The sequence below is a fragment of the Haemaphysalis longicornis genome, unplaced genomic scaffold, assembly GCF_048455015.1.
Source record: "Haemaphysalis longicornis isolate Haplotype H1 unplaced genomic scaffold, Haemaphysalis longicornis Haplotype H1 scaffold_5, whole genome shotgun sequence".
Taxonomy (NCBI): domain Eukaryota; kingdom Metazoa; phylum Arthropoda; class Arachnida; order Ixodida; family Ixodidae; genus Haemaphysalis; species Haemaphysalis longicornis.
This window is the reverse complement of record NW_027526385.1, coordinates 197,625,133-197,769,311: the sequence shown is the minus strand read 5'-3', so window position 1 is coordinate 197,769,311 and position 144,179 is coordinate 197,625,133.

Genomic DNA, 144,179 nt, shown 5'->3' with positions numbered 1-144,179 from the left:
GTGGCTGCTGCTCCGCCAGACCTTTGGATTGCCACCGGGAGAGCGAAGAACGGTGAACAGTGCCGCTCACGTTGATATCTTCGAGCTGGTGACGGGTGACCTGGTGATCCTCCGGAAGAACCTCGTCGCCAACGCAGCTGTTAAACCACGGTGGATGCCGGCATTCCGGGTACGATAACTTTTCTGATCCTGCCCACGTCGAAGGTGGCTCACCGACAACAGAGAACTGCAGATTGCTGGTTGTCTCCTCCGCCTTCACCACCATATGGCACGATTCGGGACCAGGCCCAGGGGTCTCCGCTAAGGAGGTATTCGTTGAGGCTTGTAGGTGAGGCTCCTGTGCCTGCCGGATTGCACTGTGTTGCAATTCTCGAGTGATGCGAATGAAGACATGCAGGCCTAAATGCGGCGGCTGCCCCGCAAAGATTGCAGAATGCAGGGAGTCAGCCAGGCAATGGACGAGGTACTGTCTCGTGACAGGAGACGGCCAGTCAAGGTTGCAGCATTTGAGCAGGTATAGCTTTTCGTAGACGTAGGTGACGACGTTTTCTCTATGGACCTGGCGTCGGGAAAATATATGCATGAAGCTGTTATCGCAAGTTCCTGGGAGCCGCTCCAGCTTGCCCAGGTCGAAGGCGAGTGACCTCCGCACAGATGCCATGCTCAAGCAGCGTCGCGCAGGAGTTCTTGTGCAACCAGCAACTTGGTGGGGTCGGGGCAGGCGTGATAGGTGGTAAGAGCGTCGGTCAGGTCTACCCAAGAAACCGCATCGTCCTGGAATTCTCGGAAAACTGGGACTATTGGGTGAGCGGGCGATAGAAATGGGCTAGGAATGGCTCCGCGAAGTAGCTGACACATCCCTTTGATGGCCTTGGCAGTCGAAAAGTGGTGGCTGACGTTCACAGCAGTGGTCGTCATTGCGATAGCTGAGGCACTGTCGTAGAAGAGTCCACAATCCGCACAAATCATGGCGCGAATGGAATACGCGGCGGCGATTCAAGAACACCTCGGCCGCAAGGGAACGTCGCGACCAAGGCTGGCTCGCCTGGGGGCTTGGTTGTCCTTTCTGTGCGGCGCTCGTGCTGGGACCACGGCCCCACCGATGAACCCGGGCAACAGGGCTGGAAGGCGTGGCACCCTTTGGCCACTGCTGAGGGCCGTCCCTGCGGCTGGATTGCCGCCAGAAGGGCAGGTCCTGAGGCTAGATCACCTCGGGGCTAAAAAACTTGCCGAATGCGCCACGTGTAACAAAACCGCGTAGGATTATCAAGACGCCATGCTTATTCTCTTCCATAACGCAATCCCCGCTTCTTCTTCCTTCGCTTCCAGTCGGCGGCCGTCCTCCTGGGTTTGGTAGTGGATTGGCCGGTGACCTTGGTGTCAGCTTCTGCTTGATGTTGCACGTCTGTACATTTATATATATACATATATATATCAAGGTTGCAGTCGTCATAGCCAGTGCTATTCGGCTGTTTCCGAAATATTTATATATTTATATAGTGCTGAATGACGTGTGTTTGTCATGTTTCTTTGATACAGTGATAAATAGGGGAAAATATAGGTCGAGAAAAAATCGGCCGTTTTTTTTCGCTAGCAAGTGACGAACCCTAATCTCCGCATAATGCGTGCAGTGCACTGACCAATTATGCTATCCCGCAGAGGCTCCTTTGTCGACTTTAACGCGGGGGTTTATATTTACAAGTGCTCTGAGGACGGTCAGCTAGCGCCGCCCCTCGACCACCGCGGGAGACGTAGAACGTCTTTTTTCCCAGCGGCCGCCACGCAAGACGTGGTCCGAGCTCGGGTTTAGCAATTGGCATATCCGAGCTGCTGGAGCCAGAGCTTTCGTAATGCATTTGGCAGAACAGAAAGATACTGGACGAGGGACTCGGTAAGGACAAATATCAAGGTTGCAGTCGTCATTACGGTCGTCGTTGCAGTCGTCGTTGCGGTAATCTTACAAACTACCTTTCTTGGTAAATTTTTAAACCATGAAGGTTTGTATCCGTCATATATTCCAAACTATCTCATCAAGCGCTTCGCCCAGCTCATTTCATCCCAGGAAATGTACATGCCTTGAAATTTATTTCCTTTGGTTTTAGATTGCTACTTTTAGTGTTCTCGTCACTTCATGACTATGCCTGTAAATTTTTCTAATCTGTAGTTGCGTTATGTCACAAAAGGTTTGTATTACTCGATGTTATGTAACATTTGTCAATTTATTTCCATTCATTGTTCCTGATTGATCATCATGCTGCGCTTTGCTGACTTGTAATGTGGTCGGGACCTCGTCTAGCTGCTCGAGCTTTTAGTCCAGTACTCCTTCTTTTCAAAGTAAATAGGTCTGTTTGATTGATTGATTGATTGCCAGTGCTATTCGGCTGTTTGCGAAACATTTATTAGTGCCGAATTACGTTTGTTTGTCATGTTTCTTTCATACACTGTTAAAAAAGCGAAAATAAAAGTCGCGAAAAAATCCGCAGTTATATATATATATATATATATATATATATATATATATATATATATATATATATATATATATATATATATATATATATATATATATATATACATATATATATATATATATATACATATATATATATATATATATATATATATATATATATAATAAATATATATATATTTATATATATATATATAGATATATATATTGTGGTACCACACCTTTACTGGAGTCCTGTTCCGCCAAGGTCCGCTCCTCAGCCGAACCGGCTGCGCACACCTAACCCAGCAGAGTCCGCCATGTTCTAACCTCGCTCATGTCGCGCCACATCTTCATCCTCACCCGGCGTATGCCCAACCCGTGGCATTGTCTCCAACCACTATTGCCGGGTTACCACAATATATTTATATAAACACAGGAACTCTGACGCAAACCTATAGGGTGCTTTATTAAACTCGTCTCAGCCGTCAACGAGGCACACTAAATAAACCCAAAGTCACTTTACTAAAACCCCACAAACCTGCATTGCTGCACCGTCTTCCGTGACAGACGGTCGGCTCCAGCCGAAGGCGACGTAGGCGCCAGGCACGCTTTGTGAAACCCCCTGTCTTTCGTTATCGGACATCTGTGGTCAATCGCTTCCCCTTGATGTGCTTTCGACATTCAGCATCGCCGCGCGTTTGATTTCGACTACAACCCACTACATAGCTCGCGGCCACCTTTTAGGAGGGGCTTGTACAGCTAGAAAGTTGGCTTTTAACAGCCAATGGTCGTAGCTCACAAGCTAATATAGCAAAGTAATATAGGTGACTAGTTACTGCGTCATTACCTGAGCGATGCGGGAAATGTGGTTTTGTGCTCTCCTGGCTGAGAGGTGTGAACATGCATAGGAGGCGACAAAGCGCACATCTTGGCTTTATTTTATTAGGTTGAGGCGTAATAGAAACGAACCGCTGTATAAAAAACAGGTAATTTAGGTAATCTGATTCACTATTGTCACAGCGTTCTTGCCCTTTGTCGGCCTTGCGCCATTAAACATGAGGTTATCGCCACCATAAGGTAACTTGGTAAATTTTTCAATAATATTTTTTTCAGTCGCCCGGTATTATGTGAGATAGAATTCAGGAAAGCAACTTCTGCATATTTTTTGCCCCGTGCGTGGTGAATGACAGTACAGTGAGGCCCAAACACACAGATTAGAAATTTAGTACTCTACATGTTACGGGCTGCGTGTGTTTTATGTGTTCGGCCGATAGTGCGCAGCGAACAAGTGCGTGCGTGATGCGTGTGGAGCAGTGAACATGCACCCTCCTACCCATTCTCGCATAGCGGCCGGTGATGGCCAGCTGCAACAACGGCCCTCATCCAGAGAGGACTACCTGACACCTGCGGTGAGTGAGTACAGCCAGTACGGCCTTGCCAGACGCAATCGGAGATTGTCGCGAGATGCGCCAATTGGTATTCTTCACAAACGATGCAGTTATGTTGCTTCCGTTCCAATATATATATTTGCCTATTTCCGTTGGGGCGCCTTATTTCATTTGTCCTAGGATAAACGTGATGTATGTTTGTTGCCAGTTGGCGTGGTTTGTCGAGCAAGGTCAGGCTCATGAACCCGAGGTTCGTCCTGTGGTGCCCTAGTTGGATTATGTTTTTTTTTTTTTTCAGCGTCCAGTCGCCCCGCGATGGGTACGTCCACCAACTTTCTGGGATATGGACATCGCAGGTTTGTTTGCATTTTCTCGTGACTTCTAACCAGGTTAATGCAGGAGAAGTGTTCACCACAGATGATGTCCTGGGAAGAGGCCTGCCAGAAAGCGACCTTGCCAGCTGCAGAACATCTGTTCATGCCACGAGAGAGTCAGCCACAATCAACACGACCACAACAGCAGACAATGGCGCAAGCGGACAACCAATGGGAAGTGGCGCCAGTAACCGAGTGAATAAATAGCCGTATACGCTGCGCTTAGCGCCGATGGAATGACAGCCCTTTTTTGTCAAAGGCAAGGACGACGATGACGACAAGCGGCTGGCCGTATTTCAGCAGCAATAGTTCAAGTGCGACACCGCAATGACGACCCTTGTACTATTGCTGCGATAACACGGGCCAGCGCCTTCGTGACGCCTTCCGGCCGCAGTGGCGGCGTGATTTGGTGTACTCCGCATATACTTCTTTGTATACGCAACTCCGACCAGCCTCTCATTGCGACTTCAAACTTAAGACTTCGAGTTCTCTGGCAGGCTGCAACGCGTAGCCTACATGCAAACGGTGCGAAAGTGCTACATAAGTGCGCCGCTCAGCTGTGGCACAGTACCTTCAAAGTCTTCCATTACAGACTTAGTAGGAGTGGTACTCCCCACCAGCCGATCAAGTCTTGACCGGTCAGGTCAAGTTGCTGCGGCGTCGCCCTTGTGCTGCGGGGCTATCGCGCCTTTTAAAACGTCAGATAGATGTCTTGCAATTTCTGTATGGTAGACGTGTTCAATATCAACATGTGACACATCCATTAGGGATATATTTCAGCTGTCTACAAAAAACGTACTGTAAACATCTCATAATAGACGCTTTGTAGGTGTCTTAAGAACCTTTAAACATCAGCCAGCTAGGACAAAGGTAAGGTAAATGCTGACGTTCGTATTTTTTTATTTATTATACCTTTGAGGCCCATTGAAGAGCATTCAGTAAGAAGGTTGCATTTTTGAAAGAACGGTAAATAGTGGGGAAAAAGAATAAAAGACAAGTACACAGTACCAAGTTTGTGTTGTCAGCTTACAGCCGTAAATGAAACACGTCATACACACTTCTAACAGACAATTATTACAAACGCACAGTGTTTTTGTGGAATCTAAAACATCAGAAGACACTCAAATACAAGAGGAAATACCCATAAACAGTAACAATCTTTGTCTGGTAATTCATTACTACACAATTACTAAGAAAACTGTCGGTGCGGATTTTCGGTAAAGCTATCTCGACTAAGTATGAATCCAATTTGGTCTGGAAGATCATTCCAGTGCATGATTGCTACAGGCAATGCCGATGAATTGAAAGCAAGCGTCTTGCCTAAAATGCGCATGAAACTGTGCCTATTATGAAGGCGTCGTTACGTACGTACTGGAGCGTTAAGAGGAAGCGCGTTATGTCTAACGTGATCTATGTAATTATGAAAAAGGCATAATAGCGCGACAGTGCGACGGGTATCTAGCGGCTGAAGTGATAACTCTTGTCTGATTTGGCTAAAGCTAAGACGACGGTCATACTTGCGTGTAATAAATCTTGCGGCTCTGTTATGAATAGATTCCTGCTGGACGATTAGGTAGTTTTGGTGAGGGGACCAGATTGCCGACGTGAATTCTAGCTGTGGACGAATAAAGGTTAGATACGTATGTTTGGTAACAAGTGCTGGTGCGCATCGTAACTTTCGTCGCAGACAACCCATTGATTAAAAAGCCTTTGTGCAGATGGCGGAAATTTGGGTACTACACGAGAGATTAGGTGTTATATGAACACCCAGATATTTATAGGAAGCGGCACCCGAAACTGCACTCTGGTTGATGGAATACAAAATTCTGAATTATCGTGTTTCCGACTAAAAGATGTTACTTTGCATTTACTCAAATCAAGTGACATTTACCATGTAATACACCAAATGTTGATTATGTGTAATTCATTTTGTAAGGAAAGGTGGTCGTTAAGGCTGGCAATCGTACGATATATGATGCAATTTTTGCCAAAGAGTCGTATACGTGAGGAAATGTTGAGGGGCAGGTCATTTATGTAAAACAGGAACTTTACGGGCCCAGGACGCTGCCCTGCTCAACTCCAGAAGTAAAATCAACGAGGTGTGAAGAAAAGTTGTTGACCACGGTAAATTGTCAGCGCATAGACAGAAAGTTCCGAATTCATAATAAAATAAAGAATCTAGGCAAAGGACTGATAAATTTGAAATCAGGCGGGAATGAGCTACACGGTCGAACGCTTTTGAAAAATCTAGAAAAATGCAGTCTGTTTGATGGTTACCATTCATGTTAGAGTGGATGTCAGTTGTAAATTCCAGCAGTTGTGTATTACATGACAGGCATTTTCTGAAACCATGCTAATGGACGAAAAAAAGTTCTTGGACTCGAGTTGGTTATAGGCGTTAGATGCAATAATGTGCTCAAAATTTTACAGCATATGCACGTAAAAGAAACCTGGCGATAATTTTCGGGTGCGCGTTTGTTATAGAATTTGAAAATGGGAAAAACCTTCGCGATTTTCTAGTCAGCCGGTAACTGACCTGATGACAATGATTTACTGAAAATATGGAACAGAATTTGACTTGAGATGTGCACGGTAGTCTTTAAAATTTTCGAGTTGATGCTATCGACACCAGATGTAGTGGAGACTTTAAGACCTCCAATTAGTGAAGCGAGCCTTCAGGAGTAATATTTTTTGGCTGCAAATATCTGTAATTGGATTCGGGAACCATGGATATGGGGGAATGGTCTTCCTGAGTGAATACCGACGAGAAGGAATGGTAGAATGCACACGTACACGCATGTTTCTGAAGGGGAATACCGGTGTCAACATCTTATACAATGTCATTATCAGAAGGATTGTTTGAAACTGTCTTCCATAACTTTCTGGTGTTATTTTCTAACCGAGAAGGTAAATCGTCAGAAAAGTATTTTTGTTTGGCACTGTGTACTGCAGAGTAAAGGTTCTCAAAAATTCCTTATTTTTCGCCCTTGACGGCGCACTGGTAGTCGATTTAGCACTCTCATACAATCGTTTCTTTTTCTTTTGCATGTTTCTGAGTTGTCTGTTCAACCACGGAATAAATTGGTCATTTTAATTGTTAATAAACGCACGTGCTTGTCGACCAGTTCGGCTATCCGGTTCTTGAAGAGCACCTAGCTGTCATTTTCACACTGGGAACTGAATGAGGGTAGGAAGAATTTATTGAAGAATCCCTCCAATTCTGCGTTCGCTTCCCTGTAATTGCCTTTATCACATTCGCGTATTTTTTTTAATAATGTTACCGGGAATATTTAAAGGAGTCCGAAATGTAAACTCAAGGAGCCTATGATCGCTGAACCCATCGATGTATAATATAGATCCTATGCTTTCCGGTGCAGTGGTTAATACGATATTTATGATGTTAGACCCACGAGTGTGGTCGTCTATAACTTGAAAAAGATTGAAGTCTAGGGTTAAGGTAATGGATTGGGTTGAAGTGCTATAGTGGGCTGAGAGGAGCGCCTAATGAATAAGAGGAAAATTAAAGTCCCCGAAAAGGTAGACTATATCAGCAGGGCATTGTTTCAAGGCACAAGATGTACTTTCACGCAGTTCCTGCAAGAAAGATGGATCGGAGTCTAGTAGACGGTAGCAGGCGCCTATTCAAACCTTAGCGGTAGCCGTCACGCATGCAGCTGAAGCTATTTAAACCGAGGCATTTCTTTCAACGGAAAACGACATCCCATTTCTAACTGCGAGCAAAACACTACCACCCCTCCTCTGTGTTCTATCGTATCTATAAACCCTGTAGGTCCTGTTTTGGTTAAAAAGTTCGCTATCACTGATGTCAGAATGTAACAAAGTTTCAGTTAGCACCAAGATGTCGCTATTACGGTAGTCCAAGTAAGAGCATAACTGGTCCCGTTTAGGAAGTAAGCTTTGAATGTAAGTGTACGTAACCAATTACGTCGGCAATTCTTTAAATGAGTGGTTCTTAGGCCACAGAGGGTGGATGCCTGGTCTTAGCTTTATGTTAGAAGCGATAACAGTATCACTTACCGGGTCCTATGGGTATGTTTTATGGTCCATACGCATTCTATCAACCGATAGCTTAAATGTCTTATTTTCTTCTCTGGCGAAAGCTATTAGTTTTTTTTCTGACTAGTCGGGTTGAGAAGGCGAAATCTTCACCCATTAAAAAAGTCGACCCCTTAAGCTTGTGCGCCGAACCTAGAATAGTTTGTTTGTCCTTGAAGAAGCTGAACTTCGCAATTATGACTCGGCATTTATCGGGAGCAAACCTTCCCAACCTATGCACGAGATCAAACTTCAAGGTTTCGCTGGTAACATTAAGCTTATATGAGCAGAAATTTACGAGTTTCTGCTCAGAGCCAAGCTAGTCCTTCTTAGGGTCATCCTGAATACCATAAATCAATACGTTACACCACCGAGCCCTGTTCTGCGCATCATCACACCTTGCTGTGATAGTGGTTAAACTGTCATTTAAACTGCCTAAAGTTTCACTAGGTGTAGAAGATGTCGTGGTGCATTGCGACGCAACTTTAGTTTCCAGTGTTCCTAGCCGTTCGGCCAGGCGCTTGAGCTCTCTATCAACCGCACCTTGCCTCTCCTTCAGACATTTTAGTTCAGTTAAATAGCACTCTGCCCTGCTTCAAGCTAGCCCTTACTTTCAAAGATAGAAGCAAGTGTTTCGGACATCTTAGTATGGAGCTATACTTAGTTTGGAGCTATACCGGCACCAAACTGTGATGGCAGGCACAACACTTCTTTTACATCATCGTGTAGCACTCAAGGCACGACACCAATATTAAACAATTATTGTTGCTCCTAATACATTCAGCAGGGTAGCGGTATCTAACCTGAAAATAGAACAGGTAAGTGCCCTTCTAGCCATCTTAGCAAAGGTGACTTATCAACATCTGATAAAACGTAAGACGTCGGAGATCTTGCACAGCTGTTCTGTAGCTATCTCTCTTAAGACATACGAAAATATACGCCTTATAGTTAACTTTCATAGCGCAAGTTGTCTAAGACCTTGCAAGGCCATGGTAGACATCTCTGAGACGTATTGTGTTCAGTGTGGATGTTGCCCACTCGTCCTGCTATGGACGCCACTTATGGTCATAAACCCCTGCCCTCGATATATTTATATCCGCTGGCACAAACCAATAAAGAAGGACGCGAGACAACAGTTATTTAAATTTTACCAGGGTGGCCGGCACGTGAGTGTTCTCGTGTGCCGATATTGCTGGCGGGAAATGAAATCACAGCGGAGATGCACGACTACGTTTTAATTATATATTGTAACGATGTACTCACACGTTGAGGGTTGTACAATGTGAAACAGTAAGTTTATTCTGAAAGACGAACTTGGGCTCAACGGCAAGCACCTCCAAGTCAGCTTCGACTTCTTTCCCGTCTTCTTTCATCGGCCCCCGAGCGGCCCGAAACCTTCTTCTTCTTTGATGCATTCCCAAAATCTCTAATAGTATAATCAACCCTACAGTCGTGCATTGCTTCCCTCCTCAAAGCTGCCATCCTCCCGATGCCATTGCGATTGGACAACAGCAAAAGAAAGGAGGAGCTATCAGTCATGCCGGTGACGTATAGTTGTGAGATGTAGTCGGGAATGTTATGCTGCCTCATTCCTGGGGGTCGCACGTTCGAGTTTAGTACGGCATATGCGAACCACCAGCACAGCTTCCGGGGCAGTCCCCCGGTGGAAAGAACGTGCTGTGGCGCCTTGGGTAAAACCTCGTAAAACCTCGCGAATGACACGATACGGGCAGAAGTATCTGCGAAGCCACTTTTCTGAAAGTTCTGGGCGGCAGATCAGTGTCCAGACCCACAGAAGGTCACCGGATTGATACTCGATGTGACGGCGCCCTTAGTGTATCTTTTATAGTTGACTACTTGTTGCCTTCGAATGCGTAAGCGTGCGAGCTGGCGTGCTTCTTCGGCCCGTTGCGTAAATGCTTCCACATCCGTGCTGGTTGTGACATCATGTGCAACCGGCAACTTTGCATCTAGGGTTCTCGCCACTGAGCCATTCAAATGTTGTGTCGCAACAAACAAGTCCAGATGGTGTACTGCAAGTCGTTTTTTGCACGGCGGTATTGTAGGCGAATGTGGCATACGGTATAATTTCGTCCCAGTTATTGTGCTCCAGATCCACGTACATGAAGAGCATGCCTGCTAATGTTCTGTTATGCCATTCCGTAAGGTCATTCGTTTGACGGTGGTAGCTTTTGCATTTCCGATGAGTCCTGTGTGTTAAACTTAAGATATTCTGCAGGAAGGTTGCTGTAAAGGCAGTGCCTCTGTTAGTTATACCAATCGTAGTTGCTCCATGGCGCAGAACGGTATACCGACAGAACAGCACGCGACGAAAGGACACGCGACAAAACAGCATGGCCACAACAGCACGGGGTCAAAAGGGCACGCGACAAAACAGCACGCGACAGAACAGCGCAGCGTCAGAAGGGCGCAGCGTCAAAAGCGCACACGTCAAAAAAGCACAGCGACAAATAAGCACAGCGACAAAAGCGCACGCGACAAAATAGCACGGCGTCAAAACAGCACACGACAAAACAGCACACCGCAAGGGCACAGCCCTGAAACCCTGATACAGTTGGGTGCGATGGCGCAGCTAGGTAGTCTGACTCTGACGTAGTGCACTGGGAGGGCGGGCTCGGGGCGCCCAGCACGCATTTTCTCGGGCCCGGGCCGGGCTCTGGCTTGGACCAAAATATTTTCGGGCCATGCCAGCCCGAGCCGCCCGGGTCATCCCTGAGGCCGGGCAATCCTGTCCCGCAAATTATAAATTGTCATCAACAAAAACATTTTTGTTCATCTTTCAGGTTAAGTGAGAATAAAAAGAAGTGACGCGTAAATTCATTACGGTGCTGTTAAAAGATACGATAAAAGACGATGGCACTTAGAAAACCTTCACATCAATAAAAAAATATCTGGGACCCATCAGTATAGTGGGAGAGAATAGGCCAGAGAACGACGGCACTCTAGCCGCACAGTACAACGTGATTGTCTTTTCCCTTTTCTTTTCAAACAAACACAAACAGAACAAACACGACATACATTTTGCACTATGTGCAGAGTTTGAAGGACCAATTTGTCAAGCAGAGCCCATGATTTCTTACGGGAAGATTTTTTTTAAAGCCATGAAGAAAGAGAAACAGGAACAGAAGCGCCGATAAAATATTGCTACCAACGTAACTAGGGGAAAATACTAAAAGGAAGAGGTGAAACCGGACGCATCGTGATCACAAATTTCAGCAAGTAATGAAACTTCGAAAGCTGCAGTATCTGCTGAAGGATTACAATATTACAAAAAGTTATCCACTTTCTCTGAATCATTTAAAGTTTTTAAAGATTTTGTTTTAAAGATTTTATTTAAAGATTTCGAAGACTGGTAAATGAAGTGGCAAATAGAGTTCACGACTACTGAAAAAACAGTTTCTAATGAGGATATTGAAGTTGTACAAAGTTCGGTACAAGTTTAATCGAAATTTCAATCCAAATTATTCGTATTCGCTTTGTGCTTACGCTTTTTAAGCAAACAGCAAACTTCTTAGAGTTTATGTTTATAGCCTGCCAGACTAGGGAGGGCATTTAACAACAGTGTGGTGGGCTCGGGCTTATTTTATAAAATTCTGCCGGGCTTGGGCCTGGTTCGGACCCACATTTTAGAAGTTTGCCAGGCCCGGGCTGGGCCTAGGCCTGGGCCATGTCTTTATTGGGCAGGTTCGGGCCGGGCCTAAAAATTGCGGCCCGGGTAGTGCTCTAGTAAGGGCGCAGCTCGGCCCGGGACGGTCCAAAAGGACGCGCCCGGCACGGCCCAGCCAGGTGGCCGTGCTCGGGACGGGTAGCACGCATTTTCTCGTGCCCGGGCCGGGCTTGGGCTTGAACAAATTTGGGCTTGAACAAATTCAGGGTTTTGGGCCGAGCCTGCCCGGGCAAACCCTGAATCCCGGCAGTCATGTGCCGCAAATTTAGAATATTGACAATAAAAATTCGGCTCATTGATCGTTTGGATGAAACGAAAACAAAAAGAGCGGAGTGCTGTCAGTCTGTCACCGTGGCGATGCTAAAAAAATAACAAAATGACGTATTGTATTTAGGAAGCCTTGAAGCTAACAAAAGGAAACGTATGGTCTTCATCAGCATAGTGGGAAACAATGGGCCAGAAAACGAGAGCACTCTGGTAGTAGAGTACATGATTGTCTCCTTCCTCTGTTTTTAAAACTAAAAAGAAACAAATGTGACTTCGACATCGCACTTTGTGCAGATCGTACCACCAAAGAGTAGCAACGCACCCTTGGGTCTTCCTTAAAGCTTTTTATACCCATACCTTTTTGCCCATAAAGCGACTTTTAAGTAGAAAACTTTGTGCGCATGGGATGAACTTAGGTCTACTTGGATGGACCCCTGGTGCAAACCGACAACGAACCTTGGCAAATTAAATGTAAAGAAGTACAAGTTAAACTAGCTCTTGGCAGAATGTGTTAGCGTCAAAAACAAGTAGGAAAGAGAGCTCTTTAGTAAACGAATTGAATTAAATAACGAAACGTGGAATATCTGTCTAAGAAATGCATAAATAAAAATATCCACTTTTCTCAGCATCATCCTCATTGTGCTTTAAGTTCGAAGACTGTCGCAAATGCACCACCTGTTTTACCAAAATGTTCCGTAAAGATACAATTTTTACGTCAGGATATTTATGTTGTACACATATAGGTCTAAGTATTGAACAAGTGTAAATTCAATATACTCCCTCTATGCTTATTTTAGGGTAAAATGACCAAACATTGAGGGCTCATGTTTGGAGTCTGGCGGGCTCGGGCTTAGCTTAAAAAACAGTGCGCGGGCTCAGGTTTCTTTTATGAAATGCCTTCGGGCTCGGGCCGGGCTCGGGCTTTTATCTTAATGTTTTGTCGGGCTCGGGCCTGCAGCATTGGTCGTGTCTCTACCAGGTGGTGTCGTGGCTCTACCAGGCGGCCGGAATTGCCTAGAAATTCCGGCCCCCGCACTGCTATAGTCTCTATCATTCAACGGTTGCTGCCCTCTCCCACTCGACCCGCGAATTACGCGGTCGTGTGAGGCACGTGTTCACTCAATTTTTTTTTTCAACACTTGAATTCACGGGTATGATAGGGGCACGCGCGCCGGCTCAAACAGCGCCCGTGTTAATTTTCTCGCACCATACGTTCACCGGTAATTCACCACGCCCAGTCGCGGAAAAAATGGTGTTGGAAGAAATGGCCCCGAAACTAATGGTCCCGGAACAAATAGTCCAGGAACAAATGGTCCCAACTTCAAAGTAGGAAAAAAAGGTCCCACCACTACTGCACCTATGCGTCAGCGCCTCTATTCGAGAAGGAGGGAGGGGTCAGTGTATTTATATTTATATGTCGGTAATTGTGCACAATGTATTTTGCATCTGTCTATATACAGGCTGATCAAAGTTAAGTCGACATTTATTTTGAAAGACGCTTAGATGCACGTGAAGACCACAGCTACAGTGAGGTTATGCGCCAAGGGGGGCACACAGTAATGTGGTAACTATAGATGTCCGTTGCTTAATTAACTTATATTGATTAATTAACTTTTTAGCGGCTGCAGTAAGCAGGCATGTTTGTATTGAAAATTTAGAGGCAAGCGTGTTTCCACGCAGTTCCATTTGGCAGAATTCTTTTAGTGGATTCGTACTCTGAGATGTAGAACCGCGAAGTTTAATGGCCGTTCGCAATATTACGCATGCAAGACAGTAAAGACCAGCGCAAAGCTCCTCCCTTTTGTGACGCGCCTGCTGTGTGCGATGTTTAGTTGGACAACGAGGTAGAGGCATAAGAAAAAAGTGATAACTGGTACCCTCTCAGTCTTGGCTGGCGTTATCGCAATTTGCAGTACTCAGCTAGAACCGCAATCGAAACAGAAGAAAGGGGACGAGCTTTGTGCCGGTCGTCTCTGTCTAGCATGCGTAATCATGCGAACGGTAATTATACTTCGCAGTAACGATTTCTCGGATTAGGGATGTGCTAGAAGAATTGGGCAAAATGAAACTACATGGAACTTCTCAATACAAACATGTCTACTTACTGCAGCCACAAAAAAGTTAATTATTCAATTTTAGTAATTAAGCCACCGACATCAACATTTAGCACCTCATTCTGTGTCCCCCTGAACGCATAACCTCACTGTAGAGGTGGTCTCGACGTAAAATTAAACTACTACTTAAAAAAAAAAACTGTCGACTTAACTTTTATAACCCTATATAATGAATTTGCTAAGGCTGAATTTACTTGAGTTAAATGCTGCATACAAATTTGTTGTCGTACTTGTATGTTCTCCCGCGCTTCCTTTGCTTTGTTCTTCTGTTTATTAAAGCTTCTGAAGCGAGTCCCACTTGAGCCTTTGCGGGGAGCCTATTTACTGTGGCAGTATTATTTAGGTTATGTGAAGTATCGAAAATGTGAGTGGGCCGGTACTGCTGATTATCAGACAATATAGAGCTGTACTAGTGCATCACGCTCGCCGATTTATCGCCATTTCAATGAAGAATTTTACACGATGAATGGTATATTTCGTTAGCTAAGCTGCGTTACTGCGCTCTCCATCTGAAAGGCTTGGATATCTGCTATTCGGATAAAGCGAAGCGGCGCTAATAAAGATTTCGGACCTTGATCATTTGCAGCTTGCAGCTTAGATACTTTTGTTTTTCTCTAAAAATATGCAATGTAGCTATTAATACGCCTCGTATCTTGCTGCAAGGTTTAGAAGACTGCTGCTAACTTGATTTGTTAATTTTGCCGGCGTGCTGCGGGAGCGTAACAATCGCTAAAGGCAGAAGGTGAGCTTCATCGAAACTGGTCACCCTCCATCAACAACAAACTTTATTGTTCGGAATTGCATTTGAGTACAAATATATGCAGTTTATTTGCGCAAATACGAAAACATGTTTTCGCTTGGTCTTCCTGATGGCTTTACTTTCCCAGAAATTACGAGAACCAAAGACAGTCACTTGCAGGGTGTCGAACCGGAATTTTTTCGGGTTCGGTTCGGGTTCGGGTTCAAAACTTTCGGGTTCGGTTCGGGTTCAGTTCCGGCGCACCATTCCGTTCCGGTTCAAACCGGTTCGAACCGGTTCGAACGGGTTCTGGGAAAAAAAAGCAAGCGTGTTTTTTTTTCTGTTAATTTTTTTTGTGCTGGGTTTTCGTTTCCTTGACAGGTTTTCTTCTCTAAAACGAAGCCATAATCTAGGTTTTTTTGTGCAAATGTTTTGTTTTGGCCAAAAATAAGCAACCCTGCAACACTTTTTTCAACTTTGTTCGAAATCGTGAATGCTTACAGAAAGTAGTCAACCAACACATCCAGTACTTAGATCTGGGAGTCGGAAAGTCCCTCAGACAAAAGTACTGCTCTGTCCCCATCAGATAACTTACAAACTTGGTTGAAATATTTTTCTCTCTTCCCCAGGCTTGGCGTTCTTCTACCGCTGGAATGACGTCAGTACAGCCATGTAGCGGCTATATACCGGCTTTCCTTAAGCTGCGACATTAAAATGAAACCACAACAGCGAAGCAGAAACGGAAGGCGTATCTGCTAGGACGAGCACTGCTCCTCTGTGCTGGCAATAGCTATATATTTTGCAGTGCTTCCAGATGCGAATATAAGAGTGAGAGCGTTGATCTAAAGTGTTGAAGAGTTTCTTTAACTGTAAAATGTACTTCAAAATGTTTTCTATAGTAGGTCCAGGATTACAACATTAACTGAAGCGAAATAAAAATTCGCTCGGACACATAAGACTGCATATCTGTATGAATTTGAAATCCCTGCTTTTTATGGCCGCAAGTTTATTTTTATTGCTTTAGTTTCTTTCAATTTTATAATTTAAATTAATTTATTCTTGGATCATAACACTGCAGCTTTATACCCCGCAGTTGTTTTCTTGAGGAAGAAAATGACGGACTATTACGACACTCACTAATGCGAAATTTGAGTTCAGCGCAAACTGTAGTCTTCTCGGCGACGGCGCATAGATGCTGTGCCTCAGGAAGTGATCGCGTCATCAGCTAATGCACGACGGCGCGCGGCATACTCTGTCTTTATCTCGTAAGGGGTCGCCACTGTGAAGCACGTCTCGCGCGGTCACGGAATTACGCCCTCCCCCTTACACTTTCGTCATACTTGCAACCTCCGTTTTCCTGCCAGCTCTATCTTCGGTGGCGTCTTCGTTCTCTCGTTTACAACGAGTCCAACACTGAGGGACTAGGCGAAACCACAGGAGCGGGTGCTTGAGGGCTGCGCTCTAACGCATGGCTCTACGTAGCCACTGTGCAGCCATGTGTTTCACTCCCTTCGCCGACAAGTGACGGGCCGCACATCCAAAAATTGCGTTCTCACCACAGTCTTCTGGAAGGCAAACAGTTAGCCTCTAGACCTGTGGGCAGCACACGGGTTCCTCCGACGCCTCCTACTCGGGGCATCTTCGCTAGAATCTTCTGGTAATGGGCAGCCTCCCTGCAGACTGCCTATTGCCCCGTCCTACTAAGCAGACGACCCGACCGTCCACAATCGTTTTAATGCGCACCATTCTTTGCCCACAGCAAGGACCGCGTAACCCCCTTCATTTCTACAAAAATACAGATTTCGCGGGAGTTCCACCTGTAATCGCTATAATAGCGTACCGTATTTACCCGATTCTAACGCGCACCCAATTTTCCTGGCAAAAAAACGAAAGAACTTGCACCTCCGATTTTAACGCGCACGGGTCTTTGTGACCCAAACAAATGAATGCGAGAGAAACGGGCGATTTATTTCCCGAATCAATCTCACTCATCTCACTCCTCGTCGCTCTCCGCTGACCGCAACATCTAGGCCTCGGTGCCTTCAAGCGCGTTCGCGATGCCACACTTCTGAACGAACGTTCAACCATGGTCGATGGGATCATGGCCCACGACTCGCACGCCCATCCCGAGAGCTTCTCCAGAGGTACACGCTTCAGGCGACCGCTCGTTTTGAACGCGTGGGAGCCGCTGCTGCCATTGCTGCTATCAAGCGCGCAAGTGAAAAGATTTGACGATTTGTGTAAACGACGATAGAAAAACCTAGGCGCCTAGGGTGACTGCTATAGAATACTTGCTGCGTCGGAAAAATTGTTGTTAAAAGCTTTGGCGCCATCTTGAGATGGCGATGGCGATGGCTCGGACAAAATTTCCGTTGTTTCAGCAGTTTCGGTTTTGTATCCGATTTTAACGCGCATGCAATTTTTCGGCCTATTTTTTCGGGAAAAAAGTGCGCGTTAAAATCGGGTAAATATGTAAATGGAGATAACTGGTCGCACAAAATTTATGAAAAAATAAAAAATAAAAAAAGTAATCACCGAAACTGGCAAACCGTGTGACACCCTCCATTTCCACAACAATGAGGATTTCGGGAAATTTCGACCTGTAATCGTTATATAGGGTAAATGGACATAATTATTCGAACAAAATTTATAAATGTAAAAAATAAAAAAATGTAAAATAATTGCGGAAACTGGCGAACCGTATAACACCCTGCATTTCCAAAATAAGGCAGATTTCGCGAGTTACAAATGTAATCGTTATAATAGTGCAAATGGAAATAATTGTTCGAATGAAATTTTGAAAAACTATAAAATAAGAAAAATAATAAGCAATAAAGGAAAATGGGAAACCGTAAAACTGCCTTCATTTCCACAATATTGGAGATTTCGCGAATATTTCATTTGTAATTGTAACAGCGTCAATTGAGATAATTGGGCGGACAGGATTTATAAAGACCAAAAAATTGGCTGTAGAAACTCACACTGAGGACAAGCGGTATAGGTATGCTACGCATTAGTAGATAATTGTTGGAATTTCTGCAGAAATGTTTTAGTAGTTTGCGTCTCCGCCGCCTCCTCTCTCCGCCCGGGCTTCTAGTGGCGGGCCGCCCCTCGTCCCGAAATCACGCATTCTCGCAGGAACCGCCTGCCTGGCAGGCAGCCAGGCAGGCAGGTAGTTTACTTGCGAGCGGGAAGTCTTTTTGGCGCGCAGGAGAGCCTGAGCGCCCAACATCTTTTTTGGTTCCACCAAAGGTCTAGGCACGCACGAGCGCATGCACCCCCGTTTTCGCACAATGAGCCAAATAATTTTACATTTAAATAAATTGATTGGTCAGCTACGCTTTTCATGTACCCCTTGTTTCAACGGCGCTTTAGCTTTAACACGAAATCATTAGCACTGCTAGAAGTCGAAAACAGTCCCGCGTCGGCGTCAACCTCCGACTGTCAAGCGTGGCTGGTGGCGTTTAAAGCGATTTCCTTCTGCTCATCTTTCATATGCTAACGCACCAGTTAGAAACAAAGAACGGCTTTTATGACTCATTGGACGCCGTGTACAGGACGGCATTGCATAGGGAACCACCGGAGATAGGAACTTGTTAAATGGCACTTCAGCGACAGGTGAGAGCGGTTGGGCTCTACGAAAGATAATAGCTGAGTGAAGTCACAAGCAGCAGTAATTATCCCTCATAGAGAGAGGGAAAATGAACTTTAAATAAATCGAGGAAAAGTTTCAGAGAGGCGTCCGCATTCAAGGGGTAGAGTCGACAGTCGTTTCCATCAAGGGAAATTGATCTTACAGGGCGGAGCTGGCCAAGGCTTTTCCCCAAATCTCTATGGAAACGTGTATGTTGGGTGGATCTAGGGTGGACTTGTCGCAGCCGCCTACTGTGTGTATGAGGTTCCCAGGCTCCCCACAGAAGCGACGAAATGGAGAGAATTGTGTCCGGTCAAAGAGGGGAAGACTGGTGATGTGTGGGAAGGTGTTAATCCGCAGTGCAGGGAATAATCTTTCCTGGTTATTCGCTAGCGATTTGTGCGGGAAGGAATTCATTCTACGGGAGAGCCTATAGTGCTAATTAATTTCCTGGTATGTATACAGGATGCATGCGCTAGGGCTCGGCTTCATCAGCGCTGGCTAAGCGGGTCAAATGTCCAGCCACGAGGTTGGTGATCTTGTCTGCCGGCGATGCAATTACGAGCTGGTGCCCATACAATCCTGGCTGGTCTTCGGCAGTTACCATCTTCCAACTTACACAGTAATCAAGGAAATTGGTGGTTGTCCGAAAAAACTCACAGCGTGCAGCATGAAGTGGGAGAAGTTTAGAGGTATCCTGGAGGATGGCAGTGCGACTTTTACTACACATGAAAAGTTTGCTGACGATATCTCTAACGCGAGGGCTGCGTCCGAGAGACGTTGTTTGCTTCCCAAAGAAGTATCAGCGATAGACAGTGAGTACGAGCGCCTTCGCGCCCTTCGCAGGAGAGCAGAGCGGCGAGCACGCAAGACGTCGTCTCCGGACGACATTCGAGCTGGTAGACGTGAGCAGAAACATGTCCAAAAGCACATCCGCAAGCTCGCTAAACTGCGCTGGAGCCAGTTCTGCTCTCGGCTGGATCCACGAAAGCCACTAACACGTATATGGCAAATTTTTCGCACCTTAAGAACCCCGTCAAGTCCACTTCACCCGTTCTCGACGGTTGCCCTTCAGAAGGGCGTTAATGAAGTGAGTGTTGCAGAAGAATTTTGCATGAAGATCACCACTTCTCCCTGCAACGTTGTGATCTCGGAGGTGTCCATGTTTTGTCACTCCACCACAAATGCGACGCTGATGAACGAACCTTTCACCATTGAAGAGCTCACCAGGACGTTGAATAATCTCAATTTGTCTTCTTCCCTTGGCGCTGATGGCACCACGTATTTGGCTCTACGCCACTTGGGCCCAAAAGCTCTTTACCAGCTCCTCTCCGTGTACAACGAATCATGGCAGAGAGGGCGCCTTGAGGCCTGCTGGAAAGTCGCCTGGATCGTTGCGGTCCTTAAGCCAGGCAAGCCGGCAACCGATATAGATTCATACCGGCCAATTGCACTTTTAAGTTGTATTGGCAAGGTGTGATGGAGAAGATGGTGTTAGAACGGCTTGCTTGGGACCTTGAAAATCGAGGTGTTTATCCATCGCAGATGTCTGAATTCAGGAGAGGACGAAGCAGCATGGATAACATACTTTCCCTGGCGGTGGATATCTCGCGACAAAAAGCAGCTGGAAACATCACCATAGCTGTCTTTTTGGACTCAAGGCAGCGTTTGACAGCGTGGCACACGAAGCTATCCGAAGAGAGATGACGTTCGTAGGGCTGCGAGGACGTATGTTCCAGTGGCTCTGCGATTACCTAAAACATCGGTACGTCTATATGGTCACCAGTGATGGCGCAACAACCGAGCATCCTGTCACACATGGAGTTCCTCAAGGCGGCGTCTTGAGTCCGACTCTTTTCAGCATATGCCTTATACGCGGGCCAACAGTTCTTCCCCAAGGCGTCAATCTGCATCTGGGCCTCATGCAAAAACCGCCGAAACATTCGTGCCGTACTTCAGAGAGTGATCCTGGCGATGCGAAAGTACCTGAGATGCTGCGGGTTGATCTTTTCCCCTCAGAAGTGCGCAGCGAGTGCGTTCACTCGGCGTGAATGTTAACGATACACGCTCAGTGTAGAAGGTACGCAGATACCCTATGCCAAATGTCACAAATTTCTCGGCGTCGTCTTTGACCGCTCAATGTCTTCGACTCCTCATATCCGGCACCTCAAAGAAGGGCTTTTGTCTTTTGTGCGTATTTTACGTATGCTGAGTGGACAATCTTGGGGATGCTCCGTGTCCCCTCTTCTTGACTCTATCAAGCACTCTTTCTCGGCATTCTCCGCTACAGCCTGCCGGCCCTGAATCAACTGTCTTCTACAAATTTGAAGGTCATAGATTCAGCGCTGGCGAGAGCTCTACGTGTGTGCCTGGGTCTTCCCAAATGCACGTCGACAATTGGAACACTTCGGGAAGCTCATTGCCTCTCTGCGTCAGTGCTTCAACATCAAGAGTGCCTTCGAACGTCATTACGCCACGGCACTCGGTGCCATGCGCATCATCTGGCAGCCAGCACTGCATCCCATGTAAAAGACTCGCTTCCAGCAAATTTCCACCAACCTGTGAATCCAGCATTGCCCCTGTGGTTACTTGCACCATGGTATATATTAACGACAATTCCCGGAATAAGCAAAAAGTCGTCCATGCCCGCACCTGCACTGAAGTTTTTCACACTTGAGTATTTATTTACCGCGTACGCAAGCCACACCCACGTTTATGCGGATGGCTCAGTGACCGAAGAATCATCTGCCATTGGTGTGTGGATTCCGTCGGTCCAGTGCACAATCAGGAAAAAACTGAGCCATAAAACATCATCCACCGCTACTGAGCTAGCGGCTGTAAGGGCTGCCCTTCATTTCATTGGTGCACATCAAGCTCGACTATGGGTGATCTTCTTAGACTCACGGGGTGCTCTGCAAGCTCTAAGAAGGCTGTCCAACCACTGCAGTCAGCTTGTGTGTGAAATCAGTGAAATCCACACAGCGGTAGTGCACGCGGGCCATTACATCGTGCTTCAATGACTTCCTGGTCATTCGGGAATAGAAGGAAATATAATATCTGATGCAGCCACCTGTGCTGGCCACTCTCTGCGTAACACGACACAGCTTCCTTTCTCTTGAGAGGATGGTTGTGCCCTTATCTATCGAACTGGTCGGAGAGAGCAAATGTTGAAGTGGCAGCACCCTCGCAGCGGATATCCACCTCTACATGGAATTGACCCTTTCTGTAAATTCCGTGTTCCACCCGACCTAAGCAAAGTGTCTGAAGGTGTACTGCATCGTTTGCGTCTCAACGTGGCTTACACCCGAAGCTTCAAGTTCAAAATAGGGTGGGAGGATTCACCACTGTGCCCCACGTGCGCTGTGCGTGAGACTACCGAGCACTTGTTGTGTATATGCCCGCGATTTTCCCCTGCGCGAGTTACAGCGGCGAGCTGCCTGTCTCGTGTTCGACGCGGAGCAAGCCTTCAGTTGTGTCACATTCTTGGACCCTGGGACAACAACAATGACTCATATTTACAGACAAAAATTCTTCGGTGTTTTTTGCGAGATTCAGGACTAGACAAAACTTTGTAATTCTTCCATTGTGCGCATGGCTACGTCTGTACGCGTTTGCGTCGTCGTGTGCGCTTTGACTGCTTTTTCTTAGGCGCTCTGCGCTTCCTGGGCTCCATTCGCTCAATTTTTATCTCCTTTCCTTAACTTTATTTCGAGTTTTTTTTTTGCACTACATTGCGTGCCATTTTTATTGAACTTTTTTTCTCTCTCTTTTGCTGCTTTCCCGATCTCTCACATTCACTTCACTGCATTGTAATTATCCCCATCTGGTGTAGCAAGCACTGCCGCTAGCAGAGCTGACCTCTCCAGCCCACATTAAAGAGTTCTGTCTCTCTCTCTCTCTCTCTCTCTCTCTCTCGTTGGTGGTCTCTGCTTGTTCATTCGAATTGTTGTAACATGCAATAGACTATTGGCAAAGTTGCGCCACGCCTGATAAGAATTTGTTATTAGACTTTTGGCGGCCCTTTGGCTAAGTGCACGTGTTATCGCCTCTTCCTCAGCTTGGAAGGGGCTGTGTTCGGGGGTTGAGATGCTACATCTGTGGAAGGCTGCAGAACGGTAGCACGAAGAAAGAGAAGGTATCGGAGAAAGCTATCGGGTGTCTTTCGCATCAAACCAGTTGATCGTTCCTTTTTTTTCTTTCAGTTTAGTTGCTTCCTAGTCTTACCTCATATATATACACATTTTGAGAACTTTTTGGTGAATATAAGACATGCATTAGGCAATTAGTTTTTAACTTCATTGCGAGATGTAAATCGTACGCAGGAAATAACATAAGAGCGTAATACGTACAAAAAAAGGCCTTTTATAGCATTCAGGTGATCGACACATAACTTTCCGGCTATTTTGTGCGTAACTAAATTTCCTGATTGGTCGAGAAAGAGAACGCTGCAAAATTTAGAAATGCAAAGGACCCCAAATATATCATGTTTGGTTCAACCCTCTAATCCGCCTTAACTGACCCGTTAATTCCTCTAATCTATATTAATCAACACCGCAGTCCCACTAATTCACATTAGTTCATTCACTCATCTCACTAAACCACCCTAGTCTACCCACTAATCCGCGTTAATCGACTTAAATCCATGCATCGAAATGCTATCGCATTTACTTTAAAAGTGAAAATGAGAAGACCCCTTTTTCTCAATTCTTATGTTCTCCTAGGGCAGTAACCAAAGGACACAACGGCACTGTACAAGAAAAAGTGATGGTGACGTAGAGAACTTTGAGTGTTTGTGTCTCAGTGCTGTTTTTATATAAGTGTCCACTCAAACTAAAATAAGTATAAGATACGGATTTATTGTTGATGGGGTCCCTGAAGGCCTTCACAAGCGGACACGGATGCATTCGAATAACCAACGTGAAAACTTCACACGATTTTAAACACACTGCAGATAGAAACCATAAAGAATACCCCATGATATGTTGCCACGGAATATGCGCTCTAACTTAAGTTATTGTAAATGAAAAAAGATAATTTGGGGAGATGGGCAATACCTAAAGCAAACTAATAGTGTATACGGACTATACATTAAATTTAGGGTAATAATAAGATGAAAACATTATGGGCCTTGGGAATTGCAGACTATGCAAAATATGGCGTGGTGGCGTCTGGCGAATGGTAAAAAATTCCCCGCATTTCCCCGTGGGGAAGAGAGAGAGAAAGAGAGGAAAACATCTTTATTTGCCCTTCTATAAAGGCTTCTGCGTTGCTGGGGGAAGGAGCTGCTGTTACCAGTCGCCCCCAAGAACTGCCTCAATGTGTTGGAGGAAGGCCTCCCAGTGCTCCTCTTCTGTCAGTCGTAATGAGGAGGTAGTCAATTGTCGGACTGAGGGCGCGTACCGGCCGGCGCTTTTCGTCCGCTTGCGGAGAGCGAGTTTGAGTTGTTTTTGGGGATCCTCTGGGGGGTCAAGCCACTCCGCCCAAGTGCCAGGAGTAGGGGAAAGGGAGTCTGTGTATATGTTTCTTGTCTGTATAATCTCTAAGCAGTCCCACATGTAGTGCTGGTTGTTAGGGTACCCGTGACCGCAGCGTGGGCAGCTAGGGTGGCCAGGTTTATTTTCTATGTAGTGCATGATATGTGGGGTGCGTAGTACACCTGCTTGAGCTCGGCGGATGCAACTTGTCTTCGATCGCGGCCAAGAGATGGGAGGAACGCAGTGTGTGTCTTGATCGGTGCGAAGGTCTACCAACTTTTGGTGCCTGGCTTGTCTTTCTTCGACGCGGCTGGTGTGGCGGTCGTATTCCTCCGGCAGCGCAATTGGAGGCTAAGACTCGCGGAAGAGAGTTTCGCGCGCGAGTTGGTGAGCCGCCACATTTCCTGGTATCCCTTGATGACCTGGGATCCAGCGGAGTTCAACCGAAAGCTCTGGTTGGGAGGTTAGATGCACTTCGAGAATGTTGCGAATGTGCGTGGCTATTTTATTGCGGCAGAAGAGGCGGATCGCATCCTGGCTGTCAGTCAGTATAAGCAGTTTCCGTCGGCCGGTGAAGTTCGTGATGGCATCTGCTATGGCTAACGCTTCGGCATGACCGGGATCACTAATTCCTAGGAAGCGACGAGTACTTTGTCCGTTCCCGTAGTACGCGGCGGTAGCAACTATACCGTCGTCTGATACGGCGGCGTCGGTGTAGACCGGAGTGTAACCCTGGTCTATCTTCTGCGCCACTAAATGGCGGGTGGCACGCGCTCTGTGGGCTCTGCGCTCGTGGTCGTTTTCCACACTCATGTGGCGGGGGATAGGATGTACAGTCAGCCTTGGCAGGTGTTCCCAAGGAGGGCGTTCTGTAATGTAGCCTTCTGGTTCCTCGATTTGTGCCCCTAGGGAACGGAGTATAGCTCGTCCCTGTCTAGAGGCGCGCAGCCGAGACTCTTGCGCTTCTTTGTGGATGTCTATGCGGAGTGATATTGGAGTGTGAACTCCCATTCGTCGAATCTCATGTAGTGGGGTGTAATTCGGGAGTCCCAAGGCAACACGAATAGGTTTGCGCAGTTGCGTTTCTAATTTTTCTATCTGAGTGCGTGTTAGCCGCATGTAAGGGGCTGCGTACATGATGCGCGGAATGATGAACGCCTCGAAAATTCGTAGTAGTTCATGTTCTTTTACCCCATGTCGCTTCCTTGAAATTCGTTTCATCATGTGCGTGATCTGATTGATCTGTGTCGTGATTTTTTTAACCCAAGTGTCCGCTTTGCCTTGTTGGTGAAGCCAAAAGCCGAGCACTCGAATTTCTTCTTTCCTTGCTATGTTTGTGCCGTCTAGCGTTAATTTGATTAAATTGCGGTTATGGTCAGAGCGGCCGGCTGGACCATCCTCCACGACGATGTATTCGGTCTTAGAGGGGGAGCAGCTGAGACCAACGTCTTTCATGTATGCGGTGACGACATCAATCGCTTGCTGTAGTTGGTGCTCCTGGTGCCCGGGGGAACCCTGACAGCACCACAAAGTCAGATCATCAGCATATATGTTGAAGTGAACGTCGGTGATGGGGTCTAGTTTGGCGGGCAGGTCTTTGAGGACTATGTTAAAAAGAGTTGGGGAAAGAATAGAGCCTTGCGGCACTCCTTTACTTGGTTTGAAAGGGCCTACCAAGCGGCCGTCTACAAGGACCTCCGTTGTTCTGTCGCTTAAAAAGTTCCGTATGTAATTATATAATCGCTCACCGCATTGTATACTTTGGAGCTTTTCTAAGATGGCTTTATGACTTGCGTTGTCGAATGCCTTGTAGATATCGAGCGCTACAATTGTCCTTAGTTGTGCACTGCTGGGGGAGTCGTAAATATCGTGCCTGAGGCGGAGCATGCAGTCTTGAGTCGACACGTGCCGCCTAAATCCTGTCATGTCTTGGTGCAGCACTGCCTTGATGTTTATCATCCACGTAAGGCGCTCTAGAATCATCATCTCCGCGAGTTTGCCACAGCATGACGTTAGTGATATTGGCCGGAGATGCTCAAGGCGATTGGGTGGTTTCCCCGGTTTTGGTATGGGTGTCATTATTGTCTCTTTCCATTCTTTGGAAAGAACGCCGGATATCCACGCTTCGTTTATGTACCGAAGTAGTTCATTCATAGCGTTTTCTGGCAAATTTTTGATAAGTTTGTATGTGATTCGGTCCTTTCCCGGTGCCGTGTTTTTCTTTATATTACTTAAACAGTTGTCCAATTCTTGCCTGGAGAACGGTGCGTTGATACCTTCCTCCAATGATTCCCCAGGACCAGGAATGTAATCGGCTAGAGTTTCTGGCTTGTAGCTGTCGGGGTGTATCGTTCGGTGGAACTCCTTAGCGAAGTCTTCGTCTGAAAGCCCCATGGCCATCTGGATATTCTTCGATGTGTGCCTAGGCCTGGCTTGTCCCAGCAAGCTGCGCAGGATTTGCCACGCTTGCTTCGTGTCTAGTGATCTGTTGATTTTAGTGTGGCAGAAATCCATCCACTGTTTCGAGGCCAGTTCATTTGCGTAGCGCACCATATCCTCTGTAATGTTTTGCACAATCTTTTTTAGTTGTTTGTCTCTTTTATTCCTGCTCCACTTCTTCTTTAGTTTCTTTTGCTTTGCGAGAAGGTTTAACAAGTGCCGGTCTGGAACGGCCTCCTTGAATTCAGCAGGGCAAGTCGTAGTGTGCTTTTCTTGAGCCTCTAGGACCAGTTGGGTCCAGTCGCACAAGGGAATGTTCACTGTCTGTGCGTTTCCTATGGCCTCTCGGAATTTATCCCAGTCAGTGTGTTTTATTTTGGCCGTATTCCTCTTTGCTGTCGTTCCCAGGTCTAAATCCGCAAGAAGTACGCAGTGATCGCTGCCTAAAGTTTCTAAAGTGTTGCTCCATGAGATTTCTCCTTGTCCCTTGTGCCAGGTAAGATCGGGATTAGAGTCTCTCTGCACACTGTTCCCGTACCTGGTGGGCAGCATTAGGTCATTTGTAAGAGTCATTTGGTGCTGTTCCATGGCATGTTCCAAGAGTCGCCCGGATTTTGATGTTGAGGTGTAGCCCCATGCTACGTGCCGGCTGTTAAAATCTCCTGCAATGACTACGTCTTTGTCTCTATGCTTCTGTAGCAATCCATGAAGCCAATTCTTGGGGCTGTGATGCGATCCTCCTGGGAGCCAATATGCGTTAACTAGGGGAAGAATGTGAAAGTGCGAATGCACGAGTTGAATTTGCGCGGTTCGGTAATGTTCGCGAAAGAGAGATCACACACACACACACAACTACAAAGAAAGAAAGATGCATTTATTCACAGACACCTATTTGTGTTGTCGTTGTACTTGATTGCTAGAGCGGATCTCAGCTTTGAAATTTCGTGTCAGTACTCCTTTAAGCGGGTGCATTAGCCCTTCTCACGCCCGATTCCTGGCCAATCCCCCACGTGGGTATGTACGTACCTGTGTGTATGTACCTGGGAGGTACATACCTGTACATACATACATACTCCTTTAAGCGGGTGCATTAGCCCTTCTCACGCCCGATTCCTGGCCAATCCCCCACGTGGGTATGTAGCACGGACATCGCCGGTGGACGCAGGGTCAGGGTCGCTTAAGAAGTGCATTCGCACGCCCGATTCCTGGCCAATCCCCCACGTGGGTATGTAGCGCGGACATAGCCGGTGGACGCAGGTTCAGGGTCGCTTAAGAAGTGCATTCGAACTTAAAATATCTTCAGATGCAAGGTAGGGTTCCGGGATGGAAAACTAGAAATCACAGTTTTGAGGCCCCGGAACCGGTTCGGAACGGTTCCTTCAATTCGTTCCGGTTCCGGTTCAGTTCCAAAATGGCGGAAAAAATATAGTTCCGGTTCAGTTCCAATTCCGGGCAAAAATTCGGGTTCGGTTCCGGTTTTCCTTTCGGTTCCGGTTCCGGTTCGACACCCTGGTCACTTGTCATGGTTCAATGAAAAGCCAACGATTGATGGAAGTTGACGCACCACGCCGCCAGACTTGCCTTTTTGGGACGACCCTTAAAGAGCGAGATCAAACACGAAGGAGCGGGCGGGGGGGAGTGTAGGTGGTTCGCTTCGGTAGAATATTTCTTTTGCTTGAGCTGGCCCTCATTGCACTCTTTAGAAGAAATTAGTCATGGTGCTGAATGTCGTGATAGCCACGTTAGACCAGCGGCCCAGCCGATGGTGCGCGAGGTAGTAGTAATCAGGCATGCACATATCTCGGAACTCAGCCTGTCACCAACCTCTCTTACTCGCGGCGGCTCTTCGCGACAGGTGTGCCTTCCTGGAACACGGCCGGACTCAAAAACTATCTTCGTGAGTGAGAAAGGAGCGTGGAGTCTGGCCGTGCCTGGACTTAGTTGCTGTTAGTGTAGTTGCTGTGACAAGGAAAACCTCGGAGAGGGGTGGGAAGAACTAGCAAAAATATAGATAATTAGCGGATGTAACGCTTTAATAGTTTTAGAAGCGTAAATAGAGATAAATTGTAGTGCGTAATATTCATAAACACAAAATAAATAAATAATAAATAAATAGTATGAAAGAAATAAAAAAGTAAGAAATATTGCAAACTACTAAAGAAATAAAAATGTATTTTCAAACATCTACAACAAAGAATGAAATGAAAAGCCGGAAAATAACGGCGGAAACACAAATAAAAATAACAAGAAACAGGCCAACTGTGTTACGCCATGCATTTGCATTTGCGCAAAAATGCATAGTAATGAAGCGATGGTTTACTGACAGTTCTTGTTACAGAAGGGAAGATGCAACATATTTAAACCAAGAGCCAACGTAAGGTTTTGTGGAATCATTTTGCCCGAAGGGGTGCCCGGGACTATTTGTTCTGAGGTCATAAGTTCCGGGACCATTTGTTCCTGCACCCCACCACGGTCAGACGGGGCTGGAAGTGTCCGTGCACCGGAATGTCTGTGCATCGAAATGTCCGCACCGTAACGTGCTGCACCGCAATGTCCTGCACCGAAATTTCCGGATCCCTGTGTAGGACATTTCGGTGCAGGGCATCTCAGTGCATAGACATATCGGTGTACGGACATATCGGTCCACGGTGTACGGACATATGGGTCCATGGACATACCGGTCCACGGACATTTCAATGCACGGACATTTCGGTGTGAGAAGGTTTCGGCGACCGAATTATCGGGTGCTTGCTATAGTTTGAAAAAGCCGTTTTTCTTTTTTTATTTCCGCATAACGGGGCTTATGAACAGCTACCTAGTGAAGTGATTGTAGTTTTATGTTGATGCCATGTTTGAGTTTTGCCGGTTATTCTTAGAAGACGAGCATTTGTATATTTTACTTTTACAATTCGTTCAAGAAACACATGTCATGCACACAACTGATCGAATTCTTTTGTACATGTTTTTTTTTATTCAGAAGAAGTCGTTAATTTATATTCATTTTTTTATGGCAAGCAAATCAGCTAAGGCATTTGGGCGGTGTTCACTACGATATACTGCATTTTTAATGATATTTGCGGAAAATAAAGCGCACTCTTGCTTTACAAAGAAGGCAGCTTTGCAAACATTCAGTTGCCCGCAAAAATGCAGAAAATCTTATAAAAAGTTTTAAGTAAACTGCGTTGTCACGATCAACTGAAGTTTCAAACACTGTTGTCCCTCGTTTTTTCTCCAGACAAGCCTGCGATATTGTCGCGGAGTAAGAACCAACCCTTCTGAAAGCACGTGCACGCATTGTACGTCCTAGCGCACTCCCTGGAATACCCGTTTGTTGCTGTTGTGTCAGGGAAAGCGGGGGGTGGGGGGAGGGGGAGGCCATTGTATAGTCCAGGGCAGGGATGGTACTGCCCCTTTCTTCCTCTTGGGTGCTACAAAAGCCGACCCCCCACTCGCTTTCAGTGAGGAGTGGGCGCAGTCAAGGTTACACGGACGGGGAAAATGCTCACGTGTGCATTTGAAAATAGGGATTGTGAACAACCGTGCATATAACGCGGTTGTTTTGAGAGGGAGATTCGGGTTGTTTCGTGGTCCACAGACCACAATGTCCGTGCACCGACATATACACCGAAATGTCCGGACACCGGCTAGAGGACCCCCTTCTTGCTTGTTTTTCCAGTCATTTTCATCCCTTTAATTAGCGGGCGCGACATACCCTTGTTCGCCAGCTCAAGCAGCGGCTGTGTTTATTTACTCGCGTCATATCATTCACGTTCTTTTTGTGTGGATTCCGTGACCCCCGAGGGGGACACTGGGACTCATTGCGGCTGCACCGACGATGCCGACGAGATTGAACTCTCGGGCTCATTATATCATGATTGCTTGTGCCATCACTCGTTTATTACAACTTTGTTTGCGTATATTGCAAGGCGATGACTACTCTCTATCGGCTATCGGCTCAAGCCGGCAGGCCCCTCTGGTCAATGTCTACACTCCCATTTTCCCACCGCTTCAGGTTTTTCCCTCCAAAAGATGACGACCCACGCCAATACAATGACGACCGTCACTGGCCCGCGGGGCGCCCGGAACTCCTTCCTTGGAATTTGGGTTTGTCGACCTTCCCCCTGCGAGCCGAGGCACGCACGTGAAGTTGGCGAGTCTAAAGTTTCGTGTACAATAGCGTCTCAATTATTTCCCTCGGGCTCTTCGACCGCCACTTACACTCCCTTACCTCCCTCTCATCTGCGCCATTCCTGGCAGGAAAAACCTACAGAGGCCTTCGTAGGTACTACGAAAGCATACGCACATACAAAGGCAAAAGAAGCTGACCCATTTCATCTGGAGGCATTGGTCCAATGAAGTTTTGAACGACCAACGAATAGAAAGATCAAACATACAAAAATTACTTAACCAAATAAAAAGTGTGCATCTTATAGATATTCTAAAATCAACAAAGACAGAAAAAGGGAATCCCGAAAAATAATACTGGAAACATGATCGATATAGCGAAATTATAATTGCGCGTGTTTTTGAAACAATGTCTTCTGCGATTATTTAATGAGGATCGCTCGTCGATCCTTTTTCATTGGTTGAACTTTCTTTTAAACGATTTTCCAACACGCGCTCACTTCATATACGCAGGCCGTGGCGCTATATTACTCAGCTGTTGTCGCAGGTTGCTCAATGCTTTGCTAAAAAAATATGGCAATAAGTCGTTACAAGAAACCAGTAAAAAAAAAACACGATGATACAGTCACTGATTTGTTCTATGAATTACGTCTTTAGAAAAAAGAAATACAGAACAAAATTGACTGATAGCTTCGAATATGTCGTCTCATATTCCACAAATAAATTTACACTTTTGGAAAGGCCGCATAACCATCCACTGGCCTAAAATAACGCAGAATTGCGAGCAAGAACATCTCTAATAAATAGTTCAGAATGGCGTGCTTTCTCAATCGAATTATACTCTAAGCCGCTCTAACATCTGAAGAAATCCAAAGAAACGAATCATAAGCGCCCACTTTCTTCATTTAAACCAGAAAAAGCTTGGTGTTTCAGCCGTCTTCCTCATTAAATTACTTTGATTATTGTTTTGTGTCCTGGAGCCGTGTTTGCATATAGCATTTGAAAGGCAGCAACTGAAACAAGGCATACATTTTTGCCATGTTAAAAAAAATGCATGCAACTATCCCGCAAAACCAAAAGAGCTAAGCCCTTCATCGTTATAAATTTGTTTTCAAAGACATAAATGAGCGGCATGGATACCTGCAGTGTACATCAAAATAAGAACAAAAGATTGCTGTCGAAATACCAACTTTAAATGCAGTAAGCCTGAATATAATACAACAACCTCGCTTATCTTTTGTCCATCCGCGCAAAAGATGCTCTCTATGTGTACTATTTAATCCAACGAAACGTCTTGACAGAATCCTCCTTCTAAGAAACGCCGTTCGCAAAGAAAGGGATTATTTGGTGGCGGTTTATTTCAGGGCGTTAACTGGTTGTAGGCTTACTTGTTTAAAGCCACCGCTATGGTTTTATGCCCGCGCTGTGCCTTGAATATCAGCTGTGCAAGAATTTTTTGTGTTGAATTGAATAACTACATTGCTTTCCGCAGTGTCTGCGTATATAGTGTTTAGTTTGCAACCTGCCATACTCAATGTCATTTATGTTAGGTTGGAGCCAATGATCTGATTCTGTTTTATTCGGAATCGCTGTCCTGTATGTTAAGCCAATCATCGGTCAATACTTTAGGGGCAAAGCCTCTTAGGAGCTCGGGCTTTCTGGGACTCCTGTCATTGTCGTCTTTGCAGTCATGGTGATAAAACACCGGAACACTCGTTTTCCAACGACTCGCGCTAGAAAGTGACATCACCATGGGAAAAAACGCTTACTAAAAGAACCCACCGGGACGGCGTTTTCAAACGTCTCGCACTAGAACGCTTCCTGCTTCAAAGAAACGAGACTTTTTCAGCAAAGCTGTATACCTCTAGGCTCTACCCCCCAACGGATTCATCTCCATGGGCAAAAACGCCAAGGCGCCAAGAATACTGTTATACACTGCATGCTTTGCCTCTTTCCAGGTTTCACGTGAGTGGAAATGGTACGGGATTTTTTTTTTTTCTTTCGCAAAAACTGTTCGCTATTATTTTCAAACTTTGTGTGTTAGTTGCTATAAATTCTTATCCTCGTATCTAGCGAATTTGAATATTCCAATTTTTTACAAGGTACGCATTCGAAGGAACATCGTATTGTTTATATTGTAAATATTTTGACACTGTAGGTTTGTGCAGTGTAAGCCATGCTATGTATTGAATCCTTGGTCCCAGTCAACCTATGTTAAAGCTTTTACTCCTAAAAACCCATCTGGGTCTTTTAGAAAATAGGTAGGTAGCTGGGTTTACTGGTTTATTCACAGGAAGGTTTGGAAGCCAGTAAACCCCGGCTACTCCATTTAGCTGAACTAAGGGCCATAGATCAAATTAAAGATATCACAAGTACACGATATCGTCCGCAAGGTTCCCGAGGTTTAGTTGGCCCTTCTGTGTTCGTATTCAGGAATTCGTGGTGAAAGGCTTAAACTATCCGTAGTTTGAAGGGATACCTGTTGAGTTAAAGAATGCATTGAAGGCACGGCAACCTTATTTTGACGTCCAGCGTCAGGCCATATACCTAATAGTTTCTGGACCCACCATAATATGGTTAGCTACTGCTATTGTTTGTGGTACAGTTCACGTTTTAGCCTGGAGTATATTGGGCAGTCTAAAATAACACGATGGAAACATCTTCCTTGTGCTCTCCGCATGCGCGGGATGGTGAATTTTCACAGTTCTTTTAACAGCAGAACTGTTGAGGCCGAGCTTTGTCCGTCAGTCTCACCAAAAAGCCTCGAAGCCTGAGAAATAACCGTGGTTCGGGAGGGCATGAAACCAGATACCAGAAACGCCATGAAACTGGAAACCTAACACTGTGCCACCCCAAAGGCCCGAGGGTGGCACGGTTGTAGCGGCGGCAGTGAACAACACAATAACAATAATTGGAAGAAAAAAAATTCTGGGCCATCTCCACTAACGTGAAACCTGAGGTGGGGCGATGCATGCAGTGTATATGTGTATTCTTCGCGCCATGGCGTTTTTGCCAACGGAGATTAAACCACTGGTGGTAGAGGTATACAGCTTACCTGTAAAAGTCTCTTGTCTTTGAAGCACAAAGCTCTCTTGCGCGAGGCGGAAACGAGTGTCTCGGTGTTTTTTAGTAATCGTTACGAAGCGCTCCAGCGCGAGGGGTAAACGAGTGTCCCGGTTTTTTAAATGCAGAGCATTTCAGTAACTCACGATGTCACTAGCGTTAGCGTCCGTAGTCCGCACGCTCGTAGTCCGCACGCTAGTCCGCACGCTGCGCATGCGCGCCGAATCGAGGCGATAGCGAACACTCTCTCGCGAGGGGCATTGGATTGGATTCGAACACTCTCTCGCGAAAGGCATTGGATTGGATTCGATTGGATTGGCTTGGATTGGATTGGCTTGGCTTGGCTTGGCTTGGCTTGGATTGGATGTGGATTGGATTGGATTAAAGTGGATTGGGTTGGATTGTGTTTTGTCATAGCCGCGGCACGTTGCGTCATAGCCGCGGCAGACGCGCTGGGGCCGGCGCATGTGCAGTACTCTCTCTTCCGCAGTTTCCTCTCCTTCGGGCGCGCTGCGCATATAACCGGTGTGCCGTTCTCCGGAGAAGCAACATCCGCGTTTGGCTCAAACACCTAGAGTCCACGCCGCTTTACAAGTACGCCAACGTCGTCGACAGGGACCGGCTTACGCAGTCCCCTCAACGTATATAAGCGGCGGAGCGTGCGTTCGGAATTCAGTCAAGGGCGTCTTTGCTTGACTTTCGCTTGACGTGACGCTTTGCTTGACTCCAGTAGATGCAACGCATTTACTCGAGTTCCCCCCGGGGGAAGATGCGGGCGGCTTTTTTATTACGCGTTACCTTCTAGCGTGAGGAGTAAATGACTTTTCCTGTGTTTTAGCACCATGAGTACGTGAGACGATGATTACGACGACGATTACGACGACGAAGACGATAAAAGGAGACGCCAACATCCCCAGCTTCTAACTGCCCGCAGTCGGTATCGAACTTGGGATCCTCGCATTGTGGATACTGATTGAGCATCGCATTCCGGGCGCACCGCATTTCCTTTGGGTTCGTAGCGCGGGCGTTGACTTTAGACCCGGCCGCCAGTTTTAGCACGGGCGGCCCACTTTGGAAAAGATGTAGAAGCCTGCGGACGAAGCGATCCGGGCCTGCCAGTCTTAAAGGCCTTTCAGCGGCAAGTTCGGAAATAAATGTGAGATGCAACAGACTGGTCTCGACGAAGAGAGGGGGCCGCCAGCTCTGCTTTTTCTCTTAAACTGCAAGCTGCACCACTTTTAAACAAGAAAAAATGTGTAGGCAACGCCGAGTCGCATAAGGTGGAAGAGAGCTTCCACATATTGTGGCACCTCTACATTCAATCGGAACTGCAAGGGTGGAAAATATTTGAATAGAATCGAAAGAACTGTAATACGCAGAGACTTCCAAAAAGTTTTGTAAGGGGGTCTCAAGGCACTAGCTTGTTATTATTATTATTATTATTATTATTAATATTATTATTATTATGATTAATACTATTATTTCAATGATAGCCTTCAACGGATGAAACCATCATTTTCCTGTGGTGCAGATGGAATTCCAGCAGCCCTCATTAAGGCTTACGGCAACATTTTTGTGCCTGTCTTAACTTCCATTTATAATAACTGCTTACTTTTAGGTAAATTTCCTTGTGCATGGAAGATCACTCAAATTTTTCCAATATTTAAGTCTGGTGACAATTCAGCCGTTTCTAACTATCGCCCGATCTCACTCCTTTGTGTCGCCTCAAAACTCTTTGAGTCAGCTCTGCCCAAAGTTCTTGCTGCCTGCGTCAAGAACGTTGTGATACCAAATCAGCACGGCTTTTTCTCGGGTCGATCGACGGTCACAAATCCTGCAACCTTTACGACACAGGCTTCGGCTGCAGTTTGTGAAAACGGCCAGTTGGACGTTATTTATTTTGACCTCAGTAAGGCGTTTGATATGGTGAACCATCAGTTATTCATTAACAAGCTTGCTATGTCGGCTGTAGACGCAATCCTTGTTACCTTGTTGTCCAAGTATCTTATTTACCGGTCCTTTAATGTAGATGTTAACTACAAAAAGTCTATTGTTTACCCTGCAACAAGTGGTGTACCCCAGGGTTCCGTGTTGGGTCCAATATTGTTTTCTCTCTTTATCAATGATGTTTCAACAGTGTTAACAAACTCTTCTTTTCTTCCCTATGCTGCTGATGTCAAACTATTTAGGCACATTAGCGGTGTTCAGGACTGCTGTGCCTTGCAGAGGGATGTGTCGGAATTATCGGTCTGGTGCAGGAAAAACTGCCTAATTTTAAACCCCACTAAAACAAAGGATGTCACCTACAGCCGGAAAACCCACCGTCTGCTGTTTTCCTACAGTATTGAGGGAGCTCCTGTGCAAAGGGTTGATGAGATTAGGGACCTAGGGGTGCTTTTCGACAGTACCCTCTCTTTTTCTCCTCATATTAGGCTCATCACCCGGCGAGCACTCCGAAGCCTTGGAAATGTGTGTCGGATTACAAAGGAATTCTCTTTTCCAGATCCATTTATAATGCTATACAATGCAATATGTATACCACAGTTAGAATATGCTTCTGTTGCCTGGAACGGCATTTCCAAATCTAGTAGTGAAATAACAGAACGTGTGCAGAAGAAGTTTTTATCCATATTTAGGCACCGTCATCACAATCACAGTTTTTATCCTGATTCTGACTTACACATAGTCCCTTCCATCCCTTCCTTGAACTGCAGACGTATGCGTGCAGACCTTACATTTCTTCACAAAATTGTTCATGGCGACCTTTCTTGCGCAGACCTGCTTAACTGTTTAGAGTTTAGTGTACCACAAAAGCCCACCAGGTCGCATCGCCCGTTCTTGACCGCTGCGCGCAACTCCAATCATTCTCCTGTGCGCAGAATACAGAATTGTTACAAACGCTTATTTGAACGCCTTGACATCTTTCAGAAATCCTTTACAATTTACCGTACAGCGCTGTTCAATACAGTATGTTAAACACCTAGGATATGTCTGTCGCTCTTTTTTTTCTGGAATTTGGTTTCTCTGCGGTTCTGTCTATCCAACTGATAGTTGCCTATTTTTGAAACTGTTTACTGTCATTTGTTCGTATTATCATATGTCTCTACACTCCGTTGTTTTTGTTGTATTACTGTCAAACTTTGTTGCTCTGCCTGTCGTGTGGCCTTTACGACAGGCAGAGCAACATAGGCATCTTTTTTTTAGTTTCTACCTGTACCCAGGCTCCGCCTGTGCTGTATTTGTCATTTTCACTACTTCAATTTGTGTGTCTTGTCGCTTGTTTGTTTCTTGCTATATGTTTCTTGTATTTTGTTTTCGTGTAACTACCCGTGCGCCAGCACTCAGGCCTCTGGCTGTTCCTGGGCACGTAAATAAACATGATTGATTGATTGATTATTATTATTATTATTATTAAGGCCAAGATGGCGCCTTTAATTAAGGCCAAGATGGCGCCCAGTAAGGACGCGTGTATTCTGTGCTCGTACGTTTTCTACGGGAAACAGAAATTTCTTTGTTGCGGTGAATGCAACAGGCGTGCTCACGCAAAGTGCATAACGTGGCCGGACGAGGACCTACAGTCTGTTAAGTCAGGCGCGCGTCGTTTTGTGTGTAATGCCTGCAAGTCTGCCTCGTCGCTGTGTGTGCTGGCTAGCCCTAACGACGACTACGGCGGCGCTGCTTCGGCAGCGACCCTTTCGTCGAGCCCTCCCCGCACAGCCCCCGCCACCCAACCTATTGACCTTGCGGCCGAGCTGCTGTCCCTGCGCGCCCTTCTCGTGGACGCCCTGGAAAGAATTTCCTTGCTCTCCCATCAGGTTACCAAGTTGGGAGAGGACAATGAGTGGCTGCGCCGGGACAAAGCGACAAAGGCTGAAGCTCACGCCGATGTCGTGAAGACCCTGCGGCAGGACGTGCGTGCACTGCGCACAGATCTGACTGGGTTGAGGGGCGACCCTCCTTCCCCCTCTCGGCTAGCCGAGTTCTCGCCGCTTCCAACCGCGTCGTCCGCGGAAACAATACCCCCCACTCCACTGTCGCAGAGCACTTCGCCTGCCGCATCGCCTCTCTCGGCCGATCCCAGCTCGAAGGTGGTTTCTTCGAAATCCCATCGCCTGGACCATTCGCCCCTGCACCTACCCCTGCAGCAACACACTCCCAAGAACTCCGTACCGCGTCCCCTGGCTGTTGGTGTATCTGAGGGATCTGGTCTTGTGGCTGTCAGCCGTCGCAAGCCCCCAAAAGCTGTGTTTGTAACAAAACTGGTTCCGTCTACAACTTCAGCTCAAGTTTTCGAGCACCTGTCCGGTGTCGGGGCCGCCCCGATTGTGTGCAAACGTTTAAAGACGAGGCATGACTCTTACGTCTCTTTCTACGTTGCTGTCGCCGACGCGTGTTTTGAGCGGCTCAAAGACCCTGCGCTGTGGCCTCGGCACTGTCTTTTCAAGACCTTTCGTGGTGAATTGCATGAAAAAATGATTCATGCAGAGCAGCAACGACTTGATGATGATGGCAGGTAATACTAGCTTTGATTGCTTTTATCAGAACGTCCGTGGACTTCGCACAAAGTCAGCTGAATTTTTCTCAAGTGTCGTTTCTTCTTGCTGGCCTATAATTATTCTGACAGAAACTTGGTTGTGCCCGGACATAAGTTCCAATACCTTGTTCCCTCCGCATTACCAAGTTGTCCTGCATGACCGTGACCCGTTGCATGAAAAACAACGGGGCGGTGGTGTGCTTATTACCCTACATGACTCCATCAAGTGTAAACGCCGCCTTGACCTTAAATTAGAGAGTGAGTTTATTTGGTTAGAGGTGTTTTGTGATTTGGGTGAACGGCTCTTAGTGTGTACATACTACATTTCCCCCGAGACACATGCCAGTGAGTTCAGAAATATCCTTAACACAATCGAAACTACAGTAATATCTCACAGTGATCACCATTTCCTTGTCACTGGGGACTTTAACGCCCCGGGGATTTCTTGGGAGACTCAGCTGGTCAGTCAGGCGTCTCATCCAATATCTCCGAAGTGTGACTTTCTACTTGATTTTATTTCCTTTACTTCCTTGCAGCAGTGCAACCTCATTAGGAATTCTTGTGGGAACGCCTTAGATTTGTGTCTGATGAGCTTGGAAGCTGTCGACGTCTCGCGCAGTAATACTAACCTTGTAAAACCGGACAAGTTTCATCCGTCATAACATATTTCATTGCATAACGTATCTCTCCTTTATTACAGTCCCCCTGTTTGCACACCAGGAAGCAGTAGTTACGACTTTACTCGTGGTGACTACATTGGTTTATTTCACTTTCTTAGTAACAGTGATTGGTCACCAATAGCTAACCTCAACGACCTTGGTGAACACACCGATTTTTTTACTGAAGTTGTTCACGATAGCTTGAGGAGCTTTGTTCCCCGAAAATTTGAAAAGAAATGCAATTTTCCGCGTTGGTTTTCTGCTGAACTTAAACGAGCTTTGGGGAGGAAAAATCGAGCGCACAAGCAATCTAAGAAAACGGGGCAGGAAAGGTGGCAGAATGAGTTTCGTCAACTCAGATCTCTTTGTAAATGTCTGGTTAGGCGCGATAGGTCGAATTACATTGCCGCGGTTGAGGCTGATGCAACACGCAGTGCAAAAGCTTTCTGGGGCCACGTCCGTTCTCAAACTTGTAAAAATTCACCTGGGAACATTAACCTCATCGATGAACGAGGAGAGAGCATATCGGACGTTGCCAATGCCTTTGCGCGACAATTCCGTTCCACTTATGGCAACAAGAGTGCAGCTTGCCCCCCTCCACAATCTCTAGGTTACTGCAAAAACTCAGAAGTGTTGGTTTCAGAAAGTCTCGTTTTGAAAGCTCTGAAACAATTGAAATCGTCATTTTCATGCGGCCCTGACGGCATTCCTTCTGCCGTACTGAAAGCGTTTGGTGATATCCTAGTTCCAGTATTGACGTGTATATTTCAAACTTCTCTCAAGTCTGGCAAGTTCCCCGCTCGTTGGAAGAATGCAAGGGTTGTTGCTGTATTTAAGACAGGTTCAAAATTGGACCCCACGAACTACCGACCGATATCTATTCTATGTGGTGCTTCTAAATTGTTTGAGTCAATACTGCATAAAATACTCACATTCAGTATATATACCACATTAATACCTGAACAGCATGGTTTTTTCGCGGGCCGATCGACCACTACCAATCTCGTCAACTTCATGCTGCATGCTTCGAAAGCTGTGCAAGGGAGAGGACAACTTGATGTAGTCTACTTTGATTTAAGCAAGGCTTTTGATGTCGTCTGCCACGAGCTCTTAGCCAAAAAGCTATCTTAGCTTGATATACAACCATCCCTGATATCTCTTATATGCAATTATCTATGTGATAGGTCATGTTTCGTGCATGTAAATGGACAGTCTTCTCTTTCCTATGAGGTCACCAGTGGAGTCCCTCAGGGCTCAGTTCTCAGGCCACTTCTCTTCTCAATCTTTATAAATGATGTCGCGACAATATTTAATGATTGTATTTTCTTTTATATGCCGATGATGTGTAAATATTAAAATGTGTTTCCAACTCTGCCAGCTGTTCCACTCTCCAGAGAGCAATCTCGTCCTTCTCGCATTGGTGCTCATGCAACAAACTCCTCATTAATACATCTAAAATTAAGGTATTGACATAAACAAGAAAGACTGACAACATCTTGTTTTCCTATAACATCAACGGTGAATTTCTCCCACGTGTGGTAGAGGTTAATGACCTAGGCGTCACTTTCGACAGTAAACTGAGCTTCTCTCCACATATTCAGGTAATTACTCGTAGAGCTCTTCGATCGCTTGGCGTTGTCTGTCGTGTGTCCAAGGAGTTCAAGGAGCCGATTTCTCTTCTCAAGCTCTGCACAACTATATGTCGTCCTCAGCTTGAATATGCATCTGTTGTCTGGAACAGCACGGGCAAAACAAACCGTAAGCTCGTAGAAAGGTTCCGAAATAAGTTAATATCTATCTTCAACTATCGCTTTGGCGATAGTAGTAATTATAACCCTGGATCGCCCTCTTCATTGACGCTATCATGCTTAACTTCCAGGCGGAACAAGGTTGATATTCTCTTCCTCTTTAAAATTATGCACGGCATACTGTCTTGTGGTTAGCTGCTACAACATGTTCGTCTTTATGTGGCGCAAAAGTGGACCAGGAAACATGATACCTTTTGCAACCCCAATTGTCTGCGTGTCTTGTGCCCTGTGTTCTGACTGCAATACACGTACAATCGGTACTCGGATTACCTTGATATATTTAATGATTGCCCTACTCTGTTTCGCAAACATGTCTGTGAGTTTGTATTGGCGTAACAGCCAACTTTTCTTATTCTGTATTTGACTTTTATCCTTGAGTTCATGCACTTAAATGACTTTCATTCCGTTACTTCAACATAAGCTATCCTTTCGTTTTTTTGTTTTTTTTTGTATTTTGTATTTTATTTTGTATTTGAGAGATGTGTACATTATGTTTCGTTGTACCGTTGTACACGAGCATCCTGTTAATAATCTTCCCCAGGAGCTTGCACAGGCAGTTTGTCAGGGCGATGGGACGATAACATGACAGGGACGAGAAGCTCTTCCCTTCTTTGAAAAAATCCACTACAATGGCTTTTCCCCAAGACCTTGGTATGTGCCCCGAAAACATTATTTTAATTTATAGGTGTAGGAGTGTTTTCACAGTGTCGGTGTGTAATTGCTGTATCATACCCTATGCAATGTGGCCTGCACCCGGTGCTGAAGGCTTACACGTCCTGAGAGCAGCTATCAGCTCACAAAAAGTAAACGATGAGTTGTAGAGGCGTGGATGACATGTTCTTATCGCGCAGCGGCTTCTTGTCGGTAGATATTTTATGTTGCGTGAAAGGTTTCGCGTAATGGGCAGAGCTGGACACGTGCTGAAAGTGTTGTGAAGAGTATCAGTCTGGTCTTCTAGTTAGTTTCCTGTTGTCAGGTACGCTGTGTGTTTGTTGAGCTTTGGATATTGTATTCTTGTCCATACCTGCGTGTGTCTGCGTACGAATTAGTGGATGTTGGGAAAGAACGCCAACTAGCTCGTTTAGCCTGAGGGCGCACACGCTTACTTAGTCCTTTCGCCATTTTAAACGATGAAATGTTACTGGAAGTGGGGTACCGACAAAGAATACCCCACGCCTTGCTCTCGGCGTCAAGCGCCTGCTTACAGTCCTAATTTCACAACGGCCCCTTGGGTTGCACCGGCACCGGAGGCCTGGGGAATGGATTTTTCAGTGTCGGCGAGGATGTGCGCCATGAGGAGTAGGCGTGTAGGCGTGCTATGGATGTGTTGTGTAGTTTGGATGTTTCTATAAATGTACTCCAGTATGCTCTATCTTATTCGAACCTTTTATGGGAAGGTGAACGGTTCGAGTTTTTGCCTACGTACGTTAATATGGTTGAGAAGTCGTCACTACAATATGGGTTAGTGCCAACATCCCATTCAAGAGACGGAAAGAGTACTGCAGATCCAATTGCCAAGCCGAGATGTGAATAGGTATTTTAACTATATAATGGTATGTAGGCTTGTTTTTATGGACTAATCACGCTGCGAAGATTTTAGAATCTTTTCGATAAAGCGACCTCAGGGATCAGTGTGAGCCAAGTCCTAGACTGCATTATCTGCGTTGAAGTCGCCTAACAGAATAAAAGGTGTGGGTAGCGCATCTACAAGGCCAACAAACTTTTAGCTCGAGGGCTGGAAATTAAGAGCAACGCAAACAGAGCGTAGTGGTATTAGGCTATAGCAAATCATGGTACGAAAGGCCGCAGCCTCAAGGACAGTGTCTAATTCGATACTTAGACACGCAAGGACATCCCGGCAATGATTACCACACCCCTGAACGACGTGCCTGTACCATCCTTGTTCTTCCTAAATACCCGGTACTTGATCACAAAATTTAAATGTTCGGAATTTAAATGTATCTCTTCTAGACACATAGCACTTGACTGATTGCAGTGCAGTATCTCGTACACATCACTAAGATTTTTGGGAACGCATTTACAGTTCCATTCAATTATGTTTTCTCTTCCCCTATTTAGTGCGACAGCTACTGGAGAGTGTATGCTTATGTGTCATCTTTCTGGATTGTGACTCTCGTCTTTTGGGGTTTACCGCGATGTTTTGGCTTCGGGACATGTTCCTTGCGGTGCGACACCGACAAGAATTGCCGGAAGTCCATTTCACCTCGGATGTCCTCGGAGTGCCTGAGTGTTCAGTATCCTCGTACCGCGCACAGTTTCCGGCGCGATTTGACTGACGCGCAACCGCGGAGGGCTTCACGAATGCCCCGGATGGCACAGGCGGTGCAGCGGGGTTGGGAGCGGCCACTTGTTCATTCGTCACAATCTCCTTCGAACCCTCACGTTTTGTTTCGTACAGTGGAGCGTTAGTGGTGGACGGAGCACCCCTTCCAGCATACATGGCTGTCTCCACAACCACTGCTGGCTCAGCAAGCGGTGCGTGGACGGAATGGGTCGCCAAAGGCAGCCCGGGAGGGGGGGGGGGCAAAGTCTGACTGGCAGTACTGTGTCCCTTCAGTAGGCAGACGCCGCTCCACCCCCCGGTGACCTGCGTCGCGTGACCTCCCCGGATTGAAAGAGGCGAACCTTTTTTGCGTCTCTGGGAAGCTGATGTTCTCCGTGACCTTAAAGCTGATTACATTTTTCTCAAGGTGAAATCTCTCGCACTTTTGGGAGTATGCAGCGTATGGTCGTTGGCAGTTTGCACGGATAAGATTTTGTGAAGGACAGGTGTCTGAGGGATGAGGGACGGTGCGCTCCCAGCCAAGTTATCCCGAGCATAATCTCTAACCAGTCTTTAAACCACCCTCAAATGTGAGTTCTTCGGAAGTAGAGAGGGAATTTGCTTAGCAGTTTCGTGATGTCACTTCAAAGGTAGCGTTCAAATGGTTCTAACTGATTTTCAATTCAAGTGTCTGTTAATCTTACAATTTTATTAAGTTAGCTAGCTTTTATTACTCCTTTATTTTGTTGACGTCCTTAGAAGTTTGCACAGATGCTACAGACGCTCTTCAAATCAAAGCTTGGCACCATACAAAAAAAGGAGCAACTGAAAAACGTGCACATGTGCGTATTACTAACCTGCAGAAACGGACAGAGGAACGTGAGGTGCTAGTCGTAATTTGTTGTCGCCGCTGAAATACGCTGACGACAGCCAGCAGTGGTTCCAACGTAAATGTATCTGGCCGCGAAGCTTCCATAGAAGCCCATACGTTCAGAAAATGGCGGGTCTTGAGCTGCCCATGCCGTTAGGGCCATCTGTGTCACGAGAAAACACTTCCGCCAAAACCAAAAATAAACCGTATGTCATACAAGATCTCGTAAAACGTGACGTTATTTTGGTGCACAAGCGCGAAAATTTGACTTCAAAATAGCTTCAGCAGGCCTCTCATCGCTTTTGGCTCTGTCATTGCTATCAGACGAAGTTGCCGGCTCCTTGGCGAGTGTGTTTCATATCAGCACTGGCTTAACTAGTACAAACACGTTACTAGAGACACGTATTTCACCATACTGTTGTATGATTTGCATCTATGTTGCTAAACGACACCTGCAATTTTCTCTGAAACTTTATTCAGTAATCATGTGTTCCACTGGTGTATAAAAGTAAGCTGTTGTTTGTCTTGATTGCAGTTCTGGTGACAAACCGGGAACCAGCATCTCCCCGTAGGAAAAAAGTGTTCACCCGGGCTACAGCGCGCCTCGAAACTCCACGCAATGCGAAAGTGAGGTTCAAGCCAGATTATAGGGAAAAATGAATGCAAATGCGCAACACCAAAATATCTGAATACTGTTTAGTAGCAGACGAAATTTAAGCGCACCTTTCAGACCACTACAAGGGCTGCATCACAGAGCAATGATATGTGCCATTATTTAGAGGACGATACAAAAAACATTTATGGGAATGAATAACATATTTATATTTTTTAATAATGTGCTCAAATAAATCTGACTCAGAAATAAACATTGTTCTTAAAATACAAATATGGTTTGAGTGTTGAATACTACTTTGTTTTTGTTATTAGTGTTTCTTCCCTCCACGCCTAGCCGCGCTCAATCGTGACTTCTAAAAGCCCCGTGTTGATGTCGCTGGCGGTTGGCTCTGAACAGCTTTTCTCTGGAAGCTTCACTTCCAGTTCTTTTACCTTGGCGCTTCTCTATAGCTCAGCGGTAGCCGGAATATATTAAGAGGTCTGTACAGCTGCGTAGAGTTCATCTCCGGTTACTAGCCCAGAAGCGTGATGTGCTGCTTTCACTTTGTCGTCGCCACTGCCAAAACTCATTTGCAGACTATCCTTGCATTTATATTGTTTTTTATTCAATCCTGTTTTTTTTTTTGCCTTCGAGAAAAAAATCGCGTTCCAATTTTGCTGCTTATGACTTCACCTAATAATTCTCTTCGTCCGAGAGCCATATCGATAAATATTTATGGCTGTCTTTTTGCACATATTCATAAAATCTGGCCTGCAGTGACAATGTGCATACAATTTCAGTATTTTGAGAAAGAATGCGACAACCGTGCCCAACAAGAACTTTTGTACACAGTTTTTGAGAGAATGAACCCTTATCTGGAAGAGCGACCGAACAACATATATAGCTATTGCTGCTGAAGATATATTTTTGTCCAAAATTCTTTACGCAAGCTACTGTAGCTTCACAGTGGTGTTATGCTCGTTACCTGGCGAACGAAGAGAGATTTTAAGATAGAAAGGTAAAACGGAACACGACTGTAGAGAAACTGTGTCGAGGGCGGTATGCCGAACCCGCACGAGACGCTCTTCGGCGGTGAAAGGGGGAAGGGGACGCATTGAGACATGCTGAGTGGTGCCGAAAAACAGGGAAATGACGTCATAGTACGGAGTGCCGTCCTGCGCTTCCTCAGACGCAGCAAGCTGTTCGATGTCGACCAATAACCAACGCGAAAAGGCTTGTACAAACCTAGGTTGTGTCATGTTTTGTAGTACGTAAGCTTAATAACAAACAACATGGTGTTTTTCAGAGTTGTGTAAGTACGGCTCCCTCGTCTCTTCCTCATCTGCCTTTTTCGTCGGGCAAACGCAATCTACTAATGGTGCCATATAGGGATGCGCACTTTCTATGCACATACTCACTCTCGTTCTGAGCATTGAAGTGGTTGTCATTATTTATGTATTTATGTATATATTACAACTCCAAAAATGGCGTGACGTTTGCATTTCCGCTCACGGTATAAAAAAAAGAAAAAAAAAACAATGACGAAAGTAGGGGCGCATAAATATCTGCGCTAATATTGACTTTACTTGGCCGATAGATTTGGTCTATTGACAGCATACGAGTACAGCAGTTCAACGTTCACCAGTTTTAGAGATCAATGTTCCTACAAACAAGCCTATTTTGCACAAATCTGTTTAACGAATAAATGTTTTATATTTAGGAGTTTTTCTGATATGGTGCCTATAGAGCACGGTGTTGCAAGGAGTTGAGAAGTTAGTAGTGACCGCCAAGCTGGGTTAAATATTGAGGCTTCGGAGAATTTTCGGGCATTCTCTCTAGCCCTGAGCATATGACGAAGTAAACCTAAAACTATAGGTCGGCACAACGGCGAACGCAGGTTTATCCAGGCCAGGATTTTTTCTGTGAAGCGGATAGCGTAAACCTGAGCGTCATATCATGGGGGTTTTTACTATATTTTTCTATTAGGCGCTTCCCCGGGGCCGCGGTGATTCGTCCTAAGAAGTGGGTCGTCCTAATTCCGAGGGACACATCAGCGTAGATCAACTCTAAATATATTAATGTAGGACTGCGTTGGACACAGCAATAATAAATGTAAATATTTCAGCAAAACTTGTCTTCTATGGTAAGCAAGATCCCCTAAAGTCTGGCGCGTAATTTCAGCTCACAATGCTACAAACCACATGCCTCTATTGGTTGTCAATAGAGCTTCAGTTTTCAATTTATATTCTTGTTCTGTGTTCGCGTTCCCGGACAGTTTTTTTTTTATTCCATAAAGTACCAAAAAAGATTGCACAATTACAGATTTATAGAACAATTTACTATCAACTGCTTGGGCATTGATTACGTAATTTTAATTTGCTCAGAAAGAAGTAATCCTGCCCAAGTGATATCATCTACCGCATCTTCCCGCAATATAGACAAACGAGTTGCGATGCCAAACAACGTTACACTGACAAAATATTCGGAAAATAATTTCCAATGTAAAGAGCCGTACTACATTCCGCGAATCAATATTCACACATGCGTATCGCTATCGTTTTAAAATGGTCTTAAATTTTGCCTTTTTCTTTACTTTTCCTGTTTCTTGCTGTTCAAAGTTTGTTGTATATAATAAGTGTTAAGCATTTTTGGTATAATTGACGATTGTTCCAATGTATGCTTCTTTATGTTGCACTGGTTTTACCATATATGATTCTTTATTTCTTGTGTATTTGGTCGTACTGAATGCTCTGTAATATAGCCTTTACTGAATAATAGATTGTAAGTATTTTTCGCATACTTTTTGAAGGCCGCTTTGTAGACTGGAGCATTCAGTGTATCAGCAGGCATTTATGTAGGACAGGCCAAATTGTAGATGAACGCAAAAAAAACCTGCAACACATTTAGCACAAATACTCCTGTTAAAATTATCATCATTTGCGGTTGAAATAAGAGGCCACCGTACAAACTTATAGTTTTTTTTAATTCTTCTGCATCGCGGATGGCTAGAAAAAAAAACTCACTTCATCTAGCATATCTAATATAAGGGCAAGCCGTCATGGTTGCGCGAAATGAATAGAGCAATAAGCAATTAATGCTGAATCATGTAGGTCCCTTTTCCTACGAGCGGGTGTAAGTGCAGCCATTTGGCTGCCGTCTATTGACCGCCCTCCTTATAAATAGTATGCAATCCTCCGAAGGATATTGCCGCGAACCATACATTGGGTTTGTTTATTTGTGTTTTGCTTTTACCGCCGGCTGCGCCGGTCTGTGTTATCTCTGCGCCAAGGGAAGCGCGTGTTCCATTCTTTTTTTCTGTGCCGCATGTGTTATCTGTTGTGATAGGGAGAGCATTCCGATCTAACGTGAACAGCCCAGAATAATCTTCTTGGATCTACTATGTTCTCGATGCGAATCGACGTTTCGAGAACCACGCGCGCCAAAAGATAAAAAGCCTGCAGTGCGGACGCCGGGGCATTCGATTCTGCGACGCTCTCCGACGCACGTAACGTCACTTTGTTGACCACTGCTTCGCCGCCTCTGTATTCTTTTCAGTTGTTAGGGGAGCACAAGTTCGCTCCAATAAACTTGTTTCTTTTCCAAACAACTGCTTCGTCCTTGGCTACGTGACATCTGGTGGAGGTGCGGGGTACGCACCCTTCATGCCCACTACAACCTCTGGAAGCCGCCAAGCCAGTCCAACAAGAGCCAGCCTCCGCGTGCAAGATTTACCACCCGAGTTCGGTCTACTGCCGGAGAAGACGAAGAAGAAAAACGTCGCAACCAGCACCATGCTCAACCAAGCCAATCCTCCTGTCGTTCTGCAGCAGCCACGGGAACCGCCATCATTCCGAGGAGCCCCCGCAGAAGACCCAGAAGAATGGTTGGAGAAACTGGAGCGCGTCCGGAAGTTCAACAGGTGGGACGACGCAGAAACGTTCCGGCACGTTTTCTTTTACTTGGAAGATTCGGCTCGCACTTGGTTCGAGAACCACGAGAGCTCCTTGACAAACTGGGCTCAGTTCAAAAGCGAGTTCACTAAGACCTTCACTACCGTCGTGCGGAAAGAAAGAGCCGCCCTTTTGTTGGAAACGCGCACGCAACACCCCAATGAAGGCGTCTTGATCTTCGTTGAGGAGATGAAGCAGCTATTTCGCCGCGCGGATCCCGAAATGACGGAAGAAAAGAAGTTGCGCTTCTTAATGCGCGGAGTGAAGGAGGAACTGTTTGCCGGACTTGTCCGAAATCCGCCCAAAACCGTCGCCGAATTCGTGACCGAAGCCAGCACCATTGAGAAAGCCCTCGAAATGCGTGCTAAGCAGTATGACCGCAACTTTGTTGGCGCGGCCAATGCGAACGACTTTGGCAGCACGCGGATCCCGGCCGACAGCCTACGCGAGACTATCCGCGCAATAGTGAGAGAGGAGCTGCGTAAACTTCTCCCAACGCCGCCGCAGGCCCAAGTCGCTTCTCTCACCGACGTCATTAGAGAAGAAGTGCAACAAGCGTTGGGAACCTCTACGCCATCCGAGGTACCCCAAGAGCTACAAGCTATGACATACTCCGCGGCTGTTCGTCGACCCCGCCCTGCTCCAACACGCCGTCAAGAGGCCCCGCCGTACCGCCGCCCACTGTCACCCGCCCGACCCCCGGTAGCCCGAAACCAGACGCCGAGGAAGACGGACGAATGGCGAACTCCCGATAACCGTCCTCTGTGCTACCACTGCGGAGAGGCCGACCACATTTACCGTCGCTGCCCATACAAGAGGCTCGGTTTGCGAGGGTTCTCCGTCGACGCCCCACGCCCCCGATACGGCCAGCGCCCTGCTGAGATCGAAGAATACCTCTCCAACACCAACCGAGGACCAGCCCGCTTCAACCGTTCACCGTCGCCCTACCCGTATCAGTCACCGAACCGCCGCAGCACTGCTGACTTCTCACGTGGAAGGTCCCCCAGCCCACGCGGGGGAAACTAAAAGCAGCAACTTCGGGAGGTAAAGTTGCACAACGGCGGAAAAATGAAAACCCTCCAACGACGCAAGGACTCGCCGAAGACAGTGATTCACGACATGCCTTCATCCCAACGACCCGACCTAACCCTGACGAGACTCCCGAACACGACGACAGCTATACGCCGCGACGCTTACCCGACCTGACCGAGACGTCCGCTGAGAAGACGTGGACAACGACGACGCACAGTGCCCGACCGTCAACACGCACAAGCCGAGATGCGACGCCCCGACGCACCCGGAACTCGAGGAAGGCGGCATCCGACGTCAAGGTGTCCATCGACGGTTTTGATGTAGTCGCCCTCGTAGACACGGGAGCCGACTACTCCGTAATGAGCGGACCATTTGCGTCTAAGCTGAAGAAAGTTATGACCAGATGGGACGGTCCGCACATACGCACAGCAGGAGGCCACCTCGTGACGCCAAGTGGAACGTGCACATCGCGCGTCACCATAGACGGCACAACGTACCCTGCGGCGTTCGTCGTTCTGCCTAACTGCTCCCGCGACGTGATTCTCGGAATGGACTTTTTGACGGACAACGGCGCAATAATTGACCTGCAGACCAAGTCGATAACATTTTCCTCCGATCACTCCACGACGCCGCAGCCGAACCCCGATCACCGTGCTGCTGTCAGGATCGCCGACGATCACATCACCCTGCCACCCCGCGCAAGCTTGATGATCGCCGTCTACTGTGAGGATGCTGCTTCTGACATCGACGCTATCGTAGAGAGTGATCGAAAGTTGCTTCTCGACCGCGGTGTCTCCCTCGCAAGAGGCATTGCGCACTTTAAGCAACGCCAATCTCACGTTTTGGTAACTAATTTCACCGAAGAGTACCAGCATTTAAACAAGGGAGCTGCAGTTGCGTTCCTCGAAGAAACGCAAGAAGCAAGTGATGTGATCGCGGTCGCCGACTTTGAACGCACACCCGTAGAAACCTTCAAGCTCCCGCAGCCATTCGACGTGAATCCGGCGCTACCGCAAGAACAACGGAAAAAATTATTGGCTTTGCTGCGTCGCTATAGCGAATGTTTTTCGTCGAGCGCAAAACTACGTCAGACCCCTCTAGCGAAGCACCGAATAATAATCGAAGACGGAGCTCGACCTACCCGACAGTCACCGTACCGCGTCTCTTCACACGAACGGGAAGCCATCCGGACTCAAGTCGATGACATGCTCAGCGACGACATTATACAGCCATCGAAAAGCCCCTGGGCTGCGCCCGTCGTACTCGTAAAGAAAAAAGACGGCACATTAAGGTTTTGTGTTGACTACCGGCGACTCAACAAAATCACGAAAAAGGACGTGTACCCCCTCCCCCGAATCGACGACGCCCTCGACCACCTCTGCCACGCGAAGTACTTCTCATCGATGGACCTGAAGACCGGCTACTGGCAAATTGAAGTGGACGAGAGAGACCGAGAGAAGACTGCATTTATAACCCCAGACGGCCTATACGAGTTCAAGGTGATGCCGTTTGGGCTGTGCACAGCACCAGCGACGTTTCAAAGAGTCATGGACACTGTGCTAGCTGGCCTTAAGTGGCACACCTGCCTCGTATACCTCGACGACGTAGTGGTATTCGCCCGGACTTTCGACGAACACCTTGCAAGGTTGGAGTCTGTACTCGAGGCCATTCGTACGTCGGGGTTGACGCTGAAGCCTGAAAAGTGCCGTTTCGCATACGGGGAACTCAAGTTCTTGGGCCACGTCGTCAACGCCGCGGGAGTCCTACCTGACCCGGCAAAAACATCAGCCATTGCGAACTTCCCAAGGCCGAAAGACAAGAAGGGCGTGCGAAGATTTCTCGGGCTGTGCGCATACTACCGGCGCTTCGTCGCAAACTTCGCACGAATTGCAGAGCCACTCACGCGCTTGACGAAAGATAGCACCCCTTTCAGCTGGGAAAACGACCAAGAAAAAGCATTCGGCGAGCTGCAAAAACGCCTGCAAAGCCCGCCCGTGCTCGCTCATTTCGACGAAAATGCCGAAACGGAAATGCACACCGACGCCAGTGATATAGGCTTGGGTGCCGTCCTTGTCCAAAAGCAAAGCGGCTGCGAAAGGGTAATCGCCTATGCCAGCCGTGGTCTGTCGAAGGAGGAGAAAAACTATTCTGCCTCTGAGAAAGAGTGCCTGGCTATTATATGGGCGATTTCAAAATTTCGCCCATACGTGTATGGAAGGCCATTCAAGGTTGTAACAGACCACCATGCGCTGTGTTGGCTCGCCAATTTGAAGGACCCCTCTGGCCGTCTTGGGCGGTGGAGCTTGCGCCTGCAGGAGTTCGACGTTACAGTCGTTTATAAATCCGGCAGGAAACACTCCGACGCCGACTGCCTGTCCCGCGCCCCCGTCGACCCACCACCACAAGACTCTGATGAAGACAGCGCGTTCTTCGGGATTGTGACGGAGAGCGACCTAGCCGCCCAGCAGCGTGCTGACCCCGACTTACGCGTCATAATCGAGTACCTCGAGGGATGCAACGTTGCCGTTCCTAGGACCTTCAAACGCAGCTTACCAGCATTCAGCCTGAGAAACTCCGTCCTTGTGAAGAAGAATTTCAGCCCCGGAACAAGAGCGAATTACCTTCTCGTCATCCCCGCGGACCTTCGTGACGAAATTTTGGAAGCGTGCCACGACGACCCGTCTTCCGGACATCTGGGCACAGCCCGCACTATTGGAAAAATCAAGGCAAGGTACTACTGGCCCGGCCTTACCTCTGACGTCACCCACTACGTCCGGAGCTGCCGTGACTGCCAGCGACGAAAAACGCCGCCGACAAGACCCGCCGGACTTCTGCAACCGATCGCCGTCCCATCGAGACCATTTCAACAGATTGGAATGGACCTTTTAGGCCCGTTCCCTACGTCACGATCACAGAACAAGTGGATTGTCGTAGCGACAGACTACATGACGCGCTACGCAGAGACCGCCGCTCTTCCGAGGGGGACTGCACAAGAAGTGGCGAAGTTCTTTGTAAGCCAAGTTGTGCTGCGGCATGGAGCCCCGGAAGTCCTAATCACAGACCGTGGAACGGCATTTACTGCGGAGCTGATGCAAGGAGTATTACGCTACAGCAACACGGATCACCGAAGAACGACGGCGTACCACCCCCAAACGAACGGACTAACAGAACGTCTGAACAAGACAATCGCAGATATGCTGTCAGTGTACGTTGACGTTGAACATAAGACTTGGGACGAAGTGCTCCCGTATGTCACGTTTGCGTACAACACGGCTATCCAGGAGACGACGCAGCTGACGCCGTTCGAGCTTGTCTACGGTAGAAGGCCGACTACGATGCTCGACGCCATGCTTCCGCACGTAGAAGACGACGACCTCAACGCCGACGTCCACGGATATCTTCAACGTGCGGAGGAGGCCCGCCAGCTCGCTCGAGTTCGTATAACGAACCAGCAGCTGGTGGATGCGGGCCGCTACAACCTCCGACGCCGAGACGCCGAGTACCAACCAGGGGATCGTGTGTGGGTTTGGACTCCCATCCGACGACGCGGACTCAGTGAGAAGCTCCTGCGACGGTATTTCGGACCCTACCAGATTCTACGACGTGTTGGCCAACTTTCCTACGAAGTGATCCCCGATGGTGACTCCGGCACATCACGACAACGCACGCGGCCTGAAGTCGTCCACGTGGTTCGCTTAAAACCTTTCTACGGACGATGACGAACTTTTATTTTCATTTGTTCGGACTGTCGCTTATGTTAGCATCGGGTCGATGCACTCTTAGAGGGGGGGTAATGCCGCGAACCATACATTGGGTTTGTTTATTTGTGTTTTGCTTTTACCGCCGGCTGCGCCGGTCTGTGTTATCTCTGCGCCAAGGGAAGCGCGTGTTCCATTCTTTTTTTCTGTGCCGCATGTGTTATCTGTTGTGATAGGGAGAGCATTCCGATCTAACGTGAACAGCCCAGAATAATCTTCTTGGATCTACTATGTTCTCGATGCGAATCGACGTTTCGAGAACCACGCGCGCCAAAAGATAAAAAGCCTGCAGTGCGGACGCCGGGGCATTCGATTCTGCGACGCTCTCCGACGCACGTAACGTCACTTTGTTGACCACTGCTTCGCCGCCTCTGTATTCTTTTCAGTTGTTAGGGGAGCACAAGTTCGCTCCAATAAACTTGTTTCTTTTCCAAACAACTGCTTCGTCCTTGGCTACGTGACAATATTAAGGTAGGTTGGTAACACTTTCTTCCTTTGTCTCAAGGAGAAAATGAACAATCAGTGCGGGGATTGACGGGAGAGAGCGCCTGTTTCAATCAACAACCCTGCATGAGGGAAAAGCATCCATCAGACAGAGCAATAGGTCTCTGCGAGAGCGTAAAAAGTGCATCCACATGCAGTTTCTTGTTTCAAAAGAGGTAGCACACAAACGCCAAATACCCATAGGAGGAGCGACGGGGGTTACAAATCTTTCAGCGTGACTATTCATAGCACCAACCAACAATCTTCTTTAAGATAAAAATATCTAACACACAGGACACAGGAAATTTAGAAAGTGAAATAATAACAATCTAATGCAATATCCTCGCCAGGCAGTACCTTTTCAGAACGATTAGCACCACATGGTGTACATCATAAAGATAACAAGAAGGGCGTCCTTCTTCGCCACGCATGTTCATAGGAAAACCTTACCGTACACACACTATTATTACTACAGTAAAAACTACCAGGCCGCCTTCGGAATCTGAACCTGGCACCTTTATTACGAGAAGTTTATCTAGAATGCGAGTCTAAAGGTGTTGCTCAAAACATTACAGCACATGAAATGGGATGTAATAGGGCTAAGCGAGGTTAAAAGGACCGGTGAAGCCTTTACACTCAAAAACGGACACGTCGTATGCTACCGCAGTCTAGCGGACAAAAGGAAAGTGGGAATGGGATTTCTAGTAAATAAAAGCAATGCTGGCAACATACACGAATACGATAGCATTAACCAAAAAGTAGTCGGTCTTTTAATTAGGCCTGACTAGATGTACAAAATTTAGGAGGTACAGGGAAGCGCGCTTACCTCCAGCCACAACGACCAAGTAGTTGAACGATTGAACAAAGATAAGTAATCAGCAACGGCTGTAGTAAACATCACAGTATACCTTAGATATGGGAGACAAATTCTAAAATACGCAATACGCAGGGTTAAGACAAATCTGTTGGGTAATTAATTTTGGGTTGTAGAAATCACGGAGGAGACTGATAAGAATAATTCGTAGAACGAAAAAACCTACGCAACTTGAATACCTTCTTCTGCAAACGGGAGGACCGGAAGTGGACCTGGAGGAGCCCGAATGGGCGGTATAAAAACAAAATACACATCCTATTATGCGGTAACCCTGGCGTCGTGAAGGATGTGGAAATGCTTGGAATTGTAAGGTGTAGTGACCACCGTATGGTAAGATCTCGAATTACGCGAGATTTTAGGAGCGACCGCAACAAGCTAGAACGAAAGAACCGAATAAGAAACTAACAGCAAGACGTAAAGTAGACGAATGAAGGATCGCGCTCCAGAGCCAATATTGAATTGCTAGCAAGGAAGCAGTTTATGTAACAGGAAGGCAGCGAGAATCTTAAGGGAATATCACGGAGTGTGCCGCAGAAGTAGAGGGTACGACGGCTACACAAGATAATGGGAAACTTACCCTGGAGCCGAAAGATCAAATTAGGAAACGTCAAGCATGAGAATATTCACCTAAGCTGATAGAATAGATCAAGCGTAACTTTCGAAGTTATTCAATATGCGCAAGACAGCTGACATACGGAAGCTGACATATGGAGGGAACCGAGTATGCTGTACAGAATGGAGGCAGACTGAAAGGCAGACAACCTTGAAACAGCACAGCGACTTGAGATAGGTGTCAAGGAATTGGAACTGGTAAGCGAATATATTTACTTAGGCGAAGTTGTGACCCCTTTCCCAACCATAAGGCAAAGATAATTACGAGAATACGGTGGAGTGAATTCGGCAGGCTTTCTTAGATAATGAATGACAGCCTACCATTGTCCCTGAAGAAGAAAGTGTACAACAGCGACATCTTACACTTCTTGAATGCCCCCTGAGAGGGTTCAATAAATATGAGGCCGACTCAGCGAGAAAATGAACAGAAGATCATAGGTGTAACAGTAAGGGAGAAAAAGAGAGAGGTGTATGTGTCAGGGAAGAAACGCATGGTGAGGACATATTAGTAGAAATTAAGAAGGAACGGGTTTGTGAAGGGTAGGTAATGCGAATATAACCGTGGGTAATAAGGGGAACAGAGTAAATCCCTAGAGAAGGCAAGCATGGCAGTTGGCGGCAAAAAGTTATATCGGCAGATGGCATCTACAAATTTGCGTGGATAGATTGGGCGCAGTTCGTACAGGAGTGGTATAAATGGAGGCTATGGTAGAGGCCTTTGCCCTGTATTGGGTGTAGATAGGCATGCTGATGATGATGAAGGAAAAATACGAAAATCTGAGGAAAGCATACTTTTTATCAGTGGGAGTGTCTGTATGGCCAGGTATCACAGTGTTTGTATCTATTGAATTTTTTAAAGTAAACACCCCACAAATTCCTTATATTCCAGACATGACATGTTCTACGCGTAATGAAAAAAAAAAACAGCACGCAAGAAATATGCAAATTTTAGTCCACCTCCACAAGCAAATATCCACCTAAAATGTCAGCGGTTAGAATCCTATGTGGCATACTATACAGCTCATCAAAAATAAATATTAGTCTTGCCACCTCCAAGAAGATTTTTAAAGAAAAGTGCTGTTTTAATTTATAAAATGTTACGAGAGAAGTTCGCTTCACCACTACCAGCAAAAAGTCGGGTTTAGGAGACACATTTCTTCTGAAAGGTTACGGGCCGGCAGTTATGATTATTTGAAGTGAATTTTGCAATTTTTAAAACACCAAATACGGGAACTTTAGCGTCCACAACTAGAAATCGATATAAGGTTGTGAACTCAAATTGTTGTGTTTGTTTTTATAGCTATTTTAGGGGCGAAGCACCTTAGGACCTCGCTTTGTTCGCGTCCTGTCCCATGGCGTTCGTATGCATAGTGTTGCGCATGCGCGAGGAGAATTTAATTGACTTGAATGAGATTAAATCGAAATAATTTGAATTTAGATTGAAATAATTAGACTGGACGAAACTGGATTGTATTGTATTGGATTGAATTGCAATTGTATATAGTGTGTGGCCGCGTTTTCACTCATTTACATGCGGGAGTGTGCAACGCGCCGGGATTTTACGGTAAGAACGATCTAGTGCCTTACCCACACGTCATAATTCACTTCGCGGAGACGCCTGAATTTTTTCCCATGGACCTCACCGATGCCTCTTTAAGGGGCACCGCAATGGGCTGATTACGTCGGCGGTAGCACCCTTATCAGGCGTTACCAGAGCAAATTCCCCCTTTGAACACCTACGTGATCACATAATTCTTTTTCAGCAGGAGAGGCTCTCCGCACTATATTTTTGGCAGTGTATTTCACGCGTTAGCGTGCTCCTTTCACCAGTTGCCCGTTTATGCGTGCGGTGGTTGGAAATGGAAGGAGGGCCGCATGAGCTCACAGCTATTCTTGGTGCGGCTATGGATGACATTCGCGTTGTGCTGGCGGAAAATTAAACGTGAGTGTCTCGCTGCCTAAAGGGACCTGTGAGCAGTCCTCAAACTGCGATCGTTTTGGGTTTGGTCAGTGTTTTGTACAGACAGTGAGATGCCTACGGCACGGATGGGAAACGTACAGCTGCATATTTGTAGACAAGAATAAAACTGAAGTTGTTCCAGTTTAAATGTTCCTATGGATACACGTTTGTCGTGTGGTCGGAATGACACTCTCAACCGAAGCAGCGTTTAATCAATGATAAGCACGAATCGGCGAAAAACTACAGAACGTGGATGCTCCGCCATTTCCACCGAAAGTACCAGCTTGCCGAAAAACTAAGAATCTCTATCCAATGAGCAGCAACGTCGACGTAGGATAAAATTTTTTTTAATGTTGAAGAGCTTTTTGAGCGACAATATCAGCGGAGCCGTTCACTTCTAAATGCGTGCATATAACTGGTCGCCGGTTCATCACGCTCGTGTTGAGATTGAAGGGAGGAAGTGGGGGATAAGCTTGCACGCTTTTATGTTCTTTTCCCACCCTCACTGATGCCATGTCAGTTGTGTTCGCGGAAGGTTATAGCCTTTTCTCCCAAAAATGACATCATTCACTGATTCATTCTTTAGACTTATTATATAATTCGGTAACAGTTTCCCCAATTTCTTCAGGCTAAGTATATAGGGCCATGAGGTGGGCGATTTAGCCCGAAAAGCCACCCCGTTTCTTGGCCAATCCCCCACGCGGGTATGTGCCAATCGAAAAGGAACAACAACAACAACAACGTCTTTGTCCACCGCCCCACTGCGAACTTTCCGGTTTCCTCAGTAATAGATGGGATTGGGTTTGTGTTTAACGTATACAGTAAGATACCTACGACGCGGGAGATACGTGACTGCTGTATGTTCGTCCGCTAGAATAAATTTAGAGCCCTTCACAGTTTCATTGGGCGCAGTGTTAGTTTCTCAATGGAAAATTACAAACGTACGTAGGTTTATTCGTGCACTTCGTGCACGTTGTCCGACTTCGCAGGTCATCCTTCTTCACATAGTGAAAGGGCCGTAATTTTTCTTATCTATTTTCTATTTTCACTTGGCCGTAATCTTTTCTTTTAATCTTTAAAATTATTTACCCGCAAATTTTAACATCTTAGTAAGTGCGTAAGTACTTTATACTATGAATATACTGCCGCAAAACATGCTTCGTATTTTCTTTATTGTTGTGGTTATTTTCCATTGTCGGACGCCCACGCATGTCCTCACTGGGTTCCAGTGGCGTTTTTCCATTGTTGGGAGTGTTAAACAGGGTACGCCATTTTATAGGGACAGTATTTCAACCTGTTATTCCTGGTCCATATACTTCTTTTAAGACGGCCAGGGATGCCGGGATTTTAGATGACTACCCAAAGCGTAACTCGGAGACATAAACAGTCATAAGGCGAAGCCACACAATCCTTTGTCAACCACCGCCGGTTCACGTCATTCTTTTATCTTTTTTCTTTGACACATTATTACTATTTTGGGTCACTGCTGACAAGGTTCACTGAAGTCAACCTGCTTTACCAAAATATTGCGCATTGTGTTTGGTAACTTGACAATAGCAAACACTGAAAAGTCCCTAGATTTTTTTCAGCTGAAGCAATAAATATTGTTATGCTGGCTCCATAAACCCAAGCACGTTCTGAAGTGGACTCGGCAACATTTATGTGCGAGGAGGTTGACTGGTTTTATGAATTTCTGCAAATTAAAAAAATGGGGTAAACATTTTCCGGGTGTTATAACAAACAAATATTCTGAAAAATAAATATACCACCATATTTAGAAAACAAATGAGCGTTAGGTAAAAGCTATTTGCACTGAGCAGAATCACTAAAATACTAGTGCCACGTTTTTAAAATAAAAGATGTGTCAGGTAGCTCCGGAAATTATATATCGCCCACTTACTTTGTTGCGACAAAACTGTGACTTTGTAACGTAATTTTTTTGACAAAGTTCTAACTACAATTGCTTTGATGTCATTTTAAGTGAAATGACTAGCAATGACGAATATTGCAGTTGCAAAAACAAGCACGTTGATGTAAATGACATCAGTAGACACCAAAACGACTGAAACTGAAGATTAAAATGTTTCATGGTATACATTTGATCTAATATCTTTTAAGTTATTTCACTCGCCTTCTTTTGTACTCACACGAATCTTGTCACTTAATAAAGCAGGTAAGCGCACAGATAAACATGGCACTGTGTGCCATGTGCCAATGGATTGGCACAGACACAGGTGGAGACACAGACACGGAAATTGCTTACTGTAATACGTTTCACCCGCATATGCGTTTCGCGTCTAAACACCAAAAATGCCGCCGTAACCTGTACCCTCTTCCTTACAACATTGTGCTTAGTTTTTCTAGCCGCACTTGGGCTCACGAGTGTATGCTTCTTGCAGGAAGATGTAAGTGGTTTTTTCTCACTACAAAAGCTGCCCTACCTATATTAAAAAGTAAACTTTTCTCTACACAGTTGCAGACAATACAGAAAAATTGCCATAAAACAAATCCCAAATTGCTTAAAGCAGTATCTGGTGTCAAATAAATGTAGAATTCCAATTTTTATTTGCATTTGTCAATGCAAACAGAGAGTAGCAATATTTAATAAACATTGATAACAATTAAGTAAGAATAACGTCGGCTATTCGGTAGCAAACAAACTTGGGGAGATAAATCTGAAACAAAGATTGGTAGTGCCGAAAATTTTCCGTTTCTCACTTTGTGCTCACAAAAAATTACGAACAACGCTCCCAAAATTTTATAAATTCACAAGCAGAAGAACATTTGGGAAAAATTGGGAAGTATTTTAACACTTTTGTAGTTGCTGGATGATGTGTTTGGATGACAGGCAAAGTAATGCCATTACCCTTTGTTTAGATGTAACTTTAATATTGCGTAGAACACTGCCCCCTCACCTAAGAACTAGAATTTTTCTTGTTAGAAATGCCTCAGTTGATTTATTAGTAAAATTCTTTAAACGTGATCAGGCAGGGCTTCCCTACTGTATTTCCCTACTCCAAGAGCGAATGTTCTTGCCAGTGGTTGTGTACACTTTGAAGGTCCTTGGTAAGAGAAAGCTACAACATCCCCTCAACATTGAAGTGTTCCAACTAGAGGTAGGCAGATTATGTCGAGGCATAACAGTTTCTATTAATTCAGAAGCAAAACTAACATTTCCTAGAAGCACATCAGTTTACCATCCCCAGAAGCCTGAGAGGCGGGCCGTTGGAAATACAAATTTTTGTTGCAGCTAAAGCTCGCATAGACCAGGTAGAGCGGAAATGCCCCTTGAATTCCTTGGTTACATGTCAAACATTCTCAGTAGGAGCAGCGTGGGTACTTGCTTGTAAATAAGGCAAAATTACTCAAGTGGTGTTTGCCACTGTAAAAAAAAAACTATGAGTTTCTGACACAGCTCAAACCAGGCATGAACAAAATATAGTTAAATGCCAACATTTTTCTTGTAGGAGACCCAAGCTCAAAAAGCTCACAGTATTTTTAATACCCTCCGCCACTAACAAGTCTACCTACATGTAAATATGACTACTCTGTATTGTTTTCTTTATATCAGTCGCTTTATGTTTTGAAAAACTGTAAAAAGAGCCATAGTGATTTGTCTTTTCTTATAGAGACCTCGACCTAACTTTGGCTTGGAAATAAAAAAATGGGTTGAATATCATCTACTTTTTTACGGTTGTAACAAAAATATGGCAAAACATTTTCAGCTTTCTAGAACCCTGTTTGATTTCTTCTAAATCGCAACAAAATTTGGCCTTTTTTAGAAATTGACAATTTTTTTTCAGACACTACGAAGCAGTATTTGAAAATTATTTTTTTAGAGCCATGAGCACGGCCTGAAGTGTTGAGTACACCTGGTAAAGTAGCCACACACAAAAAAAAAACAGACCCTTCAGCGTTTCGAGCGACGTGTAAAAAGTTTGTTTAAAAGTCCCACTTTTGAACACAATGGTACTCTTTACTACTTTGAGAAATATCTTCTAAAAATGTATGCATAACGAATTCAATTTTTTTTTTATCCAGCAGCAAAGATTGCAGATATTCGGTGAAAAAATTAGGAAAATGTCGAAATACTTTAGCTTCGTTTTACAGGTACCCGAATTTTTCACACCAACCAATTTGAAAAGTAGCATTATCCGATCGCGTTTTAAATAAGTTTTTAGTAAACCAGTAATTGTATTCGTCGCTAAAATATATCCAGCTTAATTGTAAGGATACAGTGTTTTACACAGATTTCAGTTTCATCTAACAAGAATGGTCCTGCAACCACTGTGGTGGCCTTATGAGACAACACCAAGAAAGTTTGCAGTACTAGGTGCAGTTTTCATATTTGATGTGAAAGAGACTTGCAATAAGAAGAGTTAAGTACAGGATCTAGAAAACCGCTTTTTGTTATATGATTCGCGCAAAAAATGCTTATTGTTAAGTATTCTTCGAGAATTCCTCACCCGTGTCTGGCCCCACTCCGTTGTCCTATTTATGCCTAAAGGGAATGGCCTATTATTGACTTTGTGTAATACTCATGGGGTGGGGTACTTGACAAAGAAAATGTTTTGCCCAATGATCACCACACTAGACAACGGATCCTAGACCGGCAGTGTTCTGAATTTGACTCCACAGTTCTATAAATATTCGCACACAACACAAATACTCGCGTGGCAAACTTTGCGGCAGTTGTTTGTTCCACACCAGATTCCGCAAAACAGTTTATTGAGTGTTTCTTAGTTTCTTTTAAATTTTTTGTGTTCTCAGTTGTCCAGGGACCAGTAGAAAATGCGTTAAGAAAATTCCGCTAAAAAACTCCACCTTAAAAAACTTTGATAGTCTGTTGCTTGGTGCGATATTCCTTATTGCGGAGTACGTGCAAGTCACCATGCAAGACCAAGCCACACTTCAAGTCGACTGGAGGGTTTCTCCCAAAGTTCGGTACTGTAATGTATCATATAATAAAAGTACAAAAGTGGTTGTAACCAACGTTCTCCGTATGTCACTAGTCGTCCAGCCGGAGCCACGGAAGCACCTTGTTGTAAGGTCTACCCGCAGAACTGTAAATAGGTTTCAACCAAAAACCTGAGCTGGCGCAGGTGATCACGCAATGCGACGACAAAAACAACCAAGACGACTTCAGCGTTAGTATAAAGACGGACGGGCTTCAAACTCACATGGTTGTTCAAACATGGACGTGTTTTAATACCCAGAGGAACTCTCGGGTGCGCACTTCAGAAAATGTCTCGGTTCGGTGCGAATCATTAGTTGCTGCATGGCGTTCCATGCAAAATATCTTGATTGGTTGCAGTTTTAAGTGTTAAACTTCTAGGTAACATGATTGCTAACGTCCTAAACCTCACTATGGAACACTAGCCCTAATGTCGCATGGCTAACAGCCCTACGGCACACAGCGCAACACCGTTTTTCTAGTTTCTTAACCGGTTGCCTCGCCCAGATGCCTTCTCTCTTCTTAATGCGAAGTAATTTCGAACAAAATTGAAAGACGATCATGCGACGAGTGGCCTTCAGTTCAGTGCGCAAAAGTGAACGGTGAATTTGATCATTGTAATGATATTGGTGGCTAGGACTGGGGATTAACGTCGCACAAACGACACAGGCCCTTGAGAAACTCTATGACGACGTAGACGGAGATGAACATTTATCTCGACGAGACGAGTTAACGAGACGAACGTACACTTACAAACAGAATGATACAAAGGCCGCAATCCCAATGACACAAAGATCCCCTGGGCCCTAAAAACTAGCACGTCCAAGTTCAGTTCAAAAACGAAACTGCAAATGAACGATGTGTATCACGTGCTCTGCTGCACTTGATGCAGTCGATGAGACATCATCGACGCGGACTGTTGGTGGATCGCACGTTGCCCAACAGAGGCAGGCGATTCCAATGCGCGGCCGTTGAGCAGCAAGTAGATGTGGCTGGCTCTGTAAACTGGCTTTGTATCCGGGTGTCCTCAATGACGGCCTCGGAAAACCACGGCTACCGCACCTTGCGGGTAGCCCTAGGAAGACTTCCTCTTGTGGTTCCACTTCTCCATCCAGCCCATCTCTTCTTCTTCCCCGCTGTCACATTACTGACTCGGCTATTATTCAAGTTCCCTTCAAGCGACACCTAGCCGGAACATATCCACAGAGGGCGATTGTCCACGCTAGGGCGTTAACTTCATCATCGTCAAAGCCATCTTCGATGTGCACACCCCCGCTGTCCTCCATCTCATCACAAGGCTCCAAACTTAAGAAAGTTGTTGGGGGCCCACAACACACTTTCAAAAACACACACACGATGAAGAAAAATCACGGGCACACATCAAGTAAATGTCACGAACAGTTCTGATTTATCCGGGAAAACAATATTCTTGAGAGGCAGTCCTGTGAACGAAGACCCCCTGTCGGTTGGTTCACAAAATGGTTCAGACAGCTCGTTCAGTCGAAGCCACTGTGAAAGCTTCTAGTATGGAACACAAGCTTTCTTTCTGTACTTCCAATTCCACAGCCAAATGGTGTTCGCATTGAAAGGACTATCCAGGGAAATTTTACCATTGCCTTTTGTGCGTCCTTCCTTTCTGGTATGCCTCCGAGGAGTACACTGCCGGTTTTGCGTGTGGTGACGAAAAAAGTGCAGCTTCCATGCTATTGCATTCTACAAAAATGAGCTCGAAGTCACCAGAAATAATGATTTGAGCTTCAGCCGCACGAAGTTGCGGTTTCAGAGCTTTCCGCTTGACATTATCGTCTTTTTACGAGCTTGTTGCATGCGAATGGATTTTCTTGTGTGCTCACGCTTCGGGTGTGGAAATTCTCGCGCCCTCAGTTTACACCTTTTCCTCGCCTGGACAAAAAGTCGCGGCTTTCTCTGTAAAGGGTTCAATTGCAGCTCAGAGAGCGCACGCCTGCAGGCTCCACGTTCTTTGGCAGCAGTGAAAAGCGATGTACTATTCTCGTTGGTGATGGCTGCATCCGTAGGTGCAGCTGCTTTTACCTTGAACATTGAAGGTAATGAGCCATCAACGACCAGGCACCTGGTTTCTTGCAGCTTAGCTTATTGCTTTCAGGTTTGTCTTCATCAGCTCAGGCCAAAATCTTTGTTCCTCGGAGCGAGATCTTATTGACCCTACATGCTTTTCGTTGGGCACCTCTGTGCTGTCCTGCTCAAGTGCAATCCCTCCTTCAGATGCATGTACCGGAAGATCTGCTGTAGGGAAGTGAGGTGGACCTCCTGAGGCGGAAGTTTTCGTCACCTCATTATGGGCCGTTGCATCAGTACCCAAAGCTAGTTCAACTGCTCTTCCCTTTTTCAACGCCTCGAGAGCTGCTAACTTCTGCATTAGCATCTGCTTTTCCTTTTCCTGTGCTCCCTTTTTCGCTTCATACTCTGCTTCGCGCTCTCCTTTCAATTTTGCACGCTCCCCGTCCACCCAACTCCGAAGTTCTGCTCCCTTCAATCCTGATTTTATTCCTTACACAACAAGTCTTTCCAACTCTTCAATCCCCATTCGAAACCTCAAACTTTTGAGTCTTTCTCTTAATTAAAGTTTCACCGTTTCTGAGGTGTTAGTACAGACTCGTGTTTGCCGCCCAACTGTCACTAGCTTCTCAATGTCCAGTCTCGAATCTGCACCGTCTATCCCGAAATCTAGGCATTCCCTCTCCGAGATGGTAGAGAAGAGGTCCTGTCGCGGACGCCAGTTGTGATGATATTGGTGGCTAGAACTGGGGATTAACGTCGCACAAAGGACACAGGCCCTTGAGAAACTCTATGACGACGTAGACGGAGATGAACATTTATCTTGACGAGACGAGTTAACGAGACGAACGTACACTTACAAACGAAATGATACAAAGGCCGCAATCCATATGACACAAAGTTCCACTAGACCCAAAAAACTAGCACATCCAAGTTCCGTTCAAAAACGAAACTGCAAATGAACGAAGTGTCTCACGTGTTCTGGCGCACTTGATGCAGTCGATGAGACATCATCGACGCAGGCGGTTGGTGGATCCCACGTTGCCCAGCAGAGGCCGGCGATTTCAATGTACGGCCGTTGATTAGCAAGGACATGTGGCTGGCTCTGTAAACTGGCTGTGTCTCCGGGCGTCCTCGACGACGGCCTCAGAAGACCACGGCTACCGCACCTTACGGGTAGCCGTAGGAGGACTTCCTCTTGTAGTTCCACTACTCCGTCCAGCCCATCTCTTCTTCTTCCCCGCCGTCACAGTATTGCCTCGGCTGTTATGCAAGTTCCCTTCGTGCGACACCTAGCCTGAACATATCCACAGAGGGCGATTGTCTACGCTAGGCCGTAACTTCATCATCGCAAAAGCCATCTTCGATGTGCACACCCCTGCTGTCCTCCATCTCATCACAAGCATGCTTCTAGGCATGCTCATATTCGTATTAGTAGAACATGCAACCTCCGAGACATGCTATTTCGAAAATTTGAGCCTGCGTAGAACGAAGTTCGCCTTTTCGCACTTAACTGATTGAAACACGCTTGCATAATAACCTTTCATTTTTGGCCGACTGTACATGTTCCTTGCTATATTATAGTGTACGGAAAAAGGGTTCATTTTCATAGCGATAATGTCTAGCATGGTCTTCATAATGGACAATGTTTATTTCTTATTGGCAGGGTTTGACTCCCATTCTAAGGCTCCAGATATCATCGCAAGGATATATAACGCTCGCTGTTGAAGCGCCACTGCCTTCGATTTGCTGGCCGCCTACTGTGCACAGCACTTTGTTAGCTCCGGATTCGCTGAGTGCTTATTTTTTTTAGTTTCCTGCTTACCACATGGTCGGGCTAATAATCTTTGTTTATTGAAGAACGCCCGGTCATTGGGGACTTCGTGAGAATACTGAAAAAAGAACTACAACGTTTTCTAAAATTTCTTGCACAATTATACAATATGAGAATGTAGCTTTCGCCCTTATTTGGGACATTTCTGGTCTCAATATAATAAAAATAATTATTTTGCAATAGCTGCAACTTGATAATATATTTGAGGTCACCATCTGCCATACCAAAGATCACAGTGGACAAAAATAAATATTTCACTTGTTCAGAATTTTAAGATAAAGGAAGTTTATCGTAATATCATTGGGTACATTCGAAGAATATTGTTTTCTTCATTTAAAAGTGAATAGATTTACAAACACAAAGCTTACGAGTGACTCATTGCAGTCCCCACTACCCATTTCTCAGTTAAAACGAAACATTGTTTAGCCCAAATTAGTTCCTTATTTTTATTTGTGGGCCAATTTACATTTTTGGTTGAACGGGGGAGATATGTTCTGAACATAGGCCCCTCACAAGCATCACCACCAGCCTATCTAGGCCCACTGCTGCCAATGGCTTCTCCCAATTTTCTCCAATTATCCCGGTCCTGTGATAAGTGCGACCAACTTATCACCGCTTTCTGCCACCCCCTGCCACGCTTGCTTTTTTTCTGGGATCTGCTCTGTTATCCTTATTGACCAACCGTTATCTTGTCTTAGAATTACATGCCCTGCCCACTTCCATTTCTTCGTAATTTCTACTAATATGTCCTGAACACACGTTTGTTCCTTGACCCACTACGCTCTTTTCTTATCCCTTGATGTTACACCTATATTCTTACCGATCCACTGTTCACTGAGACGTACTGAATTTATATTGAACCCTCTTAGCGAGCCTTCAAGTTTCTGCCACGGAAGTGAGTACAGTGAGACTTGGTGAGAGCATTCGACTATAGATAAGTCTCTCGGTATGGTTCGAATTTTTAACTTCAATTTACAGTATTACGTGGGCCTCCTGCTTTCTTCGGATCCTAAACTGCTATTTCAATTGGTTTATCAATGTTTAATATCAAAACTAAACGGTGCCTACTCTATAAATAATTTTCTTGTCGGAATCTCTAGAATTTGCATTCTAGTTTATCAAAAGCGTCTTTAGTGGCCCGTATGTCCAAACAGTAATGGATTCTCATACAATACACTCACGATAAAAATATATGGAGCAGGGGCGCATAGGCTGTAAGTATTTTTAAATGAATTTGGCTGACGTTTGCGGCTGTAACATTGTAGAGTGAGCTACACTGGCCGAGGTTGAGCAGTATCGCGTGGCTCCTATAGAGCCGTGCTGCGTATGCACGAGACGCGGTGACGTCACACGGAGCACACAACGCTCCTCGATGCCCGGCGTCTTTTCGCCGTCCTCCGTCCTGCACATGGCAGCACAGCCCACGTAATATTCAAATGAGTGGTGGCCGCATGCGGAATGGATGTTTCGTGCATCGCAGCAACACTGCCGTGCGCCTGTGGAACCAGCTTAGTTCTGGGGAGATTGGTGAGGCTGCCCCGGAGCCGCTTGGTAATAATACATGTGTCAAATAATGCGTTTACCGTGTGTGTGTCATTAAAGCAGCAGTGAGCATGATAATGAAGCTAATCCGAGGCAGCAAGCAAATCTAAGAATAACCAGCTGAACCTTACCTCACCAAATGTGTACCCTGGCATAGCCGAGCTAAGCCACTGCTAATTTTTTTTACCTCTTTAGAATTCCTGGAAAACATTTTTTAGTGAAAAAGTATGCAATAAATTACCTCTTGACACCATTGAAGCCAGGCTCTTGCGCAACTAAAATTGGTGTTTACATAAAAAGGTACGAATTTATGCCTACTGCTGGACGAGATATTGATTTTTTAGTGTGACATACAGTTTGCGTGGAACGCTTTCAGCTGTTTTAGGCTAGGAACCTCATGAACAGGAAACAGCTTTCCCTGAACTGCGTATTTCAAATATTCTTCAAGTTCGAAATGTTTACAAGAAAACACCGCTTTTCCCACTAAAGAAAAGGCTTGCAAAATAAGTACTTCTATTTCCTGAAAGTGCCCAACTACCTATTTGCTGCAGAAAAGAACAAGCTTGACTGCGCTTTCATCAATTTGGAGTTGTCAAACAAATTTTTGAATATGCTTATATTTGTTCGAAGCAAAGGCCGATGGTTGTTCGGTAGCTATTTAAAAAAAATAGTACGTTTCCATTCTGTTAGGAGGGATTAGAGCGGAGGCAGACGCCGTCTATGGAGTGCACAAAACCGAAAAGTACTGTTTTTAATTTGCCATTGACTTACTTCCTAGTCGATTTGAAAACACCTCAGTTTTATATTAGGCGACAAACATGAAGCTGTCGCTTTCACTCACACTTTGAAGGCATATTCTTCTTTGCCTAACGCCCCAATTCAATTCGATCGACCACTGAGGACAACTCAAACGTAGCATGGGGCCGTTTGACGTCCACATATATACCCCCGTCCGCACAAATAAACGTCATCAGTTAGCGCAAGAAACTTATATACGCGAGTACACGCCCTTCTACCCCCTGCCCACAGGGTTTCCTTTTTTTCTTGCTTTCTTTTTTTTAATTGTATGCACGATCGCGGTTCCGCCCTCACCCCCTCCACCGCCCGCAAGACACCGATATTTCTGCCTAAGGTGCAGCTTTTTGCCGCAAAAATGAGAGGCGGACAGGATCTTCATTCATGCCAAGGATTAATGCCTGGAATTTATGTATAAAGTAGGACTCCCTCTGCTCGCGTTCGTGGGAAGAGCGGAAGCCGGACTGCAAGAGAGTAAATCTGATATGCTCACTGGAATGGTCCGGCAGGCGCATATGTTTGGAAAATGGTAGATCCGGCTCTGAGGTGACGTGGGATCTGTGGTTGTTGAATCTGAGCCGGAATGCATTCTCGTTCTGGTCAATTTAGTCCATGCCACACATTTCGCAGTGCAGTCTGTCTACGACGTTACTGGAATCACAGTCGAGGCTTTCTTTTCTTCGGAAGGAAAATTTGGAAAAGACAAATTTTGCCGCGTCAGTTGGGGTGATGAGGGGACCAATTTTGCAGTGCGTTTTCTCGCAGGGGCGGCAGCCTGAGTTTTGTTCCGTGACTCCTATTTTAGCCTTGGCAAGCGTATCTCTTAAGTTCTTGTCTTTACGATACATACACGGGGTGGTTCGGGGAAGATAGCTGACAGGTGGTCACTTTGTCTGATCATGTTGAAATGTCTGCTCAGTACGTTGTTTACTTGTGGCATGTTCGCACCGCATGTTAATACAAGGTCAGTCTGGGGTGTTTCCATTTTTTGTGGATTGGCTGTTGACAATGCTGACTGGCGGTCTGTTCGACAGGCCCGGTTGATTGCGTCATCAGTTATATTTGCCGGGTAATTTTGTTTCAGCGGATGTTCTTTAAATTTTGCAAATTTTTGTCAAATTCTTGGACATCAGAACAGATTCGGCGGTATCTGTATGCCTGGGAGTATGGTATTCCAACTTTGCAATGTCGTGGGTGGTTGCTGTCAAAATGCCGGTACTGTTGTCGATCCGTGGGTTTTTTGTAGACGGTGGTCGCGAGGGAGTAGCCATGTACCTGAAGGGTTACATCCAAAAAGTTGATAGTACCTTGAGATATGTCGTGGGTGAACTTGATTGCTTGATGGAACCAGTTAAATTTTGAAATGAAGTAGAGAAGGCTTGCTTTGTCGTGGTTCCATATCATGAATATGTCATCTAGGAAATGCCTGTAAAACAACGGTTTCTTTCGTTGCTTCCTAATGAAAGGAGTTTCCAATGATGCCACAAAATATTGGCATAATTTGGAGCCACCTTTGTTCCCATCGCCGTGCCACTGATCAGAAGAATGCATTTCGTTGAACTCGAAGTGATAATAATTTAGTACAATGATTAGAAGCCTTGCGAGAGTTTCCCCCTCTATGTCTATTGATGGGTTGTTTAAGCCAGTAAATGCTGCCACAATCGCGGCGATACCTTCCGAGTGGGAATGTTTGTGTACAATGAACACACGTCCCGCGTCACCCGAAAACACATTGGGGAGATGACGATACCAGCAATTTCCTGTAGAAAATTACTGGTATCTTTGATTTAGTATGTGAACGTAGCGGGGATGTCCTTATTATGTGATTATGAAGCTTGAAATTTTTCTGTCACCGTCCTGTTACTGGGTAGAATGGGTCACCCGTGTGGTTGCTTTTAAGTATTTTGTGTAGCAAGTAAAATTTACCAGGGACCGGATGTTCCGGTGAAATAGTTTTAACCATAGAGGCAGTTATATTTCCTCCCGTGAGAAGAGATTTGAGGGTGTTGTGAATTTCATTTTCATAGAAGTTTGTGGGTCATTTGTTAGCTCATTACAGAATTGACTGTTGCTCAGTTGTAGCATTTTTTCTTCCAAGTATATAGACCTGTCAAGTAAAAGAAGGGCTCCCCCCTTGTCCGCTGGTTTGATAATTATGCTGGTGTCCGCTGGAAGGGAATTTAAAGCTGCTCGCTCTTCTACTCACAGATTCTGTACAGCCGCTATATACATATTTAGGTGCTGGTCTTGTCGGTCTTTTGGTTTCCAGGATTTGTTTGACGCACCAGTCAGTTGTGTTTCGGTGTTGGGGTGGTCATGGAAGTATTCCCAAGGACGCAGATTACGTGCGAATGTGTCCAGATTCTGACATAGTTACAACTCATTGAAATTTCGGAAGGGTGGGCAAAATGTCAAACCTTTCGAGAGAAGTTTTCTTGAACCGGGGAAAATGTTTTGCTTGAGAGATTTACCGCGTTCGTTTGTTGTGTGTTCATGGGGCGAAATATAGCATCGGGACCTGGGGTGACGCCTACGAGATAGGTTAGTTGCGCTGGGTAGACTAAAAACTGTGACAAAATGCTATCTCGTTGCAATTTTTTGAACTTTTGTTGTGATATTTCTTTTCTCTTTGTAGTTGCGAAGTTTTTAAGTTCATTGTATTCTAAGTCGGAGAGATTTGATTGCGACCTCTCTATATTTTCGGCACCTAGAAGCTCCGTGGCCCGTCTTCGGCTGTGCTGTGAAACAATGTCCGTGAGACCCACCGACGCATCGGACAGCACTTTCTACCATTTCGTAATTTCCTCCGGAAAAAATGTGCACATCGAGGGTGTGCAGGCTAGACGATGTTCTTTTAGTGCGGCGCTCTGGTTGACGAATGTTTCTGGTTGACGTAGTGAGCAGCATGCAAATCAAAGCGAACGCTTCTCGAAATTTCCTAATTGACAAAAAGAGGGGGACCATGCATGATCAGGGCGAGCCGTACCTGTCTCTACAGCAAGTATTTCTCAGCCTCCCGGCGTCGGTACGACGTCGCCTGCGTGGCCAGGCGTGTCATGTAGCATCTTTCTGGAACGGGCGGGGCTCGGGAAGGCGTGGGACAGAGTGGACGTTGTGGACACGGCGGGCACGGTGGGCACGGTGGACAGGGGGGCAGGCAGGCCGGGGGAGACGCTTGGCCATGGGTGACCGTTTCCAATGTGAGTCGAGGCGTGGAGGCCCAACCCGGGCGATGATAGCGCAGGCGTTCCATAAAATGTTGAGCCAGGACAACGACGCCCTCGAAACTCGCGAAAGGCCGTCATCGGCGAGGAAGCGTCAAGGAGGAAGTGTCAGGAACCCATAATCTAAGTAGAATATCCGGGGGGCCCAGTACACCTCCAAGGCAGGGTTGTCGAACCTCCAGGGCGTAGCGCTGGGTCTCCGTGTTAAACCAACGAACAAAAGTTCCGGCTGTTGGAGGGGGTTAGCGCGGAACCAGTATCGAACATACAACTAAAGAAAAGAAAGCAAGCAAGAAAAAAGGAAACCCCGTTTAATGGGCTAAGTCAAGCAAAACGAACGTGATAGTACGCCCCCCACCTTTCTTCCCCCGCTTGTTCGGCAACCATCGCCCGTCTCATCAGTGATCTTGAACAGCTGTGAGCGCGTCCCGCGGACCCGCCGCCGCAGAGTGGCCTGAAATATGACCGCCGCACCGCTGACAGACAAACGGCCGAAGAGTGCGCCGCAAACGAAACCAAATCTTAGCGTTACTTGCCCCGCGGCACGATGGCCGCGCGGCATAGATTCGCTAAACCACTCGGTTTCGTCGAAGTGGCGTCAAGACGAGAGTTGCAGTAGGCTTAACCAGGAGTAAAAATAAACCGAAAATGCGAAAATAAATTCCGAGTATGGCGCGCAGACCATGTGTCGAATGGGCGGACCGTGCATGCATGCGGCCATACAGTTTGACCGAATCGAAGATCTATGCCTGTGCCACCATCTTGTGTCCGTCTCCCTTCACCCCCCTTCTTTTCACTCTGTTCCCTTTCCGCTGACTATTTTACACCATTTAAACAGCCTGCAGCAGAACTCACTCCTATTTTGATTTTGTGTCAGCTTGTGTGCTTCTTGTTATGGTGTTTCCGTGTCGCCTTTTCGTCCGTGTTCTTAACCTTCCCTCACCTTCCACCTATCTAGCCAATCGGAAAGCAACCGTTTGAAACAACCCTCACCCGCGACCTCTCCTGGAGAGATGAGCGAAGTGACCCTCCCTCACAGTAGTTTTTGTATGAAGGCAGAATGTGCGATATAAAAATACGGCCCCCTGAAGAAGAAGTTTCCAACTCCGAAACTGTAGCAACCAAAATCGGGAAACGTGTCAGTCGAATTCTTTCACAATATATCTTTATTGTCACGCAGCCAGAGACGACGCAGTTGTCTTCAAGGAAAACAAGTTTATTGGAGCGAACTTGTGCTCCCCTATCAACTCAAAGAATACCGAGGCGGCGAAGCGGCAGTCAACAAAGTGACGCGTGCAGGCGAGCTCCGGCGATTCGAATGCCGCGGCGTCTGCTCTGCAGGCTTTTATCGTTCGGCGCAAGTGTTTCTGGAACCGTCGATTCACATCCAGAACATTGTAGATCACAGAAGGATATTCTTGGCTAGCGACGTTAGGGCGAAACAGTCTGCTTATCTTAATGCGATAGCCCGTGCGGTATGAAAATTAAGCATGGAAGCCGCGCTTAGATAACATAGATAACGCTTAGATAACACAGATAACACAGCTGGGCTTGGCACGGCAGTGAAAACAATGAACAATACATGTTTCGTGGCAATATATATATTCCACCTGGCGAGCATTTTTTCCACACTTTCTTTCTTTCTAAATTCTTTATCTGGTTCTATGACCTACTATACCCTCCCCTTTGCTTTTCGAGGTTTTCTTGACTGCCAACCCTTATTTCTGTCGTTTTTCAATGAGCCCCTCATTTCCTATTCTGATTCGCTACACACACATACATATATATATATGTATATATATATATTTATATAAATATATATATATAAATATATATATATATATATATATATATATATATATATATATATATATATATATATATATATATATATATATATAGAGAGAGAGAGAGAGAGAGAGAGAGAGAGAGAGAGAGAGAGAATGAGAGGCTTTTGGAGATGGTAACCAGATAGAAATAATACTTTGGAAAAGGTAGCAGCCTCAAACCCCTGCCAACATTTCCAAAAGTAGACTTGTCTTTATCAAGGCATCAGGGTTCATCTCTGGCACACTGTTTTAAACCTACAGATTGAGTTGGAGAGAGAGGGAGAGGTTGTTAGGAGCGGTGCCAGGAGGACAGCAGAGTGGGTCAACGGTCGGTTGAAAGGAGCGAAATAGTGAGAGAGAGAGAGCGAGGGTGGCTTTTGTGACAGGACCACAAAGTAGAGAAAGAGGGAAGACTACGAGAGGGTCGGAGAAAACAGGGGGGAATGCTTTATTCTGGGCTGCGGTGGGCCCGCGGGCGACCTCAAAGGAGGCTTCCGGAAAGTTGGGAGACGACAGGAGCGCCTTGAGGTGCAATTTAAAGGTTACTGAACTGTGTGTAAGAGAGAAAACTCGTAAGCAGCAACAGCTGGTATAGTTCGACAAATTCCGACTAGCGAGGTCGGTGTTCGCAGAAAAGAAGGGATATGAGCGCGTACAACTCACACGGAGCTTTGCGGTACATTCAAGGACTTCTTTCTGTTATCTTTCCTTTTTCTTTTTTTTTTTACTTTTTCTCTTTTGTCTGTGTGTAGAGCAGGTAGTAAGATGAAATGCCGAAGGTGGAGGGAGTCGAGTGCGCGTGGTATGTGGAAATCGGCTAGGAAGAACACAGGAGAAAAAAAGGGGGAGAAAAGCACAGAAATTGTGGTAAAGTGTCAGCTTTGGGAATGGGCAGTCAGGAATATTGCGAATATAGATGCCCACGTTTTGTATTAGCATTACTTTTCTGTTCGATTCAGATACCACAAGGTTTCTAAGCTGCCTTTCGAAGCATTGATTCCAGCCGGCTACAGGCAGTTCAATTTATAGATTAGGTACGATTCTCTCTATTTCCGGTCTCTTGGAGACTTAAATTTGAAAGCAGAATATAGAGCTTGAGATCATCGAAATTGTGGTTTGGCTGATTGAAGTGTTGCGCGACTGCTATGGAGGCACTGTTATGAGTGTCGGCCCGATGGGCCGGCCCCAACTTCCGAGGCGTTTGGATAATGGCAAATAACATGAAGTACAGGCTGAACAAGTCGTTTGAGGTGACACTCTCCACTACCAGCACCAGGGGACCGTCAGTGGCGAGCAACGGGTAGGAGACCAAACCTGACATTCCCAAGAGTAGCGAGCCACCCCGTCCCCCTAATAACCTCACAAGCGACGCGAGCACCCAAACGGTAGATGCAGCCACAACACCAGCTGAACGTCACGTAGTACCACATCCCGACCCAGCAAGTATATCACGCTCAATGTTCACACAGACACTAACACGCACAAAAACGCAAACAAGCACCTAAACAGGCATCGACAGGCATCGACGACAATCACCCAAACATGCACCAGCCTGCCTAAACAAGACTCCGAACAAAAAAGAACCATCCCGTAGGTCAACTTGGAACAAACGAAAATGACCTGCACCGAGTGGACCGCAAGCCTTGCCCCTCAAAACCCGCACTTTTCTTGGGGTTCGAAAACTCGGCGGCAAACAAACACACTACAGATTTCACTTCAACACCCTATCTTACCTCCAAAGCACGAAAATCCCCAAAAGGCTTTCGCCTTAAAGCTATTTGTTTCCTCGAAGTTCTCCCCCCTCAACTAGAAGCCAAATGCCAGGACACTTCGAAGTGTGCATCGCTTTCCCTTCCAGAAATTCTCAGAGAGCACTGTGACAAAAAACGTATGCTTTAAATAAGCAGATTGAAATCATTCCAGAAAATTTATCTTGATGCCTTTAGAAACCGTGAGGAACACGAGCTGTGCAAGAAACAAAGCGCTAAATTTGGACGTGACCAGCTTTTTTTGGCTGACGCACATTGCACAATTGAAACTCCTGTCCTCGCTAAGCCTGAAGATGTGGCCCTAAATCATCTGACGGCCCCCGCAGACATATCAGAATCAGCTTCGCTGGAATTTTTCTGTCCCGCCAATAACCAAAATGTAGTATCTGGTTCCCACAGCAGGAGTAACAGCAACTTGACACCTGTTCCCGAACAGAATGTTCAATTCGAATCCCCCGTCACGTGTAACAGCAACGTTATAGATATTTCATAAACATAATCGAATTCCAAAAAATCATTCTAGAATGAGGCCTCACTTTCTGCCCTACCAACAAGCACGTGAAATGAAAAGAGTTACACAAGGGTCTCAACATATTTTTCCGCAGATCGAGGCTGAAGGAATTCTTTTCCTATAAGCAAGACAAAAGTGAAATCAATGACGACGCACTCTGTGCACCAAGCACTTGGACGCCAGATGCCGAGCAATCTCCAGAACTCTATTTGTACATAAAATCAGTATAAAAAAATATTAATCTAAACCAAGAATTTAAATAAACGCAAGAACTTGACCCCTCACAAGACATCCCCCTAAATAACCTTGCAGCCAGAACAGACATAATAAATAAACCTGCAGACAAAGGAGGTAGCATTGTCATTTTACCAATAGAAAAATATAAAGATGAGGCCTATAGGCAGGTTAACAAGCATGATCACTACCAGCTTTAAGACCAGGACCCCAGCAATGAATACAGTCAAACGATTTTTCGCACTCTGAGAGATCTGCTGGCCAGAGAATTATTGACCACAACATAACTAAACTCCATGATACCGACTAACATGCAAGCAGGGCGTTTCTACCTCTTCCACAAATTCCATAATGTCCCACAGAAGCATTGTTCTCAGCTGACATTCTGGGAAGGCCCATAGTTTCTAACAACAACACCCCCACGGAAACATTGTCTGTGTTTCTGAATCACAATTTGGCAGACATTACGACTTCTTTTCCTTCATTTGTTAAGGACACCCCACACTTCCTCCGCAATATAGAAGCAATAAACGATGGTAGGTAAATAACGAATGACGCCCTTCTGGTTGCGCTCGACGTATAAGCCCTCTATACGAACATTCCCATCACTGAAGAAATAGAAGCTACGTCAGAAGCATTAGCAGGAAACCGGCACGAACATGAATTGGAAGTGTACATTACATCACTAATTATTTATAACTCTCAACTATTTAGAGTTCAACTCATCTTACTACTTGCAAGCTTTTGGAACCAGCATGGCACTCCTTTCGCACCCACGTACGCCAACAGTTTTATAGGACAACTTGAATCTTCCCTCTTAGAGTCTTTCCCCCTCAAGCCAAAGGTTTACTTTCGATACATAGATGACATGTTCATAATTTGTGAGCACGGCCACACAGCCCTAGAAAGTTTCATTTCGCATTTTAGTTCTTCACATCCGATTATTAATTTCTCATGCCAGTACTCGGATAAACAAGTGATCTGCCTATACACCACTGTTGTTCTTGACAGTGGTAAACTGAAAACCACGAATTATGGAAAACCAACTGACAGGCAACATACCTAGACTACACTAGTCATCACCCACGGCACTGCAAACAAGGTATCTTTGTAGGACAAGCTACCAGTCTAAGAAGAGTATGCAGGGATAACACAGAATATATATATAAAACACCTTCACCAACTAAATTCTACCCTGGCAAGCAGGAATCACCCAGCCAGCTCGCTGGATATGGCTTACGAAAGACCATACAAGCTAGAAAGGGACGAAGTGCTCAAGCAACAACGTCGAAACGAAAGCGCCCGACCACCAGCCTTAATAACTAAATTCTCAAATGCGCTCCCCAACATAAACAACATCGTGCGGAAACATCCTGGCCATTCTAGCCAGTAACCACCGACTTAAAACGACGTTTCCGGAAGCCCTAATAGTTACCTACAGAAGAAACAAGAACCTAAAATATAATTTGGTGCATGCCAAAATTGGCGCTTCTCAGGAACCAATCATCAGCAGCCCTTGCCTCCGCCCTAGATGCAAGACCTGCAAACATCTGCAGACAGATTGCATTGTTAATAGCATTGTCAGCCATTACGTTCACTAGAATAATTAAAGCTTCGGTTGCAATTCTTCTAACATTTTGTATATGCTAGAATGCTCATTCTGTGAAAAGCAGTACATTGGAGAAACGAGTCAACCTAGCCACTTACGCCTGAATGGTCATCGGGTGACACCCATAGGAGTGCCTCCATAGCAGTTTCGCAACAATTCAAGCAGCCGAACCACAATTTCGATGATCTCAAGCTCTATATTCTGCATTCAAACTTTAAGTCTCCAAGGGACCAGAAATACAGAGAGTACTTATTCCATAAATTTCACTGCCTGTAGCCGGCTGGAAATAATGGTTCGAAAGGCTGCTTAGAAACCTTGCGGTATCTGAATCTAACAGAAAAATAATACTCTTACAAAACCCGGGCATCTATATTCGCAATATTTGTGCATGCCCATCCCCAAAGCTGATACTTTAATAAAATTTCTGTTCTTTTATCCCCCTTTTTTCTCCTGTCTTGCTCCTAGCCGATTTCAACATACCACCCGCACTCGCCTCCCTCGACCTTCCGCATTTCGTCTAACTACCTGCTTTACACACACATGCAGAAAGGAAAAAGAAAAAAAAAAGAAAGAAAACAGAAAAGAAATCCGTGAATGTACCACAAAGCTCCGCGTGAGTTGTACCCCCGCATACCCCTTCTATTTTTGTGCGAACACTGAGCTCCCCAGTCGGAATTCTTCGAGCTACACGAGCTGTTGCTGTTTCCGAGTTATCTCTATTACACACCGATCAGTAACCTTAAAATTGCACCCCCAAAACGCCCCTCTCGTCCCCGAACTTCCCTGAAGCCACTTTTAAGGTCGCCCGGCCCCACCTAAGCTAGATTAAACTTTTCTCCCATGTTTTCTCCGACCCTCTCGTAGTCTTCCCTCTTTCTCTACTTCTTTGTCCTCTCACAATAACAACCCCTCCCTTTGTCTCTCACTAATTCGCTCTTTTCAACCGACCGTTCACCCACTCTGCTGTCCACCTTCCGGCCCCGCTCCTAACAACCTCCCCTTCTCTCTCCAACACAATCTGTATCTATAAAACAGTGCGAGAGATGAACCCTGATGCCTTGAAAAAGACAAGTGTCCTTGTCCAAACGTTGGCAGACTTCAGAGGCCGCTACCTTCTCCAAAGCATTATGTCTTTATATATGTATATTGTCAAAGTGAAACTATTGATTAAGGCCAGTAGGAGAGAGGAATAGAGGGTGTATTTCGGGAAAATATTGCCTGATGCCTGGTAGCAGTCACACATCAGAAACACGCGCTCACGGAGTGGCACGTTCTCGTCTTCTTCGCGGCTTAGGCGGTGACGATCATGCTTGTGATTCCCATGATGGGGATGATGATAATAGATACACGCCAGAACGGCGCACGCCGGCTCCAGACAATGGGCTTCTGCACTCTGTCGCTGTTTACACACGTAAACCTTCCCCCCCCCCCGGAATAGCAGCGTCCCGATGCTGAAGATCACTGTAGACAGGATCCAAAGCCAGAATGGTCGTGAAGTCGGCTTAGCGCGAAACAAACTGTTTCAAACTCACTACATAGGCCGTCTCTGCTCGAGATCGACGACGACCGGCAACACTACAATTCTCAGGTACCACCTCGTTAGTTATTTCGCTATGTTGACGAAGTACCTTGTACTGCCCGAAATAATTGCGCAGAAGCTTCGTCAATAACCCCCGACGCCGAACGGGTATCCAAACCCAAACAAGGTCACCCGGGGCAAATTTCGCATGACGGCGGCGAATGTCGTAGAGGGAGGCGTCCAGGTGCTGGTGTTCGGTGATGCGGAAACGGGGAAGCTGCCGGGCTTCCCAGCGCGTTGTATGAATTGCTGGGAGGAGATGTCATATTCGTCGGTGATGTCGGGAAGCAGCATGGCGTAGAGCATTGTTGTAGCTTATCTGACGTAAAGGAGGATGAATGGCGTCATTCGAGTCGTTTCCTGCTGGGCCGTATTGTACGCAAATGTTATGTAAGGGAGGACTGCATCCGAAGTCCGGTGTTCAACCTCAGCGTACACGCTGAGAATGTCGGCGATAGTTTTGTTGAGCCGTTCCGTGAAACCGTTCGCCTGAGCGTGGTACGCACTGGCTTTTCGTTGAGACGGGCCGCTGAATGTGAGTACTTCGCGCAGTCGTTTCGCGGTAAATGTCGTTCCACGGTCCGTAATAATATCTTTGGGAGCCCCATGTGGGAGAACTATCCTTGTGATGAAAAACTCTTCAACTACAAGCGAGGTTAACTTTGGAAGAGCTTTTGTTTCTACGTACTTAGTGAAGTGGTCAGCGGCGACTGCTATCCACCTGTTTCCCGCTTTGGATGTGGGAAAGCGGCCCTGCAGGTACATTACCACTTCCTGGAACGGCACTTGGGGAATTGGAATTTGTTGGAGAAATTCTGCTGGTCTGCTGGGCTGCGCCTTGCGTCTGTGGCATTCGCGACAAGTTCGGACGTACTGCCTCACGTTCGCCGACATCTTGGGCCAGTAATACGCCTTCTTGATTCTTGCAAGCGTGCGTGCGTAACAAAGGTGGCCAGCGGACGGCTCATCACGACAAGCCTGCAAGATGTCGTTTCGTAAGGGTGACGGAATGACAAGAAGGTGACGCCGGCCATTCGGGGCGAAGTTTCGTTTGTATAAAACGCCGCTGCAAAGGCAGAATGCAGGCAGACCACTAATAAAAGACTTAGGCGGCCTGCTGTCGTTGCCTTGTAAGTCTTCAAGTCTTCGATCAGTGCTAGCAGTTCGCGGTCTTTCTACTGCTGTTCCGAAATGGTGGCCGCACTGAGGACTCCAATCAATGGTCAATCGTCGACGTCATCGTCATCAGCGGGAGCATTACCGACCGGCGCTGTCGAGAGACAGTCGGTATCTGAATGTCACCAGATTTGTAGACAATGGTCAGATCAAACTGTTGGAGTCTGAAGCTCCCGCGTGCCGAACGGCGAGACGGAATTCTCAGGTTTGTAATCCAGCACAGCGAGTGATGGTCGCTTACAACTTTGAACGCCCGGCCATACAGGTACGGTCGACATTTTATGACGGCCCACACAACCGCTGAGGGCCGAGTAATTGCTTTCGCCACGGGACAGCGTTCGGCTTGCGTAGGCAATGGCTCGTTCGGCACCGTCTTGCCATTTGACGATCACAGCGCCTAGCCTCACATTGCTGGCATCAGTGTGCACCAGAGTGGCGGCCTCCCTGTCAAAGTGGCCTAAAAGAAGTGGGTTCTGCAGACAACGCCGTAGCTGCTCGAAAGGTTCTAGCTGTTCAGCGGACCAGACAAAAGTGACGTCTTTGCGAGTAAGGTGCGTGAGAGGGGCTGCAATGTGGGCGATATTGGCAATAAATTTCTGATAGCATGAGCAGAGGCCCAAGAAACGCCCGAAGGACTTTTTTGTCAGTAGGTGTTTCGAAACGAGAAACAGCTGAAAACATGTCAGGATCGGCGCGAATTCCAGCGCTGCAACGGCGTGGCCAAGAACAAGCAGCTCCTCATAGCCGAAGTGAAACATTTCCGGTTTTAGTGTGAGCGAAGCGGTTCGTATGGCCTGGAGGACCGATGACAGTCTTTCTAGGTGTTCTTCGAATGTATTTGAGAATACGACGACATCATCTTGGTACGCAAGGCACGTTTTCCACTTCAGGCCAGATAGAACAGTGTCCATCATGCACTGAAAAGTTTCGGGCGAGGAGCAAAAGCCATAAGGAAGAGCCTTAAACTCGTACAGTCCATCGGAAGTTACGAAAGCTGTCTTCTCACGATCCCGCTCGTCGACCTCTGTCTGCCAATAACCGCTCTTTAAATCCTTTGACGAAAAGTAATGAGCGTGCCGCGGGCAGTCAAGTGAGTCATCTATCCGAGGCAAGGAATATACGTCCTTTTTCGTCACCTGAATAACTTTGCGATAGTCGACGCGGAATCGCAAGGTGCCATCGTTTTCTTCCCCAGAATGACTGGCGACGCCCAGTGGCTATACGAAGGCTGAATGACGTCATCTGTGAGCATCTCTTGCTCCCGCCGCAGTATCCCGTCGCGCTGCTTAGGTGACAGGCGGTAGGGATGTTGGAAAATGGGGCACTCAGATTCGTTCGTGATGATGCTTTGTTTTGTGAGCGGAGTTTGTCGGACGCGTGACATTGACGAGAAGCAGTCGGTGAAGGTGTGCAACAATTCCAAAAGCTTTTCTTGTTTTGTTTGCGGCAAGCGCGGGTTAACGTCAAGTGAAAGCTTGCTCGCCGCGTTGGGAGTTTGGTCGGTCTAAAGCACAAAGCAATCCGTTGTGTCGGGGACGTCCTAAAATACTGCCACGGTAGTTCCTTCGGCGATTTCCCGACGCTCGTTCGAGAAATTCGTGAGCAGAACCTCTGTAACACTGCGCGTAATAGTGACCAATCCCCGAGCTGAAGTGACCAATCCCCGATTCCATGCTGAAGTAGAAGCGGGCCGATAGCTTCCGCGATTCCATCGCCAATGGAGAGGGCACCGCGCTTAACGCGAACAAGCACGCAAGATCGCAGGGGCACGCTGGTGTCACCGATGGAGCGCAGATGTATGCGTTGCTCATGACCTTCAGGGGTGGTCTCCTTCTTAGAAAAACTGACGAACTGTTCGCGGATGTTTCACATCATCGTGCTCCTGAAGGAAGTCCATCCCCAGGATCACGTCCTTACAGCACTGAGGAAGGATTACGAAGGCCGCGACGTAATCACTGTCCCCTACTCTATCTCAGGCGGTGCATGTACCCACGGGTGTCACCAAGGGGCCACCGGCAGTTCGAATATGTGGCCCGTCCCATGGTGTCTTTAATTTCTTAGTCAATCCACGAGCTGCTGGCCCACTCTTAAATAACTTGCGCCAGTTTCCACAAGTGCCATTTCCTCGTGTCCGTCATTGCCGACTGAAAGATGGGCACTCGTGATAGCGTCGACGTCCTTGTTTGATGCCTTAACATCGTCAGCCGTCGATTGTACTGGGACGTCTTCAGTGCTTCAGCCGCTAGCAACCTTGCCTCCCAACGTTGCTCCCTTTAGTTTCCCCACCGCGGACTTGGAGACCATCTCGTCGGGGAGCCTCTTTAATCGCGAAGATTGGTCGAAGCATAGCGGGCTGGCGACGGCGAACGTGACGGACGACTTTCCTCGGAAGACTGTGATGCGTAGAAAGGTACTCAAAAATGGCGATAGGCCGTTCGCCAAAAGGAGGTCGGCGGGCGGTCGGTGGAAATCCTGGTAGCCCGATCTCGCGGTAGGGGCAACGTCGATAAACATGCCCTGGCTCGACGCACAGATAGCAGAATGGCTGGTGGTCCTCGGTGCGCCACGCGTCCGCCGTGCGGATTTGCGGACGAGGCAGGAATTTCCTTTGTGGCCATGTTCGAGGAATTCGCGGTCGTGTGTACGGCGGGGGTGTCATAGTCACCGCGGTCGGTGCGATGGGCATGGGACAGCGGAGAGCAGTTGTGTAATCCAATTGAGGCATAAGATGTGTTCGGGGCAAAGGAGCGGAAGTTGCTTGACGAAGGGGCTCAGGAGCAGAAATTGCTTGGCGAATTTCTTGCCACACAACATCCGCAACCGAGATGACAGCTGGCTGTGACGGCGGTATTCCTATTCTCTACTTTGCCAACTGTTTACGAACAACCGAGCGGACTAGTTCGCGCAGGTTGCTGTCGCCCATAGAGGTGGACAGTGATGCCGCGGACGGGCTCGGTCTTTTGATCGACGTTCGGGCGTACTGGCGGCACACCTCCTGCAAAGCTCGCAAAATCGCAGTTGCGTCCTTAATAAATTCTTGCACAGTACGAGGTGGGTTGTGCACAAGGCCTGCGAAGAGCTGTTCTTTGACGCCGTGCATCAGATACCGAAGCTTTTTGGGTTCGGACATATTGGGACCCGCGCGCCGGAACAGACGGGCCATGTCCTTGACAAAAATCACGAAGCTTTCATTTGGCTTTTGTATCCGTATTTCCAGAAGATTTTGCGCACGGTCTCGACGGTCGCTGCTGGCGAAGCTGTCACGTTCTTCCCGGCGGAAGTCGTCTCATGTCTCTAGCCTTCGTTCCCGATTTTCAAATCATATCCGCGCCCCGTCTTCTAGTGAGCAGTAGACATTCTCAAGCTTTTGGGCCGGTGTCCACTTGTTGAAATTGGCGACGTGCTCAAATTGGTCCAGCCAGTCAGCTACCTCCTCGTAATCAGTTCCGTAAAAACTGCTGGGAGTACGGGGCTGCTGAAACATCAGCTGAGGTGGCAGCGATGCTTGCGTCATTACATCTGGTTGAGAAACATGGCGCTTTGGTGCGGTGTCAAGCAGGAGGCCGTATTCTAGAGGTAGGCCTAGCTTGCGGTGGCTGCAGCGATGTATGGGCGTGCAGACGCTAAGAGCTCGCTCAGGCGGCTTTCAGAGGACGACCTGGGCATCAGACGCTCTGGTACCCCGCAACCCCTACCAGTGTCACGGCTCAAGAATTGATGAAGGCCAGTAGGTGAGAGGAAAAGAGTGTGTATTTCGGGAAACCTGTGCCTGACTACTGGTAGCAGTCACACATCAAGAACACGTGCTCACGAAAGGGCACGTTCCCGTCTTCTTCGCGGCTTAGGCTGTGGTGATCATGCTTGTGATTTCAATGATGAGGATGTGCATGATGGAGACACCCCCGAACGGCACACACGGGCTCCGGACTATTGGCGTCTGCGCTTTGTCGCTGGTTACACACGTAACCTGAAAATTAATATGCAGAAAACTAAAGTAATGATCAATAACCTCGGGACAGCACAGTGGTTTGACATAGGTGGCGAGGCAGTGGAAGTGGTAAGCGAATATATCTACTTAGACCAAGTTGTGACCCCAGATCCAAACCATGAGGCAGAGATAATTAGAAGGATCAGAATGGGGTGGGGTGCATATGGCAGACATTCTCAGATAATGAATAGCAGCCTACCATTGTCGCTGAAGAAGAAAGTGTATGACAGCTGCATCTTACCGGTACTCACCTACGGGGCAGAAACTTGGAGGCTCACTAAGAGGGTTCAACTTAAATTGAGAACAACTCAGCGGGCAATGGAGAGGAAAATGATAGGTGTAACATTAAGGGACAGGAAGAGAGCGGAGAGGGTAAGGGAGCAAACCGGTGTTAAAGACATATTACTAGAAATTAAGAAGAAGAAATGGACGTGGGCAGGACATGTAATGCGAAGGCAAGATAACCGCTGGTCATTAAGGGTAACAGAGTGGATCCCTAGAGGAGGCAAGCGTTGCAGGGGGCGGCAGAAAGTTAGATGGGCAGATGAGATAAAGAAGTTTGCGGGGATAAATTGGTCACAGTTGGCACAGGACCGAGGCAATTGGAGAATAATGGGAGAGGCCTTTGCCCTGCAGTGGGCGTAGATAGGCTGGTGATGATGATGATGATGATGATGACACACGTAACAATATATATGCACTGTATATATATATATATATATATATATATATATATATATATATATATATATATATATATCAAAGTTGCAGTCCTTATTGCCAGTGCTGTTTGGCTTTTAACAATGTTTTATAGTGCCGAACGAGGTATGATTGCTTTTTTTTATGCAGGAATGAATATTTGAAAATTGAAGCCGAGAAAAAATGCGCCGTTTTTTCCGGAAGCGGGAATCGAACCCACAACCTCCACATAACGCGTGCATAAGGCGCGCGTGCGTTATGCGGAGGTTGTGGGTTCGATTCGCGCTTCCGGAAAAAACGGCGCATTTTTTCTCGACTTGAATTTTTAATTATTTATTCCTGCATAAAAAAAAAGGCAATCATACCTCAGTCGGGTCTTTAAAACATTGTTAAAACGCCAAACAGCACTGGCAATAAGGACTGCAACTTTGATATGTGTCCTTACGGAATCCCTCGTCCCATACGTCTCTCTCTCTCTCTCTCTCTCTCTATATATATATATATATATATATATATATATATATATATATATATATATATATATACATGTATGTATATGTGCAAGAATAAATGTTTCTTGGACACCGGCAAATATCAAGAAAAAGAAAGACACACGTCGAAAGAGGAATGGTATAACGTTTCGGCCGAGGGACCGGCCTTCGTCAGAATAACAGTGGCGGTCGTTGTCACGAATATATATATATATATATATATATATATATATATATATACATGTATGTACATGCAGTGGTCGCGGAATAGATTTCGTACGCGACAGCTGCTTCTGTTAAGGTGGCAAAAAGGAAAAATGTCATTGTGTACGAGCTTTCGGCGCACGTGAAAGATCCAAATGTGGCAAAAATTATTCCAGAGCCCTCGACAACGGCGCGGCTCATCACCTGTGTTGCGTCGGCTGTTATATTCTACCGTCAAACAATCAATCAATATGTATTTATTTTATGCATATAGTCGGGAAACAAGGAAAACTCACAAAGAGCGCAAGAGAATAATGCAAAGACAGAGACACATTAGAAATACATTTAAAATGAAATTTTACTTACGTTTTGGAAAGAGGAGTTTCTGTCTTCACAGTACCGACAACCTCCAGAACACGCCTCTGGGTTTGGATCCAACCAGGCGGGTGTCTTTGGACCACTTTTTTTTCTTTCTTTTTTAAAAAATTAACTCTTTCGAGCTGAATAAAACGACCGACCACATATTCCTCTTTGCTTCCTATGGCGTTCTTGACTATAGTTACTTCTGACTTCAAATAAAAGAGCCCCGTATTTCCGACACTAATTCGCCATATGCAAAGCGAGGATCCTGCCTTACGTAGCGCAAAAGGGTTCAACGCTAGTCGACCTGGTATCGACATGCTGTACGCGCTCAAGTTACGGCCCGGTGGTTCAAAAGAAAGTCACCGTCAGTGCGAGTAGTCGGAGTCGGGTTGGCTATTGACCTAGAGGAAATAATTACCTGGAGATGACTACCCAAGAACGTGGAGGGAAGAACAGCCCCCATCGTTGGTGTAGCGGCCATCGCGACAAACACGTGTTCTGAAAGTCGTGCATCGGATCCCAAATGGCGGGCGTTTTTCTAAAATTTCTGTCTTCCTTTCTTCCAAAAATATATTTTAAGCAGAATAAGATGACCTACTCCATGTTTCTCTTTGCTTTTCCTGGCTTTTTTGACTGCTTATCATTATTTCTGTATGCGTCTGTTGATGAGGTACTAGAATTTTCTGCCTCATCATTGGGCGTATACACGCTATTTTTTGCCGTTTCTCTATACCTTGTTCTTTCGTAAGTGTCACTACAAGAGTGTCACTGCAACAACTACATATACTCTATTAAATAATTGTCGATGAAATATTCAGACTGGTCGTTGTCACAACAATTTATTAAAAATAAATGGTGCTCTTCGTCTCAAAGCAATCTGAATAATCGGGGCTTTCACGAAAGATTGGACAGCCGTGTTTACTTCACGTGTTAATTTTAACTTAATTTGTAACTGTGTTCCAAGGGCAAACCTATCTGAAGTTGCTTTTCCGAAAACAAATTTGTCTTCCTAAAAAAATTTCCCAATAAACCTTGGGTGGCACGTGCCCCAGGCGAGTCCAGCAAAATTCAAAGCAATTGCTGTAAAATACACAAAAGTATTGCTGCTGTTTCCGCAGTGTTTCTTCTGTGGAGACTTTGCACACAGTCTAAGCAGGTTGCATTCTTGTCAATTTTCAGGTATGATTTCTTTATTACAACTATAAACTGAGCTCTTTTTCAAAAAATGACAAAATGTTCGGAATTGTTGCTCTCCAGCTAAAAAAGCTATGAATTTTTATTTTTCAAAATTATTCCCTTATCTTCTTCCATTCATCGAGAGCATTTTTGGTTATGTAGAGAAGTGGTTTATACTGAAAGATGCCCCGCAATGCAGGTTACTTCTGAATTCTGCGCTACTTTTTAAGCATATACAAACGGCCATCTTTTTTGTTTTAAAACTTCTAGGAATAGAAGTCACAGTTCTCTCTTCATTAGGATTGAACAAAACATGTTCAACATGTTCAACTATTTTTGGAATTTTGTAGCTGTAGAGCCCTATTTATGAGTTTGTAGCAGCATTCAGGCTATTGAGAAAAGCTAACGACCCTTCAGCGCGTTGTACGGAAAAGAATGCCTGTTTCTAACCGCATAGCTAAAACTGCAAATAAAAAAACAGCATGGAAAATTACTTTAGCAGCCTGCGATACCTGCACACTGTCGTGTGAAGCGGCGCCTTTGTAAGTGAATCTCCCAAACCTGAGGCACTTGTCTACTGTGCGAGAGCAGGTTCCGCCTCTTCAAAAAACCCACAGTAAATAATTATGACATGTAGGGATTCGCGAAATTGTTTGATCCAGCGCAAGTAGATGTTGAGAAGATGAAGAGGTATGTCAAGAGTTCCGAAATGTCAACTCAAAGCTGCCGAAAATGGAAACAACGTTGTTGGAATTTCTATACACGGCGTGAGGAAGAGAGCATTATAAAATTTTTGATTAAAAAAATTGCCCGCGTATCTGCTCATTTTGTTTCAAATGTCGTCAACAGACGGTAGTCTTCGTAAACACACCCAGGGTTCGAAAATGTGATCTGAATTTTCCGCGTTCTACTGCTACAGGCCGGGTGCCTCGATTCTAGCGTTGTAGTACGGCGGTGACTTGCATGAATCGAGGCGGCCGACTTCAAGGTTTATAGAACCGCGCCGTAGTGCTCCACGTGCGTTCCAAACAGAACGTGGAACCTAGCTAGTGGAGCAACCGATTTAACCCTTGCCAATCCACCTTGTGAGTGCGTGCCAAAATGTTTTGAGGACATCATCATCATCATTTTTCGTTGCTTTTGTCGCGGGAGTTTTGATATGCCACCTAGAAGTGGCGTGGGCAACTGCAGGCGGCGGTTTTCTGCAGTAGTTGTAGAATATCATTTGCTATCAAAAACCAAGCATCCAGAAAATTTATTAAAGGAGCACTGTAAATATAACCTGTTTAAAAATTTCCTGTCATATTTGCGTAATGTCTTCTTGACAAGTTGACAAGTATGAACATATAAACCGGGCTTAGACGTTTACCTTTAGCTGTGAGTATATAAGACTATAGCGCAATATCTACTTTGCTTTGGCCAGGAGGCTGAATAGAGTTTCGCTAGGACGCTGAATAGACCGAAATGTCTGGGTTTAAGTAGCCCCAAAAAGGCTATCATCTTTAAAATTTGATAGTGTCATTGCAGTTTATTAGGCAGCAACCGCGGCTCAAACAACTGCACAACGACGTCCTACGAACCTGAAGCAAGGATTCCACGCTTGAAACGCGCCTACAAAGCGATTTCACCTGTGCCCGGCATCGTCTATGCATGATACCTCTGCACCACAAATATGAGGCCACAGAAAACTTCAAATTGTCGTTGCCTCAAGGTTGCAGTGAAGGCACGGTTGTACACTTCTTGCACGAACAGTTTGAAGCGAGTTTGAGTTCCTTCTCTGGCAACACAGAATGATCATTTGCCGTCTTGGTTAAGTCATCAAATATTTTATTTCTTCTCAGTTGCGTTGTGTCTTAGCAAATACAGTTCCTTTTTACTCATTTCTTTCTCAGCGGTCTTAGAAAAGCCTGCTTTGGAATTGTGCAGTTAGGCATGACCAATAAACCAACCCACTAGTTATCACTTTGAGAGCCAGTTATTTTACGTCCCATTCAGGAACTGTGAAGTTTATTCAGTGTATTTGAAGAACGCACGCTTACATCTGCTTATTTTTCCTGATGGTTTATCTGTACCCGGCATTTCTTTCCTTACGTTGCACTCACAACACCCACTTTTGAATATCCCCGCAATACTACTAGATGGTCATATTTATGCTCTGTAGCTACAAAAACACAAAAATAGTGCAAAGTATTTTTCAAGTTTGTGACCAAGAATACGTTCGGCTTGAGTTTGTAGAAGTTTGAAAAAAATAATAGTGGCTTTCATGCTTATCGCTTTTGAAAGTACAGCATAATGTGCAACAGACTGGCATTTCAGCACAATTTTCCCAATGAACCTTTTTATGGTTTAACTAAGATTTACACAATGGATGCAAACGGCTGGTGGAATAAACATTAAAAACTGAACGCAACAGTTTTTTTTGCTGCAGAGAGACAGGGGCACTCGTTATGGCAGATGTTGAAACCGTGTCAAGTTTGCAATTTATGCCAAAGGTAATGCAAACCTATTGAAACCGTGTCCAGTTTGGAAAACCAAAAAGAGAATTATACCAGCAAAATAAAACTCAATATGATAGGACTAAGAAAAGAATCTGAAAAATAAAAAAATCCTGCTAAAACAACTGGAGTAGTGCCTTCTTTATAGTCGCAAAAGTTACTAATTTCCCGGGATTTGTACAACACACCGGCCGCCAAAGCTGGATTAAAAATTTCTTTAAGAAGGTAGGAAGTTTACCTTGGAAAATCAACTCTCAGTATCTTTATCAGTAAACATAAAGGGATATATATACAATTGTCGTAAAAATAAATATGTTGTTTTATTAAATATATAAACTGGACACTCCTATCTCACCTCTCGGGAAAAAACTATCGCGCTGGACCTAAAATAGGTTCCAAAAAAATGAGCACGAGCAAGTTGTTGCATAGACTGCGCTATAATAAACAGAGTTGGTATGCAAAGAACCACACATTTTTCGAAATGCATTCATAGCTGTTAATGGACCTGAATATGTGCTTTGCGGGGAAGCCAAGCGGCGTTTTTTTGAAAAACTTCAAATATTCTTACAGCTGTTAAGCTTTGTCTGATATAATGGAGATGCATTGCTTTTTATATGTTGACGGATCATGCGCTATAAATGATACAAGTAGGGCAGCTCGCAATCGCACTCCGTTAAGCAAACGTAATTGAAAACTTTGCAATATTACTCATGTTCAAACGCTTAACACGGCGTGTTGTTCTCCTAGCATAAATTCAGACTAGGGGACATTTCCTAGCGCGTAGAAAGGGTCTTTCGTTCTTAAACGTTTTTTGCAAGTATTTTTTTATTCTAAGCAAGGGAAAATTATTCAGCTGCTACCACGCCCTTAGTCGGAACGTCACAACTCCGCTTTACTCTACCGACGGTTTCCGCATTGCAGGCGAGAGCTGCGGAGGCACTTGGGCAGGCCTCATGTCGCTCGGGTGCAAATGTGGGTGCCGGCGAGAAAAAGTGATTCGATAGGCGGCTTGCTGCCTACTACATTGCGGCAGAAGAAGTGGATAGAAAACCAAAAGTGAGAAAGACCAAGGCCGAGACTACCTTCAAATACATGAGGATAGGGAATGGCGCAGTGTGGCACGAAGAGAATGGGTTCGCTCTCGTGATGACAGGTATGGGCTCCACACAACGAAGACCAACTTTCAGAGCGGCCGAATTTTTAGAGAAGTTTCTATACGCAATACAAGATCTCAAGCTGTACACTCCATAAGCAAACGGTAAACAGGGTATCTTATAGACATTTAAAGCATCCTGATATTTATTCAGGAAATTTTCGTCCAGTCTTCGCAAATATTTGTCAAATTCTACTTCCTGCCTGTCGTAGAACAGTGTACACACGGATGCCGCAATACACCCCATCACAAACCAACATTCACCCGCTATAAAGCATTTTGCTGAATAGAAAGTGCTGCGTTTGCGAAAAATCACATTACGTGATTTCTGATGGTGCTAATCGCATGAAAGTGCTCATGGCACTTGTCAAGATGAGGGCTTCCAGGATATAAAACACCTATTCTAGTCTGTCAGAAAATTTGAATTTTTTTATGCACTGGCATCATCAGAGTACAAGAACAAAACTTTCGTAAAATTGTGATACAAATAAAATGACATGCCTATAAAAGCCCAGTAGTTTTTTTTGCCACATCAAATGAAGAGAACGCTGGACGCCAGGTTGTCGGTGCAGAACAATGATGCAATCGGCAATCACGGGCGGTGTTCAGATAGCGTTTGAGGGAGAGATACTTACACTCACTAGCTTTTACACAGGGTACACAAACGAGAAAGGTCAATCGTTGCCATTTGAAATTTTGAAGTGCCTAAGCAATTAGGCCGGTTGCCACAGTGTAATCTGGAATCTCTATAATGCACCAAACGTGGCTTGTTGACCTCAACTCTACTGCATCTGTCTGCATAAAGGTAGCTCCTGCAGCTGATAATCAGCTGATGACCCACATCGAAGATTGAGTACCAGACAATGGCAATTTTAAACAAGATAGGCATGTTACAACCTAAACCCGCGCGGCCACTGGTGCTCTTGGTGCCTCGGAAGGATTCTCGCGCAGTGAAGCGAAAGAACTGCCGGCGACTCAAGCCATACTACTAATTCAACATTGAAAAGTTCGCACCTAAAAGAAAAGCACGGGAATTACTTTTCAGACATCCTTGTCCTTTCTACATATTGGTAACAATGGTTCACTGGTGGTGAAATAAGGAACCACAAAAATACACTGCAGACATTCAGTAGAAAAGGGTTGTGCTTTATAGTGGTCCGCCTCCAGCACAGAAACAAAGAACGTCACAACAGTGATGTAAACACACAGAAAACAAAAACAGAACAAAAGAAGCCAAAAGAAGAACGAAAAGTAACTTCAAAGAGTATACACAACGGTTTAGGCAAGGAATGATTCTGCAGTCAGTGGTAAACAGAAATAATGCATTCGCATCCCTTTTGAAGCATTGAAACACAGGGTACACATAATTGCCATACCCTCTTTGCTATAATTGATGCCTGAAAATCTGACCCCTGTGAGAGCCGAGGTAGTGCGTGAGTACTTACGTGCTTCAAAAATGTGGCTGTGTGCCTCCGTAGTGTATGCAGTGAGAAACGTAAGACTTTTGAGCCCTTCCTAATATCAACAATGAGCAAAAACGGTGTTCGCCGGACCTCTTTTGCACTGCTTCAGAAATAACTTGAGTGCATTGATGACGCTTCATAGTGATTGCAGTATTTTAGCATTGCAATTACAGTCGTGTACGTCGTTTTGTATTTTAGAACTTCTATTCTTTTGGTTTTTGATCTTTCGTTTTCCTTTTCTTTTTCCTTCGCTCAATGCTGCTCCGTCACTTCTGTCTTTGTAGACATTGGGCGCCGCAATTTAGTAAACTACTGGTTCTTCAGCAAATGTACTCTTTTTACATTTGTTTCAACCCGTTCCTCTGCGGTTGTTACCGATAATTGATGTAAGGAACTAACCTAACCCAAGCTTTATTCCTTTTATCGCATTTTCTAAAGCAGCTGTCAAACGTGTTATTTCCAGAAGCGCCAATTTGTTTCAGGGTATAGCACAATTTGAGATAAACCAGCAGCTTTGAATTTTTCTAGAGAAAAAGCGCGCTTTTGTAGGATCTAGAATTGCTTATCCCTGCTGCTAGTAATATTTTGTTTCAGAAAGGTTTTAATGCAAGATATTGGTCCTAACTGCCACCCATTAGAATACACTATTTCAATTGGGCATCTTGTTCGTGTGCCCATATTTTTTTTTGTCGAGTCTGGTAAATACCAATGTTTACAATTTGGTGGCGACCTTTTGTGGAACACACACATGGCTCACATATGTAGAAAGCCTATAACTACTGCCTGTAAGCTTTAAAACTTGAACATGTTTCTTCCTTTAGCTGTTCGAAAAATACTAGCTAAAACTTTGGGATATAGTGTTCTTCGTTATGGAATGTGCTGTTTTTTCAACTGCTCCGCTACCTGGAAAAAGAGAGTTAACAGAATTTTAAAAAACATAGCCAAGATTGTCCTTTATAAGTCACACGTCCCGGATTCCGACAGTGTATATAAGGCAAGTGGTGTACCTTCACTCGATACATTGTTTAACCAAATCGTCGTGCTAAAAGATTTAGGGTGTACGGATTACCGAACTCCCAATGTTAAACCTACACATCTGAGGCACATACCTCGATATATGACGCCAAGCATCCGTACGCATTACGGAATGGCTGCGGAGCCATTCCGTAATGCTATCTTCCAAGAATTGTCTGACAAATTGTTCTCTTCAACAACGCGCAAACACTTGCCTGTTGCTATGATGGCATTCGAAATATGCTGAAGTATCTATGTGCATGCGGTGATTGGTAGCTATTTTTTGTTCTCAAATTGTTTTCTTGTGATGAGGAAAATGCCACCCATGTAGCTGAAACCCATGTTGATTTATAGTATCTTTGCTTGTCTCTTTGTCTTTGTCTCTTCGGTTTGTTGGTTGTTGTTTGCTTTCCTTTTTTCTTTCCTGCCTTTATTTTTCGTCTTCTCTCTTTCTCTCCTTTTTCTTCTTCTGTTTTTCACTTTTTTGTGTTTGCTTATCTTTTTTTTTACCTTTCTATTCAGTTACCATTGTCAATGAGTGTTTTTTTACCAAAGTGAAAGGCGTTGCTCCCGGTCGACGCCGCACAAGCCGACCCTTAGGCTTTGGTGGCCCCATTTTGCCTATTTGTGTACTCCTTGATGACAAACAATGATTACGTATGCAAGTTTCTCAAAGAGAGAAAGAGAAAAAGTTTGTTACGAAAAATACTGGTTGCGAACATATTAATTTGGTTAACTCAATGACCACAATTTTTATAGTGTAATAAAAATCGTTCCATAGCCTGTCTTAGATGGTTGACGTTAAATGGTTTATAACCCAAAAAGCAGTTTAATAATGCCCTTGCTAGCAACATTGCCTGTGTTACAACAGGTCGTTCTTGGTGAAGAGAGACAAATCGGAGGTCATTTAGTGGGAAAATTTTTAATCTTCCTTTGTAATAATAACTCAATAATATATTGGCGTCGCAAATAAACCACCTATTTTTGCAAGAATCTATGTCACGTGCAGTCTAAACCTACACAAACTGTCATATTCACACGGCAAATATTTATTCTTTTACAGGTGATAGTAAGCTCTTTTAAAAATAAGCTTGCTTTTGAGAAACTTGTGTGAGCCCTTCAGTAAAGCCGTTGCTTTAATAAGGGTTATAAAAAGGAAATACCTGAATAAATGAACCAGACAGGCAGAAAACGTGCAAATATTTACCACAGAGTATGTTTTTGTTTTATATTTACTGCCAAATATTACCCATAAGCTTATAATACTAATAACCTAACCTAATAATAGGCGCTCGCAACGGGAACACCAGGGCTTTTATTCCGCAAACGGTCGTCTGTGCACCTCACGCTCTTGACTGCTTCTTTGCCGCTTGTGTAATCCTTTATTTTTACAGAGCAACAATCCCTTCAATAAAACTTCATTTTTTCTGACAGGCAATAAGGAAAATATTCCGAGATTGAAGGTCCAGAGGGATAGACAACAAATACACCAAAGTATGCTATAGCAGATTTATAAACGTACCACAACAAACATTGTAGAGGAATGAGATACACTTTTTTACATCATCAATACAGAAAATGTAAGTGTGGCGTTACCAAGAGTGGCAGATAAGTCATTCAAAAGAAATGGAGAACCTGTTTTACATAGCCAAAGGTTTGCCGTATATCACGCCATTTACAAGCGGATAAAGCAGAAAAAACAGACCGTGCGAAACCCGAGATTGAAATCAAATCATTTGCAAGGAAAATTCCTGAGGGAAGAAGCAAGCAGTTACAAAAAAATACAGAGACAAAGAATCATGGCTATACACAAGAATGACCAAATCTTGGGTACGAAGTATCACAGGTATTGCCACGATATTAAAATATAAGGGGGAGCGAATACATATATTACAGGAAAATATAATAGGTATTATATAGGGCGGTAAGTAATAAAATGTTTTACAAGCCATTGCTAAACATTCGCTCGAGAAGACCAAGGGTTATTGACATGCCATCACAAGACCCCTAAGGCGGGGAGACCAACAAACACAGCTAAGTAATATTTAAGATTGTGATTTTAGTTTCCGCGGAGTCCACTGCCGATCAGAAACCGAATCGGCGGGGTTCCAGTTCATTTGGCATGCGGCTCGAAGGACAACGGTGTTGTTGTTCTAGGACATGGTGACCGAATGGACGAACTCAAGTAGTTTGTAGTTGATGAAGAGAAAGTAACAGGGTACATACAACTATTTACACTTGAGTAAGTGGATACATAAGTAATACAAAAGAGAACAATTTCAACTTGCAGGTAAACGCAAGTTTTTAGAACGTGCAACTCACCCGAACTTCTCAAACTTTGTCTAACACTGCAATGTTCCGAGCGTGTGCAAACCATTCGAGCGATGGCGGCGGGAAACTTGTTGCCCGGTACACGTCGGTACCCTAAACTTCCGACGCGACCCTAAACTCTACCTCTCTTATAAGGGGCTCACAAAACCAACCCTAGCTTCAACGTTCGAGACTCTTGTCTGGCAGGGGCCTGCCTAGCTGAGAGCTCATAAAACGCGCTTTTACGATCACGTTCCGCTTTATATACATCGGCATTTCTCTCTCCCGCAACGCCCCTACAGCTTCCTAACACACTTACGGGAGGGCCCAAATTCACTAGGCCGCTGTCACTCAGCCATTTGCCGAATGATCAATGGGTCTCCACAAACAACATGTCAAAAGCATGTGCGCTGGCTCGCAAGCCCACGGAGGCGAGTACACATAGCGAGCTCAAAGGGTCGGATCGAAAAGCAGCCGTTCCCACGGTGGCGCGCGACAAAAGCATCTCTCTGAAACGCCGCTACTGACCTGGGGTTAAACGACAATAATTACATCTTCATTTGCGGTACGCACACAATCCCCTGAACTTGGCCGGGCCGTCTGCCTTCGTGAATTGGAATATTCCTGCCGTATTAAGTGCGAATGCACTTCTTAAGCGACCCTGAACCTGCGTCCACCGGCGATGTCCGCGCCATGCGTCCACCGGCGAGGTCCGCGCACGTGGAGATGGGCGCGCGCATGCTGGCCGCTGACATGGCACATACCCACGTGGGGGATTGGCCAAGAATCGGGCGTGAGAAGGGCTAATGCACCTGCTTACAGGAGTACTGACACGAAATTTCAAAGCTGAGATCCGCTCTAGCAATCAAGTACAACGACAACACAAATAGGTGTCTGTGAATAAATTCATCTTACTTTCTTTGTAGTTGTGTGTGTGTGTGTGTGTGTGATCTCTCTTTCGCGAACATTACCGAACCACGCAAATTCAACTCGTGCATTCGCATATTCACATTCTTCTCCTCGGGAAAATGCGGGGAATTTTTTGTCTCCATCAAGGCAAGCCGTCTTCTAAACGCACCGCGGGGATTTTACAACGGCAACAGCAGAGTTTTGGTGAATGCGCAGTTCAGGCAGTGCTGTGCTTCTAGACAGAGCGGCGGGGACGTATACTTTCACACAGAAGGCCGGGGTGGCTCGGCACTGACTTGGTGAAGGACATTAGAGTACTTACTGAAAACTCGAAGAGGGAAGAGCCATACTTATAGACGTGATTACCAAAAATGTGTCGCGAATATTCAAAGATATAGACTTTACCCAAAAACAAGCTAATGAGGACAACACCAGAGCTAAATACGATAAATTACGGAAACTGTGGGGGCGAAGAGTAAAAGATACCGACAAGTCATTAAAATTCCTATTTACGAGAAGACGCAATGTAGGAGTAGGAACTAAAGGCGCTGATCGCATATTTAAAGTTATAGAGGAATCAAAACCAAAAATTTTAAGCGAAAAACCTCGACTGTACACCAGCCAGAAGTGAACATTTAGTAAAACTTTGAGTGAGTAAAAAAACTTTTCTTTTGCAAAGACGTTAAAAACCAACTGGAGCAGCAGAGTGACACCTTAAGAAAAGACAATCCAAACAGGTTTGATTAAGGAATACGCAGAGGTATACAGTAGCACACCAATAAGGCAACCGGACGGAAACAGGTGACATACACAGGTCCTTGCAATATGATATACTGTAAAAGACACAGAGGCATGCACAATTAATTACTAGAATACGGATGGAGGTGACAAACAGGTTACGACAAACTGGTTACTACCCCAAAATGTATGGGTGCGAAGGCCAAGCCCTTAGCCAAGCCCTTATAACAATTGTTGGTGACACAACAGATACAAGTGGTTATATTATTGTAATCACAAATCTCCCACAGCTTTTATAGAAGAAACCATCGATAGCTTTAGGTTAAAAGACAGAATGAACGCAATGCAACTTAGTATAAAATGCAATGATTAAATTGTAAGTCAAAATTTTTTCGAAATGCCGGTTTTATACAAGACAAAAAATAATTTTTTTTGACAGGATACAGGGCTTCATAGAAGTCAAAAAAATATAAAATGAGAAGTTCGAGAGGTATAAAGAAGCCAATAAATGATTAGGATGGAGAAGGCGTTAAGTTAATCACCAATCATTACAAGAAATTAATATAGACAAAGAACGAGAATAGACGGACAAGCCAAGCGAAAAGGTTGGCGAAAATACTTTGAGTTATTTATTTATTTTTTTATTTCAATACCTTCAGGGCGCGTTGGACGTACAGAAGGGAGTGGTAATGCAATATTATAACACCACGATGTTTTGCAATCTCAGATTGTATTATAAAATACAATCATCAAGGTCGATATATATTTTTGACAGCGGTTTTAAAACCGAATGTATTGGCAAGGGTTGCAATTCAACATGGTAGGTAATTCCATTCTTGAGACACTTTTACAAGGACAGAGTGATAGGACTTATTCGTGCGCGCAGAAGGGGTTGTAACTTTGTATGCGTGATCCGTACGCGCAGATAAGTGGGCAGGGGCGAAAGGGACTTCTTGTTTAGGAATCGAGTTTTGATAATACATTTTGTGAAAAAAACTGAGGCCAGTCAATTTCAAACCTAAAAAGTTTAGACACAGTTTCCCGAGGGATACGCTGGCAGTTCGATAATAGTTGGGTAGAATGAAGCGTGCGCTGGGATTTTGAATTGATTCTAAGCTGTTTCAAATAAGATTAACGCAGGGATCCGAAACTGAGGAGGCGTACTCAAGTTTTGAACGTACAAGGGTCATGTAAAGAGGAAGCTTTAGCAATGAAAATGCCATCTAAAAATTACTGCGTATATAGCCTAGCATAGCGTTGGCATTGTTTGATAATTACTCGATGGGCTTTCAGAAGATTGGTTCGCAATAATGGAAATTGCTAGATTTTTGTATGACATCACTTCTTCTATCATACAACCATCGACGTAATTGTTGCAAATATCGGTACAATGATTGTTCGAGAAATTTTGATTACTTTGCATTTTTTAGTATTTAGGCACATGTGCCAAGAGGAACACCAAGAAAAAATACTGCCCACGTCAGTTTGAAGTATCTTAGTCTCAGAGCTATTACAATCTTCCCGGTAAATACGGAATCATCGGCAAACAGTTTATTGGAGGAGATAACAACAATAGGCAAATCATTTGTGTAAACGTGTAAAGCGAATGCCGAGAAAAGATCCTTTCGGCACACCCAAGTTAACTGAAGAAAGGGACGAGTCCTAGTCATCTGTAACGAATGGGGTTCAGTTCGAAAGGAAACTTTTATTCATGTAAGCACCTGTTGGTCGATATTTAGGTTTAAAAAGTTCCACAATAGATATTTGGAGACAGGACATTGAATGCTTTTGATAAATCTAGAAATATGCAATCTGTTATTGTTTTCTTATCAATTGTTGCAAAAAGGTGATGCGTTAAGGAAATTAGTCGGGTTGCACAGAAATAAGACTTGCTTAAGCCATGGTGAGATGAGAAAAAAAAAATGAATTGGCCTCGAGAAATGTAACTACCCGGGAATAGATAATATATTCTGAATTTTGCAAGACACTAGTTATTGAAATCAGGCTGAAGTTCAGCGGTGATTGTTTATCACTGGCAAGGCATCACCTTGCCCACCTTCCAAAGGCTTGGTATGCAACCTGTTTGAAGGGACTGGGAAAACAATTTTGAGAGAATAATAGATGAACACACCTCGTTGTCTGTTAGGAACTATGAGTAAATATAATCAACTCCAGAAAAAAAAGATAGCTTTACACGAAACCAATCAATAGGCTCGGGATTTATGGGTGGAACTTGCGAACCATCAAAGTTTAGGAGGTGCGCAAAACGTAACATTAAAACACATTTAGAAAATAAACCATTAGGCGCATTGCATCACCTTGAAACTGCGTAGGCAACATCGTAATCATCAGGTAAATTTACGGAGTTACGTTGAGAGCCGTTTACCAAGTTCCAAAACATTTCACATCCTGGGTGATGAGCGTGGGAAGCGTGTGACGATAAAAAGCAAACTTTATTTATTTACATCGTCTTTGTACGCAATAGTAGCGTGGTTTTAAGAAGGCAACCATTCATGCGGTTTTGTGCGTTTCGTTTTAAAAAATACATTTGGTCGTATTTAGTAGACGCTTTAATTAAACGTCAAACCAAGGTTATTGATGCTTACATGATATTGGGCGTTAGGAGATGTATTTGTTTATTATTTCACTAGTTTTGTTCTTAAAAAGGTTCCAATAGCATTTAACCGAGCGCTCATCAATCGTGGGCATGTATTCATCAAGAAAAATTTCTAGTTCTTGGTTAATTTTAGTAAACTTCCCGTCGCTATATTCTCAAATCTCTTTCTGCTTTGTTACTGAGCGGTTAACGTATGCATTAGGCACAAAGTAAATGAAGCGATGGTCACTAGTACCTGGAAGAAAAGTAAGTTCATGGACAAGATCGTGAACAGTGGTTAAAACAAGATCTAGAGTATTTGCGGTTCCAGTAGTCTCGCTAGTTAGCCGTGGAAAGTTAAACTCTGCGCACAATTTTACAAAGGCTTTTGTCTCACATAATGAATCAACAACTATCGCACTGGTAGTAGACTAATTTCTTTTCTAAAAATAAGTTATCCCCATAAAAACAGGTGTTCGTTGGAACCTCGTCACGATGTTATTTAAAATGTCGGGATGGTCATGGCAGAAATTTGGGCAGGAATTAGGATGCCAATAGCAGCAGCAAAGGACCATATCCTGATGGTTTATGCAAATGCATATACAGACTATCTCCAGGGAACATACATTGGGAAAATAGAAACACTTTAATGCGTCTATAACTGCCATTAGCACTCCTTCACGAAGCCTACCATCATGGTCACAGCGATAAATGTTGAATGCTTTGTTGCATTTAGAAAGTTCCTTGTTAGATATATTTGACTATAAACAAGTTTCTGTTAGTCGTACAATATAGGCAATGCATAGGTATTGCACTGCACTGGCACTGGTCTGGCGTCCCCGAGTCATAACAGGGCTATAATGATAGTCATGTAACCACGGGGCGGCCCCCTTGATGGCAGCCTGCTGGAGCGGAGCAGGCGCCTCAACTGGAGTGATGGGAGGCTCGGCGGCTGCCACGGGTTGTTTTCGATAGCGACCAGCCCTCTAGTACAGCCCTCGGCTGCTCGTAGGGCTTGGCTCTACGCCACAGAAAGGTGAAGGCTAAGCTAGATGGTAGGGGCTCGTAGATTACTGAATAACCCTCCTCTTGCGCTGAGATGTGGTAAAGGTCGAAAGAGGACTCCATCGGACGAACCCGCACCTCGGGTTTCATTGGTTACAACGGAGCGCGGGTTGGCTAGGCCGCTTTATTCAATGGCGTGGTGTAAGTGCTGTGAGTGGAGTCGCTGGGCGGGGCTAGCTTGGAGTGATCGAAGGTGGATGAATGACGTTCCGTGAAACCGGGCGCTGGTGCAATGTTGCTTTGCTCTCGCGGCGGAAATTTGTAAGGGCACCAGGGATCATGCAAACTGGATAGCGTGGTTCCCTTTCCAAATTGCGTTACGACAAGCGAGGAACCACTAGTGGGAGGAACGATGGCGGCATTGTGTCGGGAACGACAAGTGCCGAGCCGCGCCATCCCGTAGGCGTGAAGGCTTTCGTTCGGCGCTCACTGTGTTTAGTAGCTCACTCGTAGGTCGGCCAGAAGCAGGGAGGTGGTGATGTGCTAGCGACCAGTCTGTTAGTCGATACAGTTTATGACGAATTGTGATTCCATTTTGAGCATCCAGACTCGAGGTAGGGTCCGGGAATGGCGACAGTGGAAAGCTGAAACTGGTCTCCATGCTGCCGAAGTCCGAGTCACCAATAACTGTAGAAGCCGATGTGGTCGTGCGGCAGGGCCTACATTTATTCATAGAGGAAATTCAGTAGCAGCATCAACCCGCCAAACGAGGAGAGCCTGTAGATTATGGCCGAACAGCGCAGAAACCGTGGTGTTCTTTCTGGCGCGTGGGTCGTCCTCCGTGCCGAAGTCACGAGCTTCTGACGATAGTACCGGCCCATCAGGATGATGGTAGGCACTTACTGTTGATGACGTGGCTACTACTATACAATTTTTCCTTTATAGTCTGTTGTTGTTGGGGCGGCTTAACATTCCATCGCCTCGAATCTGAGAAACGGGTGAAACCTAGGACCTTTGTGCGCACTGCCACAGCCCTGCTTATAGTCAGGGAGCTTCCCCGCGAGCCTACAAGAGTCTGTGGTACCGATGACCTCGATGGTGAAGACTGGATCAAGTTGTACGAGCGAGTAATTGTCCTCAGTGGCTTTTCCCAACTATTATGCTCAGAAATGGTACTTTCTGTGTGAAGGAAGCAGCACTAGCACGGTAGGAAATGAACGAAGAACTTTTTAGTTAGAAAAAGGTGAATGCACGGGAGTGAGGTATATGGAAAGCCAGTTTGCCGCCAGCTTCCTGCGATAAAAACTGATAGTGAAGAGCGCTCTGTCATCGACCAAGCTGTACGAGGAATACTACAGTATGTTCTGTCCCTTAGTCACCGTGCCGACGACAAAATAAATAACGAAAACAATGACCGCCACGTACTGAAAAGAATCGCTGATGGTATGTTTAGTCTGCTGGTTTGCAGGGAGTGCACCACGATCGAAGCCATTATAAAGAATTGCGGCGCATTTAACAAGACAAGAGCAGTGGCATCACGAACCAGTTCATACGGCTTCCGAATGCCGCGGCGAATTCTACCGGCGATGCAGCATTTTTGCCATCGCCAATACCACCGGGCACCTGCAGCATAGAAACTGGGCGTTCTGAAGATTCGATGAACAAGATTTTCCACCGCGAACTTGAACCCATCGCCCCAACCCGTTCCACCATGGTTGACGACAGCTCCCTTTCAGCCATTTTTGTTAATCAAGCGGTTGTTCTGGAGGAATGTACAAACAAGGGATTCGATCCAGTGTCTTCGGCGAGTCACCTACCGGTGCGACTAGCACCTGCCAGGGCCCTTTTCCGCAGCGACTGTTTTTCACGGTACCTCAACCCAGCACAGTGGAGAACGCCAGACGACCGGCCCGAATGGTTCAAATGCAGGCGTGTCGGACGTGTTGCTCGCTACTGTCAGCAGCATTTGCCTGTTATCTCGTTACATTTCCCCTGACGGCTTCCACAGTACGCCCCGCTGCTTTTTATCTGAAAACCATTTGCAACCATGATGATGATAATGTTTGAAGGTTAATGGCGCAAGGCCACCTAGGGCAAAGAGCGCCAAGAAAGTGGTTTGATGAATATGTGACAACTAAAACTGGTTAGTGGGAGCACGAATAAAATCAACTAAAGACTATGAGAATGGCTTGTGTAAACGTGCAGCATGAAGACCGAGAGTGGTTACAAGTTAGATAAGGTGGCTGGTGTATACGAATAGGGGTAAAAATATTCTTGTTGTGAGATGAGCTGTAAAAATTGAGATTCTAAAAAAAGCTTGAATGTGCGCTGGACAGAAAACATGGCACCGTCTCCTAATAAGTACCAGGGATGTCATGGAATATGTTGTCTGTAGAGTTCTCTGAAGTGTTTGCGTCGTGTAATGTCCGGTGCCTTGCATTCAATTAGTATGTGTATCACGAATAGGTCCTCCCCACACCTGCTACACAGTTGTCTTGGAGATTCCGTAAGCAGGTTTGAGTTTGTTACATGCGTATGGCCTATCCGTAACCTAGCTAATGTACTTCAACGTACCTGTTGTGTGAGTCGGTAGTGTGCTGTTAGCCTGAAGTTTGGTTTATTACGTGTAGTTTGTTGTCTGTCTGTTCAGTCCAATCTTCTTGCCAAGTTTTACAGAGTTGTTGTTTAATGTGTGGCTTGAGGTCTGTGTGAGGTACTGTTATGTGTACTGTGTTCCGGAGAGCAGCAATGACGGCCATTTCATCCACCAGCTCATTTCCGGCAATACCAGAGTGGCCTGGCATCCAACACACAGTCACCTCAAGGTTTGACGAATAAGCTAGCATAAGTTATTTGAGGACAAGACAACGACATGGTTCTTCGATGACTTTCCAGATGATAATGCACGCACGACGCTCAGCGAATCTGTATATATAATGGATTTAAAAATGTGATTTTCAACCATGTGATATATAACCACAAAAATGCTGTATGCCTCTACCGTAAGTATACGTGTCTTTACATTCATGGTTCTACGTGCTTCAAAATTGGGTCCATGCGCAGCACAAGCCACAGCAATTAACGTTTTAGATACATCACTTAAAAACTCTGGAGCCCTGTATTTGTCCTGCAGATACAGGAAATGCTGCTTAATCCCAGTTCCTGGTGTCGTGTTGCTATTGCACTAAACGAAAGACAAGTCACACGACACAGTACGGAGATGCTATGGTGCTACAAAATCAGTGTGATGATTTGGATGTATCTAAGAAGGAGACTTCATAAATATTCACCTCGTCCCTCACTGTCTGCGAGGAAGGAACAGAAATTGGTGGACGGTTTTAAAAGAGAGTAGTTGTGAATGTATCATAAGAAACAGGTTTAGAGGAATGGTTATTCATTGATGAGATTTTCGTGGTATATAGAGGGTCAACATAAGTTTACTGGTACACTAAACACCATTCCCCGCACTCTGCATAAAGACTGTGGACAGGACTGGTACGGAATGCCCCACAAAACATGCGAAGTCCCAAGTGATGCACTGGGTCTAGCATTTTCAGTGCTGTTTTTGTGGCAGACCCATACACAACACTTCTGTAGTTCAAACGTGACCCTACAAACGCTGCATCAAGGCAAAGCCGAAGTTGTTTGTCTGCACCGTATGATTTGTGGGAAAGAAATTGTAAATAATGATTGGTTTTAGCCATTTTTAATCGTGTTGTTTGGGGTATGAATGTGAGTTTCTGTTGAAAAACAACACCCAAAAATATGTGTTTTTTTACTGGAATTGGGTTACCATTCAGTTTTACGTCAAGATCGGGCAGGACGCCCCGCGTTTTTGATATTACAACGCAGGTACTTTTAGATGGATTTAGCTTAAATCCATTTTCATCTGCCCAGCGAGAATGTTTGTTTACCCCAAGCTGGAACTGACGATCACAAATGGGCACGGTACATGATTTGAAATATATTTTAACGTCATCTACATAATTAAGCAAGAGATGGTTGGCGGCAGTGACTTTCGGAGAGACTTCATCTTTGCTATAAACAAATTGAAGCTGAAAACGCCACCTTGAGGCAAACTGTTTACTGCGCGTTAACGTTCGATAGTGCCGACCCAACTCTGATACGGAATGTTCCAGAAGACATGTAACTAGAAAGAGTGTTCGGCATGTTACCTACGATACCAAACCATTTGAGGTCTCTAAGAATGCCGTACCGCCATGCCGTAACACATCCTTTTTAAATGTCGAAAAATACGGTCATGCAATATTGCTTATCAATGAATGCATCCTTAATGCAGGCCTCTAGACAAACCGGTTGATCATTTGTGCATCGCCCCCCCCGGAAGCCTGCCTGGCACATCTGAGAAGACCAGTGCACTCTAGAAAGTAGACGAGCCTCCTATTGATCATCTTCTGGAGCAGCTTGAACAGGCAGCTTCTTAAGGCGATGAAACGACAACAAGAAGGAAAAGGCGGATCCTTTACGTCCTTCAGAAAAGCGTTTCGAGTGTGTCTGCGTGTAAGTGTTGTATCATGGTGTACGTAGTGTTATCTCCACTTTGACCTGAAGGCTTACAAGTAGTGACAGACTGCTTCAGCTCATGAAGTGTGAAGAGGGAGTTATAGGAGGTGTTTGAGGTATTATACCACACGGATATCTTCTCACTAGACGTTTTGTATTTCATGAGGTGTGTTTGTGTAGTGTGGAGAGCTGGACACGTGCTGCAAGTGTTGTGCACGTGTGTTGCTTTGAACTATGAGCGTGTCCCCTATTGTGCTCACCACAGGCAGGCTGTGTGTCTATTGTCCCTTGAGTTTACTTATACGTGCTCATATTTCTGGGTGTCCCTGTATAACTTTATGGATGTGCGGAAGGTATGGGAACTCTCCCTGTTTGGATCACGGTGCACGCCCTTCCCGAGTGATTTTGCCCGTTTGAATGATACAAGGTTATCCGTCGTTAGGTACCGGGGATGTACACCCCACGCGTTGTTCTGGGCCACTGGCGCTCGCCGGTTGTCCTCGTTCGACCTTGCCGCCTTGGGTTGCGTGGGGCACCGGAGGCCTGGAGAAAAAACTTGTCGGTGGCGTCGAGAATGTGCGCTCTAAGCAGTTGGGTCGCCCCTTCTACGTGTAGGTGTTTCATGGTTGTGTAGTGTAGTTTAGATGTTTTTGTAAATGTACTCCAGTTTGCTCTTTCCTCACAGAACATTTTATGAGAGGGGGTTTGTACATTTGCCCATATAACTCAATTTGGTGTGTAGTGGTCACTACTATATAAGTTTGTGTCCACTTGCCACTCAAAAAATGGGAAAAAAATGTGTAGAGCCAAGAGCAAAGTAAACATGAATAACTGTTTTGTCCCATTTTATAAGATGTAACTGGGTTTTGTTAAAAAGGCAGGGTCCCGATTATGTTAGAAATGTTTCAATTAGCGACATGGGGTATCTGTGCAGGAGCCCAAGATTTATTTATGCGCATTGATGTCGCCTAAGACTAAGTACGGATCAGGTAGTTGATCTATCAGTTCTTCAAAATGAGTTTTCGATAGTTGATAATCCGGGGGTATGTAGAGGGAGCATACTGTTATTAACCTATCAAAAATAATTGTTCCAATTGCAAAAGCTTACAGCAAGGTGTTTAGGTGGATGGTGTGACACACTAAAAATTTTTTGGTCTCCTATGGCCACAGCACCTGAAGCATAAGTGCGAGTGAGCTGTATTTTTGAAATACCAATTAGTTTTTCAAGAAATTAGTATGTTTACTGTTTATATGTGTTTCCTGAAGACACATGAGACTTGGCTGATGTCAATGAAGTATCTCGTACACATCATCTAGATCTTTGATAAGGCCTCTGCAGTTCTGTTGAATGATGTTGTCTGTTCCCATGATTTACATTTAGGAATGACGACTGTGTGTGTGTATGTGTTTATGTGTCGTCTTTCGGGGCTCTTACTCTTGGATTGGGCTTTGTAGGCGTTTCTGTAGGCTTGGAAGTCGGTTTCCACTCCTTGCGGTGCGTTGCAGGCAGGTACGATCAGACATCCATCTCGTCATCGTATGTCCGAGGGGTGCCTGACGGACCGGGCCCTGTGGATGTGGCCACCTTTCCGCAGCCCTTCGTTCGAGCCGCACCGGAAGCGGCACACATTCCGACAGAAGTGGTTTGTACCACAACCGCTGCTGCCTCAGCAAGCTGCGTGGTGCCAGGTTGGGCTGCGTGAGGCAACCCAGCCCAGTGGCGAAAGCGGGACCAGGTCAGACTCTCTGAACTGGGTCCCTGTGGACACCACACGGCGCTACGCCCCCCGGGGAGCTGCGTCGGCGCATCTCCCCAGAGGTAAAGAGGCGAACCTTTTTCGCACCTCTGGGAAGGAGGTGTTCTCAGTTACAATAATGTAATTACCTGTTTTCGAATTGAAAATTGTATTTCGTAGAGTAAGCTGAAGGCGGCCAGCCCCGCAGTTCACACAAGTGAGGGTTTTGGATGGGCACTAGTTGCTCAGATGATCGTGCGCCGCGCATTTTGCACACGTCATTCGACCACGGCAAGAGTTCGTAACGTGCCCGAACCGCTGGCACTTCAAACGGCGCCACGGGTTCGGGATGTACGGACGTACTGAGCACGGCATAAAACCTGGATTCATAAGTTGCGGGAGAACTGCCTTGTCAATAGTAAAGATGATGTGATTGGTGGGAATATCTTTGTCGTCTCTGCAGATGGTGATTCCTCTCACGGCAGTGACGCCGTGATCCTTCAAGCCGGCAAGGAGATCCCCATCTGTTTCGTTCAGGAGATCTGGCGTTGATATCACACCCTGCGAGTTGTTTAATCTCCTGATGAGGTGTTAGCCTGATGTTTAGATCACCCAGTCTCTATCACCATCACCAGCCTATCTACGCCCACTGCAGGGCAAAGGCCTCTCCCATTATTCTCCAATTACCTCGGTCCTGTGCCAACTGTGCCCAGTTTATCCCCGCAAATTTCTTGATCTCATCTGCCCATCTAACTTTCTGCCACCCCCTGAAACGCTTGCCTTCTCTAGGGATCCACTCTGTTACCCTTAATGACCAGCGGTTATCCTGCCTTCGCATTATATGCCCTGCCCACGTCCATTTTTTCTTCTTAATTTCTACTAATATGTCTTTAACACCAGTTTGCTCTCTGACCCACTCCGCTCGCTTCTTGTCCCTTAATGTTACACCTATCATTTTCCGCTCCAATGCCCGCTGAGTCGTTCTCAATTTAAGTTGAACCCTCTTAGTGAGCCTCCAAGTTTCTGCCCCGTAGGTGAGTACCGGTAAGATGCAGTTGTCATACACTTTCTTCTTCAGCGACAATGGTAGGCTGCTATTCATTATCTGAGAATGTCTGCCATATGCACCCCACCCTATTCTGATCCTTTTAATTATCTATGCCTCATGGTTCGGATTAGGGGTCACAACTTCGCATAAGTAGATATATTCGCTTACCACTTCCACTGCCTCGCCACCTATCTCAAACTGCTGTGCTGTCCCGAGGTTATTGATCATTACTTTAGTTTTCTGCATATTAATTTTCAGGCCCACGGTTCTACTCTGTTCGCCCAGTGCGGAAAGCATGCTTTGCAATTCGTCCCCCGAGTTACTTAGCTAGGCAACGTCATCAGCAAATCTGAGGTTACCGAGGTATTCTCCATTAACCCTTACTCCCACCTGTTCCCAATCCAACGTTCTGAATACTTCTTGTAAGCATGCTGTGAATAACATTGGAGAGATTGTGTCTCATTCTCTGACACCCTTCTTTATAGGTATTTTACTGCTCTCCCTATGGAGGATGGTGGTAGCTGTAGAACCACTGTAGATATCCTCTAGTATTCTTACATAATGCTCATCTACCCCCTGGTTCCGTAATGCCTGAATGACTGCTAGGGTTTCGACCGAGTCAAATGCTTTCTCATAATCTATGAAGGCTATATATAGGGGTTCAGTATACTCAGCGCACTTCTATAACACCTGATTGATCGTGTGAATATGGTCCATTGTTGAATAACCTTTGCGAAACCCTGCTTGTTCTTTAATTTGACTAAAACATAAGGTTGCACAGATTCGGTTAGCGATTACCTTGGTAAATACCTTGTAGACGACTGACAGTAAGCTGATCGGCCTGTAATTTTTCAAGTCCTTCATGTGGCCTTTCCTATGGATTAGGATGATGTTTGCGTTCTTCCAAGATTCCGGTACACTTGCGATCATTGGGCATTGCGTATACAGGTTTGCCAGTTTTTCAAGTACAATTTCTCCGCCATCCTTCAAGAGGTCTGCTGTTATCTGATCCTCACCAGGTGCTTTCCCCCTTGCATTTCTTTCAAAGCCTTCCTTACTTCTTCGGTCGTTACTGGTGGGATGTCTATCTCCTCTGAACTACTGTCTCGTTCGGCATTATCCTGTATGTCCCGGCTACTGTACACATCCCTATAAAACTCCTCGGCCACTGTGACTATTTTATCCCTATTTGTGATGACATTGCCTTGCTTATCCTTAAGTGCATACATCTGATTTTTCCCCACGCCAAGACGTCTCTTCACTGCTTTCAGGCTACCTCCGTTCTTTACAGCGTATTTGATCCTCTCCACATTATACTCCGTATGTCAGCTGTCTTACGCTTATTGATTAACTTCGAGAGCTCGCAGCGAGATTAACAAGCAGCGATGGCGCAGAGGTAGAACACCCGCCTCGCGCGCAGAAGGACCGTGGTTCGAATCCTAGTGCCGGACAATTACACACCGGATTAAAGAAAAATACCGCGTATTGATGGAATTGCACAAAGGGGCTTGACCTGCGGCCTGACCCCGGCGACCATTGCCGGTAATGCAATCCCTCACCAGAGCAGGATTGGCCACCCTGGTGTAGTAACGGCCACAACCTCACATGAATACGCCAACTAACCCTCAGCCAGTCTATTCTGAGCTAAATGCCTTGTGGACGACTGGGTGTCCTTTATTTTGATGAGGAGTGCACCAGACCTTTGTTTTTTGCAATTATACGATTTTCCTATTATTGCTTCAAGATATTTTGCAATCAAGAAGACTCACTGAGATGCAAGAGCGTGTGTTGGACAGAGGGATTCCAGCACAAGAAATCGATAACAATGATGGGGTTCAAGAAAGGTTAACGATGGCAATGGGGGAAAAGATACTTCGGTGCGGCCCCTTTTCAGGAACCGATCACGTTTTTTCGAGGGGGGATGAAAATACCATAAGGCATAGTATGAAAGCAGGGGACGGGGGTACTTTCTTCGTCAGCCTTACCCTGATAGCTGAAGAGGTCCCGGAGCTTCGTGCCTGGTAAACAGACCGGGAGCCCATCCGCCGTAACTTGACCTAGGCTCTGATGGCCAGCATTTGTGGTTTCTACCCTCCACCTTACAACTGCTAGCCACGGTAGATTACAGTAAGTGTAGGGGGGCTCGGGGTCCGCGGTATCGCCAGTACCGTCACCAAGATTGCCCATGGTACCCGGATGCGGGCAGTTGCAACCATCACCTAATTCTCTAAAACAGGCCTTCGTTTTGAACCAGCGGGGGAGCGCAATGCAAATGCATGTGTTCTCGGACAGAGGCACCGCATTGAAGTTTGAAAATTGCAAGGCACTCCCAAGGAAGTGGCCTAGCACAAGGGCACAAAGCGACACTCAAAACGACTGAGGGGAGCGTAAGTCGCTTTGCGCCCACCGTGTGCGTGTCTGTTGACGCATCTGTCACATCTTTTCACATCTGTCGTCGCACCGACCGAAAAACCAGAGCTTACGGCGCAGGCGAAATCGGCTGCCAATATTTGGTGAGAATGATCTCTATAGGGTGGTATAAAGCATACCTTTGAGGATATAAGTTAGGGCATTGATGGTCCTCTGATGATAGTGGTTGCTCTATGGCAGCAGTGGTAGAAGGAATTTCTGGTGATTAGGGATTATTCGTAGGATAGGAAAGTTGTCTTTTATCTATCAAAAAAGGTGAAATCTTCAACAAAGATTCTAAAGATTCTATGATATTACAGGATGACACAGTGTATGTCCAGGCATAGCTCCGTGATGCTCAGAGGCGCAAGCTTACTCTGGCGCCAACAAGCTGCAAAGTTCTCCGTGGCTGGGCTGGACATTTGCATTCCGCTGGTTTGCTCCTTCTTTTGTGGTCGCTGCATGCGTAGTCAATCGTGTTCTACTGCGTAAACAAAAACGATTTTCCTGTCGGCACAGAAAGTGTGCCCCAAGACCGGCCCGTCTATGGCTGCTTTCTGGCATGTCCGGCCAGCATCCAGGTTCTGGCAGCCACTGATCATGCGTTGAACGGCCAACATTCGGCAACCAGCGCTTCGGTATGTTTCTGTCTGCCCGTATCCGGACGCACAAAGGCAGCTAACCGGCTTCCAGATGTTCAGTTCTCTTACGGCTGCCGATGTTGAGAAAGAGAACGGCGGAAGTACGGCCTTAGGGCATCCGTTTTTTCTTCGGGAAGCGGTAATCGGCCGAAGCACGGCAAGCGACCGGCCACAGAATATGCGTATTCTTGCAGCAGTTGGTGTTCGGAAAGAGACCGGCCGGAGCGCGGCTGCCGTGCATTCGTTGTTTCAACGATGAACAGCGCTTCCGGCGGTAGAATATTCGTTCTCTTCGGGCAACCAGTGTTATGAAGGATACCGGCCGACGTACGGCCCCAGAATATACGTTTTTCATTCGGTTAGCTATCCTCGGACGAATTGCGGCAAGCGAATGGCCACAGAATATTTAGTGAGCGGTGTTCAAGAGGAGACCGGCCTACGTAGGGTATCTGGTTATACGTCATTTTTTCGGCCAACGGCATAGACCCGAACAACGGCACGCGCCTGGGCGCCGAGAATTCACGCACAGACGTGTTTGGAAGGAGACCTATCGGTTTTTTCCTAGGGGAGAAAAAGCCGTTAGAGAGCGGATCGACGGGGACGCGTTTTTCATCCGCTCCGTGATTCTACGTTTTAAACGAACGAACATCGTTTGTCAAACAGTAATGAGTGTTCTCGGTGAAGGGGCAAGGTGCAAGGACTCACTGGACATTAGCAGGGAACCTTTTAGGCCATCGAAATGTCATTTATTGCCAAAAGAAGACCGTGCACATGCAAGGGTGAGCTAAGCCTCGCCAGTCATCGCCGCTTCCACGCCTCGGCCTCCGGCTTCGTCGACGCATCAGCTAGAGGCTATTCGTCCCCTCAAGAAACTGATAGCAATGGAGGCATCGACCCGGCAGAGTTGTCCGATCCGAGATGGAGATTGTTCACCAATATAACTGGCTTTCGAGGGCGTCGAGCAAGCGGCCACCACGCAGGAGCTAAACCGCCACCAGGTCAAGGACTCCCCACCAAAGAAAGGCAAGGGCGAGCAAAAGCGCAAGTTATACTGCTTACAATTAAACTGCGACAAGCAATATTGCACTATGTTGTTGGTGATAAACGTAGAAGAGACTCGCTCGGGCATTGGTAGGATCAACTCCATGCCCTGCACTATGGTACTGCATGGGATTTTACGACTGCCTATTGAGAAAAAAAGAAATATTTTAAATTTGCGATAACAACAGAGCCTTGTCACTGACGAAGCCTAGCTGTTAATTTAGTTCCTATGTTTGAAGATGAGCTTAGCTACTCTTGGGATATGACTCATTTGGTTAAACATGATCGCCAGCATGCTAAATAACACGTATTTTGTCAGGATTTTCTTTCTGAACGCAGATTGTTGGTTTCCTTCACGATCGGCTCTTGCAATAGATAAGCGTAAAATGGTAGACTGTATGTTCTTGGACTGCAAAAAAGCAATTGATGGTGTTCCATATCACCTTCTGCGTGGTACATTTCATCCTATGAACTGAATGAATCGGGTTTTGCATTGTTATTACTATTGGCCCTATAGCTTTGTTCAAAAGTACTGCTTAGTTTACCTGACTATAGCGAATGAACGTGATTCCGTATAACTGGAGCTTTATTCGAATTTAATAACATCCTGGTGTGCTGATTCAGAAAAGTTTTTGGATGTTAAACAGTCTGTTGAGGGCACCTTTACAAGAAAACCTTCGTTTCAATTGAATAGGTATACCGTAAATTATGCTGCTGTAACAACGGCTGAGGAATATAAATACCTAGGAATTTATTTAAGGAGTGGTTAGAGGTTAAATACGCAGGTTCACACTATAAAAGGTACGGCTGCATATGTTTTTGCCTTTCTGAGACGAAATTTCAGTGAACCTCCATCTAACTGAAATGAACAACCGCATTTCACTCATGTGCGCTCAATCTTGGAGTGTTTTCGTGTATCCCTACACCAAATAGCTGGTTGATACGCTCGAAAACATACAGAATATGTCAGTGCGATTCGTATTAGGTATTTGGCACGCTCAACTTAGCAATAGAGAAAGTAAAAGTAAACTGAAATGACAGGATGTGAAAGATCACAGACGAAACCACAGGTTGAACTTTTTTCGTAATATCTATCATTCGTGAACTTGAGTAGAAGGGGAAAAGTATGTCCATTCGCCATTCTACATATCGCAAAGTGGGACAGCTAGCTTAAAGCAAATCATTACTTTCCTTTAAAGGTGACGCCTTGCACGATTCATTTTATTTTACATCAATACTGCAGAGTAATTATCTTCCACGTATGATTGCAATTACTCTTTATATTGACGATTTTCAGCGCGCTTTGTAGAGTTATTTTGTTATTTTGTATCATATTTAATGCTTAGTGTTATGTATCTCTATTCTGTAATGCATGCAAAGGCAAACAGGCATCAAATAAATAAATAACTAAATAAATAAATAAATAAACTTCCAGAGGCGCAAGCTTGCCTCCGACGGGTTGAGAACCCTACGCATTCAACCTTTACCAATAAAACATTTATTGCCCTATTCGTTGCAGTATGCAAGGTTTCCTGCAGGCATACTACCATTCCTATGTTATTGATTTGAAACAAATTACGTAACTCTAATATTACGCCTTTCTTTGCGTGAACACAAAGGGATACAACTGCAGCCACCTGAAGCAGGGCGTCATTCCCAACGCGTCTAGCATTTTTTGAACTTAGTATGACATTAAAAGAAAATTAAGTTCTTTTGGACTATTAAGAGGTGTGGACGTAACTCATGAAAACAACATTAAAATAGATTGAAAATGAAAGTACTTGTTCGCTCCTTCTTAGGATCAGCCCTGCGCAAGATCATCAAAAAAGTTGATGGAGTAGAAAATGTCTTTGCAAGAAAAATGGGCAAAAAGTGGACATACTTTTTTGTGAATGAGTTGTATTAAATTCTCCTGAGTGTTTTGTTGAGACCCGAAACGCTTCGTAAAGGCATTCACGCCGGTTTTTATACATCAAAATTGGTCAAGCAACTGTTATAAAAATCGTTTATGTAGTCATAGCATGAAAGTGTTCTGGAATATTGCCCTAAAAGAAATGCGGTGCAATTTATCTCTGAAAGGATGCGCCCTCCGCCACCCCCCCTCCTCTTTCCCCGTTTATTACAGGTAAGCCGCCCCACAGAGGATATCAGGACCTGGACAATACATAGTATTCAAGCTCTACAAAGAACTGAATATTTTCTGTGTTCGGCAGTAAAAGAGGCACAACAATTAAAAGAACGACAATTTATGAGCACTGTTTAATAAATGAATTTTGCTGTCAACTGAGGCTGGTAATTAAGCAAGGCTGCGCTGAACGCTTGACGGCTAAAAGCTTGACGGCTCACTTTGATGTGGCTGCATTGGACCCAAATTGCTGGGTTAGTGCTGCTGCTGCACTGCGCGAATGAGTCATCTGCTTGCGCGACATGCAGTGACCGGCCTCAGTACAGTTAACGTACTGTGGCTGGACTGCAATGCCCGTAGAACGGTCGTATTTCCGGCAGATTTAGTCCGGCTGGAGTCCGACGACCGCATCTCGGCTGTCCTCCGGCGGCCGTACTTCGGCAGTACACGGGTGGCTTTAGAATCGCCGGAGTGCTACGGCTGGAATCTGGCCGTATGACCGTAAGCCGGTCGACTGGCCGACGGACACTGGCCGTTGGACAGCCAGGGAGTGCGGCCGTATACGGCCAAGAGGCCCACATTTGTACACGGGTCGAACATGGCTGTCGGAAAACGGCCGGACAGAAAATCACCGGCCAAAGTACACCGGCCTGTTTTAGGCCGAACAGTCCTGGGCTGCCTGGGTTCCGTTCAAAAGACTGATTCACCTGGTCATGCCTTTTCAATGTTCCACCCTTTCACGCCAAGCCCTCACATGACGAATATGGCGCTTTCATTTCGTTTATGCATACGTATTTCCGCATCAAAAAACCACACGGAAAAAGGGTCTCAACTGTCCGCGCTGGACAAGGTGTAGCGCACTAGCCGAAGGAAGTCGCCCCAAATCCATATTGCCGCGAACCATACATTGGGTTTGTTTATTTGTATTTTGCTTTTACCGCCCGGCTGTGCCGGTCTGTGTTATCTCTGCGCCAAGGAAAGCGCGTGTTCAATTCTTTCTTTCTGTGCCGCATGTGTTATCTGTTGTGATAGGGAGAGCATTCCGATCTAACGTGAACAGCCCAGAATAATCTTCTTGGGTCTACTATGTTCTCGATGCGAATCGACGTTTCGAGAACCACGCGCGCCAAAAGATAAAAAGCCTGCAGTGCGGACGCCGGGGCATTCGATTCTGCGACGCTCGCTGACGCAAGTCACTTTGTTGACCGCTGCTTCGCCGCCTCTGTATTCTTTTGAGTTGTTAGGGGAGCACAAGTTCGCTCCAATAAACTTGTTTCTCCTGCAAGACAACTGCGTCGTCCTTGGCTTCGTGACAATATTATTTCTTTGTGGTTTTCAAACCAGGTTCGCACACCATCTTCTAACAAAACGTCCACATTCTGAAGATCTTGTTCAGGTATCCACTGGTTGAAACGGACGACGTGCTCGAAATATTTCAGCCAGTCCTCTCTATTCACGGAAGCAGCCCCGTCAAAGCTGCTAGAAGAGAGGGTCTGGCGAAGCACAGTAAGGCAGAACTCTCAACTGCAGCATAACCTATTCTAAGGAAACTGGCACTTCGGTGCGGTGTTAAGGTGGGCACCGTGTTCTGGAGGTAGGCATACCTTGTGGTGGCTTCTGCGATTTCCATGATACATACGCTGTGAAATATCTTAGGGCTGTCAGAAGGAGACCTGGGGATCAGACCCTTCTGCATCCAGCAGCTCCGGCAGCGTCATAGTGCAACAGCTGGTCAGGTACAGTAGAACAATGGAAAGAGGATGTATTTCAATGAGCTTATTCCTGTTACCTGGTTACAGTCACACACCAAGAACACGTGGTGACGAAGGGGAACGTCCTCATCTTATTCGCAGCTTAGGAGGTGTTTATTCGCGTGATCTCTATGACGATGATGAGGATGTTCCAGAACCGCGCCAGAATCTGCAGCGGACCATTTGCGTGGCCAACAGCGAACGTGGCTTCGGCACCGTCTGATTCTGTCAGGGATTACACACGTAAAAGTATTACATATTTAAGTAATGCAGAATAAGCATGCCAAAATCATCCTCTTTTTCTTAGGAAACGGAACGCTACAAGAAGTAAAATGATACAACTACCACGGAAAGATTTTTAGTGCTGACACCAGCTACGAGAAAAAAATCCGGTGCAGATTAAGTATGGCTTAAGAAGGACTCGGAAGAAATAATAAATAACAAAAAGCTACCTGTGTTATTCAAAAGAAACATTTAAAATTAGTGAATACTCCCGGTGGTTACATGCGGAGGTGAAATATTGCGCTTAATAAACAACTACAAAGCAAACCCAGGTTGCCACAACGGTCATGGAACAAATAATGTTGTGTATAGCACTCCGGAACAAGAAACCTGCTACCTGGATCAGAGAACCTACTAGAATTGAAGAGATCACAGTTGATATAAAAAAATTGATTTGGGCTGGCCTTGTAGTGAATTTGACCGACAACCGGTGGACATTTAGGCTAAAAGATGGATACGAAGAGAGGGGTATAGAAGAAGAGAAACGGAGATAACACGAAGAAAGGATGCAATGCGGAACATCGTGGGTAAACTGCGGCTCGAGCAGCGCAGGACAAGAGAATTTGGAAGTACTGGGAGAAATCATTGGCTGCAGTGAACCTCATTAGTCTGGTAATATATATATATATATATATATATATATGTAACGCAGGAGACATGGCGTCCGTCGAACCAACCCCTTTATTAACAACTTCTTCATCGTCCACCACTATCGCACCACACCGTCTCTTGGTGGCTAATCTCCCATTCCGGCCAACTGCCCTGCACCATCCATCTGCGGGACGTCACACGCTTCCCCCTCCCCCGAAGGAGTGTTTGGTGTAGGGGCGGATAATATCTTTTTAGCCTCCCCACATGGACAATGTCAGTCTGACGACCGAGTGGAGCCACGCTGCGGTCGATCTCGTAGTTTACCGCAGAGATCTTGCGTAGGACAGTATACGGCCCTTCCATTATCGCGCAGAGTTTGCCGCGGTTGGGATGCCAGGGTGACTCATATAACACACAGTCTCCCACATGGAGCTCTGACGGAAGAAACTTCTTGTCGTAGATGAGCTTATTCTTCTCGTGATACGCCAGGGAATTGTGGACTGCGTTTGCGCGAGCTTCTTGCAGGGTTTCGGCAGTGTTGGAGAGGAGACAGGGGTATGATGGTGTGCCATACATGAGAAAACATGGTGGGTAGCCGGTGACTTCATGAGGTGTCCTGTTGTACTCTTCGACAACCTCTGGAAGAAGGCGTGTCCATGGTTTTCGCGGTTCGTCGTTGATTTTGCAGCGGAGGCGAGTAACTATGGCCTGATTAGTGCGCTCGTTTAGGCCATTACACTGCGGTCGTTGAGAAGTTGTGAAAAGCTGATGAATGTTGTTGTGTTTGAGGAACTGCTTGAATTTGCCTGCGGTGAATCCTGTTCCGCGGTCGGAGAGGAACTTCCGAGGCTTTCCAGCAATGAAGATGCTCTTCAGGCAGGAAATGTACGCATCGCACGTCTCATTTCGGTGCCCAAAAGCCCAAACATAACGAGTGGCATGATGAACGGCCAAGTGAATGAACCTTTTTGGAGAACCGTAGTTCGCAAAACCTCCGATGGTATCCATGGCCAGAAGATCAAATGGTTGTTTAGCTGGTGGTAGGGACTCCAAAGATCCGTAAGGCTTGGTCTTCGTCTTCTTGCAGCGCTGACAAGTGTCACAGTGGCGAATGTATTTTCAGACGTCGGTGATGATGTCAGGCCAATAATATTGTGGAGACAAAAGTCGCAATGTCTTCTTGACTCCAACGTGACCAAAAGCGTCATGAGCCTTCTGATGAAAAGAAGATCGCAGAGCGGCAGGAACGTAGACTTTTCGAATCCCTCTACGCGTAACTATGGCCATTCCGTTCTCAATGACGTGCTTGCAAGGCGGTTTGTCGTTGGGATGATCTTGCAGTTGCTCAGCTGATAGAAGCTGAAAAATCGGGCTTCGCGATAGTGCATCAGCTTCGATGTTGTCAGTGGCCTTTTGGTGCTTGATATTTACATCGTACATGGAGAGCTTCAAGGACCCTCGAAACAGACGGCCTCGCGGATTCTTGATGTTTTTAAGCCACTGCAGCGCAGCTTGATCGGTAACCACCGTAAAAGGTTTTCGATGCAGATAGCAGTGCCATTTGTCGATAGCGTCAATAATTGCCGAGCATTCAAGCTCTGTGATGGCGTAATTGACTTCGTGCTTGAGCAGCTTGCGTGAGTGGTATGCAACTGGGTGCTCCCGGCCTCCTTCATCAGCCTGCTTCAAAACGGCGCCGATACCTTTGCTGGACGCATCACAGTACAGCACACAAGGTTTGGAGGCATCGTAGATGGCAAGAACCGGCTCTACCGTGACACATTTCTTCAGCTTAGCGAAAGCGAGTTGGCAGTCAGAGTCCCACTTCCATGTAGCGTCTTTGCTGAGGAGGCACGTCAGTGGATGGGCAATTTCACTGAAGTGAGCGATGTACCCACGGTAAACATTCACGGTACCGAGAAAAAGCTGCAGCTCTTTCGGGCGCGATGGTGTGGGAAAACGCAAAATCGCCTCCACGTTGCTTCGTTTCGGAGTGACTGCGCCATTTGAAACCCTGTGTCCCAGGTACTCAATGGAAGTTTGTGCGAACTGACATTTCTTCATTTTGAGCCTGACGCATTCGCTTTTAAAAGCGTTTAGAACGGCGTCGAGATGCTTCAGATGGTCAGAAAACGTGTCAGAATACACCACAATATCATCGAAGTAGTTCGTGACGTGCGCTAAGCGGTGTTTTGCTAGGATGGGCTTGACCGCCCGCTCAAAAGTTGCTGGGGCGTGACGGAGACCAAAAGGCATAACAAGCCATTCGTAGTGACCGGTACGTGTTACAAAGGCGGTTTTCGGAATGTCTTCCGGGTGCACCTTGACGTGCCAGTAACCCGACGTGAGGTCTAACGTTGAAAAGTACGTCGATTTCCCGAGAGAGTCTAGAACGTCGTCAATGCGCGGGATGGGTTGGTAGTCGGGCACCGTCACTGCGTTCAGCTTGCGGTAATCTATGCAGAAACGTGTGCGCCCTTCTCCCTTTTTCTCTGCCAGAAGTGCCGGGGCAGCGTACGGAGACGTAGACAGCCGTATTACGCCTTGCATGAGAAGGTCGCTGACTTGCCTGTCCATTTCGACGCTATCGGCTTCTGAGCATCGATAGGGAGCCCTGCGGATGGGGACTTTGTTTGTGACGGGAATGCCATGCATCTCGATGAGCCCTGATATAAGGTGCACGTCCTTTAGTTCAGCAAGGCGTCCCAGACACATTTTTTCATCGTAATATTCCCTGAGGCTCTGGCCCGATTTCAGGCGGCAATGAATGAACTGACGGAATGGATCCGCGATGGCGCTTGCGAACCGTTCCGTCATGCATGCAACGAGGTCCTCCCGAGCTGTGCCAGTGTCAAACACCTCGGTAAGGTACCAGCGGAAGGCCTCACCTTCAAGGTAATCGGAGAAATTGCACAGCTTGTCTCGCTCGGTGCATGCAGCGGCCGCAGTCTTCACCTCGAAGAGTCGGAGCCACTTGTCAACGGGAACATCGTCGCTTGCTCCCGAGTACTTGGAGATGGTGATGGTGAGTACTTGGAGATGGTGAGCAGTATAGTAATGAGGTGCACACATTTGGGCATAGAAAAAAGAAACAAGGGACACTATACGACATAACACCCAATATCAATCGAAGTAGCGCAACAAAAGACCACAGAAGGCTATAAGGGCAAATAGTAAGATACAGTATACAGAAACATGGCTGACTACTACCGCAGAGCGCATGCGCTAGGGCATAGTCCAATATCACTGCATAAACAAAATAAAAGAAAAACCGATAATACGATAAAATGCAATAAAAGGGTAACATACGATAAAAATGCGATTATACTAAAAATATTACATATAATATTACAGAATATTACGCTTTACAGCCAACGTAACAGGGGGACAAACAGTTTCGAGTTGTGTGAAAATAAGACAAATACTGGAAAAATAAATAAGGGAAAAAATGTCCCAAATATGAAGTGGTGTATTGCAAGAGTGCAGGAAACAGAACAGAATGCAAGCTATGGTGCTCAGAAACATAACTAGCCGTTAAAGCAGAACGCATGTTCTCTGCATTAGGCGGAACAAGTTCCTTTATGAATGCAATGTAGGCAGAAATCAATACTAGCAGAAGATCGGACAGCCAATGTAACAGACAGGCATCAGATCCTAGTTGCATCGGATAAGAAATACCTGAAGAGGATTTGCTTCGAGGAAGTTATTAACATCGATATAAAGTGTAGATAGCCTATTTAAAAACAATGCAATGTTAAACGACGCAGACTGTGATCCATATGTCGTGCTGCAAAAGCGAGTATTTCATGGGTCATGTGTTCTCGTGACATAACTGTAGCGGCGCTCTTCCAGATTAAATATTGCTACATAATCAAGATTTGTGTTTCGAATAGAAGACCGGTAAGTGCAAGCGAGCCGGAATGGATAAATCGAGGCAACTGGTAATATTTAAAACATCTTAAAATATTGGATTGTGTAAGCTCGAAATGGAGCATTCGCTATTATACGGATAGCACGCTTTTGGCATACACTTAATTTATTCATATTAGCATTTGATGTTGCCCATACAATGTGGCCATAATAATGGTAGATAAGAACATTTCATTGTATATTGTGCCTTTCACTGAACATGGTAAGAAATTACGATGTCGATGTATTAAACCTGTAATTTTATTTAATTTGTGACAAATTCGTTCGATGTGCTAGTCCCAGCTTAGATGTTCAGTAAATATGGCTCCAAGTGTTTTTATATGATTTACAATTTTAATTTCCTCGCTATCTATACTTAGTTTCGGTAACTCAGCTAAGGTAGTATTTCGTGTACTAAAAAGAATGGCTTGGGTTTTTATAGCATTCATTCGCATATAGTTTGTATCACACCATTCCTTTAGGAGCTTCATGATACCATTTCCTGAAATAATAAATGCCGGGAATCTCTGCCGCTGAGATGCCGGGAATCTCTATCTAGGCATCATGAATACATTTTTTTCAAACACGAGAGCCAGAAGTAGGCGCGGATAAGCCCGAATAGGAAGCATAAAATTAAAAGACACTTCATAATATACGATAACCCTCGCGTCGTGCCGGATGTGGAAGTGCTTGTAAGGGTAAAGTGTAGAGACACCGTAAGGTAAGATCTCGAATTACTTTTTATTTGAGGAGGGACCGCAACAAGCTAGTACGAAAGAAGCCTAATAATGAGCTAATTTTAAGACGTAAAATTTATGAATTCAGAATCGCGTTGCAGAACAGATATTCAGGTCTCACGGCGGAATCAGGGTATACGACACAGGAAGCCAGCGACAACATTACACGCATTATCACGGTGTCTGCAGAGGAAGTCGGGGGTGGGATGGGTAGACAGGATACTGGTAAACCTTCCCTTGAGACGAAAGATATGATTGGGAAACGGCAAACCAAGATAATCTCTACCCGAGCTGACATAATAGAACTGGCGGAGCTTTCGGAGTAGTCAATAGGCGTAAGACACCTGACATGCGGATGTATAATATGGAGATGATCGAGTACGCTGTAAAGAAGTTAGGTAGCCTAAAAGCAGAGAAGAGGCGTCATGGCGTAGTGAAAAATCAGATGTATGGACTAAAAGAGAACCAAGGCATTGCCATCACAGGTGGGATTAAATAATCACAGTTGCGAAGAGCTCTACATGGATATCTACAGTAGCCGGGACACCCAGAATAATGCCCAACAAGAAATTAGTTCAGAGGAGATAAGTATCGCAGCAGTAAAGACAGAAGAAGTAATGAAGGCTTTGAAATAAATAAAATTGGTCAACACACCAGGTGAGGATCAGATAATAGCACACCTCTTGAAGGATGGGTTTAAACTGTACTTGAAAAACTGGCAAACCTGTATACACAATGCCTAATGACTGCCAGTGTACCGAAATCAGGGAACAACATGAACATGATCCTCATCCACAAAAAAAGCTGGGATACCTCAGCTAAGATGGAGACGATGGAGGCTGGGATCCAGCCTCCATCGTCTCCATCAGTCTCCATCGTCTCCATCGTCTCCATCGTCTCCATCAGCTGTGCACTTCAAATCCCCAGTCAGCAATCACTTTCTGTAACAACCCTGCTGTTTTCTTTTCTCTTTGTATTTAAAATTGTACCCCTCCTCTCTGTAACGCCTCACGGCATTGAGAGTAAATAAATGAATGAAATGAAACGAAATGAAAGCTGACAAAAGGACAAAAAACAGGCCGATCAATTTACTGTCAGTCGTATACCAGATTCTAACCATGTTAATTGCTAACAGTGTTTCTGCAACCCTAAATTTTAGGCAACATAAAGAACAAGAACGGTTACGTAAAGACTGATAAGCAATAAACCATATTCACACTTCAAATCAGGCGATAGAGAAGTGCGCTGAGTAAACTGAACCCCTCATATAGCCTGCATCTATTATGAGAAAGCTTTTGACTTGGTCGAAAGCTCAGAAATTTTCAGGCATTAGCGAACCAGGGTGTAGATGAGCATTTGGTAAGAATTTTAAAGGATATCTAGAATGGGTCCCCAGCTACCATCATCCTTCATAAGGAGAGCAGTTAAATACCTATAAGAAGGGCGTCAGGCAAGGAGACACTATCTCCCCAATGTTATTTGAAGCATGTTTACAAGAATAATTTCGAACATTGGATTTGGAACTGGTGGGTGTAAGGGTTACTGAAGAATACCTCAGTAACCTCAGATTGGCTGATGATGTTGCCTTGCTAAGTAAATAGAGGGGCGAATAGCAAAGCATGCTTTCCTCACTGACCCAGCAGACTAGAATGGTGGGTCTGAAAATTAAAAAGCAGAAAACCAAAATATTGATCAATAACATCGGGACAGCACAGCGGTTTGATATAGATGGTGAGGCAGTGGAAGCGGTAAGCGAATATATCTACTGAGGGGAAGTTGTGACCCTGGATCCCAAACATGAGGCAGAGATAAATAGAAGGATAAGAATGGGGTAGAGTGCATACAGCAGACATTCTCAGATACTGAATGGCAGCCTACCATTCTCCTGAAGAATAAAGTGTATGACAGCTGCATCTTATCGGTACTGACCTACGGGGCAGAAACCTGAAAGCTCAATAAGAGGCTCCAACTGAACTAGACAATGACTCAGCGATCAATGGAACGAAAGATGATAGCTGTAACATTAATGGACCAAAAAAGATAGGATTGGGGCAGGGAACAAACGCGCGTTAAAGACATATTAGCACAATATGGAAGAAGAAATTGGACGTGGGCAGGGCATGTAATACGAAGACAAGATGACCGTTGGTCATTAAGGGTAACAGAGTGGATCTCCAGAGAAGGCAAGCGTTGCAGGGGGCGGCAGAAAGTTAGATGGGCAGATGAGATCAAGGTGTTAACGGGGATAAATTGGTCGCATTTATCACAGGAGCGGAGAAATTGGTGATTAATGGGTCAGGCCTTTGTCCTGCAGTGGGCGTAGGTAGGCTGGCGATGATGAAGACAAACAAAAACTATTCTGTCAATGATTTTATTACCTCCTATACAAAACAAATGAGCACTAAGCAAAAGCATTTTACAAAGAGTAGATTTACAAAAATATTGCTGTGCACGTTTTTACGACAAAATAGGCGGCAGGTAGCTCCAAAAATTATACATAGCCTGCTCACTTCCTTTCACAAAAAGTGCGACTGTTTATAGTATTTCTATTTGACCAAATTGTAACTCCGATCGCTGAAATGTCATTTTTAGTGAAATAACTAGAAATCATGGATAATACAGTTGCAAAGTTAGTTAGGTTGATGCAAAAAACATTACCAAGTGAAATTGGAATTTGCAATGTTTTTTGGTATATGTTTATTTTTTTTTCAATTTTTTCAACTTACCTTACTTTCTACTCACACAGGCTTCAATACCAGATATATACCACACAGCGTACTCAATTCTTTTTACGCTTAATCTGGTTGTCAGCTACTTAAGCAACTAAGCGCAGAGATGAACACTGCACTGGGGGCCAATGATGAAGAGATGAAGAGCTGGCCCAGAGATGAAGACACAGAAGCGAAAATTGTGTACGGTAATACCGGTATCTGCATTTTGCACTTAATCACGATATTGCCCAACTTATGCTGCACGCTCTTGCTAATAACATTGCCTTTAGTTCTGAGACCCGCGCTTGTGATGACGCGCGTATGCTTCTTCCAGGTAGGTGTAAGTAGCTTTTTTTTATTTGTTGCTACGAGATTTGCCCTACATATTTTAAAAGGGTATTTTTTGTCCACACATCTACAGACAATATAAAACCTTTGCAAATATTAAAAACCCCATGATGGAAAAGACGGTATCTGGTATTTATTTATCGATTATACCTTACAGGCCCATTTATTCACATTTATTATTCACATACCTACATTTCGCCCAGAGGGCATTACAGTAGGGGGGTAAGAATGCATTTTCACACATGTAATGCTCACACAAAGTGAAAGGCATAAAGAATAACAAAGAACCGGGAAACAAATAACAGCCAGCAGGGCGGTAAAAACCTATTTTTATACACTAAATGGGCCACCGAAATGAAGATAATAGGAATAACAAGGAACAGGGAGACAAATAATAGACAAAATATAACAAATGACAGCATAAAAAGTAGCATAAAAAGTAACACTTTCCAGCATTCAAAGTAACACAAGGTTGTGAAACATATGCATTAACTTATAAAAGAAGACATGTATGCAAAAACAGAAGGCACGATAGAAAGAATTTTAGCGTTTAGAATTTTAGCGCTAGGAAGAATTTTAGCGTTCAAGATGACTGCGAAATGCCACCAGGAATTCACTGTCGCTTGCAACTAGGATGATGTCCCGGGGAAGCTGGTTCCATAATTTTATAGTGCGGGGGAAAAATGAATTCATAAAAGCCGTTTATTTCACTTATCTTCAGCGTGTGGTAAAGTCGATAGGAGACATTGTAGGTAGCACGAAGAAAGCGTCTTTGTTCAGTGGTGTTCGGTCGAACTATACCTCTCTTAGAGAAGCCATACAAAAAAGGCCCCACGCGACGCATGCACAAGGCAGCCAAGAGAATATTTTATTCGAATAACGCTGCTTTGAAATGCATAACCCTGCGTCACAAAACGGACAGGGTGATCCTGTATGGTCTCAAGACACTATCAAATTTTGCGTGAAGGGGTCCCAAACGATACAACCGTATTCGAGAATAGGACGGATATTTGTGCTATATAGAAGTTCCCCTAGAGCCTGCGGAGCCTGCTTAAAATTTCTTCTAATGAAGTTAAGCGTGCAGGCTGCTTTTGTGGTTATTGATTCCACGTGTCGATTATATGCCAGGTCGAAAGAAAATGTGACTCATAATTATTTACCCTGGGTTTCCTGAGTGGTAGCTTCGTAACAAAGATTATATTGTGTTTGGAACGCTTTGCGTTTCCGGGAAAATTGAAAACGTTTGCATTTAGATACGTTTAGGAACATGAGCCGCTGGCTTAACCCAAAACAGATTTTGTCTAACTCAGTTTGTAAGGCCAGACTATCATCATCACCTCGGACTTCCCTGTACAGAACGCATTCATCTGCGTATAGCATTATATGGGAAGTTATTCTCGCACCAATGTCATTGATATAAATCTGAAATAAAAGTGGTCCAAGTACCACCCTTGCGGTACACCAGGTGACGCATGAACGTATGTTGATTCAACAACAATATTAGAACCTTTTGGGATCAACCAGTAAAATAATTTTGAAAAGGTGTAGCCTTTCGTGTCCTTTTGAACACATGGCTTCTGGAATGCCTTGGCTTGAAATTAAAGAGCCTTTACAGCTTTTTTATTTCCATAAAACGTCATTTTTAGCTTCTCTGTGAAGAGTACATAGCCGAATGCACAGATGAAACGGGGGGAGTTAGCTTTCAATGCAAAGTAGGTTAGCTGGTTGCCTGTATTGCACTGGGCAACCTCCATCTGCAGTGTGGTGACCATCGCAACAAGTCACGCACTTTTATTTTACTTAAATTTGAAAACCGAGTTCTGATTCGTTTTACGCTTTATAACCTCGCCTGTAGCAGCAACTTCGTGCTCCTCCGTGCAGGGGTATTTGCCAAACGTTTACATACCACAAGAATACAAATGAGCTATTTTGAAGCTTGGTATAATATTTTGCGTAACCCCAACATCAATGCACGCTCATTTTTTAATACTTTTGACATTCAGGGTATCCTAAATTCCTCGCAACACAGCCAATATGCAAAATATTATAGACGTACGCATTCGTAATAGTAATGTCTCGAAAAATTCAATTTGTAAATGCTACGAGAGTAAGCCACATTTTTAACACCATTAAATGCATTGTTATCCCTAACTCCGACCTTTCTGCAACATTACTCGAAGTGCACGACAAAAGTTGTTAAAGAAAGCTGTATTGCTCGTCTGCATCGCGGCGCTGGACTAATGCAACATGTCACACTTTGGTTACCCATAACATGGCCCATCAGATCACTCTTACGGTTAAATGTAACGTCACTGTCATTATTTACAACAACTAACGCTCACTCGTCGCCGTTTTCGAAGTCAGGTGATGCTCCAGCGCGCAGCGACTACACATGGCGTGCCGCAGCTTTTCACGTGTGGGCCGTTTCTTTTCCAAAGCTAGTGAGCCTACTTTTAAGCATACCAATAACTAAGCGTGTCAACATCGCAGATCAGACGAAAAGTTCACTTCGCGAACAGCTATCACAAGCACGCACACCACGTTTAACCCTCCGGGGTGAAGTCCAGCGCACCACGAAGCGTTCGATTTCCTTCGAATTTCGAGCCACGTAACTTCCCGTAATCTGGCTTGTGATCTCAGGCATTGCCATCGCGATAATTTCTGTGTTGAATACCAGAGCAGATAAAATGACTGAACAGAACCTTGGCTGAGCTATGCAGCAAAAATGAACTCAGAAAGGCGCGCCACTTAGTTCAGGCGGCCGCCATCATCTTCGCGGCGACTCCCGATCAGGCGGGCTGTTCAGCGCGCGGTGACCGGAAAGCCATTCGCGCTTCAGCATTCATTTCGGGCTTCATCTGTGCGTCTTTGTTATTCTGCCATTCTGCCATTTGTGAATGAACGAAGATATAAGAGATCGCCTGGGCCGGAAAGAGTATCGCTCAGTCTATCCAGTGTACCAAATTGACCGCGCCCGGTGGCACCATTGCGGAGATTCAGCGCTCCGAATAATTGCCGCTATTTTGCTCTTTGGCGCTGACATCGCCAATTATCGGCGGAAAAACTGGAAACGCACAGGATACAGAACCATAACAGCCGAATAAGATACCTTCAAAAAACGATGTTTGGTCATTTTTTACGATGTCAAAAGCCGCGTACGTCCGCAGTTAAAATATTTCAATCGAAATATCCTATATTTCCCGATTATTCGAACCTTTTCGAATATTCAAAATGTTTCGAATACATGTTTGTCGAAGCGAATACGGATATAACACATGCAATGTTCGTGTAATATTCAAAATTTTCGAATATTCGCACACCCTTATGGTAAATTGAAATACGATCACTTGTGCGCGTGGTTTCTAGGGAACGATAAGTATTCTAAGCGAAGGGTTGCGCGCGCGCTCAATGTATAAGTTATCAGGGTCTTTCGAACACCTATGCGTGCTGTGCATACTCGGCCCTTCGGCAGGGAGGGCAGCGTCCCTACAAACGACGCGCACCACTGTTCGTATTTCTTTTGATCAACATAGTACATGTATCCTAATGCCCTGGCGAGCCGCCAAGCAAGTGTAAGCCGCCCCAGCCGCCGTCTTTAAGGTCTTTCACCGGGGTTCTCTCTTCAATATCACGGTATAAAAGTGAAGGTACCATCCATATTCATAATTACTAATAGTTCGAAAGAGGATAACCGTTTTTGCTTCGCGGGTTACCTTCAGAAGATGCCGAAATATAGCTGTAGCATCTTGAACGGCTCTCGACTTTAACCGATAGGAGGGCGACGAAACATTGATGCAAGTGTACTTCTGTCTTGAAGGCTCTGCTCTCATATGTTCCGAGAACCACGAGCACACTCTGACCATGTGAGAGTTGTTAAAGTTCGTTTTCGGAAACGTTCACCACTCTGGTACGGAAGCAATGGGCAGAGCATTTGCTTCACATCCACGCGCACAAAACCAATGAAAGCCTGCCCGTGCTTGTTGACAAAGAGAGCCGACTCTTTGGTCATGCGGACGTAGAACTGATGAAAAAAAAACTGCGGGTTGTGAAGCGATTGGTAAACCAAGCGGTTTCCACTTGTCTTCGTATCCCGCCTAAATAAGGGAATACATGAAGCGAATATGCGAAGAAAACACAACCAATAAATCTCTGCGGCGCGCGCCCGACTCGCAACGGCGGAAAAACGTCGTTTCCCGTAGATCTAGCTGGTTCAGAAAATTTCGTCGACAGCGAAGCGTCAAACTGAAAGAACGAATCCGGTCGTCCGGTTTCAGTCCATTTCGCGAACAGAGCGCTGGCGGACGGCCGCTTTGGAAGCCGTTAAAACTAAAGGAGGAGCTATTTGGACTTACACTTGGCTTGCGCATACTCGAGCTAAAAACAGGTTGTTAATCAGACCTCGCTTGAGAAAACAGGTGAAGTTCGCTCTATTTAACCTAAAAGCAAGCGAGACATAGTTTCGACACAGCTGCCGTAGCTTGTGTCGCCTAGCTAGGCATATACGATCGCTTTTACGAGGTTAGTAAACGGCGATCCGACTACATAACTTGTACCAGGCATGTACCACGCAAACATTTATCAACACAAACGGTCAGCAAATGCATTTCTGAGTTATCGTCAGTTAGGGAAGGTGGTCTGATGTCAACTCTCCTTGGATGCATGTTTTAAAGCCTTTTCTTAAAAATTTTCGGAAGTAATGAAGTTTCAGGATTTATTTTGAACTCAACTGAAGTGCGGTTGCTTACTTGTACGGCCGTCTTGGCAGTGTTTGTTACACATAAACAGAACGTAGAAAAAGTTTTCTGTGCAAAATATTTTGGTGCAAAAACCTGTAGTGCAGTAAACTGCGAAAAGTGTTGTGGGCTGTGTCACGGCGCATGGACCACCAAACCTGAGTTTTTTGAGAATATCCAGCCTTTTCAGGTGCTGGAAAGATATCTTGGCGCACCACTTGAGTGCTACCTAGAGAGTAGCAAGCATTGGCATGAAGAATCAGTACGATTGCGTGAAAAGGCAAGGAGGTGGGGCAGCCGCAGCCTATCGGTGTTCGCTGGTGCCACCACCTGCAACGTGTTCTTCCTGTCAAATCTATAGTATATGATAGAAGTATTACTGTTTGCGAGTAAACGTGCAGAAACTGGACCGTATTTTTGGTGTATTTATTACGGGTTCCCAATGTAAAGAAACCCCGAAGGGGGCACCTTAAAATCTCTTGGTGACGGTAATCGCAATACCGCGGACCCCTGGCCCCCAAACCTAAGCGGGAACCAACCGTGACGATGTGTTTTATGGCGGAGGGTTAGTAACCATGAACGGTGGCTGTCGGAGCCCAGGTCAACCTCCGGTGGATGGGTTTCATGTATGTTTACCAAGCAGGGCCCTCCGGGACCTCTTCGGGTATCAGACTAAGGCTTACGAAGAAGGTACCCCCGTCCCTGCTTTTTCTTATGCCGCATAGATAAATAAAAAGCCCCCTCAAAACGTGATTGGTCTCTGAAAAGCGACCGAAGTTTTCTTCCCCTCCCTAGCAACAATCAAAATTCCGAAACGTGACAACTACCCGCGTATTTTGGTCATTGAATCACTAGATAAACCGAAACCCATCTCCTCCAAATCTGTATTCCTCGTCTCCAATTTCCTTGAAGCAATCATTGGAAAATCTTTCGAGGCAAAAAACCTACCAACTGGCGAAGTGCTAGGTGAAGTTAAGCCACAGCAGCAATCCACAATCCTCCTGAAACAAACCCGCATAGCTGATTTTGAGGTCAGGTTAACACCCCACCACAGCCTCAAGACCTCTCAGGGTGTGACCGCTCAGGCAGATCTCATTTCCGAAAACGATGCCACCCTTTTGGAAGGATTAAGGGATCCAGGTGTCATGGCTGCAAAGCGCATATAGATACGACCCGATGAAAAACAGCAACTAAACCAATTATCCAGAACTTCGATCAATCCACCCTTCCAGAATCTCTAAATGCCGGTCATATACATTGTCCTGTCCACCCGTACATCCCGAACCCACGGCGCTGCTTCAAGTGTCAACAATTCGGGCATGGCAAAAATTCTTGCCATGGCCGACTTACCTGAGCTTAGTGCGGTCGGCATGAGCATCCCCCAGAAAACTGTGAATCCGAAACCTTCACCTGTGCCAACTTCCAGGGACCCCACGCAGCGTACTCGCTAAAACGTGAAAAGTTTAACCATGAGAAGCAGATCAATATTGTCAAGGTAACAGAAAACATCACCTTCCCGGAAGCGCGGAAGGGGTTCGCCTCTTTTCCTCCTTGGAGGTACGCTGACCAAGCTAGCCGGGGGGCGGAGCGGCGTCTGGTTTCGACGGGGCCTAGTACTGCGAGTCGGACTTGGTCCCGCCGCTGCCCACCAGCGGGTTGCCTCAAGCAGCATAAACCGCCTCCGCACTGCTCGCTGAGCCAGCAGCGGCTGTGGTGGCAACCACGTCTGGTGGGAGTGATGCTGCATCCTCCCCTTCTGCTCCACTGTCCCAAACCACAGGCGAGGGCACAGAGGAGATGGACAAGGTGGCACCCGCGACAGCTCCCGTCCCCACCGCACCTCCTGTGCCATCCGAGGCGTTCTTGAAACCTTCGGTGGTTCCGGGCAAGAAAAAGCGCGCCCAAAAGGTTGTGCGGTCCAAGGAGCCTGTTCAACCAGGCACTCCGAGCACATCCGACGACGAAATGGATTTAGGAACGTTCTTGTTTGCATTGGACCGCAAGAAACGTGTACCGACGCCAAAGCTTCTCGACAAGCCGAAAAAGACGAGTGTCACCGCCACGAAAAACGACGCATACACGTACACGCTTCAGTATCTCTCACACTAAATAATTGGAAGAGAAAACATAATTCAAAAGAACTGTAGAGGCCTTCCTAACAATCATGACGATGTGTGCGAGATACTGCACTCCAGTCAGCCAAGTGCAGCATGTCTCCAAGAAACGCATTTAGGTTCCAAACATACAAATTTTATCATTATTCACCTGGTATTTAGGAAGGACCGTGATGGTGGTGGTACATCTTCAGGGAGTGTGGACATCATTGCCCGAAAGTCTTTGGCGTGCCACAGTATCCAATTACAGGCCATCCTTGAGGCTGCCGCAATTCGGGCCATATTTTCAATGGGCAAATAACACTACGCCCAGTTTACATCCCTCCTGATTTCCAGCTCTGGGGCTCCGATTTCGAGGGCCTTGTAGATCAGCTACCCGCCCCTTTCATCCTTTTAGCCGACCTCAACGCACATAGCTGTCTTCTGGGCTCTTCTCTCGCACATGCCCGAGGTCGCCTTATCGATCTTTATCTAGCATCTTCGGGAGCATGCCTATTAAATAAAAACAACCCTGCCTACCATATTATAGGACACAAAACGTATTCACACCTCGAATTGGCTATTGGTTCGGCAGTTGTTTCTATATCTTGAGTGGGATGTTGGCAATAACCCATATGGCAGTGACCCAGCAGTTCCAAAATGCCCAAACAGTTCACTTTCCCATAACAGGTTCAATGAAGCTAGCGGGAACTGGAGTGCATTACAGGTACGTCCAAACTACACCACACAACCAAAGCACACCTACACATTGAAGAAGCTGCCCTACTACTCACGGCGCACATCCTCCATGCCGCTGAAAGGTCCATTCCCTAGGCCTTCATTGCTCCGCACAACCCAAGGAGGCCATGGTGGAATGAGGACTGCAGGTGGGCACGACAGGCTCAGAACAAGGCTTGGGGTTTCCTTCACAGGTACCCCACGTCGGCTAAATTATATTTCTTTTAAAGGGGCAAAGGCCTTGAGAAAACGCGTGCTCCTGAGGCAAAACGGGATAGTTGACGCTCCTTCATACCATCCATAAACTAATACATAGACACACAAAAGTTATGGACACGAATACGTAACCTCATAGTACAACATACACATAGCCTGCCCTTGGTCAGCACGGCTGGTGACACACTAGAAGATCAGGCTAACACACTTGCAAAACCCTTTCCACACGTGCCCAGCTCTGCACACTACACAAACACTTTCGTGAAACATAAACCATAATCAAGGACTTCTACATGAGCTGAGGGCTGCTCTGAGTTCGGGTAAACCCTCAGCTGCAGGCCTTTACAAAATTGCGTACACAATGTTACAACTCTTACATATACACGCACTTGAAACACTCCTTCACCTCTACAAAAGAATAAGGCTTTCGGGGACATTCCAAACTCTTGGAGGGAGACTATAGTTGTAGCTTTCCTGAAAAAGGGGAAGGACACTTCCTCTCCTGCTGTGTTGTGTTTCCCCTCGTGTTGTGTTCTCCCTCAAGCACGGTATTATTGCGGACCCATCGTGCATCTATTTCTGTGAAAAGGTAGCACAGGATTTTGGGTATCAAATTTGATGAAAAACTCACGTTCTTCCCACACATCAAATACCTTAAACATTAATCTCTCAAAACACATAAATATTCTCAAGGTGCTCTCCCACCAGTCCTATGGTGCAGACAAAGAACTGCTTCTTCGGATCTTTACCAGATTACTTGGGGCTCGGTTACACTACGGCAGTGTCGTGTAGGTGTCCGCATCAAAAACAGCATTAAAGAGGCTTCATTGAGTACTCCCCTTGTGACTTCGGTTTTCTTCTGCTTCGTTCCGCACTTTCCCAGCCCCGAGTCGGTACGTTGAATGTAATGATGATGATCGTTGGATGTTTATGGCACAAGGCCAACTGGGGCAAAGAGCGCCAAAACAATAGTCGATGATAGGGGTGAAACCTTGAACACTAAGTAAAATCAGCAAAAACAAAAGTAAAGTCACAAAACTACAATGAGCATGGCTGGTGTATAGGGCCAGATTTCATGATGCGTGATAGGAAATGAGGTTTAAAAACTTGACGTCGGACAAATACTCAAACACACGTTTCACGGAAACAATGGCATCATCACCTAGGAAAAACGATGGATGTAGGGGAATATGTTGTCTGTAGAGTTCTCTGAAGTGTTTGTGTCGTGTTGTGTGAAGTGCCTTGCATGTGATTAATATGCGCACTACGGATAGGGCCTCTCCGCACCTGCTGCACTGGGGTCTAGAAGATCCCGTCAGCAGATACGAGTGCGTCGCATGGGTGTGCCCTGTCCGCAGCCTACCCAAGGCGACTTCTGTGTGTCTGTTGCGTGTGTCAGTGGTGTATGGTCCCAAGCGTGGTTTTATAGCGTGTAACTTGTTATCTGTCTGTTCACTCCAGTGTGTTTGCCATGTTCTACTCAAGTGTTGTCTTATGTGTGGCTTGAGGTCTGTATATGTACGGTTGTTATGTCTACAGAGTTCCTGAGTGCAGCAGCAGCTGCCCTCTCGTCTGCCAACTCGTTTCCAGCGATCCCAGCGTGTCCTGGGACCCAGCAGAGGAGCAGCTGATGCTTCTGCGCATACACAGACATGATAGACTTAAATACAAGATTAACTATGTGGTTTTTGGGGGGTGTATGCGATGACAGTGCGCGAACAACACTCAAGGAATCTGTGTAGATGATAGAATTGGGAATTTGATTTTCAAGGATATGTCGTACATTCAGTAAAATTCCGTACGCTTCTGCTGAAAAAATTGTTGTGTGCACGCTCATGGTTCTGGATGCACTGAAATCCGGACCATGAGCAGCGCACGACACCATAGTGGAGGTTTTAGAAGCGTCAAAGGTTTTAGAACTGCAAAGAAAGAAAGTGCTGAAGTATTGCAGCTCGCGGTACCCGATTTTTGTCAAGTTTCATAAAAGAAAGGTCACAGGACACAGGGCGAACTTGCCAGGCGGTAATATGTTTAAAGAGGATGACCTGTACACGTCTAAAAACGAAGCGCTCAGATCCGAGGCTCGCTCTTTCACTCTAAGTGAAAAGGGCAGAGGAACGGATGGGCGATTTACAAAGAGCAGAGATGTGGATGTATCGTTAAAGACAGGATAAAAAGGATGAATATTCAGCGATGAAATCTTAAAAGCATAAAGTAAGTCCATGTACGTCCGTTGGTTCTCAAGGCTCCACTTATTACACTCGGCATACAGACTCTCAGCAGGGCTAGTGCGGAAAGCACCCGACGAAAGACGAAGGCCCAAGTGTAGCACTGGGTCAAGAATTCGCAAGGCTGTCTTAGTCGCCGACCCATACACCAAACTGCCATAGTCCAAACGAGACCCAACCAAAGCAGTATACAAGCGAAGCAAGAGTTCTTAGTCGGAACCATAGGATTCGTGGGAGAGAACCTTAAGTGTATTCATTGTTTTGAGACATTTATTTTTAAGTTCCTTGATGTGGGGAATGAATGAGAGTTTGTGATCAAACACCACGCCTAAGAACTTGTGCTCCTTATTCACAGGAAGCGACACGCCATTAAGAGTAATGTCTGGGTCCGGATGGACCCCGCGCTTCCTGGAGTACACAACGCAGGAGCTTTTTGCAGGATTCAATTTAAAACCATTCTTGTCTGCCCAGCGGGCAAGTTTCTTTACACGAAGCTGGACTTGACGTTCGCAGATTGACATATTACATGATTTATAGGATATCTGGACGTCATCTACATACATGGAATAAGAGATTGTGGGTGGCAGTGCCTTACCAAGAGAGTTCATTTTTACTATGAAGAGTGTGCAGCTTAACACACCACCTTGTGGCACGCCATTTTCTTGCACGTGAACCCTTGAGAGTGCACCACCGACTCTCACTCGAAACGTTCTTTCTGACAGGTAACTGGCAAGAGTGTTTAACATGTTACCCGAGACACCGAATGACTTTAGGTCACTGAGGATCCCGTACCGCCAAGCGGTGTCGTAGGCCTTCTCGAGGTCGAAAAACACAGTTACACAATACTGTTTATGAACGAAGGCATCCTTTATATACGATTCAAGAGATACGAGTTGATCGTTCGTGGATCGCCCCGCCCTGAAGCCTGCCTGGCAGCTCTCGAGAAGACCATTGTACTCGAGGAAGTACACGAGCCTGCGATTGATCATCTTCTCGAGAAGCTTGCACAGGCAGCTCGTCAGGGCAATAGGACGGTAACTTGAGGGAGACGACGGGTCCTTTCCCTCCTTCAGGAAAGCTACAACTATTGCCTCCTTCCTAGAGTTTGGAATGTGCCCCGAAAGCCATATCTTGTTATATAGGTGTAAGAGTGTTAGAAGAGTGTCTGCGTGCAGGTATTGTATCATTGTATATGTGATGTTGTCTGGGCCTGGAGCTGAGGGTTTACACGTGCTCAGAGCAGCCCTCAGCTCATACAGTGAAAACTCTGAGTTATAAGAAGATGTTGACCTATTGTTATCTAGTATAGTCTTCTTTTCGGCCGTTTGTTTGTGTTTCATGAAAGTGTTTGTGTAGTGTGCTGAACTGGACACGTGTTGGAAGTGTTGTGCGAGTGTGTCAGCCTGGTCTACGAGTGTGTCCCCTGTTGTGCTGACCAGAGGCAGGCTGTGTGTTTGTTGTCCTTTGAGTATACGTATTCTCGTCCATACTTTCCGTGTGTCTGTGTAGGAGTTAATTGATGTTATGAATGTACGCCAACTATCGCGTTTTGCCTCACGGCGCACACGTTTTCCGAACGCCTTGGCCCGTTTGAACAAGAGGAGGTTACTCGACGTGGGGTACCGACGAAGGATACCCCACTCCTTGTTCTGGGCCTCTCGCGCCCGCCTACAGTTCTCATTCCACCACGGCCTCCGCTGGTTGCGCGGGGCACCAGAGGTGTGGGGAATGGACCTTTCGGCGGCGTCGAGGATGTGCGCCGTGAGCAGTTGGGTAGCTTCTTCAACGTGTAGGTGTCCTATGGATGTGTGGTGTAGTTTGGATGTCTCTGTAAATGTATTCCAGTTAGCTCTTGCTTCATTAAACCTTTTATGGGAAGATGGACTGCTCGGGCCTGTACCTATATGCGTTAATGAAGTGGGGAAATGGTCACTACCATATGGGTCTGTGCCCACGCCCCATTCAAGACATGGAAAGAGAATTGCAGAACCAATAGCCAAGTCAAGACATGAGTATGTGTTATGTCCTATGTTATGGTATGTAGGCTGTTTATTGTTGAAAAGGCATGCTCCAGAAGATGTAAGGAATTTCTCTATCAGGCGAACTCGGGCATCCGTTCTGGAAGAGCCCCAAAGAGAGTTGCGAGCATTAACGTCGCCTGTAAGGATGTATGGTTCGGGCAGTTGGTCAACCAGCGCCTCGAAGTCAGACCTCGAGAGTGAGACATCAGGAGGAATGTATATGGAGCATACCGTTATCAACCTATTAAATATTATTGTTCGAATTGCTACAGCCTCAAGGACAGTGTTCAAGGTGACAGGGTGGCATGCTAAGGATTTGCGGGCAATTATGGCCACACCGCCAGACGAGTGTGTGCAGCCATCCCTGTCTTTCCTGTATACCAGGTAATTATTCAAGAAATTTGTGTGTTTGGAATTAAGATGTGTTTCCTGGACACACATTAAACTTGGCTGATTGGCATGCAGAATCTCATGCACGTCGTCAAGATTATTCAGAAGGCCTCTGCAGTTCCATCGAACAATGTTTTCTCTTCCCATTATGATGTGTTAGAGCTACTGAAGTGTGATTATTTATGTAGGGTCTTTCGGGGCTTGCACTCTTGGAAGGGGTTTTCTGACCTTCTCTACTGACCTGGACGTCGCAGCCCGTTCCTTCCGCTGCGATGAAAGCCGGAAGGGCTCGACGTCCATGTCGTCATCTGATGGCAAGGGGGTGGCCAGCGGACTGGGCCCCCTTGACGTGGTACCCTTTCGGGTGTTCTTTGCCTGCGCTGCCAGTGCCGAAGGCGTGGGGAGCACCACAGGTGGCACAGGCAGTGAGGCGGGAGAGGGGGTCGCTGCGACTGCCTCCTTCCCCATCTCCGTGCCCTTGCGTGTGCTTTGGGCCAGTGGAGAGGAAGCAGTGGATGCAGCGGCATCCCCAACAGACATTGTTGCCACCACTGCCGCTGCTGAGTGAGCGGGCGGTGCGGAGGTGGGTTGGGCTGCCATAGGCAACCCAGGGGGGGGGGGAGGCGGAGGCGGGACCAAGTCCGACTCGCGGTGCTGGGTCCCCGCCGAAACCAAACGCCGCTCCGCCCCCCGGCGAGCTGCGTCGGCGTACCTGCCCAGAGGGAAGGAGGCGAACCTCTTTCGCGCCTCTGGGAAGGTAAGATTCTCAGTCACTTTAACCATGATGATCTCCTTCTCCTGTTTGAATTTCTCGCATGTTCTAGAGTAGGCCCCGTGGGGTCCCTTGCAGTTAGCACAGATGAGGGTTTGCGATGGGCAGTTGTCAGATGCATGATCATGTTGTGCACACTTGGCGCATGTTAGTTGACCACGACAAGCATTAGTGCCATGTCCAAACCGCTGACACTTGTAGCAGCGGCGTGGGTTCGGCACGTAGGGTCGGACCGGACATCTCAGGAAACCTGCGCTGACCGACTCAGGAAGTGTTGAGCGGTCAAATGTCAAGATTATGTGTTTAGTAGCTATTATTTGGTCGTTTCGGCGTATCGTGATTCGCCGCACTGTTGTCACGCCCTGATCGCGAAGGCCGTCAAGCAGATCTGCTTCAGTCTCATTTATTAAATCTCTATCAGAGATGACGCCCTGGCAGCTATTCAGATGGTGATGGGGCGTGATCTTGATGTCGACATCGACCATGCGCGTTTGCTTCAAGAGGTTACAGGACTGTTTGTTTTGGACTTCAATTAGGATTTCTCCGGTTGTGAGCTTTTTAGCCTTGTACAATTTGCCTACAGGGCTTTCAAGAAACTTGGAAATGAGAAAGACAGACTGGGAAGCGACGGGTTTTGATTTATCTAGGGATTCCATTACCAGGAAGCGCGAGAAATTATCGGGCTTTGGAATGGAGTTCGAAGACAAAGGAGGAAAAGATACTTCGGTGCGGCCCCTTTTCAGGGACCGATCACGTTTTGTGGGGGGGTTTGAAAATGCCATATGATACATTGGAAAGCAGGGAGACGGGGGTACTTTCTTCTTTGACCTTACCCTGGTAGTCAAAGAGGTCCCGGAGCTCCCTGCCTGGTAGACAGGCAGGGAGCCCATCGGCCGGAGCTTGACCAAGGCTCCGACAGCCACCGTTAGAGGTTTCTACCCTTCACCTTAAAAACACATCACCACGGTAGGACACAGCTTATGTTGGGGGGCTCGGGGTCCGCGGTATCGCCAGTACCGTCACCAAGATTACTCAAGGTGCCCCGTGCGGGGGGTACGTTGAATGTAACAGGTAGTGCCTGGAGCATCAACAAATGTACATAGGTTTATTATATGCTGTTAGGGTTTCATCATTGAATGAACGTCCTTTTGAAACTGTCATCGATGATACATCTATAACCCAGCTCTTCTCAAATCACTCATCTGATTCCTATCTCTTTTCAATGAGGGTGCAAGAAAAAGCTTCAGGTCTTTTGGTTGGGTTTTTAGATGAATACACATCGTCATTTACTCTCATTTTGCCACCATGGCAACCGGAGCCTGTATCTTGTTATTTGTCTTTTATAAAAATGGATAAAAAGAGGGTCACGAGAACTGCTCTTTTGCAGCACTTCTTGTCCCTGCAGGATAAATAAAAATGTGCGGATATTTAGAGCGATGCTTTAAAAACTTCAACTACGTTGTCAAGCGCAGCTCATGGTTGCAATATTAATTCTTGCAAAACCATCAGTGTACACACCACTCCCTTCTCCGCAGAAGCCGGTGGCATTTTCTCATCGTTCAGCACATTCTTCAAAATAAATTTCAAAGTCCGTCGTCTTTACAGACTATTTAAGTGTTGTGTGTGCATTTTCCTAACACAGACCAACAAAAAACCACATTGTAAATCTTATCTTTAATGCCATAACATCTATATATGCTAAAACCTATAGACTAATCCTGTGCTAGGTTCCAGGCCAAGCCAACATCCTGGAGAATGAGACAACGCATCAAATGGCCACCGCTGCTACACTTGCAAACACAGTGCATATAACAGCAGTAGCCTACACTGACCTCAAGCCCCACATAAGACCAAACCTTCACAAAAAATGACAAGCCGATTCGAGTACATGGACAGCCAACAAGACAGACATCATAAAACCACACTTAGGATGATACACTAGTGACTCACACAACAAATTCATCGAAGTTGCCCTAGCTAGATAACGAATAGGCTCCACACACGCTACACACTCCCATCTGCTCACTGGATCTCTAACAATGTTGCGTAGCAGGTGTGGGGAGGGCCTATAGGTACTTCACATCCTCATTACATGCAATGCAGTCCACCCAACAAGATGCAAGAACTTCCCTGAACTTCCCCGGAACACCTTCCACTGCACCCATCAGTCTTTCTAGTGGATGATCCCATAATTCCTGTACAACGCACATTTATGTTTCTTAACGACATCAAGTTTTTAAACCTCATTTCCTTTTACGCGTAGTTTTTATATTCATGCCTCGCCCCATCACAGCCTGGCCTTTTACACCAGGCATCCTCATTGTCTTTTAATGATTTTACTGTGATTTGGTTGAACGATTTTATACTTTAGGTTTACATCCTTCGTTTGTAACAACTCTTTTGGTGCTCTTTGCCCTTGGTGGCCTTGTTCCATATTAACACCCAACCGTCATCATCATCAATGTTAAGAACCAAGCGTACGAATCTCTTTCGTAGGCGGCGAGCGGAAGGTGTGGGATTATCGCATTTATTTTTCGCACAACTGGTCAGCACATTTATGTTTCTTCGCTATGCGAGTGCCTTCGCACATTTTTGCAAAGTGTTTTGGCTTGTTCACTCACGCAATTTGTTGATCTAGTGTTGATGAACATTATACAATGAAAGGTTACTAAAGGAAACCGTCGAATCTTCGACGTACCTCTGTGTAAGGTTTTCTCTTGAATACTTTTAAAATGTTTCAAGAAAGCGCCTGTCAGATATTTAAATGACGTACTTTTTCCAGTTCAGCTTTGCAGAACTATCTACCGCACTGGGCGAGGTCAAGATGTACTGTGTCGCATCAAAAGGTTGGCAGTCCCAGCACGTATAAAAACAATATTTTGAACCTTCATTCGATAACTGTTCTGGTCAAAACATAGATAGCTGAAAAAAGGTTGTTTGTGCAATGGACAACGGTTTGTATTTTGCGCAAGAATCTTAAACCAATAGCCCAGGTTTTTTAGAATAATGGGATGCCGGTCTTAATTGGGACGCCCTCCAGCGGCCCCTGAAAAAGTTCTTCCCTGAACACTGCATAGATTCCGTTAAATTCCTCTCGACAAAACTGACAGTGTGCCATAACATCAGATATTGCTTTTGGGCCTGCACGCCATCTTGTTGAGTCGTATGGCGGTGTGCCACTCTGGTGCTGATGTGACGGCTGTAAGCAAGTGCTTTGCTCAGAATATTTGTATGATGAAGGAACTAATTAATATGCAGTGCCCGCAGCTTGTGATTACCCATTTTAGAAAAATGGTCCACTTTCAACGTTTATGATAGTTTTCGCATACCGAAGTTCGGTAGGCGGCATCCAAACCGACACTGATTTGAGTGTTTGCTCAAAATGTATTACAGAAAAAAAAGAAGTGGACTAGAGAAGTGGACTCTGGCTTCGTTTTCTCGGAGTCGCTAGTTCGAATCTCCATGGGGTACGTTCGTTTTTTTCCTACGGCGTTTAGCGAGCACTTTTAAAAAGCTGAAAACTAATATTTCAGTAAACAAGCTCCGACTCACTCAAAACTGTTAGACGATGTACAGCCCAAGCAGAAAGCTCCTTCACTGGGCCTTAGTACCGAACGACGCCATTGATTTTGGGCATGGGGGGACAATTAGGCGCAGTGCGATAAACAAAGCCGCGGCGTGGCGGAGGGCACCACGTGTTCCCTCCATGTTGTTCAGCCCGACGAACAAACAGCGTCCTGGCGCTGCGAATTTTCCCCAGCGCGAACTACGCCGGGAAAGTTTGCACCATGTATTCTGGCCATACGACGTGATCCGAATACGCTCTGGCGGATGATGTTACTGAGAAGACGCTAGAAATTTGTTTGACGCCGTACACCCGGCCTATCAATGCGCTCATTCATATGACGAACTATGGCACGGCTATTAGCTAAGATACAGTTCGCAAGTAAATCCCCGCAGTCGGGAAAAATAGGCTGCGGAAACTTCTTCAAGCAACGCTGCTACAACAATTCGCTTCCCTGTGCGAAATTATCTGGCAATAGGTTATTCAAGCTTTGGGGATTTCTCGGAATTCTGTAGTGCTTGGTGAGACATCAACTATGTCCTACTCCGATTCTGTTCATCCTAACCTTTCAGCTCTATCTCGTCCTCATGAGGCCTTCCCGTACTGCGTCCACTGAGGCCCGCCCCACTCACGGTAGGCCAAAGACAGACGCGGAGGAAGACGGACGTATGGCGAACTTCCGATAATCTACCGTCCCTGATTGACACAGGCTGCGTTTGCGACGGTTCTCGTCGACCCCTGCCACCTTACCCAGGAAGCGCCATATGGAGATAGAAGAATACATTTTCAGAACCACGGGCGATCTGGTGCGTTTTCACCGTTCGTCAACGCCCTACCTAGGCCGATCGCCAAACCATTGAAGCAATGCAGATTTAACATGTGGGCGATCCTCCAGCGTCGCAAGGGAAAATAAAGAACAAACTTCTGGAGGTGAAGTTTTTTATGGCGAAAAACCTGAAACCATCCAACTACGCAAGAACGCATCAAAGACAATTTTACCCGACATGTCAACAACGCGATGACCATATTTAATACTCAGGTGACTCCGGAACACAACTACAGCCCCAGGGCACGAAGCATAGACGACATGAACGAACCTGGAACTGAGAAAACGACAACAACATGAATAGGGCGCGATCGTGAACACACCCACGAACCAAGTTGCAACTCCATGACGCGCCCAAAATGTATGAACAGCGACGTTCAAAGTTCAGTTGTCGATTGACGGCTTTGATGTAGCCTCCCTTATAGACACTCAGCTGACGACTAAGTAATGCGCGGATCTTTCCTGCGTAAGCTGGACAAAGTTTCGACCGGACGGGACGGTCTGCGCAAACGCACAGCCGGGGGCAATAATATACCGCCCAGTGGAATGTGAACGTAGCACGTCATCGTAGACGGCACCACGAAGCCTGCTGCCTTCGTCAATTTAACGAAATTTCCCGGCGGCGTAACTGCAAAAATGAACTCTTTCTCGGACAATTGTACAACTATTGATCCGCCCACCTAGTTGATAACTTTTTATTCCATCGCTATATGACACGAGAACCACAATCCAAACAGCTTGCTTTTGCAAAGAGTGCTGTTGATCACGTCCCCTGCCAGCTCGTGCAAGATTTATGATCACTGTCTACAGAGAAGATACGGCTCCTGACGTCGACGCAATCGTAGAGTGTGACCAAAGTTTGATTCTCTACTTTAGTGTCTCCGTAGCAAGAGGATTGGCGCACTTTACGCCAGGCAAATCCCAATCTTTGGGCACTAATTTCCCCGCAGAGTACAAGCTTTTTCTTAGGAGCACTGCAATTGCGCTCCCCGAAGAAACGCAAAAAAATTGACGTGATCGCGGTCGCCGACTTTGAACGCGCACGAAAACATGCCTGCGTCCGCAACCCTTTGATGTACAACCTCAGATACAGCAAAAAAACGAAAGAAATAGTGGCTTTGGTGCTTCCTTACTGCGAGTGTTTATCGTCGAACTCAAAATAACGTCAGACACCACCAGCGAAGCTACGAATCACAAACAAAAATAGAGCTCCACCTACAAGATGGTCACGGCACCGCGAGTGTTCACACGACCGAAAAGCCATCCGGACACCAGTCGAAGATATGCTGAGCGACAACATTACACAGCTATCAATTGCCGTCGGCCTGCGATGGTCGTACTCATGAAGAGCGAAAACGGAACATCACAGTTGCAGATTCACTACCTGCGACTGAACAAAATCAGCAAAAGGACGTGTTTGTCCTCCCACAAAACGACGCCGCTTTTGTCCAGCTTTCCCAAACGAAGTCCTTGTCTTCTTTGGATATAAAGACAGGCTACAGGCAAAAAAAGTTGACGAGATAGACCTAGAGAAAATGCATATATAACCCCGGATAGCCTACACAATTTTAAAGTAATGCCGTTCGGACTGTGCACTGCGCCAGCAAGGTTTCAAAGAAGTATGGACGCTGTGCTAGATCGCCAGAAGCGGCACACCTCTTTCGTATACACCGACAGCGTTCTTTTTAGAAACACCTTGGGATGTTGGAGTCTGTGTTGGAGGCCATTCTTACGTTCAGGTCCACGCAGACGCCTGAAAAGTAAGGCTTTGTTAAGGAGATAGTCGAGTGCCACGCCAGCAATGCCGCGGGAGT